We start from the raw sequence: 144,179 nt of genomic DNA, 5'->3' as shown, positions 1-144,179 counted from the left end.
TTAAAACGGATGATAATTGTATCACCCTTGTGTGGTTAAGAGGATAAGACAAGTTCATGTGTGTAAAGCATTAAAACAGAGCTGGATATATACTAGGTGAGCAATAAAAAATGGCTATTATTATCAGGAACACTTTAGCAGTGATTCTTAGGGCAGGGGATGGGTGTAGATATAAAATCTCAGAATGGCTCTAAGCCATTTAAACACACATTCCTTTGGAGATGCCTCTCCCCAGTCTCCCCTACACAGTGTCATGAAAACCACTGCTCTAGGGACGAGAGTCAAGTCAATGTCCTCAGAAACTTCCCTGACATTGCTCTAGTAGCTTTCCAGAGAAATCACCACATCCTGAGACAGGCCAATCTCATCAGACGCAGCTTCAGTCCTTTATTTATTCAACGAACGTTCTGTGAGGCTGTAAAGACTGGGGAAGACCCTCAAAGTCAGAGACCATGTCTCCTTTGTTCACTAATGTACTTCCAGGGCCCGGCATGGTCCTGGCACATAGAGGGCTCCCAATAAACATGTTTTGACCCATTGGCTACTCTATGTCAGGCATTGATCTAGCATGGGGAGATCTGATGGTGAGTAGAACAGACACAGCCTCTGCCCCAGGTGGCTTGCAATCTAGCAGGAGAGATGGAGAACTTACGAGGCCATTACATTACAGTATGCTAAGTGGGGGTGCACTATGAGAACCCAGGGGGAGCACCTAACCCAGACTTGGTGCCTGGGAAAGCTGCCTGGAGGAAGGGAGAAATGGCCAATGGATTGACTTCATTAGAAGGTGGGGCTGGGCTCCCTCTTAAATTAAATATTTAATCTTTAACCCTTAGACATGCTGAGTGAGAAGGAGTCATCTAGAAGTTGTGGTGGGGGAAGGGTGCTACAGGCAGATGGAACAGCATGCACAAAGGTTTAGCAGCAAGAGAGAATGGGATATCCAAGGAACTGAAAAAAAAAAATTGGCGGCAGCAGGATGGTTGGAGACAAGGAAAAGTGTTTAGCGGGAGCTTTGTGACGGACGCTAGGCCACTTTTTGCAGGGCCTAGGAAGCCGTGCTAAAGCACAGAGACTTTATCCTAAAGCAATGGAAAACATTCAAAAGACATGTATTAAACAACTTCTATGTGTCAAGACTGGGCTAGGCATTGGGAGTAGGGAGGAAAGCAAAACAGATGCAATCCTCTTCCTTGTGGACTTTACAATCTACTGCAGGGAACAGGCATGAATCCATAATAACTAAACAAAGCAATACGTAATCACAAAAGGAAATAATCGATACAGAACAGCCCTGCTTAGACCTTTCCGTGATGATGGAAATGTACAATGCCTGCGGCTGGGGAAAACTTAGAATGTGACAAAGGTGACTGAAGACCCAAATGTTTAATTTTACTTAATTTTTACCAGCTTAAATTCAAATTTAAATAGTCAGTAGTTACTGCATTGAACAACATAAAAAACGATGAACTCAGTTCTGAGAGCACATAGCAAAGGAAGCTGGTCTCAACTAGGGGATCAGGGAAAGCGTTCCTGGGGGATGGGTGGCATGAGTTAGACCCTCAGTTATGAGGAGGCAGATCCTGTTGGCTGGCTTATCTCAATACTCCTAATACACTGTGGAAGAACTCTAAACTAGAATAGTTTCTGTCTTGGGTTCTGTCTCCAGCTCAGTGTCTTATAAGCCAGGCAACACATCGTTCAAGTCCCTGATCTACTCTGAACCTCAGTTTCCTCATCTGAAAGATGGGAATAACTGCCCTACCTAATTCACAGAATTATTATGAGGCTCAAATGAAAGTGTAGATATAAAAAACTTTGAAAAAACTGTAAATACTATATAAATGCAAGATGATTTTAAGATCTCTTTTTCTTATCACAAAAGAAATACATGCCCATCGTAGAAAATTTGGAAAATGTACAGAGTCAAAGGTGAAAATATAAAAACATATATGATATTTTAGCTATCTTTCAGTCATTTTTTCTTTGCATATGTGTGTGTACTGTATATGTAGTTTTTAAAACCGATACTGGAAGCATACTGGCACACTGTTTTACAGTCCGCTTTTTCCCTTTAGCAATATATCATGAACTTTCCCACAAGTTATTAGACAGTTTCTCTACAACATCATTTTCAATAGCTACAAAGTGTTCTATAAGATATTGTCATTTTAACTTCAGAGTCTATTACTTCCTTCATTAGCAGGTTGACAGTGAATTGAGGGAAGTCCCCAGCTGCTTTTTCTCCTACCGTGGAGCTGGCACTGGACCCAAGGATGCTGCCTTCTCATTTAAACTACAAAATGCCAGGTTCCTAGAATCCATTGCCTTGACGACCCCCTGCAAACCAAATTATGAAGGAGAAAGTCTCCCAGGGGACTCAACTGATCCCACCTATATCTGGGCAGTTCCATCCCCAGGCCCTGGAATTAAGCCAAGCCCAGATGGCAGCTTTTCCAGGTTCACCAGTAGTTACACATGGCAATGGGCACCCAATGCTGTGTGTGTGAAATTCCCCAAGCGGTGACCATCAAGGTACCCCCTCCAAACCACTCTTATGCCAGTTATTTGGGGGACTATCTTCCTTTCTTTGTCACCAGTAAGCTTCACTGGGCTTTAATATTTTCAAAATTCAAGTGGATTGAAGTTGAGGGGAGGGGGGAGGAAGGGGGAGGTTGGGGGATAATTGGAAGGGGACAAAGGGTACAAAAGCAATTTCTGGTAATGGGTATGTCCCCAATATGAATCTGGCCCCCACATCTTGGGCAGGAGAGGGGACAATCAGCTCTGTATCTCATGAATATTCTAAATGAATAAATGAATGAATAAATAAATAAATTCAGGTGGACCCAGACCCTCCGAGTGGCACTCCTGCTGAATTGGTTTTCAGACTGTGCCACTTTAAACATGATTCAAGAAAAATTACTGGAGCATCCACTCCATCTGTCTCTGGAAATGGTCTTTGTGCTCAGATCATTTGCCAGCGACACTCCATCTCCACAATTACCTCGGCTATTTTATCTTTATCTGTCTGGAACACTGAAGGGGAAGCAGCAGATAATACTGTTGTTTAAGTGACTGGTTTAGCTTAAATACTTTTGCATCTCCAGAGTATAAAATACCCCCCTGCTACACTGGTCTTTCCTAGGGGACCAGCCCCTGCACTGTCTTGGCGTTTTAAGTATGACAAAGGGGAGCTGCTAACAAAATGGTCTGATCATAACAGCGCTGCATCCCTGAAGAACACGAGGAAGGACTGACTCCTTGGCCGTAATTAGAACTGCTTCTTCATGTGCCTCCTCATGCGCAGGTGGCCCCATGACATAGGAGGGTATTTTAACAACTAGTGCTAATGTGACTTCTCTGCAACTGGAATTATTCTGCAATGAACAGAGCTGTGGCATGCCTGAAAGGTCAAGAGGGAAAGTCAAAGGTCAGACAGCGAGGTATTAACCTGTCTATTCTTTCTACAGATGTATCTTTTCACGCATTTACTCTATGCACATGCTATAGACACCAAGAGAAAGAAAGATGCCACCGCATGCCTCCTGTCTATAGGGAGATAAAATATCAGAAGATAATGAACAAAACCAGGCAGCAATGCCAGTTTCCTAATAACAGCTAGCATTTATTGAGCTATTACTATGTGCCAGGCATTCAGTTCAGCACTTCATCACATTTTCCTATGCATGCCCCGTAACTATGTTATGAGGAGGCACATGGTGAGCCTCATTTTTCAGATGAAGACACTGAGCTATCGTGAGATTAAACAACTTGCCCGACATCACACAAGCAGTAGCTGCAGCCAGAGCCTTCTGCTTTGTAAGCAAGATTCTGCTGCTTCCACAGGGAGCAGTTATGAGATGGAAGAGAAGGAGCCCAGCCCCACCTTCTAATGAAGTCAATCCATGGCCATTTCAAGTTCCAGGACCAAAAACCCAGCCAGTGGACACAGGACAGCCCAGTGTGTGGAGACCACCGCTGTCCGTCAATCCCAGTAATTCTCTAGAGACATGCCCTATGTATCATGCCCGAGGGAGGTCCTTTCAGTATCCTCTTCTACCCCATCAAGAGGCAGGCCTTCCCCCTGTCTCTCTCTCGCTTTCTTTTTTTCTATTTTTTTTCTCCCTTAAAAATGAGGCTTTATCAACCTAAATATCCATCAACGGATGAATGAATAAAAAAACTGTGGCATATATACACAATGGAATACTACTCAACTATTAAAAAAATGAAATACTGTCATTTACAACAACATGGATGGAACTGGAGACCATCATGTTAAGTGAAGTAAGCCAGGCACAGAAAGACAAATACCACATGATTTCGATCATATATGGAATCTAAAAAAGAAAAAAAATCATTCCCGTAGAAGTAGTGAGTAGAATAATGGTTACCAGAGGCCAGGGGGTAGTGTATTAATGGATACAAAGCTATGCTATCTACCCTAAGTGGATCTATGTATAGCATATGCATGTATTAAGACAACACACTGTACTCCATAAATATTACAAATAAATATTAAAATAAAATAAAAATAAAATTCCATTCCTTCGACTCAATGACTGGGCCAAAACCAGCAGGAATTTCAGCCCCATGGACCAGGAGAAGTCCTGGGAATCAAGCCAGGCCATGCCTGAATCAGATATAACCCAAGAAATCATACAAATTCAAGGTAAGAACAGCAGCAAGAAGAGCCCATGACAGTACAAGACAAGCCACACTGGGTCTCAGACCAAGGTGAGAGAGTCAGGGCAGAAATGTGAGGTCTGGCTCAGGCTGGGTGCCCCCAAAAGCAGGCTTTGAGACCAGGCTTGAGTGTGAGTGGTTTCTTTGGGAGATGATCCTGAGAAGCAGCAGTTAAGGGAGTGGGAACTGAGACAAGGAAAGGAAGGAAGTGAATGCAGGGCGTGTTGATAAGAAGTTTACTCTTTGGGGCACTCGGGGCTCCATCGCACTGGGGAACTCTGGGAGACTATGTAGAACATACTGCAGAGTTGTCCCGATGGAGGGGTTAGGGAGCTGGGGTATCAACCCTTAACTTCTTCCCATTAATAGTTGAGGGATGCTTCCAGGTGCAACAATTCCCCTCACTTCAGCCCATCTTACCTGCACTTCAGCCCATCCTACCTGCTCAGGCTAAGCAAGGTCCTTCTGCAGCCAGATGAAGCCACAGGTGGACAGTCTCAGGTGCTTGCAGAAAATGCCCTGTTTGGGTGCACTTGGGAACTGACAAGGTCAGAGCCAGAGCAAACAGTAGCTGGGATGGAAAGAGTGTAAGAACATGGTTAAAGCCTCAAGGCTACAAAGGGGACCAAAGGACCATGAGCTCACCATGCACCTGGCTGATGAACACATGACACAGGGACAGGAAGGGCTGACGGTTTCAAGGGTCGGGGCTGGGATGAGTTGGAAGCTGATGGGCAAGGTTCCTGGGTCTTCTGTCCCTCTTGGACCTGCTCCGTGGTCTTTTCCCTGTCCTATGGATGAGCTGGCAAACCAACCTGGGGATCAGACCCTAGGAAGTGGCAGGGCCCCCTGCATGTCCTTGATTCCTTTACACCTTTAGCTTCCCTTCCATCCCCCATTCTGCTCTGCCTGACCCCCCTGCACTTGCTCCCTGGGCAAGGGCAGGGTGACTGCTGAGATGAGACCTCCTTTCTCTCCAGCTCAGACTCACAGCCTGACCCTGTGACAAGGGTCTCAGACCCATCACTCTGCAAATAACTGTGGCTGGGTGAGAGGTGCTGAAGCCAACCTGAGGACCTGAAGTAGACACCTGTAATTTCACCTTTGGAAAAGCCCAGAACTTTAAGCACAAGTACCACTTCAATTTTCTCACTCCTGTTCTTCCTTAACCTCAAACTAAGGGGGGAATAAACCCTCTGATTTGTAGACTGAATTCTTTAAAGAGACAGCTTTTTCTTTTTTAAATTTATTTTTTCCTTTTGCTTGGGGCAGACACCAGGGACCCAAAATGGGAATTTGATACCTTGGTCAGATGGCTCAAAATGGTAAAAGTTACTGTAGGGAATATTGTGCTACCAATCCATCTTTCCTGCTAATCCAAAAGTCAAATAAGTCTATGGAGGGCTTTCTTTTTTCCTAGAATTTCAGGCTCCCTAAGGGCTAATTTCTCTGAAAGCTGCATTAAACTAATAGCACCATAAAAGGCCCATTGTGAGATGTAATTGGTTTGCTGGACTTTCCTATAAAAATAATAAAAAGACTGCCAAAGGCAGTTTCCAAAGGTCAATTATCTTTGTGTTTCTTGAGTTGAGTGGAGGTCAGTCCCAGAATTCCATTTTATAGGCGTATTAATCAAAACTGGTCCTGCCTTACCCATCTGACCCCATCAGCTGTGAGGGGAGTCACAGGTTCCACCCTTATGCTGTTGGCCAAGGGGTACTTTGGTTCCTCTTTTCCCCGGAAGAGACTTGCCCATGGTCACCACAATGAATGCAGAGCGGAAGATGAGATTTTCAAGTCTGAATGAAAGGGAAGAAAGCATCCTGAGCACGAAGAAGAAGAGACGATAACTCGGTGAGTTAAGCAGGCTGTGGGCCAGGCAGCAACTTAGAGACTAGGTCAGATAGGGCCGTGTCCGCAAGGAGCTGGAGAAGCACATTTGCCATGACTTTGGTTATATTTGACCCAACCAACTTAAACTAGCTTAAGCAAAAGTGAAGCTTTGTTGGTCAACATAACTGGGAATCTTAAGGATGGACGGATCCAGTGGCTCAAACATGTCAACTCTTCTCTGTGCCCGCCCACTCCCTGCCACCATGTCTATCTCTGCACTGCTGGTCCTTGCTCTCAGATGAGGTCTATGCCCCACAGCAGGAAAGAAGGTATCAGACTGTCCTTGTTGCCCATCTTCCTCATTAAGCTACCTCAGTATAGACAGAGACTTTTTTCTTCTAGTGTTTCTATATCAATTCTGGGGGGAAAAAACTCTAGTTAGGCCTGTTTGGATCATATGCCCACAGCTAGACCAATCATCGTATCCAAGGGGTTGCAGGAATATGATTTGCTGAGACTGGACCACATGTCCAGCCCTGCACACCCACTCCTGATTTTACAGGAGCAAGGTTTCTGCTTCCTGTCCCTCCTCAAAATAAAACCTGAAAAACAACTGCTCTTGCAGGGCTTTAAGTTCCTAAAAGAATGAATTATCCTCAAGCCTTAGAGTATGCAAGTCTCAATGAGGATGCCCAGAAAAGTATGGAAGTATACACCAAAATATTAACAATAATTATCTCTAAGTGGTATGATTTCTTTTTTCCTCTTAGTGTGTCTCATGTTCTCTAATCTTTCACAATGAAAATGTATTGCTTGTGTAATTGAAAACAATAATAATAATAATGCTAAAAACCTCTTCTTAAAGAAAACATAGGAGAAACACTTCAGGAAATAGGACTGGACACAGACTTCATGAATATGACCCCAAAAGCACGGGCAACCAAAGGAAAAATAAACAAATGGGATTATATCAAACTAAAAAGGTTCTGCACAGCAAAAGAAACAATTAACAGAGTTAAAAGACAACCAACAGAGTGGGAGAAAATATTTGCAAAATATACATCTGACAAAGGATTAATATCCAGAATATATAAGGAACTCAAACAACTTTACAAGAAGAAAACAAGCAACCCAATTAAAAAATGGGCAAAAGAGCTAAGTAGGCATTTCTCTAAGGAAGATATACAAATGGCCAACAGACATATGAAAAAATGCTCAACATCACTCAGCATCCGGGAAATGCAAATCAAAACCACATTGAGATACCATCTAACCCCAGTTAGGATGGCTAAAATCCAAAAGACTCTGAATAATAAATGCTGGCGAAGTTGCGGAGAAAAAGGAACTCTCATACATTGTTGGTGGGACTGCAAAATGGTGCAGCCTCTATGGAAAATGGTATGGAGGTTCCTCAAACAATTGCAGATAGATCTACCATGTGACCCAGCTATCCCACTGTTGGGAATATACCCAGAGGAATGGAAATTATCAAGTCGAAGGTATACCTGTTCCCCAAAGTTCATCGCAGCACTCTTTACAATAGCCAAGAGTTGGAACCAGCCCAAATGTCCATCATCAGATGAGTGGATACGGAAAATGTGGTACATCTACACAGTGGAATACTACTCAGCTATAAAAACGAATGAAATACTGCCATTTGCAACAACATGGATGGACCTTGAGAGAATTATATTAAGTGAAACAAGTCAGGCACCGAAAGAGAAATACCACATGTTCTCACTTATTGGAGGGAGCTAAAAATTAATATATAAATTCACACACACACACACACACACGCACACACACACACACACACACACACACAAATCCGGGGGTGGGGGGAGAAGATATAACAACCACAATTACTTGAAGTTGATACGACAAGCAAACAGAAAGGACATTGTTGGGGGGGAGGGGGAGGGGGGAGGGAGGGAGGTTTTGGTGATGGGGAACAATAATCAGCCACAGTGTATATCGACAAAATAAAATTTAAAAAAAAAAAAAGGAAAAAATAAATAAAATAAATAATAATTTAAAAAAAAAAAAAAAACCTCTTAATCTCATTATTCTGGTTCTGTATGCACCAACCAACTCTTTGGGGATGTAAATGGGTTTCCCAAGTCAACTTTGCTGCCACAGAGAATGGGCTGACTATTCAGACACTCAGTGGCTATGCTTTTCAATACCAGTGATGCTCGGTCATACTAGTTTATCAAGTCTTTTCTGGGTCTTGGATATATAAATCTCCTGTTTGCAAGGTGCTGGCCCAACAGCCAGCCTCTTCTTGGCCCAACTTGATGGCAGCATCACAAGGCCCTGAAGGATGAAAGTGTCCACTGCCTCACAATAATCCCGCTACCTACAGCCACATTTGTGGCCACAGGGCAGTTACTCATTAGCAGCTGAGTAAAAGCCAGTGCATTTTCTATCGTCTACGTGGGCTCTTGACTGTCTACACTGAGCATAAAAGAGACATGCTGTCCTTGGAAAGAGCATCAGAAATGTTCCAGCTGGGGTCAGGAGTTACATAAAGAGTCATTTCAGTGCTGGGAATAAAAGTAGAAATTATCAGACCTTTGAAATAGCTTAAACTTAGATGTTAATATTTCGAATAGGATAAAAGTGCCTTGGTATATAATACAGTACTTTTTATGGAGTCCTTTGTCACATAGGGATGGAGATACACAAGTATGTCAGTCAAATTATTTTAAACTTTTATACCCAGACTTATCTTGGAAGAGGGAGGATTATGGGCCAAAGAAGGAATAAAATTATTAAAGGATGTTGGTGCTTCTTAGATGTGAAACTGTTAACTGATTGAAGACCGAGCTACATTTATAATAGTCACATGGACTCTAAATCTGATATATTTCCCGTAGAAAAGAGATATTAATCAGAAATAAACTATCATTTACCATTTATCTCCTATGATTTACATGTATTATTTCAAGTAATCCCTTACCACAACCCTACAAGTTTTTGAAGATGGGAAGTTAATGAACAAAACTAATAAAATTGGAAGAAGCAGAGTTTAACCCCATGTCCATCTTGACTCTGTCCCATCTTTCCTTCCAGGACACCTATGTACCCTTCTCAGCAATGCAACTGTACCTGCACACAGTAGGCACATCCGTAGGCATCCCATGTATTATAGACCCGTGCAATGCTTGGGCACCACATTTTCTGCATCTTCTACATATTAATATGTGGGCAATGGAAAGTGATGTCAAGTGAGGAAAACTCACATGAAAAAGAAAAACAAAAGGTAGAATTAATTCTGAAAGAATAAAATCTATTTAACTTAAAGAGTCCTTCTTCCACTGCATAGAAAGTAGCAGCTGAGCAAGGGGTTCTGGACCAATTTGGTCATTTCTGGCTTAAATACAACCTTCCCAAAGGAAATTTTCTAAAGTGGCAGGGAGGCGTAACTCTAAATGTAGGCAAACATTAGCAGGGAAATAAACCCTGTGGATATAAATCCCATAAGAAAATAGTAAAAACGTCCTGAGTAGAAAGCAGCACGACATACCAGTGTTCCAGAAAGACAAGCGTAAATGTAAGTTGCTACCCACCTTAAAGAAGAAGAGGTAGTGACAAATTCACCCTAGCTACTTCACCAAGTCCTTCATATTAGTGCTTGGGAAGTTATAGGGCCCCAGGGCTTGTTCTCAGATACTGCTTTCTGGGAGGGGTGCAGGCCAAAGCGGGTTTATTTCTCCTAATGCTCAGACTGGGGAAAGTACAAATCTTTCTTTAGAGGTTTACAGAAAACAAGACTAGCTTATTGAGAGTGTGGCTTTCTGTTGTTGCTCTTTACAATAACAAGAGGATTTGGATACACACTTGGGTTTATGAAGTATAAATCCTGCTTAAATCTATAGAAGTTAAGAAGACGTGTGATGGGTCTTTGGAGGAGAGCACAGCACCTGAGTCCAATAGCACCGAGCAGTGTTCTTTGTTGGTGTGAGATATTGACAAATCTCCAGGTTTCCAACAAGGGGAGTCGAGAATAGGAAACTCATTTCAAATCATATCTCAGGTAGGCGTCTGAGCCGAAATAAGATGAAAGTCATTAATTTTTTTTTTCTATTAAGCCACCACGCTCAAGTGGAATAGTTCTTTCTTTTCCTTATTTCAACCTGAAATCTGCTAAGGACAAGAGCCAAGTTTCCCATTCCAAATCTTCAGAGAACTGAACAAAATTGTGCTTTTTTTTTTTCCTTAATAAAAACAAAGTGTGAACAAAACTGTCACTTAACATGGTAATTAATACAGAGAGATATACTTAGCATTTCTTTCTCATCTCAAATGACATCGAGATTAACATCTATATTGCTGTTAGGGTAGTAAACACCCGATGGATAAGTGTGTTCTACCTGTCTTGATTCAGTAACACAATGTCCCAAATTAATTTCTGAATGATTTCCCAAATCCTCTTTATGGAGAAAAAGAGTCACAGAGGCAAAATGCTTTCTCAGGCAAATCTTCACATCTGTAAACATAAATAGCCATATACCAAACCACTGAACTTTCTGTAACACAACATAACTATGGTAGCACCAGTAAGGCTGCCAAAAGTTGGTCCTTCAACTCCAAAAGTTGGTCCTTCAACTCAGGGCAAAGCTACAGTAACAAACTAAACAGCACTCTAGTATTTAGCCACCTAAACCCCAAAACCAACTACCATCAGCCTGCATAATACCCCAGAACAAAACAATTAAAACACCATCTTCAGCAGGTTGTGTTTAGATGAGGTTGTAAGACTGCTTATACCACATAGCTTTTCTTTCATTTCAAGAAAGCCAAGGCTGTCCAATCAGAAAATAAAATACAGGCATGCAGTTTGCTGAATGGTGAGCATGTGACCCTTCACTGCTCCATTGCATCACCTCCCCTCCACCCTCTCTCCATCCCAAACAAAACACAAGCTGTTTGCCTTCCTGTTACCTTCTCCCCATGCCCAGTTTTCTCCCCACCTCTCTGCCCATTTAACACTGTCTCCTGTAGCTTGACATACTTCAATTTACTGTAGCCTTTGCTTTCCACATCTTTTTAAATTGGAAGCTTTAATGTGGTCTTCCCCATATAATCAGTTATTAGGTATAATTACTTCTTTATGAGTAGAATTACCATTCCATCAAGTTTATTAGTTCTTAGGAAAGTGAGGCTGCATAATTTTTGCATTGGAAGCACTTCTTCCAATGTCTCTGTTCCAAGCTTTCTCCAGTGCACAAATCATGTCTTTGATAGACCTGATTCACGACCTTCTCCGCTTGTTGAAAGTGAAGTTTAAACACTTCAGGTAAAAAAAAAAAAAAAAAGTCATCAAATTTGAGGCATCCTATAGCATTGTCAGACTACAAACATCTACAGAACATTTTGCCTTATATGTGCAGGGAACTGTCTCCTACAACTTGAGTCTTTGATGCTGGTTCCACTCTAAGGGGCTCTACAGAATACATCAGCTCCCCTTCTGAGCTGGTGACCCTTCAAGCAACAGGAGACAGTGATTTCATCCCTCTCAACAGGAGTGTTGCGCTCAGATAGCTACAAATGCCAAAAAAAATCACACCAGGTGGGTTATGAGGGACTGAAGGGAGCAAGACAGCAGCTCACCCATGGGGAGCAGCACTGGGTTGGCACCATGTGACTGTTGTCATCTATCAGTGAAGACCCAACATTGCCAGATCTTTCAAATCTCCAAGACAAACATTCTATTTGGATTTGTATGTGAAATTTCTCAGTTTTGGAAAGTTGACAACCAAATCAGAAAATCATTTTAAACACCATGTAGGCCAAATGAAACAAATCTGCAAGCTGGATCCAAACCACAGAACACAAATTGGAGTCCACTCCCCTAAAATCGTCTCTTCTCCAAACTAGAGATGCAGTGGTTTAGGTGACAATGGCAAGTGTTGTTTGCTGAACCTTTTTATTTCTATTGTCCTGCACACTGGCCTGCAGAACTGGTTAAGTGTCTTGCTGAGAGCATATATTTGCATTTACCTGGATGTTTCTTTTTTAAAGCATTTCAACCAAACTTGTTCCTCATGCAAAGTTGCCTGCATGTATACAAGTTAGATGGTTATAAGTTATTTAGGTAATAAGGCAACATCACTAGTAACACCTCCACATGTGGCCTTGAGAAATTTATTTAGACTCTCTGAGACTCAGTTTTCTCATCTGAAAACATGACAAAAAAGTATCTTCCTTGGGAGAACTTAATCACTACCATTACTTTCTGGGTTGAGGTTGTGCCAGAATTGAACTTCCAAAGAATAGAGTTAGAAAAGAGGGAAATAGTGATTTTACACTGGAGAAAACTGGCAACCTTAACCAAATGATAAACATAAACATCACCAGTGAAGTCACGGGGCTATCACGTACCTCCTGATAGGACAGGATTAGAAGGACACTTTGCCTATGTGTATTCTTCTCAAAAACCATAACCCTAATTGATGCATGAGAAAAACATCAATTTTAGATGGGGGGACTTTCTACAGGACAGTGTTTCAAAAAGGGGGAAGCAATCAGTTGGATCAAATGTGGTTCAGAGATCATGTAAGATTAGGACAGGAAGGGTTCTGCTGGACGTGAATGTTTCCAGAGGCATAGTTAGAGACCAAAGCTAGATTGCAGAGGGTGGAAGAGTGAGTGGGACCAAGGAGAGACAATGGTTCAAAAAGATTTTCTAAGAGAAAGAAGAGAAATTGGGTGTAAGGTGAAAGGGTGTGAAATCAAGGAAGATTGTTGACTTTTTTAATGGGCCATGCTCATATATATCTATAAGCTAATGGAATAATGCCATAGAGGACTAACTGCTGATGCAGGAGAGAGGTGATGAAACTAGCTAAAACAGCAAGTCCTCAAGAAAGTGAGGAGATGGACAGAACCTAGAGAGCAAGAAGAGGGGTTGGCCTCTGATAGAAGTAGGGATATGACTTAATTCTTCGTGGGGGGGAAGTAGAGAAGACAAGCACAGCTGAAAGCAGATTGTAGGCTTGTTAGTGAGAAGGTTGTGGCTTCTACATTCTCAATTAAGTATAGAGCAAGCCATGAGTTAAAAGTCAGGAGGTAAGGACGTGGGGAAGGCAGGTAGAAAGAAGGCAGTAGATGCACACTCATAGGAGCCTGGCCAGTCCACGTCAGCAGAGAGGGAGGGTCAAGGGAGTTGAAAGTGCATGGAAACATTAGCGACTGTGGGGCACAAAACACAAGCCACATAAGGAGGGAAAGGAACAAAATAGATGAATGATGACAAAGTAGTGGAGTCAATGTTTTGAAGGGATCAACGATGTTGGAAAACCGTTGCATTGGTTATTATAAAACATATTACCTAGAACACTAGGAGGCCACTGTCAGAAAGCAGAATATTTAAAATCAAGATTTTGAGACTGGTGGAATAATTGGGTGATGATGTGAGGTGGGAAGAAGGAAACATTTTTGGAATTGAGGAATTCAAGATGCCGAGAGCCCAGGGCATTGAGCGACCATCCACATAGTTGCTGAAGTCACTGGAAACTATGAGAGAGGAGGAGGCTTGGAAAAGTACTTACTGAGCAAAAAGGTAAGGCCTTTGGGGCATGAGGAAAGGGCCCAGGAGGTGGGTAGGTAGGTGATACAACCCAAAGGATTGGTGGGTGGTATAGCTGAATGGTCCAATTACAAATATTGGTACTGATATTTTCAAGAAGAAAAGAATAAGAAAGAAAGCAGTAATGCAGAACAAGGCTGACACCCCAAATCCTCCACCTGAAGAGCATGATGCATGTGAAATTTAGTAAGAAAAAGGTCTCCATTCAAGAGGGCTACATGGAAGCAGAGCTAAGCCGGGTCCCCACTAGGGCAAGGAGAGGAGGGGGAACTTCAACTCAGAGAAAAGGCTGAAGACACAGGGAAGTTTGCCGATTACAGGTGAGAGTTCAGAGGACACAATGAAGAAGAGGAGGGATGGGGGATTAGGCAAGCCCAACAAGATTGGAGACTGAGGTAAAGCATGGTGTGGGGCATGATAGGATTAGTCAATCAAGAGGCTTATCAGTTCAAGTCTTATCTTCAGAAATCAAGTTCCATGATCCGGGAAGCTGCTTCCTCGCTCAGTAGTGAGGCTATATGTGTATGAATGGGGGCTTCTCTCAAGGAGGAGATACTACATGCAAAGCCTGGCTGAGCAACAGAGCCACCTGGTAGCTTTAAAAAATCCCGATGGCCACACCACATCCAGGCCAATAAAATCAAAATCTCTGGGAGAAGGCCTCAGATGTTTGCATTATTGAAAGTTCCTTGGGTAATTTCTGTGTGCAACCAGGTTTGAGAATGTGGGTTCCTCTCCCAAAGACTGTGGGGTGTAGTCAGACACCAGGGTTCTTAAAGGCCTTTGTGATGGTGGCTATTACTGTTATTGTTACACTTATTAAATTCCCTTGTACCATCACAATGGAAAAGAGGAAAAGGAACTGTCTTCATTTAAGTCACAGAAGAGAACAGTGTTATTTTGGAACTAGAGGAAAGAGGTCCTGGCATTCTGTCCAAATTAAGTGCAAGAAAGATTAATCACTTACGCGGAAGAAACAGAATTGCCACAATATGCTTTAATAGCCATTCAATCTTCTAATATCTACTTAAAGAGCATAATTTAAGGCCTTATAACCCAGTGAAGATTCTTGGCCATATCATTCAGACAGCAGTTAAGCGGTTTCCATGATGTTTATCTATTCATCTGACCACTTAGAACAATATTTTTAAACTTCCCAGGCTATTATTAGGAGCAAGGAGATGATTTTTAGATAATAATAAAGCTGACATTTATTGAGTGCTTACTATGTGCCGGGCACTGTGCAAATATCACATGTAGTCTCCTGTAATCCTCACAAAAATTCTATGAGATGGATACTATTATTAACCCATTTTACAAATGGAGAGGTTAATTTGCCTGAGATCAAACAGCTATAATTGGAAGGGTGTGGATTCAAATTAAAAAGAGATATCTACACTCCCATGTTTATAGCAGCACTATTCACAATAGCCAAGATACAGAATCAACCAAAGTGTCCATCAATATATGAATGAATAAAGGAAATGTGATCCATATACACGATAGAATACTATTCAGCCTTAAAAAAAAAAAAAAAAAGAAGGAAATTCTATCATTTGCAACAACATGAATGAACCTGGAGGACATTATGCTAAGTGAAATAAAGCAGACACAGAAAGACCAATACCACATGATCTCACTTGTATGTGGAATCTAAAAAAGCCAAACTCATTGAAGTAGAGAGTAGAATGATGGTTACCAGAGGCTGAGGAGGGTGGGGAAAGGGAGTGGGGAGATGTTGACCAAAGTGTCCAAAGTTCAATTAGACAGAAGAAATAAGTTTCCAAGACCCATTGCATAGCAGGTTGACTATAGTCAATGAAAATGTATATTTACAAAAATTTGTCTTAATTTTTTAAATTTAAAAAACAAACCTCTCCTCTAATCTTATGCCATAAATGAAATTAACTCTAAGTGGATCATAAACATAAACATAAAAGCTAAAACTATAATAAAACTTCTAGAGAAAAATGCAGACAAAAATTATTACTATCTCAGAGAAGGCAAAAATTACCTAGTCAGGACAAAAAAAGTACAAGTCACATAAGAAAAATAAGGATAAATTGGATTTTATTAAAAATTAAAATGTCTGCTCTTCAAAATATGTTAAGGAAATGAAAAGGTAAGCTACAGACTGAGAGAAAATATGTTAAAATGTGTGGGATGCACTTAAAGCAGAGCTTAGGGGAAATAAGAAATGTATAGCTTTAAAGGCTTATATTTAAAGGAAGAAAGAAAAAAAGAAAGGGCTAAAATCAATTACTTTAAGGAGGTATGAGAAAAAGAGAAAATTAAACCCAAAATAAATAGAAAAAAAACAGTATTATAGCAGAAATCAATGCAATAAATACTGACAAATAATAGAGAAAAATCAATGAAACAAAACAAAAGAGCTGGGTTATTAGAAATATCAGTAAAGTTGTATTGATAAACTCCTAGCTAGATCCATCAAGGAAAAGGGAGAAAAGATTCAAATTCCCAATATCCAGAATGAAATAAAGGCCATCTGTTCAGATCCTCCCAATGTTAATGGTAGTAAAAGAATATTTTGAAAAACTTTGTTAATAAATCTAACAATTTATATGAAATGGATAAATTTATTGAAGGACAAATTTTCAAAAGTGACACAAGATAAAATAATAAAAATCTGAATAGCACTGTATCTATTAAAAACCTTTCTCCAAGAAAAAAAGTAATTTTACATGGCTTTACTAGCAAATTATATCAAACATTTAAGAAAAAAAAAATACCAATTCTACACAAAGTATTTCAGGAGATAGTGGAGAAGGAACATTTTTCCAGTTTCATTTATGAGATCAGCAAAACATTGATATCAAAAACAGTTATAGAGACATTATAAAAAAAGAAAACTACAGATCAGTATCCCTCATGAACATAGTTGTAAAGGTCCTTAACAAAATATTAGTAAATCTAATCCAATAATATATAAAAATGATGACATCATGATCAAGTAGAGTTTACCCAAAGAATGCAAAGTTATTTTAACATTTGAAAACCAAAATAATTCACATCAACAAAATAAACGAGAAAAACCATGTAATTATCTCAACACATGCAGAAAAAGCATTGATGAAATTCAATATTCATGTGTGATTAAAAACTCTCAGCAAACAAAAAATAGAAGGAAATTTCCTCAACTTAAAAGACATCTATGAATATCCTACAGTTAACATTATACTTTATGATGAAAGACTCAATATTTTCCACCTAGGATTAAAAAGAGGGAAGAGATGTTGCTTTCACCATTTCATTTTAACATTGTACAGAAAGTTCTGGCTAGTGCAAGTAAAGTGATTATAAACAAAGAAGCAAACAAATAATAAAAGGCAAACTGACTGGGGTAAAAGCTTTTTATTTGTAGGAAACATAATTATGTTCATAGAAAATCCTAAATAATCTGAAAAAGCTATAAAAGTAACAAATGTATTTAGCAATATCATAGGATGCAAAGTAAATATATAAAAGTCAATTGTATTTCCACATACTAATAGCAAATAAATGGAAAATAAAATTTAAAAAACCATTTACAATGACACCACAAAATGTAAAATATTTAGACATGAGTTTAACAAAATCTGTGTAATATCTGTACACTGAAAACTACAAAAGTTTGCTGAGAAAAATTTTAAAAGATCTAAATGAAATGGGGACATATACCATGTTCATGGATTGAAATCCTCAGTAATGTTAAGACACCAATCCTCCCCCGTATTGACCTATAGATTCAATTTGACACCACCCAAACTCTCACCAGGACTTTTTGTTGAAATTGACAAGCCAATTCTAAGTTGTACATAAATATGTGCAGGACTTGGGATAGCAAAAATGATTCTAAAGAAAAAAATTGATCTTATATCATCCAATTTCAGTACTTACTATGAAGCTATTGCTATCAAGACAGATATAGAACTACAGAATAGAATAGAGAGTTCAGAAATAGAACTACTCACATATGGTCAATTAATTTTCTACAAATCCGCTAAGGTAATTCAATAGGAAAAGACAGTCTTTTCATCAAATGGTGCTGAACAACTGAACTATCCACAATGGAACAAAAATGAAACCTCTACTCAGAGTAGGATGATGATTACCAGACACTGGGGTGGGGTTGGGGGTGAGGAAGAGGCAGGGAAGGAATGGAGAGTTATTGGTCAAAGGGTACAAAGTTCCAGTTAAACATGAAGACTAAGTTTTTAGATCTATTGCACAGCAGGGTGACTGTAGAAATACAAAAATGTGTATTTCAATTTTTATAATTTTTAATATTAAAAAAGGGGAACCCCTATCTAACCTCACACCATACATAAACTTTTAAATAGCTCATAAATATAACATAAGAGCTAAAATTATAATAAAACTTCCAGAGGAAAATACAGAGAAAAAAATCATTACTATCTTGGAGTAGACAAAAATTACTTATACAGGATGAGAAAAATACAAACCACATAAATAAACTAAGGATAAATTGGATCTTATTAAATTGGATTTTATTAAAATTTAAAATGTCTGCTTTTCAAAATATAGTTAAGAACATGAAAAGTTAAGCCACAGACTGAGTGAAAATATTTGCAATATATAGACATGACAAAGGTTTTGCATTCAGACTATACAAAGAACTTTTACAACCTAACAGGAAGTTAAAAAATGGGCTAAAGATTTGAAGACACTTCACAAAATAAGACTTATGAACAGCCAAAATCACATGAAAAGATGCATAATGTTATTTGTCATTAGGAAACACAAATTTAAAACACAATGAGATATCACTATATATACAATAGAATGGCTTTAAAAAATACTGGCAATATCAAACATTGACAAGGAACAAATGGAATTCACACACATTGTTGGTAGGAATGTAAAATGATACAATCAAGAAAACAGTTTGGCTGTTTCTTTTCAAATTAACTGTACTATTACCCTTTGATCCAGCAATTCCATTCCTTGGTATTTACTCAAGAAAAATTATAATGTACGTCCACATAAAGATTTGTACATGAATGTTCATAGCAACTTTATTTATAATAGATAAAAAGTGGAAACAACTTGAATTCCTAGCAGCAGGTAAAATAAACAAATTGTGTTATTTTCATATAATGGAGTATTGCTCTGCAATAAAAATAAATGAATTACTGATACACACAAGAGGGATGAATTTCAAAAAGCATTGTACTACATGAAAAAAGAAATTAAAAAAAAAAAAGGCCACGGACAAAAGATCACATAGTGTATGATTCCATTTATATGAAAGTCTAGGAAAGACAAAACTAAGCTATCATGATGAAAAACATCTCCGTGGCTGTTGCTTGAACTGGGTGGGGGATGGGGTACTGACTAGCCAAGAGGTTTAAGGATTTAAGGGAGGGAGGGGAGTGATTGTGGCAATCGTTCCTTGGGCATGCACATTTGTCAAAACCTACCAAACTGAACTGCACACTTAAAATATGTGCTTCTTATATGTAAATTATACCTCAATAAAGGTGATTTTTAAAAAGAAATATATAGAGACTTGTATAAACTTAAAGATCTGGAAAGATATACTCAAAAATATAAGACAATACTATTTCAAAGATGATATTCAAAATATTTAACAATTGAGAAACACAAGCACCGACCAATCAGAACACACGGTGGCTGTAAACAATTGGCACAGACAACCCATGTGAATATGACAAGTGTCAGCCCAGCAAAGCGATAGTTATCAATTGGTGGTGGGATTACTGATGCCCTTTTTCTTCTTTTTGTGTCGCCATGTTTCCTAATTTTCTATGGCAATCAGGTACTTGAAAATTTTAAAAAAATCTATTTTCAATTATAAAAATGAAAAATGTACCCTGTTGATACCACATTTCTTACTGTTATAAAATTCTAATGGATCTCAAAACCCTAATGGAACTTCTAAATAATAGATATGAGAAATGGTGTACTAAAACAGCATTGAATTAGAAGTTAAAAATGTATAATGCTATAAAAATATTTTCCATCTGCTATAAAGAAAATAGTGAAATATATCTTTAAATTATTTTACCATTTTAATATTTTAAAATGACCTTTCTTTGCTCTTATGCCAGCTAGATGTCCATATAATTATGTTTAAGAGAGTAATAGTGTCTTCCCTTAAATTGTCCAGGCTCTGAAATGCTATCCTGCTCAAAATTCATTACATAGTATTTTCCTATGGGTATCATGGCCTAGGTCAAATTTCAGAATCTGTCTGAGCAAGTCAGGAAATCAAAGGAAAATTATCAACCCTGGATAAATTGTTATAGCAAAATTACAGCCCATGACAAGGAGAGTTGCTGCAGTTTCTTCCTAGCACGACTACCACTGTCCCTGTGGCTTATCACAGCAACAAACCTTTGCTCTGAGCAATTGTTCAGAGGTAAGCCCAATAAAAATCCAGGTATGAGAGCAGTCTCTGAGAAGTTATGATCAGCAAATAATGACCAGGAAGTTGCCTTTATCATGTCTCTCTCTGTTAACAGAGAAACCATCCCAGCTCCCTATCAGCCCAGTTGGGAGTTAACGTATGGTTTAAGCAACAGGACTCCTTTCTGAAACTCTGAAAACCCCAGGGTAAAATTATGCTACTGTACAATCGCCTAATGTTGCTTTACAATGCAGCTCAAATTTGTGATTTTAAAAGCACCTCAGCCCACTGTGAGTTCACAGTTATCTGTAATGATTTGCAAATCTCAGTGTTTCTAACAGCTCATTTTGTGATGTGGCTACAGTGGTAACACCTGCACCTAAATAATTATTGCTCATAATACCCTGAGCTGTCAGGACGTGCAGTAAATGAGAGGCAGTAGCAGTATCTTCCACCTTTTCCAGCCTTAATTCACTCCTTCTCCATTTGAACATAAGCGTTCTGAGTCTAACAGAGCATCCAGGTGAGCTCCCAGATGAGCTCCCAGAGCCTTCTTCCATCCTGGCTCACGGGACTTCTGTCATCAGCAGGAGCTGACCACCCTGCTCTGTTACATGGAGAGAAACAGGAGGAAGATGGCAGCTGGAGTCCATCAGGGTCTTCCCCTCTGGAGAACTGAGGAATACTGAAAATTTCGACTTTGAAGGCACAGGGTCAACTTGTCCCCAGATCACAACCATAAGAAAAATATATGGAAGTTTCATGAGTCATTGTGGCATTTCTACAATATATCCAATTATAAACTGCATTACCAAATTCAGCTTCAGCCAGACATTTTAGTGCCATCCGCCCTCTAAATGAGGGTGAGAATCACCTTAATAGTTGATAAGTGTTGCGTAACAACCCTTCTTCACTGATTCCAAAACATTAGGTGTCTCTTATGTAATAATAATAATAATAATGACAGATTTATTGAACAATTACTATGTCCTGACATTGTTCTAAGCTTACACACATTAATTAATTTAATCCTCAAAACAGTTCATTGTTATGATGAGCCAGGATTTGAACCCAGCATTTGTCTCTAGAGTCTTTGACATACTGAGATAGACCAAGAATCATGGACCTTCCTCCCCTAGAGAAGTGAACCTCTTATGAAGCCACCCTAAGTTGAAGGAATTTGGCAAGGGCTATACTTCAAAATGTCTCTGGGGGGATGAGAAAATCTCCAGTGCTGTATATGTGTCATAACTGTCTTACCTTACCTCCAAAAGCCTTTTGTCTAAATAGATCATGGTTGGCTCTGAGGGAAGATACCATCCGTGATTTTCAAAAATGGAAATGGTCCTGCTGTGATTCTTTCAGTTTAAAGTGTTCTTGGTGAATTCTCTAGGGCACATTCCCATTCTTCATATCCCAGTATGGTGCTCAGAGAACTGATGACCACGTCTCGCCACATCACCAGCTTCACTGGAGGTTGCTTTCCATCTGTAGGAGTTCTCTCACTGGTCCACTTAGGAGAAGCAGCAGAGGACGGCACTGCCCAACCCATTTCCCCCTGAGCCCTTACCCACTTGCACTTCCAACAGTCAGCACCTGCAGTCCCTTTGTCTGAGGGATACCACCAAGCAGCCCGAGCCTTCTTTGCCTGCAGGCAGAGAGAACCAGAAGGGCCCCTCCAGAGCAGTTCTTGGCCAATGACTGGCAGCAAGGAGGGTACAAATGCCCCAGCTCCCTCACCCCTGATAGGAACGACTCTGAGATATGATTATGTTGTATCCAGAGCTCCCCCACAAGATGGACCCTTGCTTGGCTTCCTTCCCTTCCCTGTCTCACTTCCCTACTCTCTTACTGGTTTTCCTGAGATCATTTCACAAGTCACTTTCATGGCCATAGTGATGTCTTTGGTCTGCTTCTGGAGAATCCCATCTAGGAGAGGAGACTGGCACCTGGAGAACTGAAGGGGCCACAGGCTGTCCAGAAGATCCCACTGCAGTCCACCTCAATATACAGTCTGAGCAAACATCTTGTGCCGCTAACACTGCTGCTCTTCACAATGGGAATCTTGGTCCCTTAGCACAAATGGAATGTTCTAATGATTACATTGTTTTTGTTCATCCCTGAGCTACTCACTCCTCAATAATTTAAAAAATTAGAGTTCAAGTTTTTGTGAGAGAGATGACTAGAGGGTCCTGACACAATATTATTGAATGAACATTCTTAACAAGGAAACGTTGAACTGATGCCCAAGTAATTGTGGCTTCAACAAAAAGAAAACACAATGGTTCAATGGCTCAAAATGCTGGCCAGCAGCCTGGAGGGCCAAATGGATCCCTGAAAGTAACTCCATTCTCAAATGTGAGGTCTAGAAAGGATAGTCTTTTGGAGGATACCAGCCCCCAAACCCCTCATTTTACAGTCTTGGTTCCTCTGAATCAAATTCTATGTTAAACATTTCTCACAGTACTATTGTTTAAAACTTTTATTATGTACTCTACCAAAACAAAGATGAAAATGTCTACACAGGTTCTTTTTTATTTTTTATGATGAAGTATTTATTAGTATGTCTCTTCTAGAATAGATTTTCCTACCCCGGGCCTGAAAAAAATTCCACGTAGAATCATTCTCAAAAAAGATTTTTAGATACTTGAGTTTGTCCTTTTTCATAACATGCAATGACTTGTTCATGAGGAGTAATTAAAATAGACTCTTATTAATAAGATAAAAAGGGATGCATTGTATTTCAAAAAATATTTTTTAAATATAAAACCTCCAAGTGCACCAGTGTCTACAGAGAAATTAAGATCCAAAGTTTCACCCATATAAAGTGTCTTCTATATCTGGTGCATTTCAAATCAATCATTGTGGTAGTAATAAAAGGTCTGCTTCATGCAATGGGTCAGCCTAATTGAACAGACAGAATTACAATCTGTTAATATCCACGTGGACCAGGCAAAATGTCATCATTCTCATATGTTCATGACTATGGTATCTTTCCATTCTGGAATCTGAGCACCTGATTTTTCTAGATATCTGCAATCCAAAGGATATGAAAGAGATTTCTCCAAAATGGTCCAGAGCAAATTTCATGAACTGTTCAACTGGACCCAGCCAGCAGCTCCAAGTTAGGACTTCACGCTGGATGACTTGTTGAGGGAAAATCCACCCCCCGTAAAACGAGGTCCGGTTGGTTTGGCCATTGAGAAAACATTATCCGTTGGCATTCTGTCCGTGTTTCTGTAAGAGAGATGAAAAGTTAGCACACTTAACGTCTTTTTTCTCTTCTAAGTTTGGTGTTCTCTGAGTTCCTAGGGTGAGTCAGCCACTGAAAACTACTTTGATTAAAACTTCTAGTTTTAGACATGGTTGTTGTTTGAATCTAATTAGGTGTTTGCTGATAATACATAGAATGAGGGGGAAGGCAAGTAAATGTGAAATGTGCTCTCCTAATGTTGATCCTGATATGGACAGAAGACCTCATTATAACCCAGATAGTGTGGATTTGGTGGCTTCTGACTTGTAATCATCTTCTTGTTATATAAAACATTTGTTTTGTTCCAAAGATCAATCAGAATAATCTTTCTCTTGGCTCAATTATAAAGAGTAATTCATCATTTATCAACTTTTATATTCTGAAGTTCTGGTGGAAACTTATAAATATTTACTACAGACAATGTAACTTCATCAAACTTGGACATTTATAAAATACAGATTTTCCTGTAACTCTAGACAAGCGACAGTTATTACTAGAAATAGTTTAAGATGCAAGAAAAGCTGGGAAAGATAAATTAAATAGTATTTTTGGCAACAGATCAAGGGAGTTCTACTCTAAAATCTACAGTGTATCGTCTATATGGATCTCCTTTAAATATACATACATGGGCACACATGTACACACACACATACACACACTACTCAGGTTTCCTGCAGAGATAACTTAGATTTACACAAGTTACCTATTGTGTAATTAGGGGTCTTATAGAAAACACCTGTGGGATCCCTGTAAACAACAAAAATTAAGCAAACTGCTAAGACCAAAACCAATTAGGCTGGACAACAATGATTTACTCTAGGGGAATGAATTGTGCCTTTTGGAAAAGAATCTGACTGCAGGCTCTAGCAGGCTGGTGGTCCAGGATAGGGGAGTCAGGGGCAGGTGGAGGTGCAGGTGGGGACCTGAACATGACAGAAAGGGTGTTGGAGAAAAATGAAAGGAGATAAAAATAATATGAGTTGGTATTTCATAAAGGGCATGTATGAGAAGAACATCCACAGAGATTATTCTAAATTATTCCATTCGGAAAGAACCTGTAGAGGATCGGTTAATCAACCCAACTGTCTCTTAGCAGAATTGATTTCATTATTGTGAAAAACCATCCTCCATAAATAGCACATAAGCTTTAGCCTTGAGTGGATCCAGCAAAGAGGATTCCTTCATGCACTTTGGCAACTTGTCTGGCTCCTGGCTGGTGTTAGAGGCAGGCAGAGCTCCCCTCCCCCACCCTCCTTTGCCTTAAATAACCTGAATCTCCATTTCTGAAGGAGCTTAAGCTTAATGCTTCTGGCTTGCTCTAAGCTGACTAATGGGAATACTGTCTCCTTTATATTATCTTTTTAATGTATTTATAGACCATTATAATGGCTCCATCAGCCTTCTTCCTCCCAGTCTGAACCATCTCAGCACTTCTGTTCTTGCCTCTACGTATTTTTCTTCAGCACCTTAATCTTTTCTGCTGTTCTCCTATTAACTCATCTCTCTGTCTACCAGTTTATGGATCCCCAAGTAGATGGAAGCACCAATAAAACCCTAACCAGTTCAGAATGGCTACCAGTAGTGAACATTTAAGGGCAAGAAGAGGACAGGTAACAACAGCCAAGAGTCTAGAGCAGTGCTGTCTGGTAGAACTTTCCACCATGCTGGAGAAGCTCCATACCTAGCCCCCTGCCACACATGGCTATTAAGCACTTGAAATATGGCTGTGAAACTGAGGAACTGAATTTTTAATTTGATTTCATTGTAATTCATTTAAATGCAAATAGCCGCAGTGGCATTCAGCTGCGGCAGTCTAGTGACTGGCCATGGAGAAGGGCTGGGTGGCTCATCGTGCTCCCTATGTCAGGCAAACTATGGGAGTGGGGGTGGGGATGGGGGTAGGGGGGAGTGAGGATCGGTAAGGTCAGCAAAGACTAGGCCAAATCCCAGGGCCAAGGCAGGAAAGTTGATCAGCTATAGAAAGATAATTAACCGTTCAGCCAGGCCAGCTGTGTGCAACTGTGTACACTAGACCACTGGTCTCAAAATGGAGTGCGTGAACTCTAGAAGATGAATGAGATGACCCACCGGGGGCAGAAAGAAGATATCAGAGATTCTATTCTTCTATCTTTAAAAATTAAAAATTACGCTTTACTAATAGTTATTCACAAACTGACCACAGTATCTGCATGTGATTTACAAGTTAAAATATATTGGAGATAAATCTAAAATTACTCTAAAATAAAAATTTTATTTTAAAAAATATATGCATATATATGGGGGGGTCTGTGAGTTCAACATGTTTTATTTCTCTGTGTGTGTGATCAAAAAGCTTGAAGATCACTGAGCTGCCACCTGCCTCATGTGGAAACTAGCCACGTTGACATTTTATAAGCACAAACTTGGTATCCTAAAAGAAACCTATGGTGTTTCCACTCCGACATTTGTTTAATTCCCATATTAATTAACATCGGTGGTTCTCAAACGTCACTGTGCATGAAAATCACCTGAGAGCCTTGTTAAATTGCAAATTTCTAAGGTTCCTCCAGAGCCTGCTGAAGCTAAATATCTGGAAATAGGGCCTGGGAACCTGCATGTTCAATAAATCTCACTAGCAATTGTGAATCAGATAGCTGCTAGACCCACACATTAAGACTCACATCTAAATTATAGCAAGGATCTGGCATCCACATGTGGAATAGGGGAATATTCTAATTTACAAGAAGGGCAGATTTTTACTGGCAAATGAATTTGCATCCGGTTACTTTATATAGCTGTTTGCCACCAACCAATCATAGGCAGATGCACTCAAACCATATTTCACCATGTCCCTGAAATGTCCATGTGGATGAAATATCAAATATGACTTTCAACCCATAATTTGAGTCACTACAGAATTAACTGGATGATTTTGGCAATGCCATGCAGCCAAATCAAGTTTCAAACCCACTGATTCATGTGGGACCCCCTCTCACCCTGAGATGAGGCAAAGAATACTAGCAACATGAAGAGAACATTTACTTTCCAAAATGTAGGCATCCTGAAACCCAAAATGTAAACCTCATATCTGCATTATCATCTCTAGAAGAATAACAGCTCATGTCAACAGCCCACAGCAGGTACTGAAGGTAGTCTCAACATAGAAGATGGTTCAGGGAGAGTTTATTTAGAACATAGATGAACTGCTTGCAATGACAGTGGTACAGCTGTGCTATTAGAAAAAAACAGCTTTAGGGGCCGGCCCCTGGCTCACTCGGGAGAGTGTGGTGCTGATGGCGCCAAGGCCACGAGTTCGGATCCCATATAGGGATGGCCGGTTGGCTCACTTGGGAGAGTGTGGTGCTGACAACACCAAGACAAGGGTTAAGATCCCCTTACCGGTCATCTTTTAAAAAGAAAAGAAAAGAAAAAAGAAAAAGACAGCTTTACCAAGCTCCACCCCCTTAGCAAAAGTATATTTCTAAATGTAAATATGCTTCAGCCTGTACAAGGCTTATTTTGAGCCTCATTTGTAAACACATTTATGGCGTGATTATTTCCAAACCATGAGAAGAGTATAAGGGAAAATCACATTCTCTGCTCCAAGTAAGATCCACCAATGAGCAGATATTAGCGGATCCCTCTAAGGGTCTTAAGGAGGGGCCTCAGCACTGGATGACACACTAATTTTGCTTTCACATGCAACCAGTTACTGACATGTAGAATGTCATTTGTTTACCCTCTGACTTAGTTTACCCCAGTGAAATTTGCAACTCTGACTGTTCACCAAATATTTTCTTATGAGTGGATAACAGGCACATTTGACTAATTCTTACTTCTGTATTTGTTCTTTACGTTTCTGAGCCAGGTATTTCTTCTTTAAATTCATCAGTTCATTGGTAAGTTTCTCGATCTCATACTTATATTCTTGGCTCTGTGATTCATACATATTCAGTTCTGAAGACAAAACCTAACATGGCAAACAGAGCAGCATTAACAAAAGATATGCAGCGAGACAACATCCTTTTCTGAAAAATCCTTTTTATCTGCTACCATTCACCTCAGTGGGACTGGAGCTGCATGACAATGCCCAGGTCTAACAGTTAATCTGCATGCTGCCACAGGCTCAAGGTCCAAATCTAGGTAAAAACCTGCCTGATGACCAACTCATAATCAAGTGACAAACTTAAATGAAATATCATTCCCGTGCTTTAAAAGGAGAGATATCAGGCAACATTCAAACAGGCTCACAGATGAATGGTGTAATGTGTTTCAAGGAATATTGTGAATAGAGACAGAAAAAACCCCAGACATGCAGTCTAAAATTGCTTTAAAAGTCTTTTTTAAAAAGTATTCAAGAAAAATATCACTAGGGAGTATGATTCATCTGAAGATTATGGTAAAAATTATTCTGAAATTATCCTGCCACCACCACTAACAAAGCATTCAATTTATGTGTTTTCCAAGGTGGTTGTTCTGCTAAATTTCTATCACCTCTTTATTGTATTCTCTCTGATTATTCACAGGCTCTCCCTTTACCCCAGCACTGCGACTCTTAGCTCTGAGAAGCAGGCGGCTGTGACATATACATGGGAGGGCATAATAATGTGAGGGGCTATACTAAGAAGCCTGATTATCACCTCGTTCCATGGCTGTGTTCAATAGATGCTACTGGTCTCGGGCTAGACAAGAAGATAGGGATTTACTCAACTGAAGAGTACATAAAGCATGCCCAAGCTAGGGTGTGCTCCCCACCAAAACCAAGGGGAGAAAAGGCTGTTGTTCTAAGGGGCATGAAATAGACTCCATTTATTTTTCCTCTTGCTCTCTGTTTTAAAGACTTGCATAAAAGGGAGATCTTCGTCTTTTGTGTTCATCTGCCTCTGAAGTCTTTCCTCCTAGTAGCTGTGAAAATGATTCTGACTATACTATCATGAGCTAAAGAATGTGATTTTCATGTTGGAAGAAAACCTGTCTCAATAGTTAAACTCTTAGGAGTAAAGACACTGTTTTTAAACAATGAATGGGGAATTTCCTAAAAGAGGCCAGACAATGAGGACAAACTGGCAGAGATGCTCAGTACCACCCATCTCTGAACCTCTTCCACGAGGGGTCATGTTTTATTATGAACAAAAATCTGGATTTCCGGAGATAAAGGGTTAAAGTAGCAAAAGGCTCCTGTGAGCCATTTAATGCAATCCAGAGCTAAGTGTGGATGAGACAGAGATGTGCTTTTCTAATCTATACCCACCCCTGAGAAAACAAGAAAATAATGTTTTATTTTGTTTGAAATATTCAATTGCTTAAAGGAACAAAATAATCAAAAGAGTACACCTTATGCAAAACTCAAATTATGTCTCAGGATATTCACAAGAAATAAACATTTAGAGTGATAAGTTGAAAATTAATGTTCTAATTGGAATTCTCTTTCATCTGCCCTTTTTAAGTAAAAGGATGCAACTTTACAACGTCCTATTTTGGAAAGGGTTAGTTCTATACTAGTAGGGTGGCATCTATTTTGCTGTGGGCAGGAAGGCAACAATTATTACCCTCATTGGGCAAGTAAGTGCCAGAATTCAGCTGGCATGTACTGCATTCTGTGGATGTGTGTGTGTGTGTGTAAAACTTCCACGACATGCCAAGAATATCTAAGTACTCGCCTAGGAAGTAAAGCTCAAAATATAGCGTGATCATACACACAATTATTAAGAAAACTTTAAAGAGGCACATATAATAGTAAAACAACCCATCTCCCCAAATGAGGTTATATTACTTAGAAGGGAACTATGCTAACAAAATTCTTGCATAATTTTATTTCTCTTTCATGGCTACGTATTTGATAGATGGTCATGAAGTCAGGCCCTGGGACTGGGGAGCAGCTTGAGCTTGCAAACGTTTATTTCAGATGTAAGGGAATAGCAGAAACGTGCTTTGACACAGTGTCCACTTCAGTTGGACAGTGGTGTTAGAATGTTTCCTCTGTTCCTCTGTACCATCCAAGTCCTCTAAATCATCTTGAGATCATCCACACAAACCCTCTCCCCCAAATTTCCATTTCATTGCCATCATCCTCTCCCCAACTCTTTCCTCTCTTGCTCAACCCACCTCTTTCTGGAAATGGAGAATTGTGCTGTCTAATACCCTAGGAGGAGAGGGCTGGCTCTGAGATATGCCCTGTTCCTCCCGGGACTGGAACTCTGTGACAGCCAATCCCAGTGGAGAGTGGCATTCAGGAGACCAGCTCATCATGTCAAGACACTGGACACGTGCAGGTGCATTTCCCAGAGTGATGCTGCCCTTGGTCCAGGACGGAGCAGAGGCTACCACTTACTTTAAGCTGCTTGGTCTTCTCCCGCAGCGTGTGTCGGTAGATCTGTAGCTGCTCCGCAGCCTCAGGCCCAGGCTGCCGGGCCAAGATGTGCTTTAGTTCCATGTACAGCTTCTCCTTCTCCTGGTAGAGAACATAACCATGAGCAGAGATGAGCAGCCCCGTCAAAACAAGGGAAGTGTCTGTAACAGCCGACCAGGATGATGTGGGAACAACCTGAGTTACTTCGCAGCTCCACACTGATACATTCACTCGCAGATTCATTCAGTCCTACATCAGAGCAACCCTCATCAGGGGCCGAGGGCCTGCCCAGCATCTGGATACAAATAATAAGACAAATGAGGAAGAGAAAGTTCCTCTCCACCTGAACATATGATCACATGACTGAGACAAGGGCAGTGATCGAAAATCTGGACAAAGTGTTGTCACCCGTAAAAAGCAGGCAGCAGCTGGTTGGAGGAGTTGGGGGAGGTTTTGCAAAAATGTCAGTTGAATTGCCCCTTGAAGAATGAGTAGGAGTTCCCGCCAAGCAAAGAGAAAAAAGGCAAGGTTCAGTGATGGGACAGGGGAGCAGTGAGTCTGGCTCAGCAGGGACAAGGAGCGGGAGGAGGGACAAGCAGAAGGAAGAGGCTGGGCTCATAGGCTGGGACCACACCCTTCAGGCAGTTTGGAGCTGGGGATGAGCCATTCCTATATTTCTCTTTAGAACGATAACTCTGGCAGCAAAGCAGAGAACAGAGTGAAGAGACTGCCCAGGGACGAGCAGAGGTGAAGAACCTAGGAAGGAAGGTAGGTGATGGGAAGACATCTCGGAGGTGGAATCAGTGGGATTTGTGTGATCTGACAAGTGAGGAAGGAAGAGGAAGCAGCAAAGATGACACCCAAGTCTCTAATGTGTGCAGCTGGGGTCGGGAGAGGGCGGGGGGTGAAGGTAGTGGGAATGGAGGAGGCCAAAGAGGAGCAGGTGCTGGGAAGAGAAAGGGTGAATGTGACGGCCAGCCAGTGGACTGGGACATGCTGAGCTCGAGGACCCGTGGGACATCCAGGAGAGGAACTGAAACGTCGGCACAGAGTTGAGAATTGAAGGGCAAGTTGGGTTAGAACAACCAGACCTCGGAGAGAACAAGAACAGAAGGAGTGAGTAAAGAGGAAGACCAGAGAAGGAAAGTGAGGGAGAGCAACGACACGTGCCCCAAACCAAGGAAAGGCAGGTGTCAAAAGAGGGCGGAATGATTCCGTGACATCAAATGAGGTAAAGAGAAAAAACAAGACGAGGACTGCAAACCACCTCTGGAGTGAGTTATGAGGCTGTCACCGCTGACCTCGGTCAGAAGGGTGGCAGTAAGATTTGGGAAGCAAGAGTACACAGGTGGAAGAACAAATCAGAAAGAAGTAAAGAAAGTGAGGCTTTTAAGAAATATGATGACATGGTAAGAAAAGAGATCTGAAATGGTTTAAGGGAATATAGGTAAAAACCCAGGAAAACTAAAATCTGCAAATTTGTAGAACTAGAAGAAAGGATTTCCTAGGAACCCAAAGCAAATTATAATTCCGTAACTTAAACAATAAGTAAAATAGAATTCCCATTTGTATCCTAGGGTTTAATTGCTTGTAATGTGCTTTCAGATCCTTGAACTAAAGATATTACATACAAGCAAAGATTTATCTCTAAAGCACCTCAATTCTAGATTCCCACATCTTCAAAGTGCAATAATCTGAACAAATATTGATAAAGACTAGTGTGTCTACTCATTAGTCTCTGTACATATTTATTTCTTTAAGGTAATTATGTTAAAGAGAAAAAGTCTGATAGGTACAAGCCCTCTCATTAAATGAAACATCCAGTCAAATGGAAACTAACTTTTACCTAGAGCTAAGTATTTTTAGCATTGTCATCAAATAACATGTTTTTGCCAGAGAACATAAAAATCATTTAAAAAAAAAAAAAAAAGGGAAAAGAAGATTCGTTAACAAGTCATTTTTACCACTTTAGTTTTTACTTTTCCCTGGCCGAATTAAAGAAATTTACAAATAATGTAGCTCTACATACAGAAGAGTATATGCAACTTGAAAAGGAGTTGGATGGAAAAAGCTTCTGGAGGAACACATATAAAAATAATACCCACCATTTAAGAAATAATTCCAGAAATGGCAAGGAAACCCAAAAGCCTGCACTAAAGAAGAAAACTTGGACAAATTTAATAACAAAGTGGTGATATTCCCCTCGCTGTACACCACCTCCTTGTCACACCTTACAATGTAATCTTCACAGTAAGTGGATATAGCAAGCAATGAGAACGGTATCAGGAGGTGAGTTTATTTTCTATAGCCACTTAATGTCTGCTCTGTTGGAAAAATAACACTTCTGACAAGGCTTCAAGATTCCTTTTGGAGAGGGTAATAAATATGTGGAGAAGCCCATGAAACTGTTTGCCCATTTCAGCTCATCTTTCCCTATTCCAGAGTACCGACAGACTTGAAAAGTAAAGAACCCCACAGTGATGAAGAGGAAGCCATCTGGTTTGGGATATAATAACGTCTTAAACCGAAAAGACCATCTGACTCCAAGAACCTCGAAATGTTTCATAGGTGTGATTCTTTTCAATTACTCTTGGTAGGTAGACAGGAGAGAGACACAGAGAAGAAAGTCTGGAAGAAGCCAATATTGTTACCTCAACTCATAGGTGAGAATCCCAAGGTCAACCAGAATTAATGTTGTGTCTAAAGACCCTCGACAAGTCAAGACCCAAGTAAGGATATACCCAAGCATCCCTTTTCTCAGTAATACTTCCTCTGGGGCTTAAAGACATGTTATCATCCTGAATAGATCTCCATCAAACTGAGCTACAGAATTCCTGAAGACTGTGTAAAAACATCAATAGAAGGACCAAGACAGAAGGTGAAATTGGGTTCAAAGGTAGGTTAGAAGACATGAGAGGTAAGAGTGTGACTCTACCTCTCCATCTCTTCACCTACACCATTTGAATGAGCCCTGCCCAGGCCCTGTAATAGGAAGCACAGTTTTCTGATACGGAGTGCGTCATGTCATTTATCTTGTCTCCTTTCACTTCCTGCTTTTTTAAGGCTGTAAAAGGAATTGAAATGGATTTATTCTAAAGAATAACTGAGCAACTGAACAGTGAGGGCCCATGAGTGTGAAGCAAAGTGAAGACATTGAATGAATTACCATTACAAGTGTCTGAGTATTCAAAGTTGACAAGCTCTGAGAATGGAATAACCCAGGACAAGGGACGCCTGTGTGTGCCGGTGGGGGGAAGGAGTACCAAATGAAACTTCAGCGACAGAGACAGTGGAACACTTGGAGAGCAGATGCAAAGGGCATGGGCGGCGGGGTAGTGGTTAGAATGCATCGCCAGGCTTCAGCATGCATGAGTTTTGGTCTGTGCTTACAGCAGAAAACCTAACTGATAAAACCAAAGTGAATTCTGGTCAGCATTAACATTCTAGCCATGTGTATCATACAGATTTATATTTTGAGAAAACGTGCTAGTAATTTAGATAAATATGGAGTGTTTGATGGATTGAAGGTCTGAAGTACGATTGTCTTCCAATTTATTTCTCTCCTAACCCTCTGCAAGAGCCAACCAAGCTCTTCAAACATTGTGCAATGGCGTGTATAATAACCCCATTTAGAGACAAAGCGTGCGATTCTATTATAAAGAGAATCTATCTTATGCAACAGAGACTCATTAGCTGTCCAATGTATATTGTCTCCATAAGCCAGCAGTGGCAGAACCAGCTGCCTTATAATACATATCCTGTCCTTCTTCATTAAGCCACATCCATTTCTCTTTAAACCTAGACAATTAATTTGTCACTTGGTTAGAAGCACCATATGTCAATGAAACATCATAAGAAAATCATGAAGAGTTTATTATTTCCCCACCAACAAAAGATTGCATCTTTGGGTTGGCATTTCTTTATTTATTCAGAATTTGTTCATAATGCACATCAATATTACTTTGTAGCATACCTCACTCTTTAAATTATTTTATTAACAGCTACACTGGAATAAAGCTAGACTATTAACACCAAAAGACTTTCTCTTTGGCTGAGCATATCTTGAGAGCACTAACCATACTATGTCCATCCTTGAAATGGTATTCTCTTCCTAGACATCCCATTCTCTCTGTTGGACAGACTGTCAGACACAGTTATGGATTCTTTTGCTGCGAGAGTCTCTGCCAAGTTATGCTGGATAACAGCACATCTCATTGTCAATATCGGCTGAGTATAGTGATGAGAAATTAATTGCAGTACTATCATCAAATAATGCTGTCATTACATGGTGACAGTCTGTAACCCCATATTGGAAACTCCAGATACAGAATCACTCAGACTTCAGGTATTTGTATTTTACCTTACAATAAGTTAAAAATCTACATTCCGAACAGTCCACGCAAATAAGAGTCAGAACAACTCTGGGGAAAATTCAAAGGAAGAAATTGAGTTGCTCACAGAACTCCTTTCCCCACCAAACTACAGCTTTATGATCACAGTCTGTTTATGCTCCCTGTCTTTTGCTTTGTATCTTCAGCTGAAAACAGAAGGCAGTTCACATTCAACGTGCACCTCAGCACCCCTTCTTTCTCAGCTTGCCTACCTGCAGCAATAACTGACTGAGAGGAACTAATTTATTCTGTTTTCATCTGAATCTCTGTTTGGCAAATGCCAGTGCATTGATTCTGCTCACCCTGGAGTCATCGCTTTGCTTGGGCAAGAATCAGGAATAACTGACTCACCATGAACTAGCTGACTCATGTGAAACAGCAGCTTTCCTCCTGACCCAAGACACACACTTATCTATGCCCACCAGGCAAAAACCACCCACTCAGATGCCTGAGTGCAGGGTACTCCAAGAAAAGAGATGCCGTTTCATCTTCGCCCAAGCCTCACCCAATGGATTCAAGATAAGGTTGATTTAAAATGTGTATACACACACACACACACACACACACACACACACACACACACACACACACACACACACACACACACCATAACCACTACTTCTGAGAAAACCTACTTCACAGAATATACAGAAAATCTTTTTCAAAATGTCAACAGACATCATCTACATTACTACCTACAGTATTTAATCTTCATGAATCTATTCTCTCTCTCCAACTGAATTAAGAGACCTTAAGGCTACTACGATGGAGATTTCTGTATGTACTACATACCTACTGTTGTGTTCTACTCATTGTAGGGGTTCAATAATTCTGTTGATTGCAACTATATTGTCAGCAAACTATGCTCATTGTATTTTAGTAGTATACATCAATAGAGGTACAGATATATTTGTGTTGAGAACTTTTACTTGAGTTAGACTACTGGATAACTTCTTCCAGTTAGCAGAGCTTACATAATTCACCCTAGTGAGCTGGTGCTGGGAGTTTCATTAATTTGAGCTGAATTTTTTCACTGTGTATATTGTGCATAACTCAGGAAATCACTTGATGTATATCTTGATCTCTCAGTTAAATGTTTATAAGGGTTTTTTGACAGTTCAAGCAGTTTCAAATTGTTTTTTTAATTCATAAGACTTGTAAATGTATTCAAATTAATTGACTCTGAAAACACTACTTGTATGTGCATGTACCTACTGATACATATAAATATGAAAATGCAAGCATAACTCAAACTACATTCTTCAACTAAATAACGTGTTGGCTTTTTAAACAGCCTCCTTAAACACAGAAAACCTAATTGCACACATAACTCTTTTCCAGAATTTTTTAAAAAGCCAATACATTATTGCCTCTTTGCTTGGTTTCAGTCCTCTTTCCATCCCCCCAACCTCCATCCATAATTCTTAACAAAAGATTAAAGCCAGATTTAAAATTTTAAGCAAAATTGCTTCTTTCTATATACAAAGGCAAATTCAGAACACTGCCTAATTTATCTGGAAATGCCTGTTTTCATTAGTAGGAAAATAAATTAGAAACTCTGTAAACATATTATGTTTCTATCTAGCTTTAGAAAAGGAAAAATAACGGCTAACACCTTGGGGCTCTTTTGTTTATTGGCTTTATAACTAAAATGTCAGCTAAACTGAACTCTGGACCCGTCTTGTTTATGATGTCATGAAGTGGTAAAGCCCCCTGGAGAGGGCGGGAGATGTTGGAATTGGAGATGAAACAGAATTACACAGCCGAGTTCCTTATGAGCAGAGAAATAGTTGGTTACACAGTGGTTCTTGGCTTGGGATGTAGATGATTAAGTGTTTTATGAGGCATGTAAGAAATTTGCATGCACTAACCTTCACCATTTTCCTAACAATAAGAAAAATGCTTCTGGCACTTTCTGATACAAGCAACGCAAACTTTCTTGAGGATCTTTTCGCAAGGGTTTTTATTTCCAAAAGGCAAATCTATTTCTATTAAATCCTGTACAAAGTACATAATTCCCTAGACTAGCCTGGATTTTGTTACCAAGGCTGTTTGCTTGCTTTACCTTTGTGCCTTACCTGGCAACTTAATGTATGTGAGAAATTTGCACATATGAAATCATGATAGTGTTGACTTTTGTTAAAGCCATTAACAAGATAGGTCCAGAGAAATTCAAGTCAGCTAAGTCTTTATTTAGCACCAGCTCTGTGCATGTGATTGTGCTAGATTTATTCAAAGATAAGTAAAGTACAGAACAAGGAGCTTACTATCCGTTTAAGGAAAAACAAGTAAGTCATTATAAGACAGAGTAAATGCCAGGTCCCCAAAGAGGTGCTAGGAGTAGTGTGTGGTGTGTGGGTAGATTCAAAAGTAGAGATGATGGCTATTTGGCGGGCCTCAGCAAAGGAAGTATTTCAGGTAGATCTCGGTGGGCAGTCATAATATTAGCTGTCGTAATATTTGTATTCATGGTTCAGAAAAGCTCTTCACCATCAAAGAACAAATTTAATAGGCAAAGCCACTTGAAGTTGATCCATCTAAAATGGTGTCCATTGTCTCTGTGATGATTACGTTTCTAAACTTTATCTGCACATCATACAGAAACTTGTTTGGGAGAATTTGATAGATATTGATGTATGTCTATAAAACTGATGACAGACATAACTCCTCATTCCCCGGAAACCTTTTCTGATTTCAATATCTAACATTTTGCCTCTTCTTTTTTGGTTTTGCTGGTTACAAAGGTTTGGATTGAAGAGGCCTCACTGGCTGCCAGTCCTTGAAGCTGGATCACTAGATTCAAATGATAACATGGATAGGGCATGGAAGGTGAATTACAAGGATTCGTGGATTAGGATCAGATGACCAGAGTTCAATTTGGCCTAAACTGATTTCTATATAAATTTGGTCTAAACCAGCCTGCATACTTGGGCGATAAAATTGGGCCTAAGCTAACTTCCGTATATAGTGAACTGCAGCCTAGTTTAATGTGCAAGCAAGTTGTAAAGTAACTTAAGACTACACCCTCATAACCAAGCAACTGAGCCTCAGCCAATCATAGTAGCCAAACCCTCAGCCAATCTCAGGATAAAAGCTGCCAAATTATGCCCAAATAAGGCAAACACAGAACTATACCAATCAAATGATCTCTGTATGTCATTTCCTGTTTCTCTGGTTATAAATATAGCTCACCACATTGGAGATGGACATTCTGAACCATTTTTGGTCCAATAATGCTGCAGGATTCTAGAGCCTATTTCTTGCTCAAATAAACTTCATTAAATTTAACTGGTCTCAGGTTTTTCTTTTATACCAGGAACATAGAAATGGATTCCTTCCATAACCAAACCACATTTATGTGTGTTTTTTTAAATATTCATCTTAATTAGCTATTCAAAGATTTTTTTTTTCCTATTTAAGGCAAATGGAGCCCTTAAGATGCACAATGGTATTGTGTTTTGCATTTTTTGGTAAAAGGAGCAAAGCAAGGACTTGGAGATAATAAATAATAAAGAACATAAAGTATCACCGAGTTATTTTCCCTTTAAAAAAACCTATCTAAAACTGCTCTAAAACTCATAAAAAGTATATTTGTCTTATAATTAACAGAATTTATACTTTAATTGTAATAATATGCTACTTATTGGAACAAACAAATAATCAATTAACCCATTAAAATGATTGGGTTTTTTGATGTCACTGACAACATTACAGTACAATTTGACTTCCTTCATATATTTGACTTTCCACTGTACATTTTCTTAAGTTTTTATTATGTAACAATCATACAAAGGAATATATGTAGCATATATAGTTATAAAGCATAATAATCAAATAAATGCTCATAAGAAACTCATCACCCAACTTATGAAATAGAAGATTATCAATACCAAGACACTAGCTCTGTACTCCCTTCATCCCATCCCTGTGCCTACACACCTGCCACCATCATCCAATGTAAGCCCCATTCTGAATCTTGTTATTATCATCACTGCCTTGAATTTCTCATATATATATAATATATCTATTATTAGTTTTGCTTTTTTTTTTTAACTTTATAAAATATACCCAAGTACATCTAGTTTTCTTTGAATTGCTTGTTTTCTTCAACATTATGGTTCTAAAATTTATTGAACCATCAATCTTATGGTTATTGTTTCTGTTCATATAGATGATTTGATAGTCCATTGGGTGAGAATTCCACCATTCGCCCATTCTCCTGTCAGTGGGTATTCCGGTTATTTCCAGAGTTTTGTTTTTACAATGTTGCTATGAACAATGTTGCTATGAATATTTTTGTACATGTTCCCAAGTTCACAAGTAAGTGTCTTTCTGAGATGTAGACATAGGAGTGGAATTACTGCATCTTAAAGATATATGAAAGTTCAACCTTATAAGAATGTAAACATATTTTCCAAGGTGTTTTATAAAAATTTCCATTGATTTTCATTCTTGCAATTACTTAGTACTGTCAGGTATTCCTAAGCAAAGGACCCAGTTAAGCTACATCTAGACTCTTGATCCACTAAAGTTATGAGATAATGTATGCTAAGTTGCTAACTTACATTATTTTGTATGTTGTTGTGTATTTTGTAATGGAGTGATAGGTAACTAATACAAGCATCTTAACTTCTGTCCCTCTAGAAACAGTAAAATGGTATCTCAACATGGTCACATATTTCAGTTTTCTGCTAGTGAAATAAGGGTGTGCATTTTTTCAAGTTTATTCACCATTTCTGAGAAATGCCTGTTAATATACATTATTTTCCTATTTTTCTACTGAATTGTCTTCTTTATTATAATTTTTATATATTCTGGATATATAAAGATATATAAAGTTTATGCCTGACTTTCTTCATGGTTTCTCTTAAGAAGCAGGCGTTCTTAATTTTAATGTAGTAAGATCTACCCATAATTTCTTTTATGGTTAATGCTTTTAGTATTTATTTAAGTACTCTGACCAAATATTTTTAAAAGATTTCTTTTGGCAGAAATATTCAAAGTGCTCATTAATTTCTCTCAAATTCTCTCTTAATCCTTTGATATTTTAAACACTCTTTTTTGAGGCACCTGAACTTATATCTATTCAATTTTCTCTTTATCCACCAGATCCTCATTTGTCATTGCCTTTGTATTTGATTTCAGCATTTTTCTAGAATCACTTGCATTGACTTCATGATATCTGACGTATTTTGCAAAGTTTACAGTTTTATTTTACATTTGCTTTGCATTATATTTGCATTGTTTTGTTGGATATTAATAACATTGGACAATCCTACTGAAAAAGAAAGACCAACGATGTCAAGATGGGCAGGAGTTAGTCATATGATGCTGGGAGGGATATCTGAGTAGAGAATGGTCATATAAACAGCAAGCTCTTTAGTGAATATTTTTATGTTGTGACAACCTTTGCTTTTCTGCACAATCTTGCCACTTGGGAGAATTGGACAAGCAATATTGGAAAAGAGTAACAGAGCAGTAGCAGCTGCTCTCACAGGCATCGTGAATGTGCCAGGCGTGCTGCTCAGCTCAACACGTGTGTGCTTCTAACAACTCATCGCAACAAATCTGTGAGCTGAGGGCTGCTATCCTTATTTTCCAGATGAGGAAGCAGAGGATCAGAAGTACCAATGACTTGCCCAAATAAAACTACCAGAAAGTGACAAAACCAAGATTTGAACCTATTTAAAATAGAACGTTTTTTAAAAAGTGAGATAAAAATGTATGTACATCTTGCTCTTAACCACTACACATACTGCTTCTTACAGCAGATGGAGAGGAAGACAAGAGAACAATACAAACAAAGGTGTACAGGAGAGGAAGTGAGAACACGGAAGCGTCCAAGGAGCAGTTCGATTTGGCTAGAGCCTGCGGTGTGTGCAAGAGAGGTTGTCAGGGATCGCCTTACCATGCTAGAAAGGAGGACTCCATGCGTATTAGTCTGTTTCTATTGCTGATAACAAAGTACATGGAACGAGGTATTTTATAAAGAAAATGAAATTTATTGCTTACAGTTTCTGAGGCTGGGAAATCCAAAGTCCAGGGAACACAGCTGGTGAAGGCCTTAGTGGTGGCAACAGTGACAGCAGTGCATCACATTGTGAAAATGGTGGAGCAGAGAGAGGGATAGTTCCTCATGCACTCTCCTTTTAAAGCCCTCAGAACCACACCACTGACCACGATTATTAATCTATTCACTACAGCATGGTCCTATAATCTAATCACCTTCCCAAGGCCCCACCTTTCAATTACTATAATAGGATTTCCTACCCTCCCAACAGTCACAGTGGGGGCCAAGTTTCTAATACATAAAACTTGGGGGACACAATTCAAGCTTCAATGAGTTTGAGGGGGGACACTCAGTCCACAGCACTATATGTCTTGAGGAATAGGCAAGTGAGTTTGTTTTCAAGCCATTAAGGTTTCTTGGTATTTAATATATTATTTTATATATGTTACTAATAATGTTATTATATATCTTACATATATTAATAAATTATTTACATTATAAAACAGAACATTTCAAAGATTGAGATAAAAATGCATGTATGTGTACAAGTTCTAATGTCTTCTTCTAACACTCAGTGGATTATCTTAAGTGCTTCCCTTTAGAGAACGGTCTGAAATCATACAGAAGACCTGAATCAGGATACTGCCTAGGGGAGAGGAAACAAAGGGTTGGAAACAGATGCAAGAACATGTAGAGATGGAATTTACACAATCAGCAACTGACTGGGACATGGTGGGAGGAAGATGAAGGAGTCAGAATTGACTCTGGCATTTCAAGCCTCTGGAAGCCAGGAAAAGCTGCCATACCACAAACGTGCATACCCAAGCTGGGGAAGAAGGCGGGCTTCAGGCAGAAGATGGCAAGTTCAATATAAAGACTCAACAGGACATCCTTCTGACAAGCAAATATTATGAAATGCAAGCCCAGAAGGCAGAGTCTAGATAAGCCATCTCTACTTTATCTACACAAGGGTGATAATAGAAGACTTAATAAAGTATGAGATCCTCCAGCGTGAGAGCAGTAGAAGCAGAGTTCAAGAATATGCCTTTGAGGATGGTTCACATTTAGAGAATAGGAAAATATGGAGGGAAAAGCCAAGAAGGAAGAGAGAAGGAACAGTCAGCGAGAAAGGAGAATCAGCAAACTTCTGAGCCCTGAAAGGCAAGGGAGGAGGCATGTGTGGAGTGTTTTAACATCAAATGTGGATGAGGTCACAGAGGACAAAGGCTGAAGCCAGTCCACTGGAATTCTTTACTCATCTATTCAACCATTCATTCACCCAACCACCTACCCATACAACAGGTGCTGATGAACACACCAAGCACTATGCTGTGCACTTGCATTATCATCACTGTTGTTATAGTTGTCCTCAGAGTCACCAGTTATCATTTATTAAGCAACTTCTGTACACCAGTCACTTTTCATAAATTATACCTAATCCTTATAATAATTCTGTAAATCAGTAAGTATATTCATTTTACAGATGAGGAAACAAATATCATAACAAATAATAAGTAACTAGTCATGAAGGTCACTAGTCCTAGATCTGTGAAGCAAACCCAGTCCAAGAAGGCCTTATTCCTTCCTGTAGACTGTGTAGGTCCTTCCCATACTTCTAGGTATATACCCTAGAGAGATGCACTTATATGTGTACAAGAAAACTTGTATAGGAATGCCCACTGAGACACTTTTGCAATAGTGAAAATTTGAAGAGAAAAAAGCTAAACTAAATGTCCATCATTTAAAAAATGGATATAGTATAGCTATACCATGGAATTACTTACAGCTTCAATGTGCAACACCATGGATAGATCTCAAAATTACAATGCTGAATGGGGTTAAAAAAAAAAAAAAGGAAATGAATGATAATGCATGCAGTATAATAAATACCATGTGTGTAAATGTAGAATATGCCACGTAATTCTGTTCATTGTTGTAGATGCATCCATTTGCAGTAGAAGCACAAAATGTACTGAAGGAATACACATTAAATTCATAATAGTTGTTGCCTCTAGGAAAGGCAGGAAAGAAAAAGGACTTTGAAAGGCTACAAAGAAGTCATCACGTAATCTGAAAATCTATTCACTTCATTTTTTTAAATCTGAAACAAATGTGACAAAACATTAATTAACATTGCTATTATACTCTACTTTTCTGCATTAACATTTTATCCCAAACTAAAAAAAGAAAAAAAAAAGAGGAAGAAGAAAAAAAAAACAGTTTTCTACCTCTAAGAATATATAGAAGTTCATTTATATTTTATTCTGGAGCTTTTGCAATATTAAAATTTAGTGTATGGTGTGCACTAGAATTCTAACCTAATTTTTCCAACTATAAATCCCATAATACTTTGTCTAAGTTTCTATATGTTCCTTTTATAGTGCTTTATCATACTGTGCTATAGTTATAGTTATTTGTTTGCATGCTTGTCTCCTCCACTAGACTTTGCTCTTGTCATAAATAAGGACTGTTCCTTGAATCTTTTTGTATCCCCAGAATATAGCATAAGACATAGTACTCAGAGTTGGTTGAATGAGTGAGCAAATGAATGAAAAGAATGAATAAATGAATGAATGATTCATCTAAGTGACTAAACTCTTGGCTATTGTAAAGAGTGCTGCAATGAACATTGGGGAACAGGTATACCTTCGACTTGATGATTTCCATTCCTCTGGGTATATTCCCAAAAGTGGGATAGCTGGGTCATATGGTAGATCTATCTGCAATTGTTTGAGGAACCTCCATACCATTTTCCATAGAGGCTGCACCATTTTGCAGTCCCACCAGCAATGTATGAGAGTTCCTTTTTCTCCACAACCTCGCCAGCATTTATTGTTCAGAATCTTTTGGATTTTAGCCATCCTAACTGGGGTTAGATGGTATCTCAGTGTGGTTTTGATTTGCATTTCCCGGATGCTGAGTGATGTTGAGCATTTTTTCATATGTCTGTTGGCCATTCGTATATCTTCCTTAGAGAAATGCCTACTTAGCTCTTTTGCCCATTTTTTAATTGGGTTGCTTGTTTTCTTCTTGTAAAGTTGTTTCAGTTCCTTGTATATTCTGGATATTAATCCTTTGTCAGATGTATATTTTGCAAATATTTTCTCCCACTCTGTTGGTTGTCTTTTAACTCTGTTAATTGTTTCTTTTGCTGTGCAGAAGCTTTTTAGTTTGATATAATCCCATTTGTTTATTTTTCCTTTGGTTGCCCGTGCTTTTGGGGTCATATTCATGAAGTCTGTGTCCAGTCCTATTTCCTGAAGTGTTTCTCCTATGTTTTCTTTAAGAAGTTTTATTGTTTCAGGGTGTATATTTAATTCTTTAATCCATTTTGAGTTGACTTTAATGTATGGTGAAAGGTATGGGTCTAGTTTCATTCTCCTGCATATGGATATCCAGTTATCCCAGCACCATTTGCTAAAGAGCCAGTCTTTTCCCCAGTGTATAGGCCTGGTGCCTTTGTCAAAGATCAGATGGCTGTAGGTGTGTGGGTTGATTTCTGGATTCTCTATTCTATTCCATTGATCAGTGTGTCTGTTTATATGCCAGTACCATACTGTTTTGGTTATTATAGCTTAAGAGTTGGAACCAGCCCAAATGTCCATCATCAGATGAGTGGATATGGAAAATGTGGTACATCTACACAATGGAATACTACTCAGCTATAAAAAAGAATGAAATATTGCCATTTGCAATGACATGGGTGGACCTAGAAAGAATTATATTAAGTGAAACAAGTCAGGAACAGAGAGAGAAATATCACCTGTTCTCACTTATTTGTGGGAGCTAAAAATAAATAAATAAATAAACAAAAAACCGGGGGGGGGGGCAGCGGGGGGAGAAGACATAACAATTACAATTCCTTGAAATTGATACAACAAGCATACAGAAAGAACATTGTTGGGAGGAAGGGGGGAGAGGGAGGTGGGAGGGAGGTTTCGGTAATTGGCCACAATAATCAACCACATTGTATATTGACAAAATAAAATAAAATAAAATATTTTTTTAAAAACTATTTTTCATGTTCGCCTCTATTACTTGGATGTAACTCACATATTGAGTTCTCCTCTGCTTCATTTATGTCCAGTGACCAATAGACAAAAACGATTTATTATAACCAGAAATAAAATACATTTTATAATTTAAAAAAATAATAATAATAAATGACTAAACAATTTTCTGCCACTCCCATGAGCGATCTCATTCAGATTACAACAAACATGCTCAACAAATCAGGAAGAACATAGCAGCCACACTGGTACCCAAGTAATCATGACTATTAAATAGACCTGTGCTGGTCAATATGGTAACCACTAGCCACATATGGCTATCTAGCACTTATAATGTGGATAGTCTGAATTGATATGTGCTATACGTGTTAATACACACCAGATATCGTAGACTTAGTACAAAATAAAGAATGCAAAATATTACATTAATAACTGCAAATTCATTTCATGTCAAAATGATATTATTTGGGGCAAATTGGGTTAAACAATATATATTATTAAAATCTATTTCACTCAATTCTTTTTACACATTATTATGTGGCTACTAGAAAATTTAAATTACAGATATGGCTCACGTTATATTTTTACGGAACAGCACTGAAATAGAACAACAATGTTGCTTTATATCTAAAACTGTAGAAGAAAAAAACATTTCCAGTTTTCACATATGCCTAATTGGAATGCAAACCAACCACCTCTTTGTATAAATAACAGCATGAAACTAGATGAAAAAGCATGCGGTCATTATTCTGCACAGCCGACAACTTGGAAAATTAGACCTTCCACAAATTTTTCCATAAAGCACTTAATAAAATTTTAGGGAAGTGGAAAATTGTGTATTAAGTTCTGGAACACAAAGTAAATTCATTCCCAAAAGAAGACCATAGGCAAGGAGGTCATGTGAAAAACAACCACCATAAGGAAATGGCGTTGTGTCATCAGTCTCAGTGTCTCTGTTTTCCTATGGGCAATCACTGCATCTGCTCATGTTACTGCAGCGGTCCAGGGATACTCCCTTTTTAGTCCTGTCCACTCTTGACTGGAAAGTGGTTCTAGAGTAGTCCTATTGACACTAAGACCCAGGTGGTACAGTCACAAAGAGGTATCACAGTCAAAGAAAACCACCAGCAAGTAATCTCAAGCCGACTCAAGTACCTCATTAGTATCTCTCAATTACTCCGAAGGGCACATACTATCCACATCAGTACAAGTCCCCCATCTCTCCTAACGTGCAAGTACAGCTATTCTCACATCCTTGACTTCAAAAGTCCTAGAAAACCTCCTTTCATGTGCTGCCCATCTAGGCATCCTTCAATGTTATCAGGGCCTCCAAAGCTCAGAGAACTACTCGGTGAGGGCAGACCCCTCGCCCAGGTGGGGAAGGGGGGCTGACAGTGAGAAAGCAGAGCCAGGACCCCTCTGGAGCAGAGAGAAGAGGAAAGACTGCAAGAAAAGAATAAGTTTATATTTTGTGTCCTGTCCAAACAAGCCAAAGCAGGAGCCTAAAATGAAAACGTGTAGTGATTCTATGCGTAGCTCAGGGGTCGACATGGGTAGCTCAACAGATGTCACCACCAGGTTCTATCAAACAAAAGCGAGGGATCACACAAAGACTCACCTTGAGTCATTTTTGACTTAGGAGAAATTCAAGTCGTGTCAGCTCTAGCAGAATAAAAGGATTTCACAAGTCAGAGAGCAACAGTAATATTCGGTATCAAAGAGGAATTGAGACTTCTCCAAATAGGTGCCATTTGGATACATATTGATTTCAGAAACGATACTTTCTAAGGGACCCTTAAATAATAACACAGAAATGTTGATAAATTTGAGGGATGGGGGCTGATATGCCACAGTAGGCACTGGCATGATTTGTTGCTTTTATCTGATTGATATATTACACCTGAAATTCCATAGCTAGTTGAACATGAATGCCATTAATTCAAGAGCTGGCTTTGAAATGTTCCAACTCCATGTCCCCCTCTCTGAACGCAGGCTGCTAACTTATCATTTCTCTTACTCCTTTGCTCTCTCACTCTTGCTGCACTCAACCCATTAGCCTCCTCCTGGCTTTATGGCCCTGCCTCCCCTGCCCCATCCCCAGAGTCAAACCTCCCGAGCACCCCTGCCATGCTTGCAGCTCCCTCAGCCCCACCTCTGTCACACCTGTGCGACACGCTCCACCCGGATGCTACCTCTCTCCCACTGTCCGCTTGCTCGGCTCTCAGGCCACCGGTGCTGCCCAGGCACAATGCAGAACCGCAGAGTGGGGCCATTACAAAGTCCAGCTCTGCACCCGGATTCATGCTTTCGTTCTGCCCAGCACTTCTCACTTTTATTTCTTGTGAACACCCGGATAGTGTCTCCTTGGCAGCCTCTTCAGACCGCTCTTCCAGACCCCACCTTCACCTGATCTGAACAGACAGAAGGCACCTTAAGAGACCCTGACCCTCATCTCAAGACATTGGTGCTACATGAATTCTCTGTGCCTTCCTGTCCTTGTGAGAGGAAGAGCTGGTGTCTTGATCCTCTCTCCTGGTGTGTGTGGGCATACACCTATGTAGGTGTATGCCCACACACACAAAACCACACGTACTGCACCCATGCACTCGCACACATTCATGCCTACGTCAAATCTCCTGTCTTCCTTCTGTGCTTGCTCTTTGCACTCAAGCCTGACATCGGCATGAATCTCACCCCCTCTCTAAAATGCTTACCAAGGATTAGAAGAGCGCACGTCTCTTCCTTGCACTAGGGAGTGTGGCTAAGACAAAAAGGGAGAGGGGCCTTACGTGGTTTCTTCTATGTGTCTCTAAATTGTTTGAATCTTTTACAATAAGAATGTATTTGTTTTATATGCGTGCTTTTAAATTTTTTTCTCCAGACTTTCCCAGCCAAATGTCTCATACAAGGAATCTAAGTCTGTTGCCTCTGTTTTCCCACCATCTCTTCCCTTCTGCACCCTTGGCAGCCAGAGTCTTCCATCCCCAACAACCTACCAGAACTGGACTCTCAAAGGACACCAATGGGTGACTTCCTTGTGGCCACATCCTTCCCTCTGTGCTGCTTCTCTCGGAAGATGCTAACAGCAATCACCTACTTCCTCCTTGAAATTCTCTCCTCCCTTGGCCTCTGTGAGACCGCCCTCTGAGTTCCATTGCAAAATCAGACACACTTCACCCTGCAAACAACCAAATGAGCCTTCCCCTTCCCTCTCCTAAAATCAAGGCAAGTGTGTTTGTCTAAGCAAAGAATACATTTTGAAAGAGGAGCTGCAGGGTAAGGAGCCTCTGCACGTGCTTGTTTGTGTCTGCAGATCAAATGTCATCCTCTAAACAGCCCACTATACACACTCACAAAACAACCGCTTTCTCCGCGGTCTCCACTTTGGGAAAAAGCCAAAGATGATAGGTCCGTGCCAAAGTGTCCATAACCCTCAGCGTTGCCCAAGAGGCTTCATGTCAACCATCCTCTCCATACACCCCCAAGGGCCACAGGACTGTGTCCTCCCTTCTGGAGCTCCCTTGCTCAGCCTCTCTCCCCTCCACCTCGGTCTTTGTGGGGAAGTGGCAAAGATAATGTCCAACGTGAATAGGAATTTGAAAAATGAAGGGAGATTCAGGGTCTGGACCAGGCAAGGACCGATGTTCTCTATGGGGAATCTCATTTTCAAAGACAGTAAAGAAAATCTGTGTTTAGAGAACCACAATGCTTTGAGTATATATTAGAAATTAATGAGTGTGATTATTAAATGAGGTGGTGTAGGTGGAAGTGCTTTGCAAAATGTAACTTGCTAAACAAATGTTAGATATTTCTATCATCATACATCTCACAGAACTGTCGAAGACCAAATGAGACAATATATGTAAAATTGCTTTGTCAACTGGAAAAAATATTTATAAATTGTAATTATTCTGTAATATTTTCCCTCTAGCTAGATTAAGAGTCAAACCATGGCGATATTGAAGAAAATTAAAATACCTGCTAATTTCTTTTGAATCCACATTCCTGGAACTGTTTATAAACTGAGAATTCTAATTAATTTCCATCCTCTTACTTCTTTTCAGATAAACAGATTGCAATAAACTTTGAACTCTATTAACAACATGGCCAAGTTTCTGGTGACTGTCAATTAGCCCACTGGACTTTGGATTTGAGGCCCGAAAGTCATCTTTTGTACCCTGCCCACAGAAATAAGGCCAGCCCATTTTCTCTTGTTATCATTTCAGTGTCCTTGTTTCAATCTTGGGCTTTCTAACATTACAATTCCTCTGCAGTAGCTTCCTGGCCCTTCATTCTATCTTTAGCATTTGATTTCCAATCCATCCTTCCTACTAGTGCACAAAAACCCAACATCACTTTCATTACTGTAATTTTGAAAAGTAACTGATATTATAAACAAAGTCAAGAAATAAAAACAAATCGAATAATTATTGGAAAGGCAGAAGAAACCATCACTTCTTTTAAAAGGTATGATTATATACCTAGAAACCTCCAGAAGATTAGCTGAGAAGCTATTTAGTATGATAGACTGGATACCAATAAGCATGCAAAAATCAGTAGCTTTCCAACATGCTGGCAGTAACCAACTGGGACACATAATGGGGGAGAGATTTCTTTCCCCATAACTGCCAGTGCCCCCAGAGGCACAATCAGGAAGAGTGAAATGGAACCAAAGGATTACTGGAGTCTCTAGTTTTTCTGTGATAAAGAACATTTGTAGCCTTTATGTGACATGCGTTTTCTTTCCCTGTTTTGTTTAGTTTCAGCCTGGACAGCTGTGTGGGGGGGTTGGGGGGGGACAAGGCAGGGGGAATAGGAGCAGGTGGAGGGGTATGGTGTGGTTAACGGGCCCCAAGGCAGTGAATCAGCTTTATCCACCCTGGAGTTACCACTGACTAGGATGAAAAACTAAGAGCCACATTTGGCACTTCTCCCTTCACCTTCACAAACATTCAATTGCCAGGTCCCGTATGTTGATCTTTTTACGATCTCATGGATTTACTCCTTTCTCCTTATCCCCATGCCCATTCCTTACCAACATCCTCAGTACCTTGTGCCCAAATCACAGCTGTTCCTTAGCTGCTCCTTCAGCTCCAGTTCCTGGCCTCGGTGTCTCTTTCAGCCCTCCCTCCTCATCCCTTTTACTGTGTCACAGCCCTGACTGGTTAATATCCTACAGACCCTAGGCATGGAAGGCTAACCAACCTAGGCAAGAATACAGGATTCACTTCTCACAACAGACTGTGTGGGTTTAAGCCCCAACTCTGCCACTGGACAGCTGTGTAACCTTGGACATGTCACTGAATCACTCTGGGCCTCAGTCTCCTCATTTGTATAATTGACCTAACACCTAAATAATAAAAATTATTGTGAGGATAATATACATAATATACCTAATATAAAGGACCCATCACAAGATTGGGCACATAGTAATATAGTAGATATTCAAAACCCACAACTGCTAGCATGATTAGAGTCCACAGTTGTCTACTGGAGCAAGTTTAATGCCTGTGCTTGGTCTCTTAGACTATATAATTGGTCTCCACCAAATATATCCAAAGGTGCTCCCAAAACAAAATAGCCAGATTCTATGTCCCTGCTGTTCAAGTGCATCCCCACACCCTAGATGCACCTACCATTATCTCAGAACATTGACTTTCATCTTCTCTCAGCCTAAAATGCCCTCTTCATTTGTTTCCAAAAATACCTCTTCCCAGAAAGCTTTATTACCCCACCCACATGCTTCCACAGTGCCTTTTCTACACCACCACCACCACTACCATGTGCAGTTAGCCCGTACTGCCTCACATGGCCAGCCCTGTCCTAAGCAGTTTAACTTGGCTGTCTCATCTGATGTTCAAAACAACCCTATAATCAGGTATTATTACTCTTGCCACTTTACAGCTGGAGTCACTGGGACTCTGAGATGGTAAGCTACTTGCCCAAGGTCACAGAATTGGTAATTGCTAAAACCAGGACTCAGGGTCTGAGCTCTCAACTGCCAGGCTATCCTGCCCCAATGCATGTTTTTTAGGCAATGACTGGATGAGTCATTCCGACCTCAGGCCCAGCCCAAACACATCTGCTTTGTCCTTGAGGAAGCCAGTTCTTATTCATCTCCCCTGCTCTTATCTCTTTGGTACTTACAGCAGTTTTAAACAACAAACGTCTTATTATATATGGTCCTAGACAGTGGCTCTACTGCATAATTAGGTTCTCACTATTGTCAGAAGTAAGAATAATGGGGTTAGGTGTAATTGTGTATTGTTCACTAAATGGAACCATAAAGTAATGGTCTGGATTTTGACACACTTCTCATAGAGACCAATCTCATTTCTTCTCAGATATACCTCAGGAATCTTTTCAGATAGACTATAAATTTCTCGCAGATAAAAACCATGTATTTTATTCCTCTGTGTCTTACAAACATCTGGAGACATTAAAGACACCCCAAAATACCTTTTGGTTCATAATTAATTGGGGAGGGAGGCTCTCTTAATTGAGGAGAGGGCAGGTCTCTGGAAGTATGCAGGACAAAAGGATATAAGAAGATCTTTTATCATCTCAAAACGGACAGTACACTGGGTCCCTACATACAGTGGAGCAAAATGTTCTCAATTATCAGAAGCCAAAAGCAAACCGGGTTTGATGGCATCACTATAATGCTTAAAATACTATATATTTGACATCTGTTCCAGAGGAAGCTGAGTATCAGGAACTCAGAAAAGGTCTCCCGGGCATAGAGGCAGTTCCCAGTCTGTCTCCTACACATTAAATACACTCAGAGTAGGAATATACATTTTTAAATGCATGAAACATGAGCCAGGCTTGATACCCATCTATCAGAGCTGCTTTAAGGATAATAAAATCAGTACTGCCATTATAAGGAGAGGGAACTTGATGACCCACTGGGGATTTCTTCCAATCTAAATGATTCTATAAATTCCTCTAAAATCATAAAAAAGCAGATTAAGGATTCATGTAGGTATTTGGACTATAAATACAAATTAATTTTTGCTCCAGCTGCAATTTATCTCATCCTTGTAAGAAGCACCTTCACCTGAGATATTTCTGGGTAAAACACCAAAGAAGAGCTAAAGATAGATAGGATTCCCCCCAGGTTTGGTTGGCAAGTATTTTCTTCTAATTTCACAAATAAATCCTCATCTTGAAATGAACTGAATTGAATCTTGCTGCTGTCCAGAAACATTTATCACTGAAAATCTGTTTTGTTTGGGGAGTAAGATATAATTGTATACAGATTCAATAAGAATCTAAATGTTCCATTGAGAAATTCTTTATTGAAAATATTTTGTTTGGACTCTAATCTATTTGTTCCCTTTTTCAGTTACTACTCATATTATTGCTATTGTTTTTACTAAAAGAAATCCTGTTTAAACACTGCTCTTATAAAAAGCTTGAATGGTTTCTGATATCAGAAACTCATATTATTCTGCTTCTTACTTGGTTTTATGCAACTTTTCAAACTGGCCCTTATGGAAGAAAAAAAAGTCTTTTTTTTAACATTCCCTTACCTATTACAGTTCAATAACTAGAAATCAAAAGAAAATAGTAAATGTTAGCATATTTTAAAGATTTATTTATCAATTAATACATTTTGATTCACATAGTTGATCAAACTCGATATAAAGTCAGAGACCAAAATGGCAATGAACAAATGGATTGTTTCTAAACACATGGGGATAAATGCATATCCCTAAGGAAATGTGCTCAGTTATGACATCACAGCTGTTTCTCCTATAAAAAGAACTATGTCCTGCAGCAAACTATAATTTCCCAAATAAAGGGAATAAAAGATTAAAGGAAAAAAAACATGTCAGCAATAAAATCCAAGGGTAGCAACCAGATGCCAGGCATATTAAAATACTATATCCAACAAAGCAACAAAGAATTTTTAAAAAGAAATTTTGTATCACATGAATGCTTAAAATGCAAAGTATTTCCACTCAGACTCACCAAAGAAAGGAGACTATGGTATATTGTTGCAATAATGGCCACTTACATCTATGATCTTGGACAGTCCCCTCTTGCATTTACTCTAGGCTTGGTCATGTGACTTGCTTTGGCCTATGGGATGTTAGCAAACATGACATAGATGGAGATTCAAATAGTGTTTGCATATGGGGCTTTCCCTCTCTAGAGGTTCTTGGAAACCCTGAGGCTGTTAATATGAGAATACACCTGGGCAAGCCTGGGGCAGACATGTGGTTCAGTCACTCCTTGCTCCCTAGCCAACTGCCAACACCAACACTGTATATGTGAGTAATGCCATCTAAACTAGCCAACCTGCCAGCTGGCTGCAAAAAACATGAGTGAGCCCAGGAAGGCCCAGCAGAAGAATACACCAGCTGAGCTCAGCCCAAATTTCCACCTGACAGACTCATGACTTATTAGAGTGATTATTGTTTTAAGCCACTAAGTTGTTGCATGTTTTTGTTTGTTTGTTTGTTTGTTTTATACAGCAAAAGCTAACTGATACAGAGGTCATCACAGAAACCTATCCAATGAGCACAGTAATTAGGTGGCCAGCCACCACAGAAGGAAAGTGAGAGACTGCTCTAAGAATAGATGGGTCTATGTAATTGTTCCTGAAAGCGCTTTTACTTATGAAATGCTGAGTTATACTTTGGGCCCTTCTAAAATCCAAATCTAAAGTACAATACCATGGTAATAACAGCTAACACTTAAGTGTGAACATTGAGCTGTATACTTGATAAAGATGATCTTGTTTAATCTACACAAAAACCTCATGTGAAAGGCACTACTATTACTATTTTTGACAAATCAACAACTGAGGTTTAGAGAAGGTAAGTAAGTTGCCCAAGGTCACACAGCATTATGAGTGAACTTGGACTCTCTCAAATCACAAATAGGATTTGCTGAAGAGTCAGAAAATTATGTTAAGCAAAATAAGCCTGGCACAGTTTTAAAAGTCTCAACCCTATCTCTTAAAATTTAGATGAAAACAGGGGTGAGGAGAAGCAAGTCAATCAAGATAGCCCCTTTTGAAAACTAGTTCTTTCAAAAATACATAACATAAGCAAGACCCTTGCTAACCAAATCCAAGATCAAGACCAGCAGTCATCTGTGTGTCACTTTAGTTTGGCTGAAATTGCAAGTATTTAAGTTACTTACAGATTAAGGTACGTTACAAACTGATTTTTAACCTCGATCTGCCTCATTGAGCATACCAAAGCCAATGTCTTCTTAAGAAACTCCTAATGCTTTCAGGACTCTAACTCCGTGGGAAGTTATTCCTGGCACATTTATAGAGAACTACTGGGAGGGAATATGAGAAGGCATTTCATAATTGAACAAATTCAGTATACCTAGACAAGTGTGAAGGGACACAGGTTGAGATACATATTCACCTCAAATAAAGCTGAACACAATTGAAAGAAAAGCCACAAACATCTGCATATTAAAAGCTTTCTCCCTTAAAGGAGACCAGAAGACCTAAACAACTTCACATTATTGACCTTTTCTCTTAGGGCTGCCAGCAAGGGCAGCAACATTTCCTGAGGGTCCATAAATCTCTCTGAGCTTTGGTTCCCTGATCTGCTAAACAGGATGGGTGCAAAGATTAAGAAATAAAGTAGTAGCTCCTAGACTTCAGATTTCTTGGACCTATAAAATTCCCCCCAAAATCTTGAGGTATCAGCATAGTCTTGCCAACTTCTTTTGCCAAGTTTTAACGTGAAGAAGGAAAAGAAATATTAATGGATAATATTAATGTAGTGTTGACTATGTGTCAGAGATTATTCTAAATGTTTTACATATAGTGATATAATCTCCCCAACAACCCCAGGAGGTAGGTATGATTTTCCTTGTCTAACAACTAAAGAAACAGTTACCATGGACACAAGGTACATGCTCTCGACTAATAGGAAATCATCAGGAGCTTGTCCCATCATTACATAAGAGAGAGGAATGCACAAGAAAATGAAAGAAGGCCACTGCAAAAAAAAAAAAAGAGCAATCGCTAAAAATAAAAAGTGAAATTGGCTTCATGCTATACAGTCCTTAGTATGCGCATTTTATTACAAACCAATGATTACATTGGGACCATATAGTTTCTTCCAGTCCTCAGTCCAGCATTTGGAAACCACTGTGATTCAATGTGTGGAATGCACTTTCCAAACATGCCCATCAGATGTGAAGGGTTGCTGTTGTGTTATAAGATCATGAACAAGATAAACTGACCCACCCCCTTAGAGTGTTCATATACTAAGGCTGTCTTAGACAGACCAAGGAGGTAAAGGCATATAGTACCCCACGCACAGGCCACATGATTATATGCATATCATCATTTGGGGCCAGCATTAGTATTCTGGTTGCTAACAACCCATCTCAAATGGCTCTTCCATCCTCCCTGACATGCAGGAGCAGGTGCAGGACAGCAGGCATGCCCCAAAAGCTCCTGGAAGAAGCGGTGGCAGAAAAGCAGCCCACAAGAGCAGACTGGGGAAGAAGCCTCGTCAACCATTCCCAAGACTCTAAATGTCCATCGATGAGAAAAGCAAGGATCTGCAGAAGCGATTTTCCCCTCTCATCTCATTCCTCTCCCCCTTTATTTTAGAACACAAAAGAAAACCCTCAGATGGGCTTCTGTTCAACGCTTTCGGCTCACACTGTGCCTCTCAGTCCCACACGATCTCTCTAACGAAGGAGCACTTCAACAATCTTAGCTCAGCTTTGGGGAGGGTGATCACTGAGTTATCTTCACTAACAGAGCAGGCAAGAATTATGTGTAGTGTAGGCTCCACCGCCCATGACTCAGACACGGTATTAGAATTCTGTTTTCCAAATCTTAAAGTGGTTCTTTAATAATTGAACAATTACTTTGGAATTGGGGCGGGGGGGAAGTAGCCATGGAAATAAAATGTTTAGTGGCTCTATTGGGAGGCAATAGAGAATAGCGGCGTGCGGCTCTGTTCAGGATTCCAAAGACTAGGATTTATAAGAGGGTTGGCAAACCTTTTTGTAAAGGAGGACCAGATAGTGACTATTGCTGGCTCTGTGCGCCATACAGTCGCTGTCACAACTACTCGACTATGCTGCTGTAGCACAAAAGCAGCCATGGACAATATGGAAATGATTGAGTGTGGCTGTGTGCCAATAAAACTTTATTTATGGACACGGAAATTTGAATTTCATATTATTTTTACATGTCACAAGATATTATCTTTATTTATTTTTATTGATTATGAATATTCATGAGATACAAAGCTGATTGTCACCCCTTGTGCCCATGATGTGAGGGCCAGATTCATACTGGTAGCATACCCATTACCACAAATTGCATTTATACCCCGTGTCCCCCACCCAATTATCCCCAACCTCCCTCTCCCTCCCACTTCCCCCACCCACTCCATGAACTTTGTAGTCCAACGAATGTTCTCTCCCTCTACAAGACCAATGCACTACTGTGGTCTTTCTTTCCTTCTTTCTCTCTTAGCTCCCACATATGAGTGAGCACATGCAGTATTTATCCCTCTGTGCTTTGCTTATTTCACTCAACATAAGTTTCTCCAGACTCATCCATGTTGTTGCAAATGGGAGAATTTCATTCTTTTTTATGGCAGGGTTGTATTCCATAGTGTATATATACCACAGTTTCCTTATCCAATCACCCATCAATGGACATTTAGGTTGGCTCCATGTCTTGGCTATTGTAAATAGAGCTGCAATGAACATGAGAGTGCAGGTATCCCTTCAACATGGTAACTTCCATTCCTCTGGGTAAAAACTCAGAAGTGGGATTACTGGATCATATGGAAGATCTATCTGCAGTTGTCTGAGAAATCTCCATACTGTTTTCCATAGTGATTGTACTAATTTACAGTCCCACCAACAGTATACAAGTGTTCCCTTCTCTCCACACCCTCACCAGCATTCGTTATTCACCAACTTTTTTATTATAGCTAGTCTAAATGAGGTGAGGTTGTAGTTTTAATTTGCATTTCCCTGATGACTAGTGATGTTGAGCACTTTTTCATGTACCTGATGGCCATTTGTATGTCTTCCTTTGAAAAATGTCTATGCAACTCATTGTCCATTTTTGAATTGGGTTATTTGTTTTTTTACTGTATAATTGCTTGAGTTCCTTATGGATATTAATCCCTTGTCAGATGCATAGTTAGCAAAAATTTTCTCCCACTCTGTAGGTTGTCATTTCATTCTGTTGATTATTTCCTTTGCTGCCCAGAAGCTTTTCATTTCTATAGAGTCCCATTGGTTTATTTTTCCTTTTACTGCTTGTGCTTTTGGGCTCATGTTCATAAAGTCGGTGCCCAGATTTAGTTGTTGAAGTGTTTCACCTATATTTTCCTTTAGTAATGTTACAGTTTCAGGTCTTATACTTAAGTCTTTAATCCATTTTGAGTCGATTTTAGTGTATGGTAAGAGGTGCGTATCTAGTTTCATTCTTCTGCATATGGATATCCAGTTTTCCAAGCACCACTTGTTAAAGAGGCAGTCTTTTCCCCAATGTACATTTTTGTTGCCTATGTCCAATATCAGATGACTGTAAACCTGAAGGGTGATTTCTGGGTTCTCAATTCTACTCCACTGTTCTGAATGTCTATTTTTATAGCAGTACCATGCTGTTTTGGTTACAATAGCTTTGTAGTATAATTTGAAGTCAGGTAGTGTTATGCCTCTGGCTTTATTTTTTTTGCTCAGGATTGCTTTGGCTATTTGGGGTCTTTTGTTGTTCTATATGAAGGGTAAGATTGTTTTTTCCATTTCTGTGAAGAATGTCATTGGTATTTTGATAGGGATTTAATTGAATCTGTAGATCACTTTGGGTAGTATAGACATTTTCACAATGTTAATTCTTCCAATCCAAGAGCATGGAATATCTTTCCATTTTGTGTGTGTCATCTTTTAATTTCTTTCAGTAGTTTGTAGTTCTCATTGTAGAGATCTTTCACCTCCTTGGTTAAATTTATTCCTAGGTATTTTATTTTTTTCATGACAATTGTAAATAGGCTTACTTTCTCTATTTCTCTTTCTATTAGTTCATTATTTGAGTATATAAATGCAACTGATTTGGGGGCATTTATTTTGTATCCTGCAATGTTACTGAAGTTATTAACCAGCTCTAGGAGTTTTTTGATAGAGTCTTTAGGTTTTTCTATATATAGTATCATGTCATCTGCAAATAAGGAAAGTTTGCCTTCATCTTTTCCAATCTGGATTCTCTTTATTTCTTTCTCGTGCCTGATTGCTCTGGCTAGTACCTCCATTACTATGTTAAATAGAAGTAGTGAGCATGGGCATCCTTGTCTTCTTCCTGTTCTTAAGGGAAAGGCCCTCAGTTTTTCCCCATTCAGAATGATACTGGCAGGGGGCTTGTCATAAATGGCTTTTATTGTGTTGAGATATTTTCCTTCTATACCTAATTTGTTGAGAGTCTTTGTCATGAAGGGATGTTGAATTTTGTCAAATGCTTTCTCAGCATCTATTGAGATAATCACAGGGTCTTTGTCCTTGAGTTTGTTGATGTGATATATCACATTTATTGACTTTCATATGTTGAACCATCCTTGCATCCCTGGGATGAATCTCACTTGATCATAGTGTATAATTTTTTTTAATATGTTGCTGTATTCTGATTGCTAATATTTTGTTGAGGATTTTTGCATGTAGGTTCATCAAGGACATTGGCCTGTAATTTTCTTTTTTTGTTGTGTCTTTATCAGGTTTTGGTGTCAGAGTTATGCTAGCCTCACAGAATGAGTCTGGGAGAGTTGCTTCTGTTTCAATTGTTCAGAATAGTTTGAGGAGAATTGGTATTAACTCCTCTTTAAAAGTTTGATAGAATTCAGCTGTAAAGCCATCTGGACCTGGACTTTGCTTTGTTGGAAGATTGCTAATTACCACTTCAATCTCCTTGCTTATTATTAGTCTGTTCAGGTTTTCTATCTCTTCTTGTTTCAGTCTTGGTAGTTTGTATGTGTCTAGAAACTTATCCATATCTTCCATATTTTCATATGTGTTGTCATGCAGTTGTTTATAATAGTCTCTAATGATTCTTTGTATTTCTGTGTATCAGTTGTAAGGTCTCCTTTTTCATTTCTGATTTTTGTTATTTGGGTCTTCTCTCTCTCTCCTCTCTCTCTCTCTCTCTCTCTCTCTCTCTCTCTCTCTCTCTCTCTCTCTCTCTCTCTCTCTCTCTCTCTCTCGTTGACCAGTTAATGGTTTGTCTATTTTATTTATCTTCTTGAAAAACCAACTTTTTGTTTTGTCGATTTTCTATTGTTTGGGGGTCTCTATTTCGTTTAGTTCTGCTCTGATCTTAATTATTTCTTTCCGTCTACTACCTTTAGGTTTGGATTGTTGTTGTTTTTCAAGTTCTTTGAGGTGCAATATTAGGTCATTTATTTGAAGTCTTTCTGTTCTTTTGATGTAAGCATTTATTGCAATAAATCTGCCTCTTAGTACTGCCTTTGCAGTATCCCACAGGTTTTGGTATGACATATCTTTATTTTCACTAGTTTCTGGAAATTTTTTGATTTCCTGTTTAATTTCTTCTTGGACCCATAAGTCATTCAGGAGCCTATTATTTAGTTTCCATGTATTTGTATAGTTTCCAGAGTTTTGCTTATTATTAATTTCCAATTTTAGTCCATTTTGGTCTGAAAAGATACTTGGAATGATTTCAATTTTTTTAAATATTCTGACACTAGATTTGTGACATAATATGTGGTCTATCCTGGAAAATGTTCCATGAGCTGATGAGAAGAAAGCATATTCTTTAGTCATTGGGTGACATGTTCTGTATATATCTGCCAGGCCCAGTTGGTCTAATGTGTTGTTTAAATCCTGTGTCTCTTTATTGATTCATTGCCTGGAAGATCTGTCCCATACTGAGAGAGTGATGTTCAGGTCACCCACTGTTAATGTATTAGGGCCTATTTCTTTCTTTAGGTCTAAGAGTGTTTGCTTTATATATCTGGGTGCTCCAGTATTGGGTGCATATATATTTATGATTGTTATGTCTTCTAGCTGGATTGATACTTTTATCATTATATAGCTGCCTTCTTTGTCTCTTTCTATGTTTTTTGGTTTAAAGTCTATTTTGTCCTATATAAGAATAGCTACTCCTGCTCATTTTTGGTTTCCATTTGTATGGTGTATCTTTTTCCACCCCTTCACATTTAGTCTATGTGTCTCTATATGTGAGATGGGTCTCTTGAAGACAGCATATACTTTGGTCTAGCTTTTTAATGCAATCAGTCAATCTGTGCCTTTTGAATGGAAAGTTTAATCCACTCACATTTAGGGTGGTTATTGACAGATATTGTTTAATTCCTGTCATTTAACTGCTTTTTGTTTAGATGCTTTAAATATCTTGATCCTTACTTCCCCTTTTATTTCTCTTCTTCAATGTTAGTTGCATTTTTGAGGTGATGTGATTTAGCTTCTTGCTCTTTCTCACTGGCATTTTTGTTTTAACAACAGGTTTTGCTCTTTCTTGTGTATCCATGGTAGGGACATTCATTATTCAGATTCTAGATGAAGGACTCCCTTGAAAATTTCTTGCAGGGCTGGTCGTGTGGTGGTGAACTCCCACAATTTTTGTTTGTCTGGGAAATACACTATTTCTCCCTCATTTCTGAAGGAGAATCTTGCTGGGTAAAGAATTCTTGTCTAGCATTTTTTTTTCTTTTAGTGTTTTGAATATATCATTCCACTTCCTTCTGGCCCATAGGGTTTCAGTTGAGAAGTCTGCTGTTAGTCTGAGAGGGATTCCCTTATAAGCGACTTGACACTTTTCTCTTGCTGCTTTTAGAATTCTCTCTTTGTCTTTGAGCTTTGCAAATTTGACTATAATGTGTCTTGGAGAGGATCTTTTTGGATTATCTGTTTGGGGACCTTCAAGCTTCCTGGATCTGAAGGTCTGCATCTCTCCCTACCCCTGGAACGGTTTCTGTTATTATTTCCTTGAATAGGTTTTCAATACCTTTTCCTTTCTCCTCCCCTTCTGGAATACCCACAACTTTGATGTTAGAGTACTTGAGGTTGTCTTCTATCTCTCTTAGATTTTTCTCACTATTTTTAATTCTTTTTTTCCTTTTTTTTTTTTTTTGTCTGCCTGGGTTATTTCAAAAAGAACATCTTCTAGATCTGAAATTCTTTCTTCTGCCTACTCTAGCCTGCTGCTTAAGCTCTCTGTTGTGTTTTTTATTTCAATAAATGTATCTTTCATTTCTAGGAGTTCTGCTACATTCTTTTTTAAGGTATTGATTTCCTTGTAAATTTCCTCCTTCATATTCTGGATATTTTTTCTTATTTTCTTGTGTTCTCTAACTGAGTTGTCTTTTACTTCTTCAAGCTTTCTTAAGATCATTGCTTGGAATTCTTTTTCAGATATTTCAAGGATTCCCTGTTCTATGGGCTCTGGAAATTGAGCTTTACTGTTTTCTTTTGGTAGTGTCATATCTTCTTGTTTGTTTGTAGTTCTAATATTTTTTTCATTGATGTTTGGTCATCTGGTAGAGGACTTGCTTCTTCTGTTACTCTGGGGTTGGCTATAATGATAAAAACTTCCTCCTCTATTTGCAGGCTCTACTGGTGACTCTTCTTATATCAATGTAGCCAAGTGAGTGGCAGGTTGCCTATAGAGTGGCCCTGGCTGCTACAGAAGGTGTGGCAGGAATATTATACCACCTTGGATCCTGTTCTAGCTTACTGTGGCTGTAGACTGAGTCCCTGGTGCTGTGCAGGTCTCAGCTCACCTTGGTGCCTGCTGGGCTATGTGCACTTCCCTTCTCCTTTGTCCAGGGTCTTAGACTGGACCCTGGTGCCATGCGGGTCTTGGCTCACCTCAGAGGATGCTGGGCTGTGTGCACTTCCCTTCCCCCAGGGCCTTAGACTGAGCTCCAGTGCCACATGGGTCTTGGCTCACCTCTGCAGCTGCTGGGCTGTGTGTGCTTCGTTCTGCACCTTAGACTGGGCCCAGTGCTGCAAGGGTCTGGTCTTGGCTCACCTTGGCAGCTGCTGGTATTATTTTTAATTTTTCTAACCACTTAAATGTATAAACACCATTCTTGGTTTGGGCCACATGAAAACAAATGGTGGGCCAGATACAGCCCACTGCGGACCATCGTTTACTAAACACTGGTTTATGATCACAGCTCTGGTATTTCTGATCTGTAAACTCTTGGGCAAGTTTTGTTTTCCCTCTTATGTAAAATCTTGAGCAAGTTCAGTTCCCTCCTCTGTAAAATGGAAACAACATCAACCTCATCTAGTCTCCTGTGGATGTAGTGAAAGCAAAATGCTTAGCACAGGGCAGCTAGGCATATACTTGGCATTCAACAAATGTGCTCTGAGACTGCTATTTCTTTCACTCTTCAAAACTCTCTGCAGCTTCTGCCAAATCCAACCAGGCTATCATGAAACAGGATCAAGGATTGTCACATCTCTATCAACAAAGAAACACTCTAGACTTTTCATGCTAACATCAGTAGATTTAGGAAGTTTGTGGGGTCCTAAAACATTACTCAACCCCTGGATGCACTCATGTGTCCGTTTCCTCCTAGATACTCTCAGGCCCTGGAGTTCAAGAGCTGAGGGCCAGAGTATGAGGTTATCATGCTCTAAACTAGAAATAGTGATATTTTTTGACCACTGGCTAATTCTCAAGCATTCTGCTAGTGATTTATATAATTCTTTCCCTTAATCTTCATATCAACTGACAGATGTTAAGATGATGAGCTCCAGGTTTCAGAGAAGAAAACCGAAGCATAGGAAGTTTACACAATGAGTCGGCAGGAGACATGGGGTTCTGTCCTGGGCCTGTCAGCACCAGAGCTCTTGCTTTGGAGCACTAAGTTCTACTACAAAGAAAGGGATGACCAACTTCTAGGACGCTGCATTTCTCAGACTGAACCAGTACCCCGAATCTCTGGGGATCATGCTAAAATGCAGATTCTGATTCATTAGGCCTGGAGAGGTCCTGAGATTTTGCATTTCTTAAAAGCTCTTGGGCGATGCCAATGCTGCTGTCTCTAGGACCATGCTTGAAGTAGCCAGACTCTGATTGCCATGAGAAATGTGAATTTTCTCCATGAATGACCAAGGCGGTCTGTACACAATGAGTGCAATGACTGTGGTGTTCCCACACCACATGCCAGGGTGGTAAAGAGCCTCAGAAGCAGACTGCTGAAGCTCCACTCATATCCACTAGGCCACTGGGGCAGCTCTGAAGCTCCACTCAATGCTCTGCCATGTTCCCAGTCATGTGGACTCAGGACAAAGTCTCTCAGCCTTTCTGTGCCACATGCTTCCTCTCCTGCAGAGGGAGGCAATGGCTCTTCCAGGATCGTGGTGACAATTAAATGAGGTAATACATATATAAAGCATTTAGAGCAATGTCTAACACATCATAAGCATTCAATAAAGGCAAGATAATCAGGAGATCAAGAAAAATGAAGCCCCTTACCAAAGAATCATCTAAAAATGGGCTCTATGGGGTTTGTTCCCTCTGCACAGCTAATAGCTTGTGCAGATCCATTCAAACCCTCCTATCATTCAAGCCACTTTACAGTTAAGTAAACCAGACTTCCATCCAGTCAGTCATAAAATTAAATTAGAGAAAAAATGTTCACCTTGAAAGGGCAGGACCCAGATGCCAGCAAAGAAGCAGCCATTTCCAGTTCAGTTCATGATTTATTTATCTGAGGGATATGCCCGTTACCTAGGCCTTCAGGTGTGTGTAAAAGAATGCACGTGACAATTTCCTAAAGCAACACAAATCTGAACTCCACCAGGTAGTTTTCTCACCTGGATCATTTCAGGGTGTCACTGTTTATCATAATCTCCTAAAGTAATGAACCCTTCTAGTAAAAACAGCTCTACATTTTTATGTATTAAGGGGAAAGCTTCAGTATTCTCATCTGTATAATGAGTGTTCTGGGTAAGATAATCTAGATCTAACATTCTAGGGGGTCAAGTTTGTTTCCTTTCCCCAGAATTGTATCCCCTCCCCAGATGAATCACACGTCACCCTCACAGGTGGTCAGCTGACATTCACTGTGTGCCCCCCATTACCCCTTGTTGTCTGTGTAAAGGGAGCACATAGTGCCTGGTGCACAGTAAGCACCTAATAAAGCTTGGTTGTAATCAGAACAAAATTGGGGCACCACCTTTTAAATGAACTACAGTATGATCGTGTTATCTGCTTATTGGATATTAACTGAAATAGCAGTAGGTGGGTAGATTGGGGGAAACCAAATGGGAATTTGCTTGGGGAAAATGGCCACTGCCTTTTCTAAGGTTGGACTGGCAATTTATAACTTAGGTGGATAGCTAAGTGAGGAAGGAGGTCTACCGATTGATGGTCTTCAGGACCTACCAGGAAGCCTGATCTCATGTAGCAGACACTTTTGGTGCCCTGAGACTCATCCTCTCAGCCCATCTCGAAATTCATAATTTTGAGCTGACTTGCCTGGAACATGGCGCAGCCGTCGGTTCCAGGAACACTCTGGCACATCTACCTCAAGTGCATGCTGAGTCAGCTTTTCTGCCTCAGGCCAGGCTTCCTCTGAGGTGACCGTGAAGTAAAGCAAAAGTCCTCTTCAGTCTGCGTTTGGAAGCAGCTCAGTGACCCAGGGGCAATTCAACCCATGGCAAATGGGAGCCCTTGAAAAAATGTCCCAGCCTCCTTCTCTTTGAGGAACAATTCTGCCATGTCGGAGTGGTTCCTCAGAGGAATTCCAGTGATATTGGGACTCAGATGTCCACAGCAGTGACTGCCACCCCCCAGCCCCATCTACTGGCCTTTCTTCTTTCCCTGTTTCAGTCCCTGTTCCCTCAGTCCAGCTTCCTGGAACCACCTCCCTAATGACCAATGGGGGGACCCAAGAGGAGAGACCTTCCCACTCCACAGCTTTGTTCAGAGTCTCATAGCATCCTGTACAGAGTCACAGCCCTTGTCACCGCACTGTGGTTACAGAACCAAGAAGCCCTTCAAGGCCTGGACCAAGTCTGTCTCACTCGCCCTGGAACCCCAATGCCCTGGCACACAGTGGCACTCAGTAACTGTCGAGTGGATGCCGGCAACACAGGTGTTTCTGCTGCCTGTGCATGTTTGGAGGGTCAGGAGACAACACCCGGTCTCTGCAAAAATTCAGGGAAGTCCTTCTCCAATTTAGAAAAGTTTACAAAGTGAAATTAAGAGACATGAGCACCAGAGCAAAAGACATCTAAAGAAGGCCCTTCTTCCATTAAGCCCACTCATCCCGCCCCACAGAACATAGCCCAGCTTCTCTGCCTCTCTGCTCGCCACCCTGGAAGAACCCAGCTTCATTCCCCTCTGATGTCTGTTGCTGCCGTATCACCTGCAGCCTGCTCCCTGCTCTCCCTCCTCATCTTCTCTTTCCCTTTTGATTTTTGGGCTCTGCACTTCCACCAAGGTATCACAAAAAGGGCCTAGATCAAAGAAATTGAAACAAGCTTGTTGTGTGGCTGTTTCTTTACATCTTCTTCTCCCTCAGCCCTAGAAGCTAGAGGTTGCCAACTACCCACATGTGGGACAAGAGTGGTTGACAGACTTGTTTAAACTCAGTATATTGAACATAAAAACCCACACTTCCAGCCATTCTTGAAAAACTAAAGGGTTGATGACATGAGCCCACAGTTAGCTGGGGTGGGGTTGGCTGCTTCCTAGAGATGCGTCCAGCAGCCCCCCATGTGCTGCAGTCCCCACCAGTCCCTTATGCCTCTGACACTGAGGCTCCTAAGAGTTGGGATTTCTGATCGTGATATGAAAAGTCCACTTGCTCTTTCTTGTTACTTGCCTGGCCCTGACGGTAGGTATATTTGAGCTTATTACCACATATTTAAACACTTGAAAAAAACAAGTTCCAGCTGCTCTGTGTTTTTATATGCGTCTTGCAAGAAATTAGAGCTTCCTACTCTAATGCTATCAAGACTTACGCTGTTATTTGGAATGCCATCTTGGTGATGATGATGGTGGTGATGATGTAATGATACCTGGGTAATGGATAGTAGTTACCCAAGGCACATATGCCTGTCTGATCCTGCAGATGCCTTTTTTTTTTTTAGAGAAGTCATCAGTCCTGAGGGCAGAAGAGACAAGGAAGAAATGCAGCAACAACAAGGAGGAGAAGACACTGGACGTATGACTTGGGTATGCTCCCCTGGCCCTTGCTTCCTTGAAGGGGAGAGGAGCCAGGTGGGGAGAAGGAAAGAGGTTCTTCCAGTCCATGCCTTAGGTCCCAGTTCTGGTAGGAACACAGACTTCATTTTACCACTGAAGCTGTAGAGTTAGGCTCAAGAACAATTTTCATGTTAACTCCAAGCAAGAGGAGAAGGTTGAGCATATGAATCAGCCTGCCTCAGCACACAAAAAGGACACTGAGAGTTTGCATCAATTTTACAGATCCATAAACCCACAGGAAATCCCAGGCTCTGGCAAAGTTAGAAGTTAATAACAAAAATGCAAAGGTAACAGAAGAATAATTCCCATAACCTCTCAGAGCTCAAAGACAAAACTTAAATGACGGGGAGGCATACCACCTTCCATAGGACCACTGTTCTTCCTACATTTAATCGGTCATTAGATGAATATTTGTGGGCAAGGAACTAGGGATGTGATGATCAACAATACAGATACAGGAACTGCCTTTGCATAGCATATGATCTAGCAGAAAAGCATCATTAAACACGTAATTACGATTATTTCATTAATTACAAGTGTGACAAGTGGTATGAAGGAGTAGTCAAGGACACCTAACCTAGGAAGAGGGGCTTCCCTAAGGAAAAAGCATTTAGGCTCAGACCTAAAGGATGAGAGGAGTTGCTCAGGCCGAAAGCCAGTCCATCTTCATTGAGCACTTGCTATGTGCCTAGTACTGTATCAGGCATTGGTGTTAGAAAGATGAATTGTGAGGTGCCTTTTCTCAAAGAGCTAACAGTCTGGTGGGGGAAAATAGGCTTTCATTATATCTGCTGCTTGAAAATGATGGGGTCTCTCCATCACCATGTAATGGATTTAATTGTCATTCAAAACTTGCCCTGATACTCAGAATAATTCAACCAAAATCTTTATAATTGCAAAATGTTTTGTTGTGAGTGCAGAGAACTTCTCTAATAATTTAATAAAACAGATGAAATTGAGAAACTGTCAAATCCTGTGGAGCACCTGAGGCTTTAGCAAGATAACAGGGCTTGTTGTCTGGGGATGCACAGGCTGCTGAGAAGGTTCACAGCAGGCACAGGGCAGACCAACCATCCAAAAAAAAAGACTAAATGAGGAATTGATTAAAGGGGAGTGAGACAGGATGTTAAATTTTGGAGGCCTGGAAAATCTGCATGAGGATTAACAACATTAATAATCATTATAATAATATTAATAATATTGCTAATGATAACAAAGCACTCTGCTAAACCCTTTAGTGTGCTAACACACTCAATTCTATGGGTACTTTTATTGTCCCCATTTCATGGATGAGAAAAGTAAGGATTAGGTCAAACAGGAGATTTCCATTTATGGCAATATGTCAGACTATATAACCAGAAAACAAAAGTCTACAAAGCATTAGACATGCTAAGCAAAACAATGTATCCTTTTAATCACAACACAGAGTTTTCAAGTCGTTTGTTCAAGTGTCAGAATCGAAGGGTGAACTGCATATTGGAGCAGCAAATAGATAGATATTGCAGCTATCCCTTGAGGCGTGATTGGGGCCAGTGGCCAGACTCGCTGAACAAGGGGCCTGGATTTTAGTGGCCACGAGAGGACTACAGATGAGGTGCTGGGCTTGTGTGAAGTGAGTAGTTAGTACTGAGAGCCCTTCACATAAAGTCAGTGACTTAAAGGAGTTATGCCCTTGGTAAAAAGGTACAATAGATAGAAATTCACCCAATGGGACAGGAAGACCATAAGGAAACCTAACTATCTCCTGGGCTCTGGGTGGGAAAACAAATTGGCTCCCCTGAGAATTTGTATCCATCAGTCTTCTACACAAGAGTTTGGGATTCTAATATACATTAACTAAGTGGTCCAAGAAGCTCTGATGTAAGAATTTACTATAAAAAAATTATTCTAAGTGAGTGATATCTCCTTGGGCACCTGGAAGAAACAAATGAAGGGATGTATCCTTAACCTGGACTATTCCCAAGTACCAAAATAAAGGCTTTCTGAAAATAAGTTCAGAATCCAAAATCACAAAACACAAAAGGGAAAATCCTTTTTCCCTTTTGATGAAAGGGAATGAAAGTTGGCAGTCACAGCAAACAAAAGGGAAAATCCCCCAAGAACTTCAAATAATAGAACACTCAGATAAAGACTATAAAATAAATTTTTAAATTAACTGAAGATATAAACGAAGGAATAAAAACATGGGAAAAGATCAAGAAACTACCAACAAAGACCAGGCATATGTGAAAAAGAATCTCTAAAAAATAAACATAAAATCATTGAAAACAAAATCTCAGTGGATTGACTATTAGCAGATAAGCACCCTTTAGGAAAGAATTGGTGAACAAGATAAAGCTTAGAAAATATAACACAAAGAGTTAAAGAAAAGTATCAATGATGTCAGTAGATAAGGAAGAAAGAATAAGAAAATCCAACACACATGTAATAAGGAGTGAATAAAGAGAATAAAAGAGAGACTCTTTGAAAACATGGGAATCTTCAGATTCAGGACATAGAGTGAGTTCTGAGCATAGAAAGTAAAACTAAATTCATCCCAAAATGCACTGTGCTGAAACTCCAAAACACCAAAGGCAAAGAGAAGATCTAACAACCAAACAGAAGAAACGGTGGGTTACCTAAAAAGGGGCAATAACAATTAGACTTACAGCAGACTTGAATAACGTCACAAGAAGATAGAACACGAAGGACCAGTATCTTCAAAGTGCAAATAGAAAATAGGATGCCAAGTTAATCATTTACAAGTAAGGCCAAAGTAAAAACATTTTCAGACAAAGAATAGTGTTGATGATTGAAAAATCTATCACTGAAGGAGCTATGAAAGGATGTACTTCAAGATGAAAGAAATGGAACCCAGAAGTAAGAAACTGGAAATATGTAGAAAAAGAAAACAAAAGAACTGGTAAACATCTTGGTAAATCTGAATAAGTTGGCTTTAGAAAATAATGATGATGATGACTAATGTTAGAAACAGTAGAGTAACTAGAGTTAAAGCAGTCAGAGTTCTTGTGTTTTTTGTAAGCAGGAAAAAAGATATTGATCAACTTTAGACATTTTTAGACTTGATGTCAACTATTAAATTTTTAAGGATATCTATGAGAGAGAGAGACAGAGAGTGACAGAGAGAAGTAAGAGAGTGTGTTTGAGAGAGAGAGAGAGAGAGAATTACATTGAATGGTAGTAACTGTTCAGAAAAAGAAAAACAGGGAAAAAAAGGAAAAGGTAGTAATGAAGAGGGGTAGGTGACTGATGGAGGGGAAAAGAGGAATAAAGAAAACTCAATCTAATAGAAAGTAGGAACAGAGATTTTTTTTGAGCATTTTAAAAAAGCACAGTAAATAACACAAAGTAAGAAGGTATAAATAAACCTAAAATTATCAATAAACATAAATGGACTAAACACACAGTCAAAAAACAAAGATAGACTGAAATTTTTTTAAATTATAACAGATTCACCTAAAATGTAGGGACATAAAAAGTTTAATAGTAAAAATATAGAAAAATTATTTTTTAATCCAGCTAATATATCAATATTAGACAAATTTGTAAGTAAAAGCATTATGAGTGTTCCTCCATGATACTAAAGGAACATTCACCAGGAAGAAATAAAAATTGTAACCTTTTACTCACCTTATGATTATAATCTAAATGTATTTAAAGTTATAAATGACAGAACCACAAGGAGAAATAGACAAACCTCTACACTTTTTTTTTCAGTGATTAGGCAGACAAAAAATTAGGAAAGGTATAGATTTGGACAATATGATTAACAAGGTTGATCTAATGAATAAATATAGAATCCTGAACCCTGAACACTTAGAGAATATATATTCTTTTCAAACACTACGCATCAGTCATAAAAACTGATCACTTAGTTGATCACAAAGCAAGTCTTCACAAATTCCAAAGAATCCATATAATACACACAATGCAAAAAAGTGAGATTTGTCTATATTATTTAGTTTCTCAAAAAAACAACTTTTTGTTTCATTGATCTTTTGTATCATTTTGGGGAGTCTCTATTTCATTTAGTTCTCCACTGATCTTAATAATTTCTTTCTGTCTACTACTTTTAGGATTGGGTTGTTGTTTATCTAGCTCTTTGAGGAATAGTGTTAGGTCATTTATTTGAAGTCTTTCCATTCTTTTGATGTAAGCATTTATTGTAATAAACTTCCCCCTTAGTGCTGCTTTTGCAGTATCCCAGAGGTTTTGGTATGATGTATCTTTATTTTCACTAGTTTCAAGAAATTTTTTTATTTCCTGTTTAATTTCTTCTTGGACCCATAGGTCATTCCAAAAAAGAAGAGAGAAGACCCAAATAACAAACATCAGAAATGAAAAGGGAGACATTACAACTGATACCACAGAAATATGAAGAATCACTAGAGATTATTATAAACAACTGTATGCCAACAAATATGAAAACCTGGAGAAAATGGATAAAATTCTTGACACACACAAAATCCCAAGACTGAACCGAGAAGAAATAGAAAACCTGAACAGACCAATAACAAGCAATGAGATTGAAGCAGTAATCAGCAGTCTTCCAACAAAGAAAAGCCCAGGACTGGATGGCTTTGCAGCTGAATTCTATCAAACCTTTAAAGAAGAATTAATACCACTTCTCCTCAAACTATTCCAAAAAATTGAAACAGAAGCCATTCTCCCAAATGCCTGCTATGAGGACAGCATCACCTTCATACCAAAACCAGGTAAAGATACAAGAAAAAAGAAAATTACAAGCTAATATCCTTGATGAACATAGATGAAAAACTCCTAAACAAAATATTAGCAATCAGAATACAGCAACACATAAAAAAAAAAAAATTATACACCATGAATAAGTGGAATTCATCTCAGGGATGCAAGGATGGTTCAACATATGCAAGTCAGTAATGTGATACACCATATCAACAAAATCAAGGACAAAAACCATATGATTATCTCAATAGATGCAGAAAAAAGCATTTGACAAAATTCAACATTCCTTCATGATAAAGACTCAGCAAATTAAGTATAGAAGGAAATTATCTCAACATAATAAAAGCCATTTATGACAAACCAATTGCCAATATCATCCTTAAAAAAGGGCTTTCAGCTTTTTCCCTAAGAACAGGAACAGGACAAAGATGCCCACTCTCACCATTCCTATTTAACATAGTATCGAAAGTAGTAGCCAGGACAATTAGGCAAGAGAAAGAAATAAAAGGCATCCAGATTGGAAAGGATGAAATCAAACTCTCCCAGTTTGTAGATAACATGATCTTATGTATAGAAAAATCTGAAGACTCTACCAAAACACTCTTAAAGCTAATTAACAATTTCAGTCATGTTGCAAGATTCAAAATCAACACCCAAAAATCAATAGCATTTTATACTCCATTAACAAACTAACAGAAAAAGAAATCAAGAAAGCAAGCCCATTTACAACAGTTGCCAAAAAATAAAATACCTAGGAATTAATTTAAGCAAGGAGGTGAAAGATCTCTACAATGAGAACTACAAAATGCTACTGAAAGAAATTAAAGAGTACACAAAAAGGTGGAAAGACATACCATGCTCTCAGATCAGAAGAATTAAGGTCATGAAAATGTCCATTCTACCCAAAAGCAATCTACAGATTTAGTGCAATCCCAATCAAAATACTAATGCCATTCTTCACAGAAATAGAAAAAGCAATTCTAACATACATATGGAACTAAAAAGGCCCTGAATAGCCAAAGCAATCCTGATCAAAGAAAAAAAAAAGCAGAAGGCAATAACACTACCCTAATTCAAATTATATTACAAAACTACTGTAACCAAAACAGCATACTGCTGGCATAAAAACAGACACTTGGATCAACAGAACAGAGTAGAAAACCCAAGAATCAACCCACATACTTACAGCCATCTAATCTTTGATGAAGGCAACAAGAACATAAATTGGAGAAAAGATTGCCTCTTCAATCAATGGCACTGGGAAAACTGTACATCCATATGCAGAAGAATGAAACTGGATCTGTACCTCTCACTATATACCAAAATCAACTCAAAATAGATTAAAAATTTAAATATAAGACCAAAAACCATAAAATTACTAAAGGAAAATATAGGGGAAACACTCCAGGAAGTAGGACTGGGCAAAGACTTTATGAATAAGACCCCAAAAGCACAAACAACAAAAGAAAAAATAACCAAATGGGATTATATCAAACTACAAAGCTTCTGCACAATGAAGGAAACAATCAGCAGAATGGAAAGACAACCTACAGAATGGGATAGAATATTTGCAAACTACACATCTGACAAGGGATTAATATCCAGAATATATAAAGAACTGAAACAACTATACAGAAAAAGAATAATCCAATTTTAAAATGGGCAAAGGAGATGAATAAACATTTTTCAAAGAAAGACATACAAATGGCCAACAAGTACACGAGAAAAATGCTCAGCATCACTAATCATCAGAGAAACGCAAATCAAAACCACATTGAGATATAATCTCACCCCAGTTAGACTGGCCATTATTAAAAAGACCAAGAATAACAAATATTGCTGAGGATGTGGGGAAAGGGGAACTCTTTTATGCTGTTGGTGGGAGTGTAAATTAGCACAGCCATTATGGAAAACAGTATGGAGGTTCCTCAGACAACTACAGATAGAACTACCATATAATCCAGCAATACCACTTCTGGATGTATATCCAAAGGAATGGAAATCATCATATCAAAGGGATACCTGCACTCCCACATTCATCACAACTCTATTTACAATAGACAAAATATGGAACAAACCTAAGTGTCCATCAATAGACATCTGGATTAAGAAAATGTGGTATATATATATATAAACACACACAATGGAATACGGCTCAGACATAAAAAAGGAATGAAATTCTGCCAACTGCAGCAACGTGGATGAGTCTGGAGAAAATCATGTTAAGTGAAATAAGCCAGGCACAGAAAGGGAAATACCACTTGTTCTCACTCATAACTGGATTCTACAAAAGAAGGGGTGGGGGAGAGAGAGAGAGAGATACTAGAGATGTGGGGGAAGGTGGGGGTTAGGGGAGGGTAAAGGGCATAAAGAAAAATTACAATTTGTAATAATGAATATGATAATAATAAAAAATAAAAGAACTTCTAGAGCTAAAAAAAAGTGAGAAATCAGTAAGCAAAAAGTAAGTACATATATATTTGGAAAATTTTAAATGTACTTTTAATTAGTATAGGAGAAATAGTGGATATTTTTTGAGACTTACTCTCAAAGGAGAAATAATTCTGAAAATATAATATGCATAGAACTAAATGAAAATACCACATATCAAAACCTGCTGGAAGGAACTAAAGAAATTATTTAAAGGATATTTTATAGCCTTAAATGCTTATAGTAGAAAAGAAGACTGAACGTTAATGAGCTGAGCATTAATCTTAAGACGGTAGAAGAACAGAGTAGACCCAAAGTAATAGAATGAAGGAAATAATAAAGTTAGAGCAGTCCATGAAATATAAAACAAAATAGAGAGGTTTGGCAAAATACAAAATTTGGCTCTTTTTAAAAGTAGCAACATGACAATAATAACAGAAGTGGCAGGGTAGTGAAGTGGTAGAAAGGGTGGGCTCTGGAGCTGACTGCCGGGATTGTATCCCATCCCAGCTGCACAGCCTTGGGAAAGGGACCAGTGGCTGGAATCAGTGGAGCCGCAGCTCAAACTCTGTACTGTCAGACCCCACTGCCTACGCATTAATTAGTTATCCTTATGAGACTCCAAAGTTGTGTACTCTGACCTCGGTATCTTTTTCTCATAACGAAATGGGTATTATTATCCTGTTTTACAGCTGGGAAAACTGAGGTTTGGAAAATGTATGTCATTTTCCCAAAGTCATGGAACTATCAAGTGTTAGAACTGATTCAAGACCAGATCTTTGAACCTCCAAAGTCTACTCTCTCTACCACCAGGCTGAGCTGCAAGAGGAGAGGAAATTCCTGTGTTGGCCACTCAATGTAGTGATGCTCTGGAATGCTATTTACTGTATACCCAACTTTAGTAGGAAAATCGTCTTTTTTAAGGTCGACTGTAAAACAGCAGGGGCAAATGCCCCTTAGTCATATGTAGAAGTTCCTACTCCTACTAATGGTAAGCCAGCCATTAAGATTATGGGCTTTGAAATCAGAAATAACTTAAATAATTGCTAATATTTATTAGACACGATGTTACCAAGCATAATGCTAAACTCTTTCAATCCTCACAAAATCCATTTTCATAGCTTCTATTACTGTCTCATAATACAGATTTAGAACCTCAGGTGTAGAGAAGTTAAACTCACACAGCTACAAATTGGCAGAGGCAGGATTCCAACCCAGGCCATCTAACACCAGAGCTGACATTCTCATCCACACTAGACTCCTGGGCCCCAACTTCCTCATCCATCATTTGGGGGTGACAATATCCACACCCTGAACTGTGAAGAGGAAATGAGGGAAGGTAGGCAAAGCCCTTGTATACCCAACTTTTGGAAAAGCTTCTTTTTTACAGTATCCAGCATGCAGCGAGTGATGACCATGACAATGACAATGATAATGAAGAAGATGGTGATGATATCTGCTACTTACCAAGATACAGGCCTAATTGCTCCAGACTAACTTATTGCATAAAATCCTCAAGAAGACACCCTTCCTTCCATTTCATTTACAGAAATATTTACGTGGACAGATCACTCATGCTCTTACATGAAAGCTTATTTTCAAAATCAAAATCACAGTATTTTGCATTACGTGAAGATACGAGAAAAGGATTTAAAAGAATCTGACAAATAAGATTATAGAGAAGTGGGGGGAAATGCTCACATTATTCATTGCAGTAAGCCTAGCTTTGAACTTCATTTTCCAGAATTTTTAAAATACCAGTGATCGCAGCATAAAAGACCAATTAATCAGGCTGTGTTTGTCCTCTATGTGTGAGTCACTGTTGCCATCTACAGTTAAATATGGGGCATGCAACGCTGCCAAATAACTGAAGCATTCTAAGAACACAGGAGAGGATGATGCTGAGAAAATCCACTTGTTCAACGAGTACAGAAAACAAAAAATGCTACCTGAAGGAGCAGCTCTTTTTCAACCACCTCTTCAGTCTTGCTGATGAGACGCTTCTGCAGGGTGTGAATTTTCTGTATCAACTCAAAGGTACTGGGGTCGCTGGCCTGTCCAAGGGAACAACAACAAGCAGCTGAGATATCATTAGTTTCAAAGCATCAAGGTCCCTATGCAAAATAATTATTGTTTTGTGAAATCCTATTGCAGACTCAGTACAGAGAGATTTAGACCAAAAAAAAAAAAAATTAACAAGATAGTCATAAATATCTATCCCCCCAAAAAGCAGTCTGCAGTTTTCTTAATGTCTTATCTCTGGCTCTATTAGCCTGTAAATGGAAAGTGAATGTGTTTATTCCACCAGTGGGAATAATAATAATAATAACAATAACGAAAGCTACTATGCATGATACCTCATTCTTTGCCACCATCCAGACACTGTGCTAAGTGCTTTTCATGCAATATCATATTTTAACCATACAACTGCCCTATGAGACAGTATTATCAGCCTTCCCTTTTTACAGATAAAACAACTGAGGCTCAGAGAAGTTAAGTTATTTCCCCAGACTGGAAAGGGTCAGAGCTGGATTCAAGCCCAGCTATGCCTGGCTCCCAAGGCTGTGGTTCTTAATTACTATTCTCTGAGGCTTTCCCTACCATCTCCTCTGTTTCTATAGGAATGAGACAAGGTTCCCCAATTCACTCAGCCTTTGGAAATTGTCAACAAGAAGATTCATTACAGTCTGTGATGGGGAAGGTTTCCAGGATGTGGACTTCTGCTAATAATTGGCAGCAGAACACAACCATGGCATTTAGCTTTCAAATGGAGTTATCAATCTGTAAAGCCTTAATGCTCCTTCAATAGCTATCTGTGTACAATTCAAGCAAGATATACAGTTATAAATTGATAACTCATCTTCCAGACTTTGAGCCAAAGCTTCACTTTCAACTGTACTGACATTTTTTTAAATTAATCTGGCAGTAAAATATTTTCAACTGCCTCCTGGAGTCTCTATTTTCTAATTTTTTAATAGAAATTGACATAAAATTGGAAACTTTAAAGATCTGCTTGAAAACACATGGAATAAACTAATGTGAGAACAAATAGATTTAAAATCTCAGCTCCACTTCTCAACACATATCCATATTTCGTAGGGTTAGTAAACTATGCCACTCTTGGCATTTGAAGAGGAATAAATGAAGGTCCAAAACAGAGAGGAAAAAGATATTCCATTGACTCTGACTCTGCTTAAGAAATACCCACGAAGTGCCAACTGAAATCCATATACTAGGACTAGATTTGGTGCAGTCACTTGGCAGGACTGGATGTTGTTAAATTCAGGTCTCTTGTTTACATGACAATTTATAATGCATTACCCTTAATGCTTTCTTGGTTTAAAGGAAAAAGATCAAAATGAAAAATAAAAACCTACTTAGCTGATTCTCTACTTTGCATGCTCTTTCATATATCACATACTTACATCTCCCAACACCTTTAATGGTTCACTTAGTCAAAGCCCTATTTAGCACCCATATTGCTAGGTAGAACTAAAGGAGACAGCTATCTTTTTCTTGAATAAGCAGAGCTTGTCTTTAACTGTTATTTTCAGTGCTGGTAGTAATGTCTATGAGGAAGTCATAAAATAAAATGTGAAGTTGACTATGTATCCTCTACCGCCGGGATTTTGGCTCCCCAGATCCTAAGAGAAAGTGTTTGGCTAACATAATGTCAGTCCTTCAAAAAAAAGGGCTAGTTTACAAAACCATCTTTCCTGCAAGAAATAAAAGGATGCAAAGACGGTGGCCAATAGAAATAAAGGCGATTAACAATCCAAGACTAACAGGTAGCCTCAGGATAACTGGATGGCCAAACACTACCTAAACAAGAAAAATAAATGTCAATTGGTGAGGCCAATTTGCAGCTTTCACTGGGTCTTATTTTGGCAGAAAGGATTTTGTCCAAGACTTTTAAAACAAAACCCAAATGAAAGTCTGGTTCTGGAGCAACCCAATTTACATTTGATCCAGCCTCACATTTTAGGTGACAATTTGCAGAGCATTCAATAAAACCATGCTTCTTTACTGTGCTTTAGGTTAGAAGCCTCACATGAGTTAGGGAAGAGATTTGGGGACAGGGAGAATGCGCTGCCAGATGTTACCTCAAGCTTCCTCCACCTGTGCACGTTCATGGGGTTCTCCAGCTCCTCCTCCAGGGCTCGGCATCGTGTCCTTTCCTTCAAGAATTCTCTTTGCGTGTGAAAAAGCTCCTGCCTGAATCAGACAAATTTTCTTTTGTAAAGAAATTATCTGCCTATTTGCATATCATATCTTTATGTGGTTACATACACACTACGTCTTGCATAAAAAGTTGGAATTAAGGAGACTTTTATGAACACTGAGACCAACCTCTCACCCCCATCTGGGCGAGACACAGATGATATCAATTCTTACAGAGCTCAAGAATTGCCTTAGCTTTAAAAAAAAAAAAAAAAAAGGTACCAGGGTTTCAGAATCATGATTCTGGATACTCCAAGAATTTAGAAGTATATGGAAAGAATGAGGGGGAAGATGAATTATGAGAGCACCTCGATAGTAGCAGTATGTGAACAGTCTGCATTCCACACCTGGAACCTGACTGCCAAGATACAGGGGTGCAGGTGATAACCTGCCACCAATTAGGGCAGAACATCTCCACCCTCACCAGAGTGGAATCATTTCAGGAGCTTTGACAACATCCCTTTGCCTGGACCCAATCCCCAGCAGGATTCTGCTTTACTGGCTCTAGCCTGGGGCCTGGGCTTCACAGGTTTTAAAGTCCTGCTGTTAGTTCTAATGTGCAGCCAGGACTGAGAAACTCCAGGTTAGGAACTGTGATATTTCATCTCACGTTCCACAACTATGCAGATGGCTAAAAAATTCCTGAAGAACTAGCTCTGGCTCAAACATACTTCTAAAATCTGTGGGCGTTTCTAGTTAATAGGTAATGTGCTACAGCAAGCTCCAGTATCCTGTGAGCTGGCTGCCACCCTACTGAAGGAGAATCTTCACTGGGAGGTGGAGGAGAGGCATGGGCAATAAGGATGTTATTATCTGTCCTCATCTGCTGCGGGTGTGAAGATTACTAATACTAAGCCATCTCTTTTACTTAATTGCTTCATTTAAACCAATAATACAACTTCCCCTCATTAGCATGACAAACCATTAGAATTAACTGCATGATGTTCACTCAACAGGGAGCTCAGAACAAGCTGCTTAGAATTAAAAGCATATTTTTAACACCTCCATTTTCTAAACTATTTTCAGAGGAGGAGGGTAAAAGTATTAGCTACCATATTTGACAGCTTACTAGACACCACGCTAGGCACATTACATTTTCGTGTTTAATTGGAACTACAAGTTGGAAGCTCAGAGAAGTTCAGAGATTTGCCCAAGGTCACACAGCTTCTAGGTGACAAGGCTAAGATTGGAATTCATGCCTGCTTGCCTCCAATCTCTATTAAGTTGCATTCCCATTGAAATGAAAAATAAAATCTATTACCAACAAACCAGCAACATTGACTAGAAATGGGTAAAATTTGGTCCTTTGTATACGTGATAAAAATAATTCACTGCTGACAAGTTTAGTGATGGTCTTGGAGGTCATGAAATAGCTACTTAGAATGAATCCATTTGTCTCCAAAATGTCAATGGTTGTATCTCTGGGTAGTAAAGTTATGAGTGATTTTGTAATCCCTTCTTTACATTTTTTTGCACATTTCCCACATTTTCTACAATGAATTTGTACTACTTTTATCATATGAAATACAAGCAACTCTTAAAAAAAGTATTGATCCACCCTTGTTAGTGGCAATCTCGCTGTATAAACATATTCACTACATCTAAATATCAAAACTATCTACTAATCCAGTTAATTTGAAAATCAGATCCAAACTGTGTCCTTATCCCAAGGTTGTCAAGAATACTGTTGATCTACAAGTCTGTGGGGAATAAAGATAGCTACTGAGAAAATACCAGACCTCTTTATTTGGTTTCCTGCAATTGCCTATATAAAACATGATGATATTTTCCCAAAGGGAAAGTAGATCTTGTGTAATGCAAGATTTAAAGAAAGAAGGAGCACTTTTCAGCCAAAGTGAAAGCTGCAGAAGATAAATCAAGGGTGAGATACAAAATTTGGCTGCCTTCTAAGCAAAAAGTTTTCAAATAGTGATAGAATTAAATTTTCACCTCTTTTCATCCTGTATATACTGTAATTCCAAGAAAAAGATGTGCAAATGTTACCGGGATTAAATTTAAATACCAATGCTCCTTCTCTTGCATACTACCTTATTAAAGAAATTCAAAAGAGTTCATTGGGGGAAAAATTCTGAATTGCAACTAGTTGGTGTTTGTGATTTGACTCAAAATTTCTTTTTTAAAATCCAAAATAAAGTTTTTCAAAACCTTTTTGCATTCACCCATGCCCTCCTAAAGGAAGCTAGTTCATTTTTGTAATAGCATGAGTACAATGTAGATTTTAGGAAAAAGTTGTTCTCATTATGTGCTAATAATTTCATCATATAAAATTCATTTTGTACAACTTGATAAAGACCTTCCACGACCAGCAAGCATAAATACCAGGTCATTTTGGGAGCTCCCCACAAACTGCTGTGCCCTCAGCCCTGAGACTCTCCTGTTACCTGAGTTCGTCGACATTAGCTACACTCCTGGCAAGAATACCCTTTTCCCGGCGAAGCTTCTTGATCTCAAGTTTGAGGATTCTCATGTCCTCCACCCTCTGGTTGTACTGGCTCTCGCCTTTATTCAGCACAGACTGTTGGATCTTGATCTTCTCATAGAGCAAAGCCAACTCGTCATTGCGCCGAACAAGCTGAGACCCCAGGATATCTCTCTCACTGATGACCTAGAAAGGTAGAGAAGGTCATGGCCGCCAGGGAACAAAAAGTCTCGCTTATCATTATGGCAGCAGCATTCACTCAGTCAATGAATATCTATTGAATGCCCACATGTGCTGGGGACCACGTGGGCTGGGCACTGGAAATACCCTGCTAGACAGTCAACACTGGACTCTTCCCATTCGAGTTTTCAATCTTCTTGGAAAAAGAATCCACAATACAGCAAATAATCCATAATAAAAATAACAGTCCAATTGCCCAATAATCCTTGGCCCATGGATATATATTTTTGTTTGTTGGTTTGTTTTCTAACCCATATGTTTTTAAATGTTTAAATTTAAATGACTGGCACAAAGTCATTTAAATTTAAATGACTTCTTCTTACTGCCTTGCACTGGCTGACTTCTCTCTGCCAGATCCCTGAAAGCATTTGAGTTTCTATCTCTCAAATTATGTAATTATTACTTGCAATTATAAGCTAGCAATTATATTATACTAGAATGTAAGCTCCTGGGAACAGGGACCTTATGGTCTTATTGGCCAAGGTGTCCCCAGTGCCTAAAAGAGTGACTGACACATAGGAAGTGCTCATAAATCTGAGTCACATAAATGAACATTTCATAATTAGTCAACACAAGATGGGCTTCTGCTGCTGTTCTTCCAACACAGGTAAATGGCAGAGCTTAGAGAGGAATGAGGATTTGTGAATCAAACACTCATGTCTGCTGATGAGGTCTGCAGAACTGATGGGGTGTCCTACCTGGTCTAATTCCTTCTTCTGTCTCAACCTCTCCCCATCGGCCTCAGCAATGATCCGCAGGAGTTTTCTCTCTTCAGCTTCTTGCTTTTCAATGAAGTGTTTGGTCTCCAGGGCTTGTTGTCTCAGCTTCTGCAGCTCAGCCTGACAAAAAATGAAAGATGCTGACGAATTTCATTCAGTAACAACACAAACCAGGACTACAGGGCCTGGATTCAGAGGAACAGTTGTGCTTCTTACACTTTCCTCTGATGTTTCATTTAACACGGTTTCATCACTCTCACAAGCAAAACCAGCTTACAACACACACACACACACACACACAAAGCCCATAAAGAAACAGCAGTGCACATTACAGTGATCATGTTTATTCTATGAGTTGTGCCCTTGAGGGGATTTCTATCATTTTTCTGTATATGTGTATCAAGGGCTTCACTGGTCTTCAGCAGTACTTCATCTCCTACCAGCTAAACATCAGGAGAATTCACAAAGAATATGCAGAAGAGAATGTGGGAGTAAGGACAGGGGAGGCCTCTGTCATGGTCCTAATATCACCAGTACATCAACAGCAAAGATAAAGCCCATTACAAGCAAAGATTAAATCAGTCAAAGATAACAAATAAGTGTCTGTCTTGTAAAACATTGTGATGGAACAGAAGGGATGTCATGGTATAAAAAGACATATAGATCCTACTCATAAGACACTTTTAATCCAGATGAGAGGATAAAATATATAAATATGTATTATGCAAATATTAATAAGCCCAGGCAATAATTTTTCAGTATCATTGTTATCATGCAGACAGTGAATGGATGTTACAGAAGGTCAAAGGAAAAGTCATCACTGGGCTGGGGTCATCAGGGACACTTTCTCAGAGAACTCAGACCTGAGTCTTGCCCTTGAAGTTGCATGGAAATCACAGATGATGGGGAAAAGGTGCTATGAACTGGTAAATTTCAAAAGGAAAATTCCTCTCATCCAAGTACATGTTCTCTACTATTCCACAAGTATATTTGTGACCTATAATATCCAGGCATGACAGTAGGCATTTTGCAGAGCTACTCTTATCTCCATTTTGCAAGTGCAATTACAGAGACAAAGAAAAGCAAATAACTTGCCCAAGGTCACAGAGCTAGTAAATAGCAGAGTTGAGATTCCAACAAAGATCTTCTGATTCCAAAGCCTGTGCTCCCACTACAGTCACCACCCAATAGTTCCAAATCAAATACAAAAGATGAGTAAGATTTGAGGGATTCACCGTCCATGGAGATGATGAATATAGCCAACGACAGTGTGAAAATGCTATCTACCATGTGAAAAAGGACATGGGAGCACACGGGAAATATACAGGAAGTTTCTATTTCTGCCTTGGGTTTGGTTTAGAGGGAGGAACCAGTCAGTTCCTTGGCAGTTGACAGATACTGCTAAAATGGAGGGGTACGTGCTGGGCGTACAACAGTCAGGCTTGTGTGAACAACGCCTGCAAACTATGAAGTGCCTGGTGCATTGACCAGACAGCAAAGCATCCGGTGTGGCTGGATTAGAGTGTTAGGTAGGGAATAAATAGCAGGAGGCAAGGCTGGCAGATAGCTGGGCCAGGCTGGGAACAGCCTTGCATGCCATGTACTGTATGAATATACAGTGGGGGGGGGTTACCCACATTAATGGAAAGAACAGTATGTCTTTGAGAGATTCCATGCCCAGATGGGAAAGACAAGTGGTATCACAGGCCAGATCCACATAAGAAGAAACAAATGAGGAGGAGCAGCTCTGCTTCCACCCACACCTGGAATCACAAGGGAAATGACAAGATATTAAGGCTCCAAATTGCCAATGGCTTGCAGGTTGGCACATGACAGTGAAAGAGTAATCATTTTTTCCTCCAAGTAAGAATTAGGTTGCCTCAACCCCACCTACCCAGAATGGTCACCAAGACGATAGAAAATCTCATATTTGTAAGTGCCTATAAACCAATCCAACTCTAGTCAAGGCCCGCCTCTAATCCATGAAGACCAGGAGTCGTTAATTCCACACCTCAAACTTAACTTACCCAAACAGTAGAAGATACTGTACACCTAGTAATAGATATGCAATATCACAAACTAGTGCAACCAGCTACTGTAAAACCAAGGGTTTCCTTTATGACATTCTATTTGTTCATTCATGAAATATGCTTTGGTCTAGGAATAAGCAAAAGGAAATACTCATTGAGAAAAGATCTGGTCTAGTATCTACCACCCAAGGAGGATTGCCTGTTAAGAAAGGGAGCGAAGAGCCAGCCTTTCTGTTTCTATAATCATTTAAGGTGACAGCAAAGACAGCGATAAAATATCTGTTTGGCTCATGCTTTCTTTAATAAAACTTTTATTTTCCCAGATGTGCAACATTCACTTTCCTGTTCCTAAGTGCCAAGAGCTGATCAGAATCCATCAGCAGAACAAAATGAAACCCCTGTTATATTAAAATGCAATCAACAGAGTGTAAAGTATCTGTCTGAAATGTAAAACCACTCGTGCGTTTGGCATTGCTGGGTACTTTTTTCATAATATATCAAAATTCTGAGTGGTCTCCTTGTGTCATAAATTTATGGGCTGTAAACAAGATTTGGCATTAGACGTTGGCAGCAAATGTTAGCATCAACAAAATACCTTGGGTCTAATGCATTTAGCAGTAATAAATCTGAGCTGTCTCACCCAGGAAAGATCGTAAAGACTGCTGTGCACTCAAAAGCCAACAGGCAATATCCTAGGTGGGACCTGAAGTTTCTGCACCTATTCAAGTGTTACTGGTGCTATGAAGTTGTTATGAGATGGCAGAACACACCCTTCAGAAATTACACAATTTTGCAATCAGTGTTTATGGATTATATCTCATCTAATTTGGCTAGGGGCATAAATCATATCTCATAAGCCATACTTGCAGGACTGTCACCTGTTCCTACATGATCCCGCCACTCATTGTGTTTCACAGAAACCATCTGTTTATATCCAGCAAAACAAACAGGACCACCTCAAGTCTTCTTGCCGCAAGAATAATTGGGCTTTTTCTCTCTCTCTCATGAAATGACAGCTCCCTATCCATGTCAATGCTACAGCGGCCACTAAGTAAATGGATAAGTAAAAGGTGCCCTGAAGCCAGTCCTTAATGCGGTGTTGAGCTCTGGACACAGAGAAGTTGCTGCTGAATTATTCACCAAGAATCAAAGTGCTGTCAGATAGATGTGGGATGATTGGGAAGTGATGAGACAGAATTGGGGGCTTGTTAGGGCTGGAAGGCAGACACACCAAACGAGAAAACTCCTTCAGTGCTGATGAAACGAGACTGGGACAGGATGGGCAGGTGAACGCAGCAATGTCTGCAGAGAACTATTGACATTCTGTCATACCCATAGTACGCTGACAATGTCTAGGATCCTGAGGAGTCAGTAGAGCTTGGTGTTAACTGAAAAAGGAAAAGAAACATGGAGGAGCGTGATTTTTCTGTTGAGGGGGATGACCTACTATGGACAATTGTTTGTCTATCAGCTTGGAGAAGTAGTAAATTGGGTTGTCCTGATAAAAGGCATCTCATAGTCTACCAAGCAGACTAGGGCTCCAAGAAGGATTATGTACCCACACAGCTTTGTAGAACTCAAAATAATAAGATAAATGTCTCTCAGAGCAAAGTTATAGAAAATCTGCCCTTTATTCCAGGATTTTGGTTCACAAACATTAGATGCCTGAAATCTAGATACCTTTGTGGAATGTGATTCAAATTCTTAGGCTAAAAAAGTCAAGAGCCTGAAACTGGACATTTGAGCTGGCACATTTTTCTTAAGAATGTCAAATGGGCTTAATGATCAGCCAAAATTATCCAGTCGGTGCACGATTGCAAGTCACCCTTAGGTAGCCTCAAATAGTAAATCAAGCAGGCCTCTTTTCTCTGTTCCTCATTCTTGCCTTAATGGGAAATGCTGGGAGAAAAGGCAGCCTAGTTTCACAAGTCCAAAGCAATCATCTTTCTATAATCAATGACCTAAAGTCATCCAGACCTGGGATTCCCATTTGAAGCAGACTCTCCAGAGCAGAACCCTTTTATCATCCCTCATGTCCACCAGCTGCCAACTCTGCTGACCCAGGACCAAATAACCAGTCCCTATTGCCCTTTATTTTATTTTTCTTATGACGCTTCTCTGGAGCTATATGTGTAGATGCCTGATAAGGGAGGGCATGATTGAAATAAATATTAACCAAAATCAAGCTAAGGAATTAAGAATACTTGATCTTTTGTATAGGACGTTATTCTAAAGCAGAATTTCATAGAAGGTGGTTACTTCCACCTAGGACCCCATTATGGGGTAATAATTAATCTTTTTAATAGTGTATCATTTGGGAAAGTAAGAGATGAGAACCAACACCATCCTCTAAAAGAAAGAGACGGTGCTCCACTTGTATTACACTGAAGCCTTGCTAACATGGTACATGAGGCCTATGGGTGAAACAATGCCTATAATAAGATTCTTCTGATTCATTCAGTGATAAATAAACCCCATCCCCCTACAGGCTCCAGGGTGGAGCAAACTGCCTTCTATAAAACTCTGCTTTTGGGGCCGACCCCGTGGCTCACTCAGGAGAGTGCGGCGCTGGGAGCGCCGAGGCCGCGGGTTCGGATCCTATATAGGGATGGCTGGTGCGCTCACTGGCTGAGCACGGTGCAGGTGACACCACACCAAGGGTTACAATCCCCTTACTGGTCACAAAAAAAAAAAAAAAAAAAAAACCTCTGCTTTTGAACAAGGGAAATAAGGGCATAGATGCTGGGTATTTTCAAAGTTTAGAAAACATATGCATGTGTCTTTGTATATAAATAAATTTTAAGACAGAATTTTGTATTCTTCTATCATAAGCTGGAGTGGGGGAGATGAAAGTCTCAGACAAGTAAATATACCAATTACCATATCTTTTCTGTAAAGGCACTTTTGTTACAGTTTAATATTTCTTAAACCAAATGTGCCTTAAGTTAATTTAATGTAGTAGTTCTATTTCCATGAAAACCTATCATTAAGTTGACAAAACCCATTATTAAATTGAGAGTGCATATTTCAATCCATGGAATCTTAGAATCAAGGGAATATGGCATTTTTTTAACCTGTCCAACACTAGATAGGGACATTTTCAAGACAGGGACTGCCTTTGAAAGCTAATGTGAGCAAAAACCAAGGTACCCAGTTTCTAGTTTGTTGTAAACAGTTCCTGCAAATGATTCATAAGCATCCATGAATATTCTCCACATACATTCTCAAAATAAAAGTGGCATCATTCTCTTAGAAGTTCCTTTTCTTAATTCTTTGGACAAATGGATTAGAAGGGAAATATGCTGGATTAGATAGGAAAAGGAAAATACATCACATTTAGTGATGCATACAGTAAAAAACACGTTTGGTTCAAGAATTTGGAATGGTGTAATTCTTTGGTATGTGTTCTTGGAAAGAGTCTTTACGTTAGCAGACGTAGAATGTTCTAAATTAGATTTAAAAGGGTATGTCTTAGTAAGATATATGAAGACCAAGGTGATCCCTGGAGGAGCAACTGCAAGGTTCTTAGGCCCACAGAGGTAAAGTGAACTATGAACCCGTTCCAGGGCAAACCAAATGTGGACAAAGCTCTGACACCCAGTAACTAAGTAAATTGCAGGCAGAAAACTCACACACACAGGAAGTACACAATGACTAAGAGCAGAGTGACAAAGCATCACCTTATAGGAGGTCCAGGGAGGTGTCAGTGAGGATTGGGTGTGGGCACAAGGGCTGGACTCGGGTCATGAATGCAAAGGGATTGTAGCCATCTGCAAGCTCAAGGAGTTCCTGGGTACTGCCAACCTGCTAGGTTCTCTTCCACCAATGTATGACAGCCAGCACAAATGAGCTAGGTGTTTGTGCATCTCCACTACCTCCTTCGCCCACTCTACCTGGCAGCACTACCTGTAAGGAACCCTGACCTGGAGATGGTAGAGTTCCTCCTCCTGGTGCCTTGCGTGGGTCAGTTTGGGTAACTAACAATTGCGACCACTGGCAGCCTTGATTTTTCTCTCTGCCCCTTGATGCCTTCAGTGAGAGTGAAGTCTGTCTCAGCAGGTAGATGGGTTATTGGTCCATCTCCTTTACTATAAGGTCTGTACCTTCAATGTTTCCTTTTCCTTTTCTATTCGCTGCTGTTCCAGATGCAGCTTCACAAGTGCTGACTCTTTGGCAGAGATTTCTTCTTTCAGCTGATCTATCTGATGGGTCATAATCTTTAACTTTCTCTTCATTTCCGTTATTTCATCCTAATGAAATGAAAAGAGAAATGTTTGAAAGTGAATTAAATAGACACCACTGTCCTATGGAAGTTCAATACATATTTAAGAGCTTTTAAGGGAAGCTCTCCCAAAACAATGGTTTCTTGACCAATTACAACTGGGCTATTCCTTTGTCTCTTGAGCCCACCAGTCTCAAAGTATTTTATAACATTAAATTTTAAAATATTCTCATGGGATATATACAAAGTAGACATAATGAATAATACACATACACACACACACACACACACTTTATTCCTCATTTTACAAGAATTGGAAGCACAAAAAACATTATAACTAAAAGATTTTGAAGCAACACTCTGTGATTAAATGACTAAAGTCTGCCACTGACCTCTGAGTCATTGTAGCTATTAGCAGTCTTAAAAATTAGAAAAAAGAGAATGGTGATTCTATACTAAAATTAAAAGTAGAACCATGATCTCCACATCCTATTAAGCTGTGTCATTTCCATTTCAAACAACCTGATAGTTTTGCACAAATTGATCTTCTTTTTCAGGTGAATTCTTCCTGATTTACAAGATTTCTTTCGTGGTCTATTCTAAATTCCGCCATTATGATAGCAGGACTGCTTCAAACCCAGGGTGAGAGAAATCAAAATGTAAAGACATAAATATATTCTTTACCTGGGCCTCAACCAGATTTTTGCTATACAGATTCCTGTCTGACCTTACAGCTTCATACAGGTTCTGTTGCTGTTTTAACTTAGTCTCTGATTCAGCTATTTTTTTCTTGTAGTCAAAAATCTGCATTTCACGGGTTTTTATGTCTTCCATGTACATGAGGACCTGGAGGAGAAAGAAGTATATCAATATGGTTAAATAGCCCATCTGTGCTCATCGGTTCAGGACAAATGGAGTTTTTTATCTAAGGGTGGCTGGTAGAGATGCCAGCAGTTAGAAAGTCTGAGTGTGGCTATAATCACTGCAGTACTACACAGAAATTCAGCCCAGCTGGTTAGGAGCAAACATACATTTTATCTATGCCAGAGTTCTGCTCAAGTATAAAGGCTTAACCGTTATTTTGTGATCACAAGAGAGAGAGGAACAAAAAAATAAATTCTTTTAATTCTGAAAACCTCTTCTGAACACCCCACCCACCAAAAAAGAAAGGAAAAAAAAAAAAAGCCACAGGCTTAAACAGTTCTTAACACAAAGCACTATGAAAGATAAGAGATAACTGTTTGGTCACACTGGGTGCTTCATAAAGTTAGCCATGAGAGAGAAAAGTGGCCTTTCAATGCTGGTGGCAATCATAAGGGTGTCTTGCCAATGTCAAACTCACTCCATCAGCGGAACTCAAAGGACTTCAGAAAAATACATTCTATTGTGCACAAAACACTTCCAGGAAAAAAATGAGAGGCGAGAATGACTGCCTCCTCTTCGCAAGTATGAAGAATTGAGTCCTGAAATTCCACTGTGAGCCAATACCTCTCAACAAGCAACGTGTATAAGCAGAAATTATGTAATCACGACCCTCAGCAGCAAGGTCCACAGAAGTTGATTTCTTGAAGACAAACTTCCTTAAAAATTCCTTAAGAAGAAAAATTTTATCAAGGAAAACTGATTACTTCCATGAAATTATGATGTAAATAACAACCAGAAGACACAAGAGAAAATTCTTAAGAATTCACTGCATTTTAGGGGAGTTCATTAATGGTTACAACGGAAGGAAGTAAAGCAATGTGACAGAATGGCGGAAACGGGACATATTTGAAGTAACATGGCCATAGCAGATTCCTCTGAGGAAGTAACATTTTACCTAGAACCTAAAGGTGGAATAGGGCCTCTTAGACCTTTGCCATGCTGGTATTCATTGTGATTCAGGTGTGGGCTACTGTGAGCAACACATGCCCAAGTTATTGCACTACCAGAATCCTTTTTTCTGCTTGTGGAATTACTACTGCAGACAATACACTCTGAGAAGCCCTGTTTTAGTGTTTTCTCATCAGGTGCAAAGATGGCTGTTGTTTAAAATATTTATCCTTCATATCTTTAAATAAGCACATTTCAAAGTTTTCTTACAGATATTTATGGAGCAATGGGATTAAATTTTAGCAAATGTCTCTCAACATATATTATTTTACACTATTCTTACTGGGTCAATTGATCTGATATACTCAGTAATAAACTCTTCATTTAAAAAATAGTTTAATTTGGTGGCCCAAGCTTGTGTTTTCTTAAAAGCTCCCCTGGTGATTCTGATGGCAGCCAGGTCTGGATATCACTGTGCTTTAGAACCTAACACAGGGTTTCAAGATGGCGGCGGCTGCGGCGGCTGGCGCGGAGTAGCTGAGGTGGAAAAGGTGGCCACTGGGCCTCAGGCAGCCGGGAAACTTGCGGACCTTTCTCTGGCCATCTCTTAAGGGAGGACTGCTGCTGCTGGCCGGTCGTGGGGGCTCAACGCCACTTTGCCCCCGGCAGGAGAGGCTGCCTCATTTACAGGCAACAGCTTTGAAGTGTGGAGCAGGAAAAGAACTGATTCTTAGCTGCAAAAGCGAGTCTTGAAACAGGGAACACGGCGCCAGGGCTGCTGTGGATGCAGCCAGGATCCCGGAGGCTGGGGCCGCACTGAAGGCGGCCAGCTGCCCTATCCAGGATTCGAGGTTTCAGGCCGGCATTAAAGAAGACTCCTGGGAGCGCCGGAGCGGCGCCGCGACTGAACAGCCCGAGGCGGCAGCGCCGAGAACACGGAAGGCAACAAACCAGAGACAGAGCGAGCGCCCGACCTGGCACAGCACTGTGAGTGATCCCTGGCAAAGCTCTGTTCGGGGGGTGGATGCCCACGCGGCTCCCCGCCTGCACCACCAGGCCACTCATTGCCCCGGTGCTGCCTCCATTTTCCCAGGTGCGGGCAGCTCCGCCCTGCTCGGCCATCACTGAGCCCATTTGCTTGGCCTGGCGCGGGGCTTTCCGGACCCTGCGGGCCGGCCTCCTCTCCCACTCCCTCCACGGTTCTCTGGCAGGGCTGGGGGTGTGGGGCGTCCCGACCAGTTTTGGGAGGGCTAGGAAGTACGGGCGGGCCGACTGTCACTCCACCACACCCTGGACTCCGGCCCCGGTAAACTTCCTGTTACTGGGAGGCAGATACCATCTCTGCGACCACCAGTTTGGAAAAAAGCCTAACGAATTTCTGGTTGGGAATAGTGTGGTAGGAGAGTTCCCAGGTCTGCTTGAACCTGCCGGAGAGCAGGCTGCAGGCGGGCACTAGACTCGGTTTATACCGGGGGGATACAAAGGTGAACAAGACCCGAGAAAGATCTACACAGTGCTACAAAGGCACCCAGAGAGACTGGTCGTCTGTGCCTAGCAGAAACCTGGTAGACTTCCTGGGCGAGGCGGTGCTGAGCAGGGTCTTGAAGGCCCAGCTGATAGACGAGGGGTGCAGAAGACACGCCCCAACCCAGCACAGTGTGCACAGAGGGGGGAGACGTGCGGCCAGGGAGGCGGAGACTGGACAGAAACCACACACCCGGTGGGGTCGCCACTGCACAATCTAACAGCCTGGGCCAGAGCACACTGAACGGGGAGAAGTCCTGTACAGAAAGTGAAAGCTCAACAGAGATCACACACCCTGTGGTACGTGATCCACCAGCCCAGCAGAGTACAAGCTGACCAGAAAGGTGGATCCCCGGAGAAGCCCAAGACCCGAGGCAACCACACACACAAGACACTAGAGGCCAACTGAGCAGTCACGGCGGGAGCCATACCAAATTGGCAACCACAGCAACATCCTAGTTAGTCATTAGTCTTAAACCGGTGGACTGTGAAACCCCCTGCCACAATGAATAAACACCAAAAAAAAGACACCAGAAATACAAAAAATCAAGAAAGTACACCACCAAAAGTTAATAAATCTCATACTCTAGATCCTACAGAACAAGAAGCCCTTGAAATAACTGATAAGGAATTTCGAGTGATAATTCTAAGGAAACTGAATGAGATACAAGAAAACTCAGCTAGACATCATGATGAAATGAGGAAAAGTATACAGGATCTGAAAGAGGAAATATACAAGGAAATCAATGTCCTGAAAAAAAATGTAGCAGAACTTGCTGAACTGAAGAAGTTATTCAGCGAAATAAAAAACACAACGGAGAGTTTAACCAGCAGGCTTGTTGAAGTTGAAGAGAGAACCTCTGAACTTGAAGATGGGCTGTTTGAAATAACACAAGCAGACAAAAAGAAAGAAAAAAGAATCAAGGACATGGAAGAAAATCTGAGAGAGATATCAGACAACCTCAAGCGCTCAAATATCCGAGTCATGGGTATTCCAGAAGGGGAGGAAAATGGAGATTCCATTGAAAACATATTCAACAAAATAGTGGCAGAAAACTTCCCAGGTATAGGAAAAATCACAGATCTTCAGATCCAGGAAGCTCAACGATCTCCAAACGTATTCAACCCAAAAAGGCCTTCTCCAAGACATGTCATAGTCAAATTGGCAAAACTCAGAGACAAAGAGAGAATCTTAAAAGCTGCAAGAGAGAAGCGTCAAATCACCTATAAGGGAGCCCCAATCAGGTTAACATCAGACTTTTCATCACAAACCCTAAAAGCTAGAAAGGAATGGGATGATATTTTCAAAATACTAAAAGACAAAGATTGCCAGCCAAGAATACTCTACCCTGCAAGGCTATCCTTCCGAAATGAGGGGCAAATAGTATATTTCTCAGACAAACAAAAACTGCGGGAGTTCACTACCACAAGACCACCCTTACAAGAAATCCTCAAGGGAGTACTGGGTTTGGTTCCTGAAAAATAACTACCACTGCCATAAAAACCTAAGAAAAATCTAAACCCGCTAGTACAATAAAAATGGCATTCATGAAGAGAAAACAAGCTAACAAAAACACTATCTACAACCTAAGGAACCAACAAACAAAGAAACCAAACAGTAAATCAGAAAGCAAGGAACAAAAGACACCTAAGACAACCAAACAACCAATAAAATGCTAGGAATAAATCAACACCTTTCAATAACAACTCTTAATGTTAAAGGCTTAAATTCCCCAATTAAAAGACACAGACTGGCTGACTGGATCAAAAAGCAGGACCCAACTATATGCTGCCTACAAGAGACCCACCTCACCCATAAAGATTCACACAGACTAAGAGTAAAAGGATGGAAAAAGATTTACCATGCAAACAGAAAAGAAAAACGAGCTGGAGTGGCTATTCTTATATCTGACAAAATAGACTTTAAACTAAAAACCATAAAAAGAGACAATGAGGGACACTACTTAATGATAAAAGGACTGATCCATCAAGAAGACATAACAATCATAAATATGTACGCACCCAATGTTGGAGCAGCCAGATTTATAAAACAAACTCTATTAGACCTAAAGAAGGAAATAGACACTAATACCATAATAGCAGGGGACCTGAACACTCCACTGTCAATATTAGACAGATCATCTAGGCAAAGAATCAGTAGAGAAACACAAGATCTAAACAAGACTCTAGACCAATTGGAATTGGCAGATATCTACAGAACATTCCACCCAACAACCTCAGAATATTCATTCTTCTCATCAGCACATGGATCATTCTCCAAGATAGATCACATATTAGGTCACAAATCAAGTCTCAATAAATTCAAAAAAGTTGGAATTATCCCATGTATCTTCTCAGACCACAATGGATTAAAACTAGAAATTAATAACAAACAAAACTCTGGAAACTATACAAACACATGGAAATTAAACAGCATTCTACTTAATGACATATGGGTCCAAGAAGAAATCAAGCAGGAAATCAAAAAGTTTATTGAAACTAATGAAAACAATGATACATCATACCAAAACCTGTGGGATACTGCAAAAGCAGTATTGAGGGGAAAATTTATTGCATTAAATGCTCACTTCAGAAGAATGGAAAGATGGCAAGTGAACAACCTAACACTTCACCTTAAAGAACTAGAAAAACAAGAACAATCCAATCCTAAAGTTAGCAGACGGAAAGAAATCATTAAGATCAGAGCAGAACTGAATGAAATTGAAAACCAAAAAACAATTCAAAAGATCAACGAATCAAAAAGTTGGTTTTTTGAAAAGATAAATAAAATTGACAAACCATTAGCATGGCTAACAAAAAAAAGAAGAGAGAAGACTCAAATAACAAAAATTAGAAATGAAAAAGGCGATATTACAACTGATTCATCTGAAATACAAGGAATCATTCGAGACTACTATAAACAACTATACGCCAACAAATTTGAAAATCTGGAGGAAATGGATAAATTTCTGGACACACACAAGCTCCCAAAACTGAACCGTGAAGACGTAGAAAATTTGAACAGACCAATAACAATAAAGGAGATTGAAGCTGTTATCAGAAGGCTCCCAACAAAGAAAAGCCCAGGACCAGATGGATTCACAGCAGAATTTTACCAAACATTCAAAGAGGAATTGACACCGATTCTTTACAAACTATTCCAAAAGATTGAAACGGACGCAAATCTCCCAAACTCATTCTATGAAGCAAACATCATCCTGATACCAAAACCAGGTAAAGATATAACCAAAAAAGAAAACTACAGGCCGATATCCTTGATGAATATAGATGCAAAAATCCTCACTAAAATACTAGCAAACAGAATACAGCAACACATACGAAAAATTATTCATCACGATCAAGTGGGATCCATCCCAGGGATGCAAGGTTGGTTCAACATACGCAAATCAATAAATGTGATACACCATATTAATAAACTCAAACACAAGGACCATATGATCATCTCTATAGATGCTGAAAAAGCATTTGATAAAGTTCAGCACTCATTCATGACAAAGACCCTCTATAAGTTAGGTATAGAGGGAAAGTATCTCAACATAATTAAAGCCATATATGCCAAACCCACTGCCAATATCATCCTGAATGGGGAAAAGCTGAAAGCTTTTCCTTTAAGAACAGGAACTAGACAAGGATGCCCACTCTCACCACTCCTATTCAACATAGTGTTGGAAGTACTAGCCAGAGCAATCAGAGAAGAGAAGGAAATAAAGGGCATCCAGATTGGAAAAGATGAAGTCAAACTGTCCCTGTTTGCAGATGACATGATCCTATATATCGAACAGCCTAAAACCTCTACAAAAAAACTGTTGGAATTGATAAATGATTTCAGCACAGTAGCAGGATACAAAATCAACACACAAAAATCAGTAGCATTTCTTTTCTCCAATAGTGAACATGCAGAAGGAGAAATCAAGAAAGCCTGCCCATTTACAATAGCCACCAAAAAAATAAAATACTTAGGAATTGAGTTAACCAAGGAGGTGAAAAATCTCTATAATGAGAACTACAAACCACTGCTGAGAGAAATTAGAGAGGATACAAGAAGGTGGAAAGATATCCCATGCTCTTGGATTGGAAGAATCAACATAGTGAAAATGTCCATACTACCCAAAGTGATATACAAATTCAATGCAATCCCCATCAAAATTCCAAAGACATTTCTCTCAGAAATGGAAAAAACTATTCAGACATTTATATGGAACAATAAAAGACCACGAATAGCCAAAGCAATGCTCAGCAAAAAAAATAAAGCTGGAGGCATAACACTACCTGACTTTAAGCTATACTACAAAGCTATAATAACCAAAACAGTATGGTACTGGCATAAAAACAGACACACTGACCAATGGAATAGAATAGAGAATCCAGAAATCAACCCTCACACTTACTGCCATCTGATCTTTGACAAAGGCACCAAACCTATTCACTGGGGAAGGGACTGCCTCTTCAGCAAGTGGTGCTGGGATAACTGGATATCGTTATGCAGGAGAATGAAACTAGATCCATACCTCTCACCATATACTAAAATCAACTCAAAATGGATTAAGGATTTAAATATACACCCTGAGACAATAAAACTTCTTAAAGAAAACATAGGGGAAACACTTCAGGAAATAGGACTGGGCACAGACTTCATGAATACGACCCCAAAAGCACGGGCAACCAAAGGAAAAATAAACAAATGGGATTATATCAAACTAAAAAGCTTCTGCACAGCAAAAGAAACAATTAAAAGAGTTAAAAGACAACCAACAGAGTGGGAGAAAATATTTGCAAAATATACATCTGACAAAGGATTAATATCCAGAATATATAAGGAACTCAAACAACTTTACAAGAAGAAAACAAGCAACCCAATTAAAAAATGGGCAAAAGAGCTAAGTAGGCATTTCTCTAAGGAAGATATCCAAATGGCCAACAGACATATGAAAAAATGCTCAACATCACTCAGCATCCGGGAAATGCAAATCAAAACCACATTGAGATACCATCTAACCCCAGTTAGGATGGCTAAAATCCAAAAGACTATGAACGATAAATGCTGGCGAGGCTGCGGAGAAAAAGGAACTCTCATACATTGTTGGTGGGACTGCAAAATGGTGCAGCCTCTATGGAAAATGGTATGGAGGTTCCTTAAACAATTGCAAATAGATCTACCATACGACCCAGCCATCCCACTGTTGGGAATATACCCAGAGGAATGGAAATCATCAAGTCGAAGGTATACCTGTTCCCCAATGTTCATCGCAGCACTCTTTACAATAGCCAAGAGTTGGAACCAGCCCAAATGCCCATCATCAGATGAGTGGATACGGAAAATGTGGTACATCTACACAATGGAATACTACTCAGCTATAAAAACGAATGAAATACTGCCATTTGCAACAACATGGATGGACCTCGAGAGAATTATGTTAAGTGAAACAAGTCAGGCACAGAAAGAGAAATACCACATGTTCTCACTTATTGGTGGGAGCTAACAATTAATATATAAATTCACACACACACATACACACATACACACACAAACGGGGGGGGGGTAAGAAGATATAACAACCACAATTATTTGAAGTTGATACAACAAACAAACAGAAAGGACATGGTTGGGGGGGAGGGGGGGAGGGAGAAGGGAGGGAGGTTTTGGTGATGGGGAGCATTAATCAGCTACAATGTATATCGACAAAATAAAATTTTGCATAAAAAAAAAAAAATAAAAAAATAAAAAAAAAAAATAAAATAAAAATAAAAATAAAAAATAGTTTAATTTAATTTCTTTATACATAGTCTTACAAGCCATAACTTAAATTAAATTCATAAATGTGAAATATACATTTATTTCCTTTTTCTTGTGTACTTGGACAGTCCTTCTCCCTTCAGCCCACATCAGCCCCTGATCTATGCATAATGTAACTAGGTTAACAATCTAGTGTATATACCCTTCCATATTTTTCTTTGAATTCTGCATATTCTACTCAGATCTACAACATAATAATAACTAATATTCATCATCAGTTACTTTCTATGTACCTGGCATTTTACATATATTAACTCATCCAATCTTCACGAAAATCATATAAGATGTCTATTATTATCACCCCAATTTACAAAGAAGGAAAGTGAGGTCAAAAGAACTAATAGCCACAAAGTTATTCAACTAGCAAATGTAAAGATACAGGGATTTGTTTGTTTTTTTATTTTGTTTTGTTCTGTTTTGTTTGGGGGGGGGTTATTTTTATTTTTTTAGCCAAATGGGATCTTGTTATATATACTTTTATGCACTTTGCTTTTCATCACTCAATAATACCTTGTGGAAATCATCTGAAATAGCTCTAATTCACTCTTTAAAGGTTGTATGATATCCTGCAATGTGGGTGTACCATCAGATACTCAACTCTTCCTCTCTGATGGGTATTAACTTTGTTTTCACTTTTTTTGCCACTCTGAACCATGCTGCAGTAAACATTTTTATACATGTGTTCTCATGTGCTTGTGCTTTTACCTCTATGGAATGGATTCCCAGGAGCGGAATAGCTGCTCAAAAGACATGGATATTTTTAACTTCAATAGATACTGCTGGATTGCTTTCAAGAATGGCTATAACACTTCACGTCACTACACTGCCAGCAATAGTTTTCGTAATAAAAAACTATCCTTGCAGTTTCGGAAAGATCCTCTTTGGTCATACTGGATGATTCTTTTAACGTACTATTGAATTTGGTTTGCTAGAATTTCATTTAGGATTCTGCATACATTTTCCTAAGTGATATAGGCCTGTAGCTTTCTTTTTAGTTCTATTTTAATATCAAGGTTCCTGTTAGTTTCATAAAATGAATGAAATACCTTTCTGTTTATTCATTCATTCAGTCACCCATTTATTCATTTACTTAATGAACATATATTGAGGACCTATCTATGGCGGGCACAGTAAAAGCACAAGTGATATAAAGAAAAATAAGATACACTCCCTACCCTCAAGTTCACTTCTAGTGAGTAACTCCACCATAGAATGGATCATCAAGGAATGGATCCAGCCAGTAAATTGAGATGCACAGGGTGTTATGGGAGAATCAAAGACTGGAAGTTTAATAGTTTCTGAGGATAGACCTACACATCTTATCTAGGCAGGTAATATTACAGATTTACATAATTTATGGAAACTGCCTCTTCCTTTTTAGTCCTTAACCATCCCAACCAAGGACCCACCTTGGACCCCAGGATCATCTCTTCTAGGCCTGGAATCTTTATACGTTATCATTCTAGAAGGCATGAGTTATATCAGTAAAAAAAAGTCTATGACTATTACCCCAAATAATACAAAGTGTATGAGCAGCTTTTCCTAAATTCACACACACAAAATTAGATAACATGAGAACAATCTGATTCTTGAAAGCATGAAGGAAATTAAGTCTAAAGTCATTAGGCTGTCAGTCGGTGTTGGAGCTAATTCTTCCTCAACTTTTTCACCAGGTTCCATAGTTATTGCTCTAAGTTTTCTACTTCTTGAGTCAAACCTTGATGCATATATTTTAAAAAGAATTATCTATTTCAACCAATTTTTTAAATCTATGCAATGAGTAATACAAAGTATTTTTACAGGATTTTACTGTTGTTTTATTATTAATTGCTATTATCCATTTCGTGTGGAAAGAAAATAGCTCAAGGTAAAATTATATACAGACTCAGTGGTGAATAGCTTGGATGGTTGGTTGGGGCCTGGAAGGAACAAGATTAGAAAATCAAAGACAAGGAGGTCTGGGGAAAAGGCATGTGGATGGATCTTAAATGAAAAGAAATCTTGTTCCTTTTTCCACCATTTCTTTGATCGACATCTTTGGATCTTTAAAAATGAGTAGCAGGTGGCCTTTAAAGATATCAACACTGGAAATTAAAATGTATAAGTTTTAAATAAATAGAAAACCTAAATAATGTACCTATTACTGGATCTGTTAATTTGTTTGATTTTTTTTTAAAAGAAAAGGCTCTATTTTAGTCTAAAATTTAGCCTTTCTATGGACAAAAAATTACCCTCTTTGGTTTCTGTGAAATGAATAGATACTTTCAACAGTGCTATCAGTATTCAGAGCATCAAGCAGCACATCAGAGAAAAGAAAAAATTGCTTGTTCAATCACTTTGAGTGATATTATAACAAGAATAATCCTTTGCACAGACAGAATAATGCTCCAAAGAAAAGATGTAGCTAAGGGCATTTCTTTTTTGAGCATCCAACTAGCATGGTCCATCCTTCTGTACACAACTGTGAAAAAATCACAAAATTGTTTCTGGATTCCTGAAGCTGGGAGAAATAAGAACCCATCGTGATACGAAGAATATCAAAGGAATTTAAGTAAAATGACAATGAAAAATAACAAGTATTGAAACTAAGGGAAAAGACAGTTTACAAAGCAATTTATTTCTAAGTGTTCGGACTAAATTTATTTTGATGGAAATCATTCAAACCAATGTCATGCAGAAGTCCAAATCCTCAAATTTCATAAACCGTGTGGGGTATTAAGAAGCAGTAAAACCTCTCAACAGAAAGCCGTTCCCAGTTAAAAGTGGTGTTAAAATCAGAGAATGAGGGATGCCAGTTGTGGAGCTGGAGCTCGATTAATTGATTGCACTTGCAGATACCTCAAACCAACTCATGAGATAAATCACATCCAAATATAGAAAGTTTTATTACAGCCAGAGAATTGGAGCTCCTAGCATTTGTAGGCCCACTGCAGAGCCCAGAAAATGATTACGGTGCATGATGGGGTTACAGTCCCAGTTTATAACTTACTTCTACCTTTTCTTTTTCTGTTAAAACAACCTGCCAATAGAAATAAGAGCAAGATAAAAATCAATAATGCACACTGGAAAACTGCAGCATCGCCAGAACATCATATAGACTGAGGCAGGATAAGAAAGTAGGTCATTGAGTTTGGGACCCCTTAACTTGCATTTGATGAAATATCAGCACAATAAACCTCTCAAGTAAGTTTTTCTAACCTAATGTCAATGGTTTGAATGCTGACAGTGCCTTTACATTCAAAATGAAACTGAAAAACTCACTCTCTGAAAATAGAAAACACCTATTTGCCTAGGCATGTGAAATTTTAAATCTTCCCTACGTTTGCTTTCTTATTTTATCCTCTATCTTACATTTATAGAGGCATATCTATGTTTCTATCCATTTTTTATAACGTGTTATATTATAAAATGAGGGATATGACAACATCTACCTCGGAGGGCTACTACGAGAACTTAAGTGAGAGAACAGACATCTGTGCCATCATATAAGTATCTAGCAAATAGTAATTTAATTATTTAATAAATGTTAACAAGTTATCATGATAGGTTACATTATATCATATTATAAATACTAGTACTTAACAAATCTATTTGATTTTTCTAGGAATAAAATCCTGTTCTGCAGGAAAGTAGTGATATGCATACACTTCCTTCATGATGGCACAAAGAGCTTATAATTTGTGTTTATTCCCTTGATGCATCTCTCCAGGTTTCTACCCAATTAAAGATGCTCTGCATAAAATTCCAATAAACATCAAATAAACGGGAGCTTTATTTCATTATGAAAATATCTATCTAATGGACAATATTTCTTTAAGCACCTTTTACTTTTCTTGCTTGCTCCTAAGCCCTTGAAAGCACATTATTATTCATTTCCTGGAAGTTCTGTCTAGAAGAGCTTTGGTTGACACTGTTATAGGCAAATGAGCAAAGAGCTAAGAAATTGTTAGGTAGGGATTTATTGTAAAAGAATACTTTTCAGCATATATAAATGTCGGGAAGATGATTGCCAGAAGTTTAATGTTTAGAATGAAAAAGGAAGGGTCCTAAAATGAGGCACGAGCATAATGTGAAGTGTGCAGCTGATTGAATAATTAACTAGGAATGGTTTTACCTAGAACTTGTAAAAGTTCACAAAGGAGTAAATACGGTAGACCACAACTTCTGATGCCATTCCTGATGCCTCTCAATTTATCTGAATCCTAAAATTTAGACTACAGCAAAGGAAAAATCATGAGCACAAAGGGTGCTGAAACCCTGGAATAGATTATCTTATGGTTGAGCAAATACTCACTCCTTCCCCTTGTCCCACAATGTCATGGGAGGAGTATGTTTCCCCATGCCACTGGTGTTGGACTTGGCCATGTGACTTGCCATAGCCAATGGGATGTCAGGACATCAGTCAAGCAGAGAGATGTGAAATGTGCTTATGTGGGCCTTTTGCACTCCTGCATTTCTCCATGAGAAGAACACACACCTGGAGGATGAGAAATGTGTTGTGCAGAACTGGGCCCGACCTACAGCCCAGAGCCAAGCCCAAGCAAGCCCAGCCTAGATTAGCTGAACTTCAGTCAAGTGCAGGCGTGTGAGAAATAAGTGCCTGTTTTTGTGCACCACTGAGATTTTGTGGTTGTTTATTATGCAGCATTATTATGGCAAGTGTTGCCTGAGACAAACACAGAAGAAAAAGTTTGGGATACCGAGCCATCCAATTCTGGCACAAGTGGGTATCTTCTTTCTCATTTGCAAATGCCAGGTTAAATTAATAAAACATAAGGTAGGACTTTCAGCATCTTAGATTTCACCTTTCTTTCTCTAAACCAGAAAGAACTAGAAGGCAAATGTTGATGCTGTTTGCAGCCCAGAAGGAAAAATGCCAGGAAGTCACTTGCAGCTAAAAATGTGAAGATAATCCAGATAAGATCGTGCATTGTGGCAACATGTGTCACATGAATTCAAATGGGAAGGCAGACCCAGAGTGATAAGTAAATATATTATTGAAGAAGAATTTAATATAGATACTTAAAAGGGAGTCTTCAACTAGTTAATTTAGATGTCCATTTAGGTTTCCCATTTGTTCTTTCAAAAAAAAATTGAGTGCAATAAGTAATATGAAGAACTTAACACTGAATACGATTTTCCCCCAAGAAGCCAGTAGGTAGGAACAAGCAGACACGCAAATAATGGGAAGTTAAATCAGGATTCCTCAACTTCCAGAGAGGGGATCCGAGTACAGAGGAGTTAGAGATCACTTTTCATAACGCTCATTGGGAAAAGTGGCATTTTATTTGGCATTTTATTTATTTGGCAGAATGTTATTAATATGGCTTATTTATTTTTTATCAGAATACTAAAGTAATATGTATTCATTCTAGAAAACTAAAAAATACAAAAAGCCTAAAAGGAGGAAATTAAAGCAATATGTGTAGAGAAAATACAACACAGGGTCAATAGTGGCAAAGGTAAGCTTATTAAAAACCAGAATCTTTTGAGAGAGAAAAATAAATGTTCTTTGTATAATAAATTGAAGGAATTTTTTTAAAAAGAAAAAATAAAACAATCTGTGTTCTTACCACCCAGAGATAACCACTACTAATGTTAGTATATTTCCTTCTGCTCTTTTTCCTATTAAAAAAAAACAAAACTAAGCTTCTTGCTTTTTCTTGCCTAAATTCTTGAGCACTTTTCTCCATCCTTGTAGGTAAAACACATACACAAAATAACTTTCTTCCAGGGCAAGTCTACTTGACATTCTCCTGTTACTGATTTTGCCTGGAACATGGTCCATCCATGAACACAGGTCTTTCTTCATCTCCAGAAAATATTGTCCCATTACATCTTTGATTTGGGGCTCAGTTCCTCCATCAGAAACCAACTCTCTTTTTTCTATTTTCTATCCTCCTATCTCTTATCTTCTCTTTGATAATTATTGTGTTTAAATTTTTTGTCTGCATTCTAAGAGAACCCTTCAAGTTTGCACTCTACTTCATTGATTTCATTTTCCACAACATCAATTCTGTTTTTTACTAACTTCAGTGTGGATTTTAAATCTGCCATTGTTCGTTTTCATTTTGTTTGGGTTTTGTTTGTTTTTTAGTATTTTTATAATTGTTTCTTATTTTATCCATCTCTGTATTTCATCTTTGCTTTTTCCTAAAGGTAATGCCATCTTGGACTTAGAACCCAGATGACAGTCCTATATTCTACTGTCCTTAACAACAACAACATCAACAACAAGTCTAGAATCTTCTGCATTGTAGGAAACCCAACATCCCTCCTAACATTTCCAAGAATTCTTAAAGGAATTATATTTCTCCTACTTACTATGGCTTCAATTTCCTGTTTCCATAGCGTTCTGGAATCTCAGTCAGCATCTTGTCTCTTGCACGTTCTGTCCCTTTTCTAGGATGTGTTACCTCACACCCCTCACCACCCTGTGCCTGCTTCTCGAAGTGCAATCACAACTGCAGGGCTGTCAGCCTTAGGTTTGAGGTACAGAGCATGTAGGAAACTTAAAATCAAATATTGGACATCTCCATTCTCAGCAATTCCTCCATCATTCCTGCCTCTGGGAACTCCTTCCTCACTAGTGGTCTCTTCCAGAAGATCCCAGCAGCAGTGGATTGAATTATGTCCCCCCAAAAATTGAAGCTTGAATTGTGTTAAGTTTTATGCATTAGAAACTAAGCCCCCACTGTGACTGTTAAGAGGGTGGGAAATCCTATTATGGTAAATGAAAGGTGGAGCCTTGAAGAGGTGATTAGATTGTAGGACCATGCCCTAGTGAATGGATTAAAAATGGTGGTCAGGGGCATGCCTCTGAGGGCTTCAAAAGAAGAATAGAGTCTGTCTTTCTCTCTTTCTCTCTTGCTCTCTCTGCTCTCTCTGCTTCTGCCATCTCACAGTATGATACCCTGGGTCAATGAAGCCACCACCACCGAAGGCCTTCACCAATTGTGTTCCCTGGACTTTGGACTTCCCAGTCTCCAAAACTGTAAGCAATAAATTTCGTTTTCTTACAAAGTACCCAGCTCCATGTATTTTGTTATAAGCAACAGAAACAGACTAATACACCAGCCTACTGCTTGGATGTTGGTGTTATTTTTCCCTCTCTCTCATCCTTACCCACCTCTTTCCCATTGCCAACTCACCATCCTCTTCTCTTCCCAATTCCTGTTATTTTTATTGTGTTACTTTGTTTCACTTTGATTCACGGGGTCTCACTTTTCATACCAATGCAAATATCAAGGTATTTAGCTAAACAAAGCCTGTTATTCCCATTACAGGAAACTTGGCACCAAGTTTTACTTATTTGTACTCTTTGAAGGAAGCTAGACCTTTTTCCTACATTTTCTTCTATTAGGCTGAACCCTGTGAAATCTGATAGTCAATTGTTTTTTTACTTATAAAAATGGCTGTTTCAGAGGATTCAACCTAAAGATCTTGCCATAGATGAGTTTTCAGAGCCAGGCCTTTGCCCTGGGGCTCCCACAAGCCATCCTCTTTCTCTGGTTCTAAGGCATATATAGGCTCCATTAAGCTGCTTTTTTCTTTAACTCATCCTTGAGCCAAGTGGAATTTATTGCAACCTAACAGCAATACCATTAAGGTGGGTGGGTTTACCTTGTTCCAACTCTTAATACCCCAGAATGACGATAGAATCCACTTTCAAATCTACAGTTGGAAACATAGTGATGTCCAGAGTCCCAGTTCACTTAACCCTTTCCAGTGTTCTTTCATTTAGTGATATAATAGTAGCCCCATCCCAATTCCCTTTTACTCTGAGCTGATGTAGCATATAGAAAACTATAATTCCTTGTGTGTCCTACTAGCAGGGTTGATTCTCTCTGTCCTATCACACCTCTGAGCCATGCTGCACAGCCTGTGACCAGCTCCTCCACTGCCTGCTCAATTATTCACTGGGTTGGATGTATTTTCCCAACCAGTTGGGCAAAAACAGCTGAGTAGTAGGAAGGTAGAGTGAGATAGTTAATTTTGGTGTCAATTTGAGTGGCCATAGGTGTCCAGATTAAACATAATTTGTGGGTATGTCTGTACGCATACTTCCAGATGAGATTAGCATTTGCATCAATGGATTCAGTAAAGTAGGTTGCCCTCCACTGATGGGTAGGCATGATCCACTCCACTGAGGGCCTGAATAGAACAAAAGGCAGAGGAAGAAGGAATCCTCCCCTTTTTGCTTCCTGTCTGCCTGTTTGAGCTGCGACATTTCACCTCATCTTCTCTGGACCCTGGACTGAAATTTATATCATCAGCTCCCCTGGTTCTCAGGCCTTTGGACTCAGACTGAATTATGTAACTGACTTTCCTAGGTCTTCAGCTTGCAGACAGCAGGTCACGGGACTTCTCAGCCTCCATAATCACATGAGCCAATCCTCATTTTAAAAACCTCCATATGTATCCACGTACACACATATATGCGTATATCCTACTTGTTCTGTTTCTCTGAAGAACTCTGACTAACACATGAGTGATCAGTTCTTGGGTAGGGTAGACCCTGAGTCAGGGAAGAGAGCTGGGGGTGGGATAGTTCTAAAGCATCTTTCTAGCTCTTTTCAGACAGTCTCTTTTATGAAGCAAATTGAAGGGACCATGAGTTGAGGTCCAAGTTTTTCTCAATTCAACTCTGTTGACTTTAAGATTCTCATCTTAAAGATTCTCATATCTATTTTATCATCAGGCTTTATGTCAACCTTAGTGTTTGATGCTGTTAAAACATTTCATCTGTGTTTGCACCTTATTGACGTTTAACAAGATGTTGAGAATAGCTACATTTATTTTATGTTTTATAATTTAATTTTATTTTATCAATATACAATGTAGTTGATTTTCGTGTCCCTTTACCAAATCCTCCCTCGCCTCTCCCTCTCCCACCTCCTGAATAGCTGCATTTAAATGCCACTTTAAGGAAAAACTCTGAACTATTTATCAAAAAATGTATTTATTTATATATTTGTTACTTATATAACATTTACGACGTGCCAAAAATTGTTCTAAGTACTTCACAAATATCACCTCACTTAATCCTCACAAGCCCCCTAATGAGGAATACCGCCAATCCTTTTTCTATGCACACAAAATTGGTGTCAAAGTATATAAATAATCTTACACTGTCTTTCTCAGGTTCTAAGGCATGAACATGTTGTCCATTTTTAGAACTATTTTTCAAGCACATGATTTTAACAGCTATGTAATATTGTGTCACATAAACGTAGCACAATTTATTTAACCTTTTCCTTTTTTCAGATTTGGGCTGACTCCTATTTTTCATTATTGTAAAATACTTTTTGAAGAAAAAATCTTCAAAATCTTTACAAAAGATTTCTTACTTTTCCTTAGATTTGGTTTTTACAAAAGAAGTTTCTGGGTCAAAAGGATAAACTTGGAGCTACGTTTACTTACTTTCTAAGTACAGTCATATGTCACTTAATGACAGGGATACGTTCTGAGAAATGCGTCTTTATGCTATTCCATTGTCGTGTGAACATCCCAGAGTGCACTTATACAAACCTACTAGATGGTATGGCCTACTATGCACCTAGGTGATGTGGTGTAGCTGTCTTAATCTTATGGGACCATCACTGTGCATGTGACCAAAATGTCATTATGCTGTATATGCCTGTAAATGAAAATGTCCGTTTCATGACATATTCCTCAACCTTGGATTATTCCTCAATGTCCTATAAATAAAATGCACAAAAGAGAGCTTTTTATTTGTGGGAATGAGGTAGGGGTGTGTGTGTGTGTGTGTGTGTGTGTGTGTGTGTGTGTGTTGAACAGTAAAGAAAAAAGGAACTATGAGGGGAGGACAAAAAGACATACATGCTCGTAATAAGAAATCCAGAGATGATGCAAGTTGCTATAGCAACTGATATATGTTGAAAAGAGGTTAAGCAAGAGATAAAACAATTGTAGTTGATAAATAATATTTTAAGAACTTGCACTTAAATTATTTCGGTAACACATTCTATAACCTCGTGCAGTTAAACACCAGAAATCCAGAAATTGTGAAAAACAGTTAACAGCAGAACTTGGTACCAGTATCTCTCCTTTACAAGGAAGCCAAGAAAAATATACAATCCTACATTAAAATCAGTGGCAGCATTCTTTTTACCACTCATCATCTATCTATTTGTTTAACAAACACTTTTTTAGTACCTACTATGTGCCAGGATGCTGGAAATAAAGAAATGAATGAGATAAAGTCCTTGCTCCCAAGAGCTCACTGTAAAGTAAACAAATATGCCAATAAATAATTACACTCGAGGTTGACAAGTGCCATTCCAGACACACCAACAAATTCTTAAAGTAGAAAATGACTAGCTCTCTCTGGGGAGTCAGAGGAGGCTTTGATCTGAGCATCTGAGCTAGGCCTTGAAGGATGAATAGGAGTTTGCCATGCAGAGAAGAAGAGGAAGGACTTTCCCGAGAAAAGAAAGAGCTTGAACTCTATCCCATAGGTTGGAGTATCCAAACTATTGTGCTTTGCATGCATTATAGGTGTCTACCAAAATGCTGATTCACTCTGCCCACAGGATGGCCAGGTGGGACCTGGACAGCTGGCATCTCTGGGTTAGTCCCCTCCAGCCCTGAACAGCCTCTCCTTGTTCCCATGTAATTTGCTACATGTGCCGCAACGTGGAAAATGTTAGGAGGCACTGCCCCAGGGAGCTGAGAGGTGAAGAGGTTTGTAAGGCCAGAGTAATGATAAAACCATGTTGGAATTTTCAGGAGTTAGCTCTGACGGTGGCACAAAGGCAGCCTGGAGTAGACAGAGACTGCTTATCAGGAAGAAGTAAGAGGCTGCAATAGATGAGATTATACATTTAAATGTATTCGCTGCCTCACCCCACAGGGTCCCTCCGTTAGGAGGATAACACTCCTGCCCAGGATATCAGGCATGGCCATGTGGCTTGCTTTGGCTAGTGGAATATGAGTGGACAGGTCCTCTGCCCTTCTCTTGTCAGCAGAAGCTCAGAGAGCATCACGAGGGTCCACTATTTCACTCTTTCCCCTTTGTCAAGAGGCCAGTGCATCCCGACAGTGTTAGCCTGGAGTGAAGAGGACAAGAAGCAGGGCTGTAGCTGACCCTCAAAGGCCATTAATCTGAGAAAAAAATAGACCTTTGTTGCTGTAAACCACTGAGGTTTGGGGGTTATTTGTTACAGTGTAAGTTGACGAATACAGAAGCTAATGTGCTAGTCCAAGCCTGAGAATTACAAGAGTCTGAACTGACAAATAGTCATCTCGGAATCAATAAGCCAGTCAATGGAGCTTCTAAGAAGATTAAGTCAGAAGAGAAATATGCTCTACGCCATTGGCTCCCAATCAGATATGTGAGAATCACTGGGGGTCTCTGTCCTGCCAGGGCTAGATAGAGCACATGCACCAGTGCCCCTAAATAGTGCTTCCGGAAATATCTGTTCAGCATTTATGTAGTCTAAGTGCAGAGAAGCTGGTTTCCTATTAATAAAGCTTGTTTCCCACTTTCTTTATGTGTATCATTCAAATGTTGGCTGTCCCTTTGTCATCTTCTTTGAGATTCCCCTCCAAAAACAAAAAACAAAACAAAAATCAAAGCTTAAACATGCAAAAGCTTTGCATGTTTAAGCAAAGCTTAAGGTAAGCACTGTAGAATTTATTGTGGATCTCATTGAGAAGATGGGCTTACATTGCATAGCAGAAAACATTTTGATAGGAAAAAAACTAAATGAATCTTTTCTCCAAACTCTTTTCTCAGTCTCATAGCTAAAACTTTTCTCCATTCTTCAGCCACCCCCCACCACCCTCATCCTTGGACCACTGCTTATGCCCTCCATGAATGCACTAAAGAGAGTACTAGTTTCACTGCTCGCACTTAGTGCAGGCGATGTGCTAAGACAGCTAGTTAAAATAAAACGCAAATCTCCTAAGTCATTCTTGATGCTTCTTTAAGACTTCTCCCTCTTAAGCAGTTTACAAGTAGAAATGTAGAACTCAGCTACCCAATGTGTGGATGTCCACGAGTGGTGGGGTTTTAGGTTCACAATAGTTTTAAAATAAAAATGTTCTTTGGATATGGGACACACCTATTTGACGCCAGTAGTCACTCACATCTTAACTTCAAGTCATTTAATGGGCTGCTTTTCTCCTAAGAACTAGTGGAATCCTTGCTCAGAGGAGACAAGAATTTCAATAACAGCTAGAGGGAGGAAGAGGGGTCTGACAATAGAGGGTTGAGAGATGATGTTGCCAGCACCAACCCAGGGATGCTGCACAGCAGGACAACAGAGAAGAGAGGAACCCAGAAGTTGAAAGAGGGGCCCATAAAGCAGAAATGAGAGAACCCCAAGGACAGGTGTTGTCTGTTTCACAATCCGGCCCAGGCTTGGGACAGCTTTTATTCTGTCCACATCATTCCTCTAAAATCTTCATGCAAGGCGCAAGCGGGGATCTAAATAAATTGTCTTTGCAACAGTTGTGACAGTCAGAAATGCAGAAGAAAAAATGTGCCTGTGCCCCACCCATAACATTACCTTTTGGGTGAGTTCGCTGGCTTCATTGATGTACCGATCACGTTCCTTCTCCAGTTGAAAGATGATCTTTCTCTGCTTCTGAGCTTCAGCCTTGTAGTTCTGGATTTCTTCCTCCAGGTTCCTCTTGGCTTGTTCATGGAGCTTTACCAGGTCTACCTGCTTCTGGGTCGCACTGACCGCTTTAAGCATATTCTAAAAATAACAAAGCAGCCATATTACTCGTAATGTTGGAGGATTTTTGGTTAAGTTTTACTCCCTGCCTCATCTCCAAAATAATTAGATGTCTTGTCTTTTGGATGAATAAAAATAATCATACTTCTACAGCTTATTAAGAGCTTGTTATGTTAATTTTGTACACAGCAGTTTAAATGCACATATAACTGCACTAAGTGATCACATCATCCTTAAGAAGTGGATACTATATCACTCCCATTTTAGGGGTAGGAAACAGTCTGAAGGGTTAAGCCACTTGCCTACAAGTTCATAACAAGGAAGTGGTAGAGCTAGGATTTGAATCCACGGCTGGCTGACCCCAAAGTCCATGCTTTTATTCTCCATCCCACTCTAGCCTTTATCTTGTGAGGCTGGAATGACTAAACCTAATCATGCAACTCAGGCTTTGACTACAAAGTAAAATAAAATCAGCTTATTAAAAAGGCAGATACCTAGAATTAACATACGACCCAACAATTTTACTCTTGGGTGTGGACCCAAAAGGAATAAAAGCAAAAACTTGTACATGAATGTCCACAGTAGCACTATTCACAAAAGCCAAAAGACAGAAACAACCCAAATGTCCATCAGCTGGTAAACTGATAAACAAAACATGGTATATCCATAGAGTGGAATATTATTCAGCCACAGAAAGGAATGAAGTACTGATGCATGGTACAGCATGGATGAACCTTGAGTGTGTGATTCCATTTATATAAACGTACACAATAGTCAAATCCCTAGAAACAGAAAGCAGATGAATAGTTGTCATGGGCAAGAGAAGTAGGGAATGAGGAGTGACTGCTAAACTGGCCCAGGGTATCCTTTTGGGGTGATGAGAATATTCTGGAACTAGATAGTGGTAGTGGTTGCACAACATTGTGGTTGCCCTAAATGTCATTAATAGTAGATTTTCTGTTTGGGGTATTTAACCACAATAAAAAAAAAAAAAAAAAAAAAAACACTCTACAGTACCTGTAGAGTTAGGTACTGAGCTAGGCACTAAGAAAACAATGGCCAGGAAAGAAAAATAAAAAAAGTATACCCTGCCCTAAAGGAGGAACTGACATTAATCACACCAAACAAATAAATGTAAAATTACTGTTGTGCTATGTGTCCTATCCAGAAAGCCTATAGGTTGTTTACCTCTATATAAAAATATAAAGGCATTAAATGTTGCATGTGTTAGAAATAAATTTAAAAATCTAAACCCAACATGATTTTTATACGTACAAATTTAAAAGAACAGTTTCCAGGATTACAGAGAAAAAAGAAACTTCAGTAATTTTCTTAAGTCATGCTTAGCATGTACAGATCTAATCTCAAACCATTTCCTGAGATTCCCTAAATAGCCTACTTTAAGGTAAAGTGTAGTTTATTTTGTTAACATTTGTTCAACTCTGGGAAACCTAAAAAAAGTAATGAAAGTCAGAATGAACAAATACAGGCAATTTCTACATTGATGAGATGCTGTCTTGGCCAAAAGCCATTGGGTTGTTATGGAAGCAGCCTCCCCCTCCACGCCAGGGAAAGTTTAGACTTATTATAGTACCGACCTGCCATCCTTATACCTAATACCTCAAGGTTGAAATTTAATTAGCATTCACTTATAATTTTGGGATTAGTAAAAGTTGTAGATTATAGATATTAAATTCAAAAATTTTGATCAATTGCTTAGGATGCCAAGTAACACACTAGCAGTAAAAACAGAATCCACAAAATGCTCTGAAATCCCCTGCTGGTTTATATGCTAATTCTCCAAAGTCCTTTTATGTTCACAGGTGATAATGCAGTTTCGATTTATGGCCAGTGAATGAATGGTAGACTGCAGGCAGCTGCTTAGAAGAAAATTAAGCACTATTATTTCTTCTAATCTATGTTTGTATACCTCGGAGTTTTCTCTCTCCATACAACTGGTTATAGGCAGATATTATAGGGCTAAAGAAAGACATTTAATTAGCAGTGTTACTGTAAGAAACTCACCTTACTTAGTATGTCCCTTTCTCTCAGAAGCTCATCCGTGGCTTTCCTATCAAGTTCCGCTTGTTTCTTTGAAGCCTCCACCTCTATATTAATATTCAGAGAGAAAAGTAATAAGTGTAGAGTCGACCTAAGAGAGAATCTGTCAAAGCCAAAGCCAAAGCGATTCAGAAACTGCTTTACATGTTCATCGGTAACTATAAAACTGCTATTAATTGTTACATGATCTTCATTATAACTCAGTGAGGAAGGTCTTCCTCTCTCACTAGACAGATGGAAGCTGAGGCTTAGAGAGATCAAGCCATGTGCCAAGAGTCCGCAGCCAAGAGGTGACAGGGCTAAGACTAGAAGCTTGGTTTTCCTGACTCCAAAAAGTTCTTGCTCTTTTTATATCTTTTTTACTATACAAGTAAACAGAAGTACAGAATGAAGTTAGAAATCTAGATAAACAAAAGGAAAAAAATTAAATAAACTAGAATCCCCTTAGTATTTTGATATGTCTCTTTCCAGGCTTTTTCCTACACAAATATATATGTGTATGTAAGTATAAACAAATAAATACACACACACACACACGCACCCCAAGTGGGAATCATACTACATATACTATTTTGTAGCTTGCTTTTATAATTAACAGAATAAATGCTTTTATATGTTATAAATGTGCATTTACATCCAAATTTTTAATAACTTCACGGTTTTTCACTATATAAGAATGCATAATTTACCCAATCCCCCTTTTTAACATTTAAGTTACTTCCAATTTTTTTTTTTTGTAGTTATAAGTAATAATCCTGTGAAAGTTCTTGTTCATTTGTTCCTCTAGAAGAGGAAGTCCCGGATCAAAGGGGAATTTTAAAAGACACTTCTCTCCTACTGCCAAATTTCTCTCTAGAAAATTAATAGCAATTTAAATCCACACCCAAACCACCATGGAGTATTATTGTTCTCTTTGATATTTAACAGTCTGATAGATTTTTAAAAGCCAGGATGTCAGTATTTAATTTGCATTTCTTTGATTAGTAGTAAAGTTGTCAACGTTTTCATGTTTAATGACCATTTATTTGTATTTCCGTTTTCCATATTGCCCACATTGCCCTTTGCCGATTTTTCTCATGAATTGTCTTTCCTTTTGTGCATTTTTAAGAGACCTTTATATATAATAAAGATACTAACTCTTGGACAATATTTTGGTCAATTTGCCTTTACTTCTAGAGTGTTTTGCTACATAGAAAATTTTAAGTTTTATTTCATTGAATCTCTCAATTTTGGCTTTATGATTTTAACATTTGGTGTTAACTTTTTACCCCCAAAAGTAGCTTATTGTCAAACTACCATTTTCTTAATAACCCACACTGCACAATGGTATGAAACAAGACCTTATCTTAGATGATAATCTCGGGTCTTTTCTGGTCTTTCCAATCTATTCCATTGATCTGCTTATTGGGACATCATCACTACACTATTTGATTATTGGAGTTTTACAATACATTCATACATCTGATAAGGCAAATATTCCTTCACCACTCTTCTTTTCCACAATTTTACACCTATTGTCATATGTTTATTTTTCTGGAAGAACTCTAGAATCAGTTTTCAAGTCCCATGCAACATAACTCCTTGAAGTTTTTATTGAAAATATTTAGTGCACAGATTGATTTGGACAGATTTATATCTTTATCATATTGGGTTTCTCATCCAGGAACTTGGTATATCTCTCCATCTTTCAAGTCTTTCTTTATACCCCTCAATAGAATTCTGTAGCTGTTTTTATGTGTATAGGTCTTGCATATATCTTGGTAACTTTATTCATGGATATTTTATTACTTTAGTTGCGATTGTGAAAGCAGGTTTTTCCATCATATATTCTAACTGATTTTTGGGTATAAAAAAAAAAGCTACTGATATCTATATATTTATTTTATAAACTGCCTACCTATTGAACTCTCTTTTTAGTTTTGGTAGTTTTTCAGTTCATTTCTTGGGTTTTGTCGTAGAAAATCCTAACATATGGAGGAACCATGGTCCCAACTACTATGCCCAATGCTACTCCATGATCAGGAGCATCCAGAAGCGGTCCTTAAGAAGAAATAACAATGTTAATGATACCTACAAAATAACCAGAAGAGAGAGCATGATAACTTTTGTAAACGTGATTTAAGAATGAAGAATTGGGTTCAAAGCTTAATAGATCGAAAAAATTTTTCAAAACTTAGAACTACGGCAAGCAACAACACAGAAATTTAAATATGGGAGTGTTCTGATGGTCACTCAGCCAGTTACAAAACATGCTCTTACAGTTCCATTTTTCTTCGTATCTTTCACTGAAGATGTTCGATTGTAAATTCGAGCTAGACTGTAAATATTCTGAGGGCAGGGTCCTCCATGCATCCAATACCTGGCATAGCACTTGCACATAGTCTGCACACAATTTATAGAGGTGGATGAATGGGGAAATTGTCAAGATAAGATGCAACTGCACCTCAATAAAAGATTATTTCCTATTGTCTAAGAAGAAAAAATATCTGCCCTTCTCAAAGACTGAAGTGACAAATATTGCAAATAATCTTATCCAGAGATTTAGATTTTAGCCAACTTTTAGTGAGGCAATGTATGCTTTCGTGTATGTTATCTCATTCAGTGATTTACAACTCACAGCATCCTTCACGAGGTCAGTGCAACACAGGTGTTCCTGCCTCACATATTCCAGTGTGGTCAGAATTCATACCCAGATTCTCTGTGTCTGAGTCTAGAGCTGTTTCTGCCACACCAAATTCAACCATATTTTTAATTATGTTCTTATTCAGAAAATAGCAATATATCTGGATATTGACATTTAATTAACACTTACTATGTGCTAGGTGCTGTCACAAGTGCTTTATGTGTATTAACTCAGGCCATCCCAAGCCACCATATGAGATGGAGGTGGTGATTAACCCCAGGCAGATTTGATTCCAGAGTTTGTATCCTCACTGCTTTTTCTGTACCTCCCTATGGCACTTAAATTTTTCCTCCACAGATCAGTTATAGCTGGGTAACACAGAGGTTCTTCGTATGATAAAGTACTAACAGAGAAAAGATGTTAGAAGCCATTTATTTTTGTTCCACTGATTCTGGGTGCAACATTGTCCCACATACTAATAAGAAACATTCATTTTAATGTATTCCCTATCTTCTGTAGAAAAAGGAAATTAAAGCAAAAAGTCATGTAGACCACACACCTAAGAGTATACATGTTATTTATTCCACTGACAAATACTGAGCAGTACTTTGGGCTGGATTTATACTGTGCCAATGTAACATGTTGAAGACACTTTTAAGGTAAGAGAGTTTAAGGTGTTCAAAATGATGTTACTTCCATACTGGCTGTTTATCAGTCTGAGTGTTGTTTTTACTGATTGCATTAGGCATGGTTTGTACGCATGGAGCCCTGGGATGCAAAGAGACATTAGTCACCAATGAAAAGTTTATAAATTAATAAAAACAAGTGCAAAATAGTTTACCTCTCTCTAATCCCAAGATCTGATTTTTTAAGGTTTCCTTGTGCTGTTCCACTTCTGCCTTTTGATCTTCAATCTGGTGTAATTTCTTATGGATTTGTTCTCTGATTTTGTTGAGTTTCCCGATGTCATGGCGCATCTGATGGACTTCTTCCTCTTTGGCCTGTAATTAATGAGACAGAATTAACTAGGACACTGAGTAAATAAAGGGCCAGTAACTGGATGATGGTAACTCAGAACCAATAAAAGAAAATTCTTCCCATGTCAGTATAAAGTTGTTCTACAGGATTAAATCAAAGCACAATCTGTTTGGTTTTGAGAGAAATAGAAAAACTCTACTCTCTGAATAATATATGTGGCTATATAAGCTAAAAATAAAAAGATACAAAATCTAATATTTCAAGGTACATCTGACTGTGTTATCAAGATAAAAAAAGTTGAGTTGTATATCACAAATATGTGAATTTTGTATGCAAATACTATATTCCATTAGCAATTTCATGGACCTACAAAGTGATCTCTCTCAAAAGGTTATTAACATGCAATAAAATATTCAAACACCCTTTAGGACCTCACAGGGGCCATAGTAGCCCGATCACATACCTTAGAGAAGGGATCCTCCTTCCTCAGAGTATGTTAGCCTCTGGGCGTACATTCAGACAGGTGGTCAGGGCAATATAAATAGGCAAGCCTACATGATGGCAAAAGGTACCGAAAAAATAATCCTAGCAATGGAAAGCATCAGAATCTTGTGTACGCATTTCAAGTTTCATAGATTTTTAAATTTTAAATTAAATTTACTTTTTAAAAATTTTGACATTAGAAATGATTGAAAAAGCAGCTGGGGATTCTGCTGCAAACAAAGGTTAGCAATTATCTCTGCTCTTGAGTGAAGATACTGAAATTGGTTATGCATGTTATTTTTGGATTATTGCTAGAAGTCCAAATCCCATTAGGTTCAGGATCTGGTAACAGAAATAGTCCATCTTTCAAGATGCTCCATTCATGTACTCAAAGGAGAGAATTAATGGCATCAGTATTCTTACTTTAATTTCACCTTAGGGGCTAGTATATTATTTTGACTTAGTCATTTCCACTTTGCTTCAACTTACTACATTCTCATAAAGAATGGTTTCAAGTCATCCCATTCAGAACTGCTTTAAATGTTCCTCAGCCTCAGCCCTTAGAGGGTTCAAATTAATTGACCTTAAGGCCCCTTTCAATTCTAAGATGTTCTAATTCAGTGGTTATTAATCCAGACCCCATAGTTAGACTTTAGAAAAATCCAGGAAACCTCTCATATTTCCAGGATGCATGCAAAACAAGATGCAAGTTCTTGTTTTGTGCATGTGTGTGCCTTCATGAGATTCTCAAAAGAGACTGTGATACAAAAAATGTTATGGTTCACTGCTCAAATCTACATATTATTCTTGATAGGCCACTCTTTTTATGCCCAGTATTTTAGCATAACTAAACTGGGGAATATGGATTTTTTTCAGAAATAAAGTGATAAATATAAAGTTACTTTGTTAAGCATGTAGGCATGCAATGTAAAACTGATATCCAAGACTAAAACTGATTTAAAACTGATATCCAAGTTAAATCTACAAGCACTCTTCAATGAGAGCAGGGAGAATAGGAAATCTATCTTGAAATATACATAGGACAGAAGAGAAAATCATAATTGCTCAATCCTGGAAGTAAATGCCAAATAGTACCTATCCATCCCCCAGCCCTCCCATCCCACCTTCTCCATATAAGTAGTAAAATATATTCTGAATTCTCTGCCACTCACGCTTGTGGTTTCTAGTTCTGGGCAACTGGTTACTTGCAAGGCTTATTACAGAGATGAATATCTGAGCTCACTTTGGAAAGCATTTGCATAACCACATGATCAATAAGGAGGTTTGTGATTTTTACAAGAATGGAAATTATCAAAGTGTCTGTTTCCGGGCATAAAGCAATCACTGTAGGCTTGCACCTGCCTCTGCCTCTGATGTATTGAGGCACTCCGTAGAGCTAACAGATTATCCAATCAAGGGCTCCAACTGCAAAGACAAACCTATAGTAAGTAGGTAATGAGGATGGAAATGCTAGGAAACAGACAGGTTACTTAGTGTTTACTTTGAGTTCCAACGCCTTCTGCTGGTTTTCCTGTGATAGCTGCTCGCAAGCCAAACTGTGTTGTTCGTTCTCTTGCTGAAGTTTAGAATTTCTCATCTGAAACTGCTCGAGTTCTTTTGCAGCTCTCTCATTCAATATCTGAAAGGTGCGAAACAAGCTGGTTCATGCTTTTTAATCTGATTACGGTATCTGCATACACACACAGGAGGTCCCGCAAACCTCCTGGGAAGATAACAGCAACCACACTTTTTTGTCTTTGCAGAAATTGTTCTTTATCCCTGATGAAAGCACTAACACACTCAAATATGATGAATGTTAAATGGCTGAGGAAAACGATGCCTTCTAATGAATAACACAGGGAGCATAATATTTTTTCTTAGAGTCTTGGGAAGTCTTGTTCACAGGTGGTGGATAAATATTTTAATGCCTGTTTGCCATTTGGCAGGCTTCGCATATGCAACAATTGCTGTAATTATTGCAAATGAGCTAGAGATTCAAACGGGTTTTATCAGCTGTGCGGCTGGGAGCTACATCTTCAGAAGCAAATCCCGAATTAACATGCCTACAACATTTTCGTGAACACAGCCATTCACTAACACCAACACAGAGACAATTCCCTTTTAATCTAATGTAAGTCAAAACTATGGAACAGTAGTAGAGAGATTTATACCTGCCCAATTTCGGTGTCAGTCATATTTTCCTCTCCCCTACCTTGATTATCCTGCACAGATACAGTCTTATAAAAAGAAAGAATTATATCATGGGGGGGGTCTCATTTCTATTGGAGAAATAATGGGAAGGTAGAGGGATAGCAAATGAACTGAAGGGACAAAGAGAGAGAGAGAATGGCTTAGGTACTTTCTCCCAAATATAATGACTTCCATGCATGCAAAAATTAAACATGGAAAGAAGAACCCATCCAATTCCCCATCAATAGGGACTAAATAAAATTTAATTGGCTATGCTAAAAATGAAACTGTTTTACATAAGTCCTAAATATTGCTAAATGCAGCAGTATAGTTTTATCCCGATGTCTAAAAGCCTCTCAAATTTCATGCTCAAAGTCTCGTGGTTTTCTCCTGAAGACTGCACATTGTGTATTACCTATGTGACTTCAGCCTTTTTATAAAGTTAATAAAGCGACTGACAAAGAAATGTGTTCTAATACTTTTACTTTTTAAGTAGGAAAGTGCTGTATGGCTTGAGAATTCTTTGGCAACAAACTTCCTGACAGAAAACATTTTTAAGAAAAAACTTTTCAATTATATGAATTGCTTCTAGAAGAGATGAGAAAAGAGGGCTGGCTGGTTAGCTCAGTTTGTTAGAGCATGGCACTGTAACACCAAGGTCTGAGGGTTCAGTTCCCCGTGCAGGCCAGCCACCAAAAAAAAAAAAAAATGAGAAAAGACAGACTAGAATTATTAATATTTGTGTTACCTTAAGCTGCTTTAATGGAGAAAACATTTTTTAAAAAACAGTACCATACTAAGAAGGTGTGAAGACTGAACATAGTTTCTTAAATTTACACTTAAAAGTAAACCTATTAAAAATAAAGCACGTTATGCTCACACAATGAGATACTGTATAGCAATGACAGTGAGTGGTCTACTGAGATCTGTCTGATATCACTTTGCAATGATGTTAATGTTCTCTATCTGCACTAATAAGGTATTTATCAGCCACATGTGGCTCGTGAGCACTTGAAATGATGCTCCTGCAACTGAGAAACTGAATTTTAAATTCATTTAATTTTAATGAACTTAAATTTAAATAGCTACATGTGGCTAGTGGCTACCATATTGGACATCACAGATCTATAACCACATTGCAACAGAATGAACGAATCTCACAAACAGAATATAACAGAAGTTAGACACAAAAGAGTATGTCCTATAATATTTCATTTCTGTAAAGTACAAAAACCGGTAAAACTAATCTCTGCTTAGAATTCAGAATAGAGGGGGCCTTTTGTGGGGAAAATGACTGGGAGAGGGCACGGGGGCTTCTGGGGTACTGGTAATGTTGTTTCTTGGGATGGGTGCTGGTGACCAAGATGTGTTCAAGTGGTGAAAATTCATCAAACTGCACACTTGCCTATGTGTATGTTACACATCAATGAAAGGTCAAAAAGAAATTAACCTGTTGGAGCCGGTGAGGGGAAAAAAAAGGAGGGCATAACTACCTGGTAAGAGCTGTCCAAAGACCGAATTGCAGGGCCAAGTGATGCCAGCACTGGTAGTAAAGGGAGTTTGCTGCTTTCCAAGAAAATTGCAAATGCTGCAACAGGCCATGCGCAAAGACACCCTTCTTGGTTTCTCTCGGCTTTGCCAGCACCGCGGTACAGTCCGCACCTGGCTCACCTTCTGTTCCTTCAGCTGCTGCTCCAGCTTCTGAAGCTCCTCCTTGCTCTTCTGCATGTACTGCTGCAGGCCTTTAATTTCTGTCTGCCTGGTGTCCATGTCCACCTGAATCTGCCTAAGCTCTTTCTCTAGCTTTTCTTTCTTCCGAGACTCCCGCGAAGCTTCATTCTGACGTTGCTGGATTTCTTGTTGGAACTACAGGGCACAGACAGGACAGGAAAGAATGAGATGACCCCTCACGGTGGAAGGTCTCAACCAGCCATGACTCCCCCTCTCAGTTCTGCCATATTCAGGGCAGTCATTATGCAGTAGCTTTTGCCCTGTAGGACAGCCAGCCTTGAGTCCAATGTTCGAGATTTTCAGGAATATTCTGTATTGTTTTAGGAGGCCTTGACACCAAATATTCACCTTGCTGGTGGGCAACAAACTCACAAAAAATGGTGTAAAATCAACTAAATATGGAAGCCCAGTGTTCTAGGGACAGTAAACATGGAAAGAACTCATCCAGTTCTCCATCAGCAGGGACTAAATCAAATATAGCCAGCTACCCTATATACTGAAATTATGTTTCACACAATCATGGATATTGCTAAGCAAAGCACTATAGTTTTATCCTGATGTCCAAATTGTATGAAAAGCCTTTTTCTTATCTTATGCTCAGAGAAGTCTCAGGTTTTTCTCTTGGAGACTGTACATTATGTATTATCTATTTGACTTCTGGCTTCTATAAAAGTGTTCAGAAGGATTCAGCCAGATGGCTTTCTTATAACGGAGAAGGGCCAAAGGAACTAATTCCACCATCCCCAGATGCTGGGGTCCCTGGTCTTCACAGGGGACACCTTCTTGAGCCAAAAGTCTCTGTCTTGGTTGCTTCTCAGACAGAATGTGGAGAAAGAATGACTCAAGTAAAACTGCTCTCGAAAGAACAAACCAGAGAAATAAGCAGAACAGAGGATGCTTCATTTGGGCACCAGGGGGTAAATTGCAGAGAGGAATGAGAAAGAAAGGGAGACTGGGGAAGGACGAGGCATCCTCTGGAAGGTAATACTGCTGCTCCATCTGGCCCTCCGTGGCAGCGCGGACCTGACTTTTGGTCTGCTCAGCCTCCTCTCTCAATCGCTCTGTTTCTTGCTGCTGCTGAGTGGTCTGAGCTAAGGACTCTCGTAATTTCACCACTTCTGACAAGAGCTGGTCTCGCTCCTTTGTCACTTCTTCTTTGTACTTCAGTAAATCTCGGATGCTAAAAAGGAAGAACACAGGAGTCAGACTAAATGGCCATCTGCTCAGGGGTCCTTCGTAGTATTCTCTGAGCTCATTTTCATGAGAAAGACTTCAGGTCACGATTAACACTACTCAGGCACTAGAGAAACATCATTATGCCCTGACATGGGAGCTGTTTGTGAGATACTAGCTGAAAAGAAGTGCCAATAATAATATACATAGTATGATCTATTTTTTTTTATTTTTAAGAGAATACAGAGTCTACTCTGTGTGAATTTGTGTGCATATGTGTTTTATAGGCATTTTTATAGAAGCCCAAAAGACAGATACCAATCAGGTAACTGATTATCTCTGAGAAATTTAAAGTGGGAAAGTTGGGGGTGGAAGGATGATAGTTTCCCCACCTCTGTATTATTTGAATTTGTTACAATAAGACTATATTGCTATTGTCAACTCTTGTAATTAATCCTAAGGAGATGTCAATTTAGGAAATTATTTGTTTAATATATCCATTGGAGGGCTATGATCACAGCTCTAAAGTCTAAAATGAAGCATAAACGCAAGCAAATAATATGCATTGCCAGTTTTCCATCCATTTACTCAAAGAGATTAGTTTCTCCCAAAGGGATATAGCCTAGATAAAATGTTCCCAAGAACAAAATTTGGAATATCATTCATGATGCCAGTTTTTGGAGGGTATGTAATAATATTCATTGATTTGAATTGTAAACCAGTTACCTCCACATTTCAAAAGCCATTCCACGTGATTTGGCATGACTTCCTGTAGAATTAGCGCTTTGTGAGAGGAAACTGTGTCTGATTCGACCTCCGCAGCTGAATGAATGCAGAGCAAGGCAACTCTCAGAGCTGAGGAAGCAGAGAAGAATTTGCACTGCACACTCCTACAGCTGACAGTCATCAAAGGACTTCTCAAAACACAGTAATTTGACAAAGTTTATTTACCAACACCTTTGATGTAACATAAGTGTTTAAAAAGAAACCTTTATACCTGCACTCAAACTCCTGTCTGGAAACAAGATCTCAGATTCTAAGGTTACTATGTAGAGAGCCAGCTGCACCTGAGCACACTGTTGAAAATAAAATTCTGGGCTGAATATGTTTTCAGTTTTCCTTACCCTCTTCCAGTTCCCATTAATAACTTCTATCTGATTCAGTTCCCTCTCACTGCTTCTCAGCAGTTGCTCTGAATATGCCTGACTTCTTTAGTAAGAAGACAGAGTCTATCATTACAGGGATCACATCTTCTGTTTGTTTTTCATATTCCCTCCCCCCACACCTGTAATTTAGAACTATCTATCAACATTGGATCAATGCATGAAGAAAGGAGAAGAAACCGAGAGAGCAAAATTAGATTTCATAATGGATACCCAAGAAAGTGGATACCCATTCCTGATTCATTAATTGATGCAATGTTTTGCATGCCCCACATAGTGCTAGACTCTTGGAAGGGATCTAAAGGTGTCTTCCTTCAGGGAGTTCTCAGCCTAATGGGTAGAGAAACACATCAACAAATAATTTCAATACAATGCTATCAGTGCCATACTGGAGGTAGATGTTGGGTCCCATGGAGACAGAGAACACAGTGACTCTGCCTGGTCATTGGGATCTGAGAGTGGAGAGGAGGCTGGAACAGAGATGCTGATGGTGATGAAGTTAAGAAGGTGTTTGACATGGGACTTAAAGGGCAAATAGGCGTTTACTGTGTGCAGAATGGAAGAGGCATTTGGGGCATAGAAAGCAGCATGTGCAAAGGCATGGAGGCATAACAACATGGTGTGGCTGGACACTGGGCTAGAGAGGTGACCTGGGCAGGTGTGTGTAGGGCTCTGAATGTCATGCTCAAGAGTCTGGGTTTTATCCTTTGGGTATGGTAGCTATTGGAAGAGTTTATCCTGGGACATGTGCATCGGTACTTCTCAAGTGTAAATCTGGCAGCAATGACGGAACAAAGAGGAAGATGTCTTCCTGCAAGCAAGGACACCAGTTAGGGACTATTGCCAACTCCAGCAGAGGATAGGGGCATGAACCAATGCAGCAGCCCTGGTGACAGGAAGGAGGAGAGGTGATGCTTAGAGGGCCAAATCAACAAGACAAAGCTTTACAGGATGAAGAAATGATGTGGGGGAAGAGCAACTCTGTTTTCTGGCTTAGCACCTGAGGGTGGGGTGAGGGTGGTAATGGGTAGATGGGAGGAGCCAAAGAAAGGGAACTGGTTTTATTCTACACAAGTTTGAGAAAAATAAACCCAAAATCTTTACTTATTTTGAAACTATGGTACTGATTCTTATAGAGCCAAACTTTCAATATAACCACAAATTAGAAGTTCTTAGGTGTAGAGAAAGGGAGAATTAAAGAGAAAAAATAGCAATAGACAGAAAACAATCTCTGGGAATCCATCAAGGGAGAGTCTTGTCTCACGGAGAACATTCAAGAACATACTGGCAAGCCCAGGCTGTCTGCTGAAGAAGGAAGCCTCTGCAAAAGCAAGTTCAACCTGCATCATGAAGACTGTGACCTACTTGCTGTCCTGGTCCATCGACAGTCCAGACCCTTGCTCAACTAGTTTGGTCAAGTTCACTATTTCCTCTTTCAGGGCAAGAATCGTCTCCTTTGCCTTCTGCTCCTTATCATAGGCTGAGTCCACCATCTTCCAGGCCTTTTCAATTTCCTACATGGGCCATGGGACAACAGTGAGAAAAACCAAACTCAGTTCTAGATGCAGGATAAACTAGCAAATAGAATAACATCATGACTGCAATGTAGTAGTAATCTATGGGAAAAGAATATTAAATATTATACATTGTTCATTATACATTATGCATAAGTTTGTATTGACTTGCTGAATTGTTCAACATGAGCTAGTCAGTAGTGAACAGCACACTGAAGAAGGTGATTGGCAAAGGGTCTTTTTTTCTTGTGTGAGTGAGTGTGGCTTCCAGGCTCACATACTGCAAAGACTGCTCTCACTAGGGGGATTATTTCTGATAAAGATGTTGAGATAGGTTTACATAATTAAAAATGAAAGCTTAGGTGCTTTCCAAGTCTAGATATTTCAAAAAAAATGATAATAAACTCTACCACATACATAAGGAATGATCAGAAATCCAAGTCCTAAAGTGGTAGATTGAATTGAACCTCTTGATAGATTTACAAATAAAAAATATATTTTGGCCTCAGGTCCCAAGTGAGCTTCTGGATGACAATGTGAACTTTAGAACAATGCATAGTGACGGTGTCCTTCACTGCTACCTAATTGTGCACAACAGCCTTCACTTTCAGAAACCCAAGCCCAGGCCTTCTCATCAAACAGTTATAGGGGAAAAACAAAACCCACAGCAGGGAATGAAAACAATGGCTCATGCAGCTTTGGCTTTCTTACTGCTATGAAATGCAACGTGGAATATTAACATAAATACCTAAAAGTGAATTACAGCCATTAGAGTAAAGGAGCAAAGCGCAGGAAATACCGCAACAATCTTGAGTTTGATCCCGCCACTTAACTCTTCCAAAATTTTATCAAATGTAATGTGGGTCCTTCATACAGATAAGAACCTATAAGCTTTAGGGGAAAACATTATACTTTTATGTTGACAAGAAATAAAATGGGTGGAAGAGAGTATTTGGTTTAATAAATTCAGGCTTACTCTTTCATTAGACAGAGAGATTACTCTTGGATAATCACAGCACATAAATTGTTGATTCAAAACAAAATGTCAGTTTGTGGAATATGTTCTTATGTAGCAACCATATGCACTATTTTTGGCAAAACAAACGAAGAATATTTAAATAAAAATATAATTACACAAAGTTTTATCCAAATCAACTTTACCTACTTAGATATTAATCAATTTATGACTTCCACTTCCAGTTTTTAAATTTAGAATGAAAAGTGTTTTTTCCCATCATAAAATGAAGTAAAGCCTTCTTATGTTGGTTTTTCAGTAAGAAGAAGAAGAAAATGACAGTAGAGAAAAAATGATAATAAAAAAAGAGTAGTTTTCTAAGAAAACAGAGAAGCTACATTTTGTACTGGCCTTGGAAATTAATTTGAACTGAGTGACATCTAATTGCATAATATCAAAGGAAATATCTAAAAAGTTTATGAATTATTTCTCATAACTAGGTTTTAACTATAAAATAATGTCTCAACCTCTTATCACCTTAAGATCAACCAGAAACATTTATGTTTTATCTTCAGAATAATGCAACACACTTAAGGAAGAAAAAATAAAACAAAGCCACACTGCCCCAGTATCCCCAAGACAGAATCCCTGTTCTCCTATTACAAGGAATTGGGAAGATCAAGGAGGAAGCAAAGGGGTGCTAGGAAGAAAGGTCATGAAATTACTATCTGGGAATTCTCCAGATAGTCTCTCCTAAAACAGTATGAAAAGTAGGAAGATAAAAATATCTTTCACATGCTATCACCATGAGATATTTAATTAACTACTCATCTTGCATCAAACAAGACATATTGAGATTCCCAATATTGCATTTACTTATCTCTAAGTCTTTTTGCTAACCCACTATTACCCAGAAACCAAGCCAATAAAGTTCTCCATTATTTTCTGCACAGTGAAATTCACCCAAACTAATCATTTTCTTTGAAAATGAACATTATTCCCTAGGCTTAATGAATACATAAATCATGTAAATTTTTACCTAATCACTGGTTTACCGCCAGCCTAGAACTGCCAATATAATGAAAGAATAATATTTTAAGTTCAGGTTTATCCTCTTTCTACAAGGTCACTAACCTTCTTCAGGGATGCGATGGTGGTCTGGTCATCCTGAGAGAGCTTCAGGGCAGTGGCTACCTTCACAGAATTAACCACAATCTCTGCATTTAGCTCTCTGCACTTGGCCATGAGACGCTTTTCATTATCATAAGATTTTTTCATGATGGCGTGAAGCTTCTCATATTCAAGTCTAAATTTTTCCAGACTTTTGTCTCCTGAAAGTTCAGCAAGAACCTCCTGAAAATCTCTTTCAATTTCTTCAAATGCAGTTTCTTCCAGTGCTAGCTTTTCACTCTTTTCCTGAATAAAAGAGCAGGAATAGAAACAGGCATTGCAACATTTACAACATTAGTATCAAGGAATTGCATACTGTTATTATCCCCGAATGAAAGCCCCTCATACAAGCAAAATAAATTAAGACTATATGGTGGGAAGGATTCTTGTTCATCTCCTGATGCATTTATATATATATATATATATTGTGTGTGTGTGTGTGTGTGTGTGTGTGTGTGTGTGTGTGTGTGTGTGTGTGTGTGTGTGTACGAGGATACTTCAAAAAGTTCAGGTGAAGATTCGTATTATCATTTAATTCTATTTTTTCATGAACTTTTTGAAGTGCCCTTGTGTATATGTATATACATACACATTATATATACATACACAAATTACATATATATCTTATATATATGTGCATTGGGATATATATGCAGAATATATGTGTATTTGAATAGTATTTCCCTACCACATAATGTTGGTAAGGATTAGATTAAATGGAATCATTGATGTTAAACACTTAGCCAAGTGTCTGGCAAACAGTAGGCACTCAGTGAATTTTGGTAACTGTTATGATTATTCCAAACCCTGGTCTTTTCTCATTGGGTCCTGCTTCTTACTGCCCCCTAGGACTGCAGAAGGGAGCCATGACATGTTGAGGGCAGACATAGGGAGATCTTGGCATAGATTTCATGAAATCATACATACAGTGAAACCCACCTGAAATATGAAATATTCTCCTAAAAGATATTACATCATTTTTATCCCTTAAGAAAAATTAGGCTAGGTCATCCCCACCAGTCCACTAAAATGCCCCCTGTGCGACAATGTTCATGGGTCTTTTCCACATTTGCCTTCCATGATTAGCTGGGCAAGAAAATATTTAAAAATACAAACCCAAACATATAGATGTAGATCAAGCAAGTCTGACTATGACCTAGATGAGAACCCAGAAATTAGTTATATCAGAATTTTTATTTTCCTACTGCTGTGGCTTGAATTGTGTCCCCGCAAAAAGGTATATTGAAGTCCTAACCCCAGTACCTGTGAATGTGACCTTATTTGGTAATAGAGTCATTGCATGTATAATTAGTTAAAATGAGGTCATACTGGAGTAAGGTGGGCCCTAATTCAATATGGCTGGTGTCCTTATAAAAAGAAACATCTGGAGACAGATAGATAGACACACAGACAGGAAGAATGTGAAGATGGAGGCAGAGACTGGACTGATGCAGCTACAAGCCAAGGAAAGCTAAGGATTGTCGGCTACCAGAAGCTAGGAAGAGGCAAGAAAGGATTATACTCAGAGTCCCAGTGGAAGCATGACCTTGCTAAGGTCTTGATTTTGGATTTCCAGCCTCCAGACCATGAGACAATACATTTCTGCTGTTTTTAAGCCACCAAGTTTATAGTATTTTGTTATGGCTTCTCTAGCAAACGAATACACCTATTTTTTGTTAGGTACGGTACAATAATTAAAAAGAATGGGTATGATTAATGTATATATTTATTCATTCAGCAAATATTATTGAACACCTGCTATATGTAAGTTTTGTGATGGAGCCTGCAGGAGATACCAGATATAGGGAATAAAAACCCTGCCCACAGGTAATTTTAATTTACTAGCTGTTGGGGTATATAAGCAGATAATGGAAGTATAGAATTTGGTCCCTGCCATAAAATAAATTCAAAGTTCTGTAAGAATCCTGCTGTGGGTTGAATGTTTGTCCCCTCCAAAACTCATTTTGAAACTTAATCTCCAATGTGGCAGTATTGAGAAGTGGGGCCTTTAAGAGGTGGTGGGGTCATGAGGGCTCTGCCCTCATAAATAGATTAATCCATTCATGGATTAATGCATTAATAGGTTGATGAATTAATGGGTTATAATGGGAGTGGACTGGTAGCTTTGTAAGAAGAGGAAGAGAGACCCGGGCAAGCACTTCCAGCCTCCTCACCACGTGATGCCCTGTGCTGCCTTGGGATTCTGCAGAGTCCACACCCACCAACAAGAAGGCCCTCGCCAGGTGCGGCCCACCTGATATTAGATTTCCCAGCCTCCGGGAAGCAGGACAGTGAGAAATAAATTCCTTTTCTTTATAAAGTACCCAGTTTCAGGTATTCTGTTATAAGCAACAGAAAACAAACTAAAATGAACCCATAGGAAAGAGAGAATTATTCTCAGCAGCAAGAATAAAGCAGATTTCATAGAGGAAGTGGCATTCAAGCAGGCCCAGAAGGAAGAGTGAAATTTACACAGGTGGATACAGAGGAAAAGGGCACATCCCTTCTCTGCTGTTTTTGATGTGAGGGGGTAGATGGGAAGACAAGGGGAGGATGGGGGGAAATGGGAGATGTTGGTCAAAGGATATTTAATTACAATTAGATAGGAGAAATAAATTTCAAGAGAGCTATTATACAGCAAGGTGACTATAGTTAATTATATATTGTATTCTTGAAAAATACAAAGAGAGTGAATAAGTGTTCTCACCACAAAAATGATAACTATGTGAGGTAATGCATTTGTTAATTAGCTAGATTTACCCATTCTACAATGTATACATACTTCAAAACATCATGTCGTACATGATGAAAACATACAATATTATCAGTCAATGTAAAAAAATTTGTTTTATGGGCCATTTTTTTAACTTATTTTATTCTGCATTGACATTACCCAATAGAAATTTTTTAACAATTCTGTTAGGGTCGTTAAATATTAATCATTAGTCTTATTTACTACTTGATTAAATTTGGCCTCCAATAGACCATGCACAATCTTCAAAAAAAATTGTTTTAAGAAATAAGTAAATAAAAAGGGCATTCCAGGCAAATGGCAAAGTGTGAGCAAAAGCTCAGGGCCAAGCAAGTATTCAAGGTGTCTAAAGTGTAAGAGTATGACAGGGATAAGGAAGAAGACCAGCGAAGGAGTCAGACTGTGGAGGCATTAAACAGCATTCTAGATAATATGGGTTGCATTACTCTGTAGACCACAGGGAACCACTCAAGACTCTCAAGCAAACGACTAGTAAGGTTTGCAAGGCCTTATTTATATTTGCACCATTATGATTTGATAGTCTACGCTAAAAAGAGGTATCAACACCCTACTGCTAATCAAAGAAACCAACTAAGACAATTTCTAATCCCAGAAATAAAGTAAAATTCCAATTCACTCTGAAGCTGTTAAGTAGCATAGTTTACCTTCTGTTTTGACAACTCTGTCTTGCCCAAAATGGAGAAAGTCTACATATTTTTTGTTTTCAAAAACATTGTATTACTAATTAAATCTCTAAAGATGGTATGCAAGCAAAACAGTCTTTGGAGATTAAAATAGATGTAGAGTCACGAGCATATCTATAACATTCTGTATAACAACTTTAGTACTAATTTTAAACCCAAGAGAGGCTTTCTTCCTGACTAAAAGATTATTGCAAAGACCACAATGAAGCAATTTCACGAAGGAGGAAAAAATCATATTAAGGAAATATGGTTTTGCTGCTGCTCTGTGCTTCCCCCTTGTTGATGCTAAACATGAGCACACACAAAAAATTTATCACAACAATGTTCTCAGTTCCATCCCTGTAGGTGGTATTAATGTCAACACTTGATCACCAGCCTAATCATTTGTTTGCAGACCAGTTTTCCCTGTGCACCTGGCACTTAGCACAGGAGCGGAAAGAAATCAAAGAAAGAAAAGTTTTAAAGAAACATTTTATGAACAAAAGAGATTTGTTCATATTGTCATTAAAAAGTCTACTACCCTTAAAAGCAAAGCAAAAGTAATCTCTTAGCAATAAGTAGTTGGTATGTACATTGTTATAGCATATAATCGTATCTATTTCGGAAGCACAGTATCAACATGGACTGATCAGAAAGAAAGTTTAGCACTCCTTCATTTGTCACCTATTCATAGAGTGTTTGCTATGTGTCAGGCACTGTTCTAGGTGCTGGTAATACTGATTAGTAGGTAGAAGAAAAAAGAAAAGAAAAGAGCACTGCAGTATAAGATGAAGCCAGGGTGGAAATAGAGAAGTGTGAAAGCAAAGGTGAGGGGGGAAAGTTAGCTGAGGTCAAGTGAGAAGAAAAAAAAAAGAAGAAAGGAAAAAATGAGAGATAATGAAAGGAAAGGGAGACTGGGGAATAATTAATACATAACGTTGGTATCTGGGGCTTATGTATGGGAAATGAGGAAGAATGAAATAAACCAAGATGACTAGTGAGGGAGAAAATAAAGTAACAATCAAAAGCAATAATGGAAAAAATAGAGAAGAACTAGAAAGACAAAGGGAGGAAATGGGAAGAAAAAAGATAGGAATGAGTATAGGTAATGGGGAGAAGTGAAGCTGCCCCTGCAGAGTGGATGTCAGGGAGAGATGAGAGTGATAGAGCCCAGGCAGTGAGGAGGATGAAGGCTGTAAAGGGATTTAGGACAAGGAAAGGAGGGAGTTGTTGACCACAGGAGGATGGAGATTATAAAGGAAGACTAGACATGCAGGAGATGGAATGGTAAGGGGATGTAAAATGATGCAGAGGAGACAGGGAAGCAACTGGAATAAACTGAAATGGGAGTGGGGCCATCATGGTGCTGAGAGCAGCTGTAACCAGGGCTGGCTTCAGGGCGTGAGACCTAATCAGTTGCACAGGGTCCCTTACTCAGAAGGCCTCCTCCACAGGGCTCTGCTGTCCCATCTTAAGATTCTTAGTAATTTTTGAACAAGAGGCTTTTTGTTTTTATTTTGCACCGGTCCTTGCAACTCATGTAGCTGGTCCTAGCTGGGACTGACCGAGGGATGGGTGAGGTGGGGGAGGGCTCTGATGGGGGATGAAGGATTTGGGTAGGGCCATGGTGTATGAGGACTGTGAATGGCAAGTGATGACGAGAACCTGAGGCCATTGAGGTTATAAATGAGGGGGGCTAATGGACGGGCAGGAGGTCATAGAAGGGTTGAAAAGACGACCCTTCAGTGGAGAGGCTGAAGATGGGATGTTACTATAACATGGGGAGTGAACGGAGGCTACAACATATTAACACAGGTCAATGACGACAGGGCAGCGGTGATGGGCTGAAGGGCCTTAATGAAGAGGTGTGACAGCAGGTGATCAGATGATAGGGAGGCAGGCTGTGACAAGTGGACAAGGGGTGACAGTGGGTATTTATGAAGCCTTCTTCCAGGTTTCCCCAGTCAGGTGAGACATCTTCAGTGTATCAGTGTGTACCTCTCTCGTGGTATCACCTCACGGCTCAGACTCTGGGGATGGGGGCGTGTCATGCATGGTTTCGGAAACTCATGAGTTTACTAGCGTGCTCGGCACAGCTCCAGCGTGGTAGTGGGGGTGAGGGGCGTCCCCCCAACTGAAGGAAGAACAGGAGGTAATGGGGCCAGAGACAACGGAGAAAGGCGGGGGGGAGTGGGGTGCAGGTAGGGATAGGATGTAGATGGGGGATCATCAGACTCAGCGGATGTGACAGCGGATGAGTGATAGCAGGAGAGGGACGATGGGGAGGGATCGAATGAGAGGCGACAGAGAGGGACGCTAACTCCTGACCTCGGCCATCCTGACGCTCTCTGGGGGCGGCCTCAGTGGCTGCTGTGGAGATCGCAGAAATTGGGCCGGAGTCTGGGGAAGTGGCTATGCACGCCCCGCAAAGTCTAAAATGGCGACACGTTCTTTCTGTCGCCCTCCTGGGGCGGAAACCGGGTGCTCGGCGCGTCCTCCCGTCGCCTGGCAACCGCCACGCCCTCTAGGGGCAAGAGCGGGCGTTCGAAGGGGGAGGAGCCTCCGAGGCAGGCACCCGGCGGTGCTCCCCAGGAAATATGCAAATATTCCTGAATGGGCGGGACCAAGGCAATGAGGGGGCGGTGCCTCTCGGAGCCTGGGAGGAGTCCCAAGAGACACCTAAGAGAAAGCAGAGGGCAATGGGAAGAGGGTGGGGGACACCGGGGAGCCAGACGTGGAGCCAAGGACTGATGTTTAGCAGGAAAGGCGGACCAGAGGGCTCCGCAGGAGGGAGGGCGGACCGGCAGCTACCCTCTGCAGTCTGTGACAGCGAGAAGTAATCGCACAGTTCCAGTCAGTTCACCCCTTCTAAAGCCGCTACTGTGTGCAAAACAAGGAGGGGAAACTGAGGTAGAAAACACAGACTGCCTCCAAAAGGTTTAGCGATGAGAAAAATAGCTTGAGGCATCCTGGAAAAAATCTCTCTTCCTCCTGGGGCTGCTCTCCCAAGACCGGCCTTCTTTCCCCTCTCTCCTCCTCTCCCCCTCCACCCTTTGGAACTTCAGGTACAGAGAGTTGAAGTAACTAAATTCCTTGGTTCACGCAATGTGCAAGACTCCTCTCTGGTTTTATACGGTTTTTCCCCTTTGTCCCCAACCTTACTCCCAACCTCTTCTGTGGCCCATAGCGTGCTACCGTGCTCGGATGTGTATTTTTGAAAAATGTATAGCATTTTTATTAGTGTATTGTTTTTAAAAATTGATAATGGTATTGGGCTTTAAAGATTATCTTAGTTTCTAATTTTTTCATAGGGGATGCATGGTGCCACCGTATTTGGTTATGCAACTGTGCCCTGCTAAAAAAATATCCAGCCAAGGGGCCAATGGGAGCTTCAGCCTCTACTCTCCTTCCCATGCTATGTGCCCTGCTGGAGAAAGATGTGTCCTTTTATTTCCCCGCAAAGGTTCTGTTTCCTAGCCTAGTCATGAACCTAGAAGGTTGTGACTACGCCGAGAGTGTGCCTTTTTCAAATTCATCTGCCCAGAGGTGAACACTGTTTTCCAGCGGCACAAAAAACCTAGGGGAAGCCCTGGTACTTCAAGTACTGTTGGATTGTGTGCCAGAATTACTGCCCTACGCTCCACTCCAGTGTGCTATGCAAGGGTTTCTGTCCCACATTCCCATCCCTCACAGCAAGTGGTAGTTTATTTATTCATGAACATTCTTATAGTGTTTATTAAGTGCCAGAGACTATTCTAAGTGCTTTACAAATACTGACTCATCTAATTAGCCAGTTTTCTAATTTCTGTCAATATCTTGGAAATAGTGTCAGCACGTTTTTGTTTTCATTTTTTACTTCTCCAATTACTAGTGAAATTGAGCATTTCTTCTTACATTCACAGTGTGGCTACTTGTGGTTCTCTTGTCAATTGTTTATTCACAGCCTTCACCTATTTTTCTATTGGTCTTTTTTGTTGTTGTTGTTTGTTTTTTGATTTGTGAGACCTCTTTGTAATGTCTGGATACTAGTCTGCTTCCGAAGACAGGAAACTTTGCGTTAATGTCCTTTATGTAACAATAATCTTTAATTTTGATACTGTGGCCCTTTGTCTTTTTATCCTTTCTTTTCTTTTTACATGCTTCTTTGGTATGATTTAGTCCTTCTCAACCCCAATGTCATAAGAGTATTCTTCATCATTTTCTTCTATTAGCTTCATAATTTTACTTTTTCACATTCAGTTTTCTAACCCAACTGGAGTTCAGCTTTGTATATGGAGTGAGATAGGGATCTAATTGTATTTTTCTCCATGGAGAGAGCAAATTTTCCAACATCCTACATTAAACGATTTATTCTTTCCTGATTGGTTTGGGAAATCTCCCAAATATACATGAATATGTTCTGAGCTCTCTGATTTGTTCCCGTGTCAGTACCACAAAGTTTAATACTATGGTTTTATAGTCAGTCATCACAGTTGAAGGGCAAGTCTCCCATTCCTCCTTCTATGTCAAAATTGCTTTAGCTATTTATGGACTTTATCCTCCTATATAATCTTTAGAATAAGTTTGCCAAGTTCCTCATGAGAAATTTTAATTGGAACTGAATTCAATTGATTAGTTAATTGAGGGAAAATCAACATCTGCACAATGACATCTCTTCCATGACCTGAGACTATATATCAGGCTGGAAAAAAGGTAAAAATGTAGCTGAGTCATAATGTGCATGGAGGTGGCTGGAGAACTAGAAAAGCAGACTGAACCAAATCATAAGCTAAGTCCATACAAATGGGATGGAGATTGGGAAGGCAAATTAACTCAGGATGCTTTGCGTGTTTACAGGAAATCCAATTACACATTGAGACCATCAGTTTCTTGATCCAGAGAGACTCCATAATGTTCCTGATGGTGCATACAACAGAGAAAGACCTAGGAGGCCCTTGCCACCATATCTTACACTAGTGTCAAGTTGTGGGGCTGTATTAGTCTGTCTATCTATCTATCTATCTATCTATCTATTTATTTATTTATTTATTTTGTGACCGGTAAGGGGATCGTAACCCTTGGCTTGGTGTCGTCCTCACCGCGCTCAGCCAGTGAACGCACCGGCCATCCCGATATAGGATCCGAACCCGTGGCCCTGGCGCTACCAGCACGGCTGCGCTCCCAGCGCCGCACTCTCCCAAGTGAGCCACAGGATCAGCCCTCCATTTTTGTTGCTTATAACAAAATACTTGGAACTGGGTAATTTATAAAGAAAACAAAATGTATTGCTTACAGTTTCTTGGGCTGGGAAATCTAAAGTCCATCTGGTGGTGGTGACAGTGACCCAGAGGTGTCACATTGCAAAATGGTGGAAGCAGAGAGAGAGAGAGAGAGAAGACAGACTCTCCTCTTCTTTTAAAGCCCCCAGAACCACGCCCTTGACCACCATTTTTAATCCATTCACTATGGCATGGTCCTACAATCCAATCACCTATTTAAGGTTCTACCTTTCAGTTACCATAATAGGATTTCCTACACTCTTAACAGTAACAGTAGGGGCTAAGATTCCAATACATAAACTTGGGGGACACAATTCAAGCTTCAGTGAGTTTTGGAGGGACCTCATTCAGTCCACTACAGGGGCTATTTGTCTTCCCAGTTCCTAGGAATCTCCTAAAGGATCATTTCACAAGCAGGTGACCTGCCAAGGTGAGACCAGTTTGACCCAGCAAACACTTTGTAAAGCACCTACTGCATGGCAGGTGCAAGGCTGACCACAGGAACCACCAAGGTGAACTAAAGCAGAGCCACTGCCCATCGCATTCATAATCTGGCATTGGGAGAAAGAAAGAAAGGAACATTTACAATTAATTTTAACACACAGTGATGTTATCACTTAGTACATGCCATACTGATAGAAAGCACTATGAGAGCTCAGGGAATCTAGACACTAATACCTGAGAACATATGATGTGGAGAGAGACCCGAACCCAAGCAATCAAGGGACCACAAGATGGGGACAGGCACGTGACGTGTTCAACTCATAGGAAAGAGATGCATGTGGACATCAACATGGATAGAAGAATGGATGAAAGGACTTGTGGTTTGACAAATCAATTTATGCTGATGAAAGAAAATGTATGATTTCCAGTTTTCTGGATTATAGAAGTCCCTTAAGTCACTGCCTTGCTCCCCCGTATTGCTGTAATAAAAAGTAGCACTAGGTGGCATCATACCGCCAAAAGTCCCCACTATCGGTGCCTCTATGAGAAACACTAAACTCATGTCGGTCCCCTAAGTTAGACAAGTAAGAGTATTTCTATTCTTCTCATTTTGCATTATACCCACTTCATTTATTCCTTGAGCACCTACTATATGCCCAGCCCTATGCTACACTGTGGAGAGAAAATACAAAAGGAGCTGAAGACAGTATCTCCTCCCCAAAGGAGCAGAAGGAGAAGAAAGCATGCATGTCACCCCTCCCCCACAAAAGATTTTTTAAAACAGTCCAAGGCGGGATGTAGTAAGACTGAAATGAGGCTGTCAGGACATAAAGTCCCGTGTAATCTGGTCCTTTTGACCTCTGGCGCCTTTTTCCACCACTCACTCATTGTTACAGTGGCTTCTTTCGGTTTCTTGAATACGTCATGTCCTTTCCCACTGCCTAGAACTCACAAATGCTGATCTCTTTGTCTGCCATTCTGGACCCTGGACCCTCTCTCTTCACCTGGCTGACTCCCATCCATCCCTCCTTCAGATCTCACTTCCTCAGGGAGATCTTTCCTGACCAGTCCCCCAACACCAGACTACCTTCAGAGTACTGTATATTCTACTTAGACCATCCCACAATGGTAATTAATGATCTATTCATGTAAATGCTTTTTTAATACCTGTCTTCTCCACCAGGGTGTCAAACAACAAGAGGAAAAGGACCACATATATCTTGTTCAGCCCTGTCTCCACTGGTGTTATAAACTGAATTGTGTCCCCCCAAAATTCATATGTTGAAGTCCTAACCCCCCATACCTCACAATGTAACTGTATTTGGAGTTAGGGCCTTTAAAGAGGTGATTAAGTTAAAATAAGGCTGTTAGGTTTGACCTTAATTCAATCTGACTGGTGTCCTTATAAGAAGAGGAAATTTGGACATACAAAGAGACACCGTGAATGCACATACACAGAGGAAAGACAGTAAGAAGGAGGTTATCTGCAGGCCAAGGAGAGAGGTTTCGAGAGAAATCAGATCTGATGACACTTTGATCTTGGACTTCTAGCCTCCAGAACTGGGAGAAAATTAATTTCTGTTTTTTAAGCCACCTAGTCTGTGGTGCTTTGTTATAGCAGCCCTAGCAAACAAATATAACCAGCCAGCACTCTGCTCAGTAAATAATGTTGAATGAATGACTATTGAATGAGTTCTAAAATAAGGAAGACCAGTGAAGGATGGCATATTAGTGAAAGGTACTTGGTAAACCTTAAATGATATGTATGTGTTAGAGACATGGATGAAAATAGAAGGAATCTCAAGTATGGGAAGTAGCCTTCAGCAGATAAGAATGCAAAAATCCTGCTATAGGGAGGGTGAGGTCCCTACCAGGGACCAGTGTACCCTAATATTGATAGGAGGGCATGGTGAAACGTAGAGAGCCTTGGAAGAATAGCAGAGAAGTTGCTGCAAACTCAAGGAATCTGGGATAGCAGAGGACACACCCACTTGTTCTGCCAGATAACTAAAATATATGATCATGAGTTGTAATAACTCTGCAAATCTCCTTGTTTAAGCCTGGATATGATTGCCTCTTATCACTACCCTCCTAGGACTTCTAAGCTGTGTGCTGTAACACAGTAATAAAAACAGTATTACATATATAGTGCTCGCCTCCTCAACAGCATGCAGTGAGGATATAAAGTAAACTTCCAGAAAAGTAGAAACAATGACTTGCAGCCCTACATGTAAATACCCAGCCTGCAATGCCAAGCAACTGTGCCCTAAAAGAAACCTACTCCTCTAATGGATCAGAGAGGTCCCGGAGGCTATTTGGGGGAAGTCTGCACAATCCACAATTGCTAGTCTGAAACTAGTAACTCCCACCCAAAAGCATGTGACTTCCTGAAGCCATGATGTTCTAAGCAGCCCTACCTGCTTCTCCAGGGCCACAGCTAAATGAGTCATGGGTGGAGACCTGACCCACACGAGACCAATTCCATTATTTTTCCTGGGAATTTATAACTGGTACCAAGAGTTGCAAGTCAATCATTGCTGGGGTCTGGAACTGAGTATGTGAAGCCCAGGAGAGGCAGAGAAATACGGGCTGCACAGAAGGAAGAATAAGGCAAATAAATGACGAAGGGAATCCACAGACCCAAAAGAGTGAGGGGCCTTGTTCCTTGGCTGCTAATGCCTTTTCAGATCCTGGTAACAGTTCCTGGGGAGCCCAGCAATACCTGCCCCCTTGGGTTCTGCTAGATACTCTGTATCCCCTTAACAAAATCACCCTATTTGTTTAAGCTAGATGAAGTGAGTTCTCATTGCATATACCAAGAAAACAAAAAACAAAAGCCCTGACCAATACAGGTCCTGTTTGCATAGGCATTCCTGTGATATTGCTAGATTTAGTATCCATAGAATCTAAAAACTACATTTATGGCCCCAAATGACATGGTAAAAACTGCTCCAGTCATCATGTCTAATATTTCTCCTCCAGGCTGTTGGGAAGATTAAAAGCCCACGTGTTACAGAAAATTGTTAACATTTATCAGCCAACCCTATGGTCAGCTTAGATGACAGAGCAGAGTCCCAGCTGGCTACTGCTCTCCAGAACCGTTCAGGGCATATTTTATTCTTTTAATCTTCTTTTCCAACCTGCTGCAGACCTGACTTAACAGAACATTTGAGTATTTGACATCAGTTCCCAAAGGATCTGCAGACAAACTCCCCTCTTGATACCTGAGAAGGCAACGAAGCTTGGGCAGGTTTATTAGGAAGACTGAAAGGTCAGGCGTGTGGTAGAAGCGGGGAGGGAGCAGTCACTGCAGGTGATGGTTTTTACCAGGAGGAGACAGCAGTGTCATAACCACCCAGTCAATTTACCTGCCTTGAATTAATTAGCTTAAGAGCAATTGCTCTGCTCCCAGTCAGATTACTTTTTGGGTGTGACTGGCTAGGCTAGCTCAGTTGGTGTTTCTTGACCAAGAGGCCAAGGCTGCAGTTTGATGTCCTACCTAGAAATGGTAAGGACTTGCACAAACCAACCAGGTGACCAGATTGTTTAAAAAGACTGAGTGGCTCCTCACAACCTATTCCTGCTACAAATAAACAAATAAATAAATGAGTGAGTGAATAGGTAAGTGAATAAATTTTTTTTAAAATCAAAGCATAAAAACCTTTGATGATGGTCAATGCTCTTGTTTCTACTATCCCCTGAAAGTGCTATATTTTCAAACACTTCTAGGCTTTACATATGCTTGTCCCTTGTCTAGAATGTCCTATGCCTCTTTCTTTGTCCAATTACCTCTTTCAAGAGTCAGCTCAGTGTCACCTCCTCCAAGAAGTGTTCCCCAGTTAGGCACCTCTCCCCTGTACTTCTAGAAAACTTGAGCATCCCTCTGTCAATACACTGTATTGTAATTGTATATTTACTTCTATGTCTCCCCCACCAGATTGGGAGGACCATTCTTGTCTTTACTATATCTGTGGTGCTGGCCCATAAGAGACACTCAAAATAGAAAGTTTGATGAAAGAATGGGTCATACAATTAGCTTCTATAGGCAGGCATACAGCAATTACTCTTGAGAGTAATTAGTGACTAAGGGAATCTGAAAGCTATTGGAACACAAACATTTAAGATTCTAAGAGGGTTAAGTGAAATCATTTCCAAGTTCACACCAAGACCCCAAATGGAAATATTAAGGATGGCAATAAAATGTGTGTATCTTGCTACTCTTCCCATCCTCAATGTAACTACCAGAGAAGCATGTCTTTTTTCTTACCCACAGGGCTGAACACAATTCTCATAGGCAGTAAAGGTAGACATCTATAAAACAAAACTCTGCTAAGTTAAAGGAATAAGCTGTCCTTTCAAGCTGGTAGGTAGGTTGCTTTCTTCCCAATGCCTGCTGTGAGATCTACTGAATAATTTTAGCAGCAGCAAATGCCCGCTGAGCATCCACTGTGAACAGGTGCTCTCCCAGGCAATGCGAGGGAGGCAAAAAGCCCCAAGCCCCTCACAGAGCTTGGAAACCAATTTAAACTAAGCAGGACTATTTAAATCTTTAGGACAGTAGAGACCAGTCTAAAATACCATTTTATTTTAGAATCTAGCACCAAGGTCTGCAAAATTTTGCTGTAAAGAACCAAAGTAAAAAACATTTTGAGCTTCACATGCCACGTGGTCTCTGTAGCAGCTACTCAACTCTGCTATAGCACAAAAGCATCCACAGATGACACATAAATGAGTGGGCATGGCTGTGGGCCCATAAAGCTTTATTTACAGAAACAGGTGGCACTCTGAATTGGGCCTACTAGTCACAGTTTGCTAACTCTGGACTTAGTACAATGCCCACATAGAGTAGGTGCTGAAATACTCGTTGAATGAATGAATGTGTGAACGAATAAGTGAATGAAGGTCTCCCTGAGGTTACAGCATGGTGATTTGTTTTCAAGCTCACGGCACCATCTAGACACTAACTACAGTAAGAGCAATGAATACCTACTCACCAGAAATAAGCTTGATAGAAATTGTCTGACAGTTCACTCTCGCTCCAAGTGGTGTGTATAGATGGAAAATTAACACGAATAAACAAGTAACAGCTTTCATAACAGAGATGTGAGTGAGAAGAGGGATTTTAAAAAGGATTTTCCTCAAACTGTGTATCTTGACTCATGAGTAATTGTGGCCTACATTTTTTTCAAAAAAGGGTAAGAGATGGGAACAGAAAAAAGAAGAAATATAACTGATTGTATCACATGTAATAAGCATAAGATTATGTTTAAGGAACCTGTCTTTCAATTATATTGCACCTGTATGTGTGAATATATTGGTTTGTGAGGTAAAATGTGTTTTTAAATAACGTTGACAAACACTTTGTCTAACTTGTAATTTCAATCTTGAGGAAATTCAGTGCAGTTGTACATTTCAAGGAAAAAGATATAGTGAACCAAAAGATACAGTGTAGTATATCGTTGAACAAAAAGATACAGTGTAGTAGTTAAGGGCAAAAGTAGTTAAGGCCAAAGTGCCTGGTTCAAATCCTGACTCTCCCACTTATTAGCTGTGTGAGCTCGGGCAAGTTCTTTAGCCTCTCTGAGCCTCAGTTTCTTTGTCTGTTAAATGGGAATCTAATGATTCCTACTGCATAGGGTTGTTATGAGAATTAAGTGAGTTGGTGTGTGTAAAATACTTAGAGTAATACCTAGCACATAGTATAAGTTTTAGTTAATATTATTCTGTCACTAACCAGCAATGTGACCTAACTTCTCAAGGCTTCAATTTTGTCAGTAAATAATCTCTAAAGGCCCTGCAGCCTCCAACATTGCTAGAGGAGGGATGTTGCTAGCACTGACCTTGAGGAAAGAAAGAGACAAATGCAAATCATTCATCTTGTTCAACTGACACCTTAGAGGTCTCAGCAAAGCAGCCTGTTCCCATGAAACATCCTGTAAACTAACTGACTATTATCTCTTGAAATTCCATGCAAAGCTGAATTCAGGGTGGTGAGAAATTCATCAAATCGTGGGAAGTGCCCTTTTTTTCCCATCCATCAGGCACTGGCTTCCTGTCTCTCCCACTGTCATACATTTTGTTCCATATACTGGGATAACCACAGATAGGGGTGAACAGGAAATCTGTCCCCAGTCATTTAATTATTTTGTTGTTGTTGTTAATTTCCAATGTTCCTGACCGTGAAATGTGGTGTGAAGCGGCCCTGCAATTGGTTCACCTTTCACTATGGAATTTGAAGCTTCATCTAGCATTTATGCTCATGAAAAAAAATCCATTTATTTTCACACACACACACACACAAAGACAAGCCAACAGAAAAACAGACCAAGTTGTAACTGAATGTTCACAAAGACACAGAAATGACCAATAACAATGGGCTGCCTTACTCATAACTGAAGAAATGCAAATCAAGACATTGAGATATCTTTTTTCACCTATAAAAGGAGCAAACTAATTAAAGTTAGAAAATACCCAATCTGGCAAAGATGTGGGGAAATAGGCAATCTCATGCTTTATTTATTAGAGTTTAAATTGGTGAACCTCTTTGGAGGGTAATTTTGCAGTATATATCAAAACAATAAATGCACATAACCTTTGAACAGCCCTGAAACTATCAAAGCATTGAACCAAAACCACCACCAATATATAGGCTTCTTATTTGAGAAAAATAAACCTTTATTTGTCTAAGCCCTTTATAGTCTTAGACATTTATAAAATTACAGTCAGGTATTCTGTTATTTGCAGCCAAATATATTACTAATTGATGACTAAAAAAAAAAAAAAAAAAAAAAAAAAAACAGAGGTGAAAGAGGACATTCTTATCTCACATTGACTTTAACATGAAGATTTCTAGTATTTCTCCAGAACACATAATGTTTTTTTTTTTTTTTTTTTTTTTTTTTTCCGTGACCGGCGCTCAGCCAGGGAGTGCACCGCTAGGATCTGAACCCGCGGCGGGGAGCGTCGCCGCGCTGCTAGCGCAGCACGCTACCGAGTGCGCCACGGGCTCAGCCCGAACACATAATGTTTTGAAGCTGAACTTTACCCTTTGTTTTTATCATGCTACCAAAGTATTTACTTATATTTGAACGCTAAATTTTACTTAATGGCTTTTCAGCACCTATGGTGATGATTTTTCAATTTTTCTCTTTTGATCTATTTGTGACATAATATTCTTTTGATATGCTTCTAGGATTCTGTTAATATTTATTTAAGATTTCTGTAATAGTATTCATAAGTGAGACTAATATAATACATTACTTTTCTTTCTTTTCCCTTTTTAATGAGTTATTTTTATTGGATTTTGGATATATATTATTACAGCCTTTATTAAGAATTTCAACCATTGAGGATTTTTAAACATAAATGAATAAATTTTTTATCTCTACATATTATATTTGTTCTTTCTCTTTTTTTATTTTTATTGAATCAAGATTGATTATACATATTTTGGGGGTTCAATGTTGAGATATGTCAAGCAAATCAATATTACTAGCATATATATTGTTATAAATCATAATTATTATTTATGCCCCTTGTCCAATCTCACCTCCTCCCCCTCCCCCTCCCCCTTCTAATTACCCTAGATTTCTTCTCTCCTGAAAGAATAATGGTTACTCTGTTGATCTGTTGCCTAGATGATCTGTCCAATGCTGAGAGGTGTGATCAGGTCCCCCAATATTATCACAGAGCAGATGCTTCTTCTGTCACTCTGGAATGGGCTTTGTGGAGAGAGACATCCTCTTCTTTTCTTTATCTCTGCTGGTGACTCTCCTTGTGTCAATGCACTCCAGTGGCTGGCAGACCATCTGCATGGTGTTTGTGGCATCTAGCCATTTCCACAGCAGCCATGGTTATTGTGGTGGCTGTTGTGGGCCACCCATATGGAGGTGATGTTTTTGGCATGCTCCTTGGCACTGGCAGTGTGCCTGGTTGTGAGGGTGGTCCAGTCTCTGGCTCCATCCCTTGGGTCCCTGGGTGGCCCTGAGGCACTGGCACAGTGTGCCTGGTTGTGGGCGGGGGCTCTGGTCCCCACTCTATGCCTCACATCCCAGGGCAGACCCAAGGCACTGGCGGTATGTCTGGGCCGGAACGAATTTTTTTGTGTCCTTTGCTTACTTCTAAAGTGGGGGAACTTCCTGTTGGGACCAGTCCTTGAGCTCTGTGGTTGAGCCAAATTGCTGCTTTGCTGCTTACTTCCCTAGGGAAGGCTTTTTGTGCAGAACAGTTTATAATGGTTGACTTTATAGGTACTTCCAGCTCTCCAGAGACTTGTTGCACCTGGGTTGTGTAGTAACTCTGATCTGGGCCTGAGTCTTTTCATCAAACTGCACCCCATGCAATTCTATATTCCTGACCAGTCTCCTCTGAGTGGTCCTACACTGACTGGGGTGCAGATCAGCTGTCCTTGCTGTGCTCCAGTGTTCCCGCAGTGGGCCCATCTCTCCCACTGCCCATGCTGCAAACACTTCCCATGGAGCAGGCCATGCACCAGTCCCTTGCAATGACTCACTGGCCTCTGAGTGGCTCTAATTTTTCAGTTGTTGTGGCTCCTTGCTCCTCTGTGGGTCCATAGGAACCCTATTAGTGGTCTTGCTGGCCTGGGGGCCACCAAGGCCCTCTTCTCCCCTGCTTCCATGCAACTTCATCTGAAAGGCACAGCTGCGGCTTTTGCCAGCTCTTGCTCCATGTGCTCAGCAGTTCTAGCCTTAAAGCAGTGGCAGCACAAAACTAACTGGAGCAGTTTTTTCTTTCTCTCATCATGGCTTCTCCCACCTTCATGCACTCTGTATGTCTCTCCTCCTCTACCCCTGAGCTCTAGTGGCCCCAGCTTGGCTGTTGTTGCTTTTTTATATAGTTGTAAATTGGTTGATTTCTGGGAGAGAGTGACACTGGGGACTGTCTATTCTGCCATCTTGACTGGAACCTATATTTGCACTTTTTCAGATTTACCTGTTCTCTTTTCATAGTCCTATGTTCTATCATTTCATCTCTGTATTTTTAACTACTTTATAGTCTTTTTCAAATTGTTCTATTGTCTCAAATGCTTAAGGAGCTAATTCTCCTATTTATTACATTTACCTATTCACTCCTTCATGTGATTCATTTCCTAGTTTGGTTTATAATGTCTTATTATAAACTCATCTTCAATGGGACTTGTTTATTCTACTAGAGACCAGAATAAACAACTGACCAGAAGCATTTTCTTCTGACAGGGCCAAGGAGATTCACCACTTTGAAACCAGCTTTTATTTTCTTTCTTGACTTCGGGATTCCCTCAGCACATGGGTAGTATAAATTGGGCCCTCACACTTATGCATGGCATAGGCTGGCTAGGGGTTTTGATTTCTATAGCAGACATTTTTAAATATATAGAGAGCCCCAGACAAACCACAAGCTTCTGTGCTGTGACCCTGGGCCTATGGAAGGAGGGTTTGTTTTGTTTTGTTTTGTTTTTTCCCCATCCTCCTGTTGCTGAAAGGTGGCATTTCAGGGTCCCAGCTTTAGGCAGGGGTCTCAAGTCCAGATCCCTTTCTTTCTAGAACACAAGGCCTGAATGGGTACTAACCCCCAATACTTGAGTGGGGATTCACCCCCAGTCCTTAGCCATTTGGGCTTATATTCATGTGCCATGCTTTTGAATTCCCTTTTCTTATCTCACACCTGGAGACCCCCCTTTCTTTCTTTCAATTATTGATCAATTTTGTTAAACTTTTCTGTGTTTGAAGCAGGGGTTCCCTGACTTCTTGGCCCCTCATGTTTCCAGAAGTGAGCCCTTTGTTCTTTCCTATCTTTTAAAAACACTTTCTAGAATAAGCATCGGGTGCTACAGAAACTACATAGGAGAGGTGTCCAACCCAGGCATGGGGGTTCAAAGAAGACTTTCTGGAGCAGCAATCACCTCTCCTGAGACCTGAAGACTGGGCACACATTAGGCAGGCAAAATAACGTGTGTGTGCATTAGGGCAACAGGCTGGAGGAAGAGGTTGGGTGAAGGTTACAGGCAGAAGATAGGGCACATGTGAATATCCAAGAGGGGGAAAAAACAAGCAAACAGCACATCACATTCTGAGAAGCACAAGTTCCAAGAACTGCAAGGAGTTTGGAGTGAGATTATAAAGTTGGTGAGATAAGTAGAGGCCGGTTCATGAACTGCTTCTGTGCCAGGTTAGGATTGTGGACCCGAGAGCAGACGGGAGCCAATGAAAGTGGCCATCAGGTCACAGAGGGTGAAATCATCAGGTTCAAAAGAAAAACAAATATAATAAAAATGCTCCTTATATAAATAAATATACACAGCCGGTTAGAAATTGCTGAAACAACTTTGCAAATGTGTGGACAACCCCAGAGGGCATTCAAGCATTCAAGCACTAACTTCAGAATTCCAGCATAACCTTGAACTCTTAGCCCAAGGATTATAAGGC

At 39.5% G+C, this 144,179-nt stretch overlaps 1 protein-coding gene across 1 annotated transcript; it reads right to left on the bottom strand.

Annotated features, from left to right (window-relative positions):
- Positions 1 to 23,632: 23,632 nt before the first annotated feature.
- On the bottom strand, positions 23,633 to 130,390 carry CFAP58 (cilia and flagella associated protein 58). Its single transcript, XM_063101605.1, has 18 exons — positions 130,382 to 130,390; positions 124,583 to 124,864; positions 122,345 to 122,493; positions 119,667 to 119,823; positions 118,584 to 118,778; positions 116,224 to 116,361; positions 114,103 to 114,262; positions 110,603 to 110,685; positions 108,407 to 108,598; positions 87,404 to 87,565; positions 86,601 to 86,747; positions 80,447 to 80,587; positions 79,471 to 79,694; positions 76,951 to 77,062; positions 74,797 to 74,901; positions 30,071 to 30,190; positions 27,576 to 27,709; positions 23,633 to 23,744 (listed from the first exon to the last, which is right to left on the bottom strand). The coding sequence occupies exons 1-18, from the start codon at positions 130,388 to 130,390 to the stop codon at positions 23,633 to 23,635; spliced, it is 2,622 nt and encodes an 873-aa protein (XP_062957675.1).
- Positions 130,391 to 144,179: the final 13,789 nt, after the last annotated feature.

This window comes from Cynocephalus volans, chromosome 7 (assembly GCF_027409185.1).
Source record: "Cynocephalus volans isolate mCynVol1 chromosome 7, mCynVol1.pri, whole genome shotgun sequence".
Lineage (NCBI taxonomy): Eukaryota > Metazoa > Chordata > Mammalia > Dermoptera > Cynocephalidae > Cynocephalus > Cynocephalus volans.
Note: the sequence above shows the minus strand (reverse complement) of the source record. Positions and strands in the feature narration are given on the sequence as shown.

What these genes read in the sequence shown, in the direction of transcription:
- CFAP58 (XM_063101605.1), bottom strand. An exon ending in AGAAGGCGTTGGAACTCAAA is followed by an intron (nt 114,263 to 116,223) that starts GTAAACACTAAG and finishes CATTAATTACAG; the next exon opens with GCCAAAGAGGAAGAAGTCCA. An exon ending in CGTAAAGAACAAATACAGAA is followed by an intron (nt 23,745 to 27,575) that starts GTAAGAATTAGT and finishes TCTCTCTTACAG; the next exon opens with AAACACGGACAGAATGCCAA.